We start from the raw sequence: 144,179 nt of genomic DNA on the forward strand, positions 1-144,179 counted from the left end.
GACCAAGAACGAGGAGTGTTGCGTACTGTCTCTCACCTGAGGTTCCTAGGTCCAAATCTTCAGAAGTGACCATTCAATGTGGAGTAAGCTCAGAAAATAGGAAAGTGAAAAGTAACCATGGAGAAACAAATCATAAGAAGAGAAACAAAAAATGAGGGACAGAGCTAAACAAAGAATTCTCACCGGAGGAATCTCAAATGGCCAGAAGCACCTAAAGAAATGTTCGATATCCATAGTCATCAGGGAAATGCAAATCAAAAAGATATTGAGATTCCACCTCACACAAAACAGAATGGTTAAGATTAAAAACTCAGGTAATAGCATATGCTGGTGGCTGGTACAACCATTCTGGAAATCAATCTGGCAGTTCCTGAGAAAAATGAAACTAGTTCTATCTGAGGCTCTAGCTATACCACTCCTGGGCATATACGCAAAAGATGCTCCAACTTATAACAAGGACACATGCTCCACTATGTTCGTAGCAGCCTTATTTATAATAGCCTGAAGCTGGAAAGAACCCAGATGTCCCTCAATAGAGCAATGGATACAGAATATGTGGTACATTTATGCAATGGAGTACTTCTCAGCTATTAATGACAATTACTTCATTTGCAGGCAAATGGATGGAACTAGAAAATATCATCCTAAGTGAGGTAACCTAGTCACAAAAGAACACACACGGTTTGTACTCACTGATAAATGGATATTAGGAAAAAAAGTTCGGAATCCCCATTAAACAACTCGCAGACCATATAAAGCTCAAGAAGAAAAAAGACAAAAGCGTGGATGCTTCAGTCCTGCATAGAAGTGGAAACAACATAATCTTGTGAAGTAGAAGGGGGGAGGGACTGTGAGGGTGAAAGGAGGAGAAGGATAAAGGGGGTAGGATCAGGTGTGGGAGGACACGAGGGAGAAGGACAGAGCGTCAGGAAATTCAACAGAAGTGTGTAGCAGTGGAGGATGGAGAGCTGGGCATAGCCACTAGAAAGTCCCAGATGCCAGGAGAGCAAGTGTCTCCAAGGACCTAACAGAGATGACATTAGCTGAAATACCCAACAAAGGGGAGAGAGAACCTGTAGAGACCATATTCAGAGGTTAGAAATGGGCCACCCACCCATCTCAAAAATTTTAACCTAGAATTCCTCCTATCTAAAGGAAATGGAGGGACAAAGAGTAGAGCAGAGACTAAAGGAAAGGCCATCCAGAGACTGGCCTACCTGGAGATCTATTCTATATGCAGCCACCAAACCCAGACACTATTGTTAATGCCAAGAAGTGCACGCTGACAGGAGCCTGATATAGCTGTCACTGAGCTCTGCCAGATCCTAACCAATACAGATGAGGATGCTTGTAGTCACTCATTGGACTGAGCACAGGTACCCCAATGGAGGAGATAGGGCATGGAATGAAGAAACTGAAAGGGTTTGTAACCCCATAGGAAGAACAACTATATCAAACAACCACCCCTCCCCCAGAGCTCCCAAGGACTAATCCACCAACCAAAGAGTACACATGGAGGAACCCATGGCTCCAGCTCCATGTGTATAGCAGTGAATGGCTTTATATGGCATCAACAGAACTGGGGTGGGAAGGAGTCCTTGGTCCTGTAGAGGCTAGATGCCACAGTGTAGGGGAATTCTGGGATGCTGAGGCTGGAAGGGTTGGGGGGTGATGGAGCATCCTCATAGAAGCAGGAGGATGGAGGAGTGGTTAGGTGGATTGTGGATGGGAAACTGAGAAGGGGGATAACATTTACAATGTAAGTAAAATACCAATAAAAAAATTGAAGGGGAACAGATCATTATCATAGGGCAAGTGGTTTAAAGGGATAAAGAAAATTTAAATGAGAAGGCTTGTAGTTATGGGGAGAGAATATGATAAATACATTTGAGGAGTTTAAAATAATAATAATTAAGTTACCTAAAAAGTCATAAAAAGCATGTTTCTATCTACCTAGAATTATATATAATGAATATAAATCTATATTTACACATATAAATATATAGTCTAAATGAAACTTTCCCATATGGACTAACAATTCTTGTTCCAAGAGCCATAGAGTATCTAGAAAAATTGAAATATGAAGCATGAGAATCCCCTTCCAGGTTGTTGGTGAAGATTGTCTAAGACATAGCCAATGTAATATATGACATTGAAAGCAATGTGCCTTCTGTCACGCCACACTCACATCATATTCTTGGATTTCTTGATTTTTCTTCTCCCTAAGCCTTCCTTTCCATCCCCCTAATCCAACAAATAATCATTCACTGAGCCAAGTCTTGTTTGTTAAATTAAGCGCAAACTCAATTGAAAAATAAATTCTTGGTCAGATACAATTTTATTTACAGAATTTACAGTCTCCAGTTCACAGTGGCTTTCACACTAAAGTAGCAGAGTTTAGTAGTTACAGCAAGGACCATCAAAAACTTAAATATGTACTCTTTCAGTCTTTATAGCAACAGTTTATAGACCTGGGATATAGATTTTTAATTCTTCTTTCTCTACTTCACACACTTTCTTTGGCAATCAGTCAACTCTAATTATTTTATGTTCATAGCTACAAAAAAAAAAAGACCAATCTGCCTACATCTTTAGCTTCAAAGGTCCAGGTTACTAGGCCTTCTGATAACTTAGAAGTTTGATGAGTTATGAAATAATAGACTTTGGTGGGAAAATAAACTTGTAGAGTATTAAGTCCTTTCACAATGTTTGTGTGTGTGTGTATTTAGTGTTATAATTTCAAAAATTAATAATTAATATCAACATTATTTTTCTTCTCATTTCTCAAACAATGTTCAGTAGCATTGGTACAAGCATAGGACAGAGAGAGGGTCAACCTGGGGAAGGGGTTTGATGATACCAGTAGAAAGATGAAAGACATTTGAGATTTGGACAGAGGTAATACTTAGCTTCAAGTACCAGTAGTCACCATAAGTCATACATTCTAGACTAGAAAATAATACAAAGAAGAGACATTAGCATTAAAATCTGTCAGTATGGCCAAGGTTCACAGCAGTGCTCAAATGGTGTCAAGTATTAACATGGTGTCTCCAACAAAGACCCAAGCTGGAGATGATATTAAACTAGAGAAAAATAAATTCCAGTTAATAGAACTCACTAGACTGTATACTGTGAGATGCTTGAAAATGAAATTTTATACTACAATTCTCATAAACAATAGACAACGTGTGAGGGCACCATCCACAGAAAGAAGTGTAACTCTGACTAGTTCTCTAAAGAAAATCAAGTGCATGTATAAGACCTTAAAAGGACATATTCCCACAGTTACAAATACAGTATCATTATTTATAACCTTAACAAAATTGCTATTTTATAATGTTAACACACTAGGAAAGAAACTTAGACAGATTTGAATATAAGTATATAAATTATTTTTTTCATTATGTTTTAGAACTCTAATACTAATGATCAAATCAATCCTGCAAAGTAACACTGATACAAGTATCAAATGACAAGTATCTTATTTGTGGGTAGATAGGGGCATATTATAGAATCATCAGTTTCATTAAAGACTATTGACTGTCACCAACGTCATTATAGTATCCTTGAGGCTGTTGTGCCATGCTGGTCATTGATGTAGTTCATAGGCATCATAACTAAGTAGAATTATTGCTTGCATTCCTCTTTTGGAAGCTTGTATGAACCTTTTGGTACCATGAATGTTAGTTCTCAAGGAGTGTAATTTCAGAACCAATATAACAGAGCTTTCTATATCTTGTTTTTCTTTTGTTTTTTTTTTGTTTGTTTGTTGTTCATTTGTGTGTGTTTAGTGTTACAGTATAAAAAATAAGTAAAAATTTAAAAAGAATCATTGATTTTGTGACTTTCTTTATGGAATATTGAGGAAGAAATGATTTTAGAGGAAGAATGATTGTATGTATTGACAGAGGCTCACATATAAAATGCAAGGTATCACTAATTTTAAAAGCATATTTGAAGACCATGAGGGCTCACCCCAATGCAAAAAGTACAGTTAACTAAGGAATGCATGAAGAAATAATTTTCCATAAGAAATACTCTACCCATTAATTATCCAGCACAAAATATGCCTGAAAATGTATAAAAGTAACATTATACAGACTGAACAGTTTATATTTAGGAAAAATATGACTATTTTAATATAACAATAATCAATAAAAAGACCTCAGGAATTTGAGGAGTAAGGGCATATATATATGAAAGGGTTTGGAGGGATTTAGGAGGGATATATGAAAAGCTTTGGAGAGAAGAAGGAGGAAAGCAATATGATATACTTATTATCTCAAAAAATAAAAGAAATAATAAAAGAAAAGTAGCTATGCTACTGCAATATTCAAAATTTTAAATATTCATGTAATTTATTATAATAAAGTGTATTTATTATAGTATATATAATATTATAGTATATTATAATATGATATATAATGTTATATAATATATTATAATATATTTTATGATATATTTTAAAATTTATAATATAAACAATATGTATTTATTATGTGTATATATAATATGTATCATAATGATATGTATTTATTAAAATAACAATTTACTATGTGCTCATGATATAAAAACTTTGCTTATTGTTACAATATTGCATTAATTCTAAGCCTTGTTTTAATTTTTCCTTAATTTTATCACCAAAATAATCAAATCAAAAGTGATTTCCAAAATCAATATAGTACGCCATGATAGAAATTACAAATACTTTAAAATGAAATATACAAGGAAAAGAAATAGTTCATCAAAAAAAGATAATGACAGATCAATGGAGAATCCCTTTCCCAAAGCAAAAGCAATGAATGTAGATTAGAGGAGTATTAGTCTCTTCTTCCCCTTCATGTAAATTATCCCTCTATGTAAATTATTCCCCTTCATGTAAATTATCAAACTATGTCTAGGTATTGTCAGATGGCTAGGCTTATTCCTGAAATTTAGATAAATTAAACCAGAGTGAAAAGATTTTTGTGTAGTTCTGTAACTCTGGCATTGTACTGTTAAAGGTAAACAAATCATGTTCCTGGGTATAGCTCTGAGACACTTGATTTCTTTGGAATATTAATCATAATTTACTTAAACCTCTCCTTTCCACTTTTGCTACTTAGATTCTTCTATCCCTCTCCTCACCACTGGAAGTTCTGTCACTAACTCTTGAGATGTTATTGCCACACAACAAACCATGATCACTTCCCAGGTCATCAATTACCCTGTCAAAACCAAATTTTGTGTTGGAAGGAAATAATCACCATGTACTCTGATTTCAAAATTCACCTATGCACAGTTGGAATATATATTTTGTGACCAAGTTCCTAAAGAAATTTAAAAGTGGATCAACTAAACCCACTTTTAAAAAATGTTTTTTCATGCTATTAAGGTTAACAGTATACAAAGATCACAGGGGAAATAGGGTTACAAGAAAACTTTTACAGAATAATATGAAGTTATATTTCCAAAGACATCTCTTTTTAGATTAAGTCAAGTTTTTATTATGTAAAAAAATAATCTCCAGAAAAAAATAGAGGAAAAAAATAAGCCAAATGTCCTTACTGTAGCTTATCCAATATTATTCTCAAAGTTTAGAGTTAACAAAACAGAATTGTAAGTTGCTAAAGTTTTCTACCAAGAGAAGTTTCATGCTACAATTTTTAAAAGAGCCTAAGGTTATATTTAAAGCTGTGATCAGAACCAAGTGTTTGCATACATCAAAGTAAGATCTTTTGTTTTATGTATCTCAGCAGAACAATTAAGGATTTTGTTATTAGCCATCTGCTTTCCTTTGGCTTTAGTTTTAAGTGAAATTTAAAAGAAAAGGAAACATTTGAATCACCATAAGCAGGAGAGTTTATTTATATTAGACTGAAAGTTTCTGCCTTGGTCTTAAAAAAAAAGAGGCTTTCAACTGAGCTGATAAATTAGCTATATGTTAAGACTAGGTAATGGGTCAACTAGAAAATCTCTCATTAGGAAAGATTTGAAAGTTAGGAGGTTATCATAGGAGTGCCAATTAAAATGTCCCAAAAGCTAATAATAAAAACTTCTCTTCCACAGCAAGACTTCATCAAAGGTCTTTGCTCTCCATATTTCTCAACAGAAGTAGGGAAAAATGTGCAAATCACTTAAATTATTAAAAAATATTCTTGCTTGATTGTATCTGGGAAGTACGCAACTTACTGTGAGAAGACTATGCAAACACTTTTAGAGTGTAAGCTATTCTTTCTAGAGACAACTTCTTTGGAATTTTCTGTGAAAACGGCTTCTTTTAATCAAAATATTTTCAGCTAATAATGCTCTCTCTACCACAAGAGCTAGGAAATTTAAAAACAAAAAAAAAATTACTAGTGAAGAAAGAAATCCAGCATTTGCATTTCATTAAAAGACTATTCAGAGAAATATTTAAATATTCAGACAAGGAGAAAAAAAACTTAAAATTTTATTACCAGATTCAGTCAAATTTCAAATATAATTTTTTTCATAGTTTTTCATAATGATTTTTTTGTAATATCTCTATCTAGAACTTTGAATCAACAGTCCTAGAGTACATGAGTGTTCACAGGGAGTCTTCCAAAGAACTACAAATGGATCTATAATCAACTTGAAACATCAAAATTATTTCTTTGCAAGAATTCCTCCATTCTGGTCATTAAAGTCAATGTTTGGAAGAAAACCTGACTCCTCTAAGCAAGTTGAATCAGTACATAGTATAGAAAACTAAAGTATTTTCTGTCTGATTAAATCAAAGGTTTTAAAAGAAAAATGACTTTACATTCTCAGAAGATTTATAATGACAGAATGTTAAGGCCTAGATAGAATCTTAGTGGATACCCAGAGTGGTCACATGATGAATAAGCCCACCATTCAGGGAGCATGGAAAGTAAGTCCAGCTGTATGACCACATGTACTCACAAGCCTCATGAACTTCAGGATCTTGAGAGAATCACACTTAATCTTCTATGGAAAGGGTAGAAAACTTTATAAATGGTCATTTGTTAACTGAGAAAAAATGGGATACCATAGTATGGCCTGAAAATTTATAATTATCCTGCCTGTTTTTACTGTTTTTCACTCTTTTTTCTTTAATTAATTAATTAATTAATTAATTTACTTATTTTAAACTCCAAATTTTATTCACCACCTTCTCCATCCCCCAACCAACCAGACCTCTAAATTCCCTGGGGCCTCCAGTCTCTTGAGTGTTAGGTGCATCTTCTCTGACTGAATCTAGACCCTGCAGCAGTCCTCTGCTGTATGAGTTAGGGGCCTCATATCAGCTGGTGTATGCTTCCTGGTTGGTGGTCCAGTGTTTGAGAGATCTAGGGGGTCCAGGTTAGTTGAGACTGCTGGTTCTCCTACAGTGTTACCCTCCTCCAGCTTCTACCTGCTTTTCCCTAATTCAATCACAGGGGTCAGCAGCTTCTGTTCATTGGTTCAGTATTGTTCATTCTTTAAATAATAATTTTACTTTTTAAAAATTTTAAATATATTATACATCAAGTACATTGTCTGGTTTCTCCTCCTATTCCCTTTCTTTCCTTTCTTCATTTAAACCTGTACAGTTTATTTTCCCAGATAATTTCATTTCCATTTTCCCTACATAGATACAAATGAGATCTTGTGTAAGTATATAAAAATCTATAAATCACAAATGAGAGAAAACCTATTTGCCATTCTTGAGGTTGGCTTAGCTTATTTAGTATGATATATTCTGATTCTATCTGTTTTCCTACAGATGATCCGACTTCACTCTTCTTCATGACTTCTACATGTCTCACTGTATCTACATGTGACATTTAGTTTATTCATTACTTTGTAGATGGCTATCTCAGTCAGTAACAGTGCTATTGTAAAAAAAAAATAAAATAGTACAATAACTCTACATGCAAACATCTCTGGAATGTGCTAACTTTGAATTTTCCAGAAATAGTAGAGATAGGTCTATTGATCTACTTGAGGATTGGTTTTGTTTGTTTTGTTTGATTGTTTGTTTTCCATAAACCTCCGTTATCATTTCCATTGAGAAGTGAGGACCCATTAACATCTCCATCAGTAGCCTTTAACAGCTCTGTTTGTCCATATCTTCACTTTCATTATCAGATAACTATTGTGTATATAAAATTAATCTTGATCATATGTAATCACAACTCCCTTTTCCCATCTCTTCAGGAACCCCCAAACTCCTCACCACAATCCCTCCTGATTCCCTGCAGAAACCTTCTAAACGTCCCTCCCAACACCCCAGGAACCTCTGATTCTTCCCATTCCTCTCAAGCACTCCAGACATATCCTCTGCCCCTCTTTATGTTCTACCATTTCTTTGTTAACAGCTAACTGAGTCCAATTAATGTAGCTTGTTGCTGGTTGATCTAGTTGTCTTTCCCTCATATATTTAACCAACCCTGTGAGTCATGCCATGTCCCACAGATAGCAGTTCTCTCCATACTCTGAGTTTTTCATTCTTTCTATCCCTCTTCTATGATATTCCCTGAGCCTTTTGGGGAATATTAGGGTCCACTGATATGGCCAACTCCTTTAGGAGTGAACATTCAGTAAACATTTATGCATATGCAGAGCTATATATTCACAGTGATGGGTAAGAGTAGTTTTGGTTAAGCTAAAACTAAGTTTATTGAAAAATTCTTATGGAAACCCATTACATTGGAAGCTAAATCTCAGTATCAGTCTATAGGATATCTCCCAATGAGGCACTGGCCACGATAGATTCATACATCCACAAAAACACAGAACATTGCTATTATTGATTATTGTCCATCAGAAGAAGATGGTAGGACTTAACTACTGAAAACACATAGTTTTTTAAACATAGAGAAATCAAGCTGGAAATGACCTGAAATCTTCCCTACTGACTCACTCTTCTTTCTCTTTCTATCTTTCTTTCCTTTTCCTCTTCTTCTTCTATTTTTCTTTCTTCCTTTTTTCCTTCTTTTTTCCCTTCTTTCTCTTTCTTTCTTTCTTTCTTTCTATCATGATACATCTTGCAATTTTTCAACTTTATTTACTTTTAATTGATTTATTTATTCATGTCAATTACTGCTGCCTCTACTGGTCCCCTCCTCACAGAGACCCTCTACCCATCCCTCCTCCCCTTCTGCTCTGAGAAGGTGGGGTCCTCCTAGGTATCTGCCATCCAGAAACATCAATCTGTGCCAAGAAAACGCTATAGAAGCTGTGGTGGGAGAAAAGACACATATGGTATCTCTGAAGCCAACACTCCATGTTATAATAGCAAAGTGCCATGCAAAATTTGCCCATAGGCAACAGCAGCATTTAGGTTATAAGAGTTACCAACTGCTTTTGGATTTGATTTGCGGCCTACTCCACAGGAAGGATTTCAAGCCTAGTTCTTGTCAACATCCCAGGGCTCTGGAGGTCACTAGTCCTAGGGATGAATCTGCTACTGTTTGTTTTGCCTAAAAATATTTGTCCAGAATGACTCTAAGAACCAGTAAAGATGAAAGACAGTGAGGAAACAGTGCCTTTCAGACACAACCTGGTTGATGCACACATGAATTTATAGTAACTCTGACCCCATCCATGCACAGGGACTGCAGATGTCCTACCATAATGGAGTCCCAGTGCTGAAAGGGGAGGGATCATTATCCCTTAACCCTAACCTCAGTCTTGGCTAAGGAAACTTCTCTCTGCAATGGTAAACAGTTAATGCAGAGAGTCATAATTTTTTATATTTTTCAATCATTGATATTCTGACATGGGAAAGATAAAATCTCAAAGCCATTTTCATTTCTATTTCTCTCATAACTAGTGACGGTGAACATTTTTTATATCTCATCCTTTAAAGACAGTTGATTCATTTGTTGGTTAGTTTGAATGACTTCTTTTTCAGATGCCTTATTTTAGTTTTTTGAATAATCTGACTATTAAAATTTGTTATATATGGAGGTGGCAAAGAGTTTTGTCTCATTCTGTAAGCTGCCTGTTCATTGTATTAACTGTTTCCTTTGCTGAACAAAAGCATTTTAATTTCATAAGGTTCTCTATCAGTTATTGGCCTTAATTCCTGAATGATGGAGCTCTATTCAGAAAGATTTTACCCTTACTATTATTCTGGAGTGTTTTTCCTCCCATTTTCTATAATAGTTTCATGTCTTATATTAAGAATTCTGTTCCACAAGGAGTTGGGTTTTTTTTTGTAGGGTGAGAGATTGAGGTCATTAAGTACCACTCCTCCTACCTTTTTGGAAAATACTGTTGAGATGTTTTAGATTACTCCATTGTCTTCTCTACTATTTTCACTACTTTAGGTTTACACATTTTTTTCCTGAAGGGGAAATTATTCCATAAACTTCCAACTTTTTTCCTCTTAAGATGTTTGTCTATAAGCTAAAGGCATGTAAATATATGTGGAATAGAACAGATGCTCAGTAAAGGTTTGGTTTTATAAGCTTTCTCACTTCTTCATCACTGAGAAGAGGAAAAGACAAATAATTTCCCATGAACAAACACAATTTTACAGAATCATAGCCACAAATTCTATGACACATTCTCATACAATAGATCTATACAATAGCATTGTTTTATATTTAACCTTTTCTTAAAATCTCATTGCTACATAATATTATAGCATACAATTGCAGAGGAATTCTACCAACATATACTATTGCTAAAAGAGAATGTACAATTGGTAAAGGGACTGAAAAATAACTGGTAAATTGTGTAATTATGTTTATTTGTATTCTGAAGCATATCACTGCAGTGTTTGATTCAAATGGCAGTTTTTCCTTGTTCACTCTTTGAAGTTGAGCTCAATTATCTCTGAGGATATATAAAAAAATGTCCTGCAGATAGAAAATGTGAGCAATAATCATGTTTTGGCATAAATAAAACCCTACCCTGAATGTACAATATACTTCTACGGGGTATAATCACCACTTATCATTCAGAAAAGGGCCTCCACAAACCCTAAGTACTAATACATATCTTAGACACTGCATCGAGTTTAATAGGAAGACTTGAAAAGCTTTTTCTCCCTCTTTTGAGTTAGTAAACTTTGCTCATATAGTTTTTTATGCTAAATCTTTAAACCAAAGTACTAGCAGTTTTTATTATCCTTCTACTTCTACATTCTCTGTCAATCTAACTTATAAAACATCTAACTTCATCTTCCTTTTTTAAGATTTTTAATTATTTTTCAGTGATAAAAATATTTGGAACAATTAATGAGGTCAAACTAATGAGTATGAAATTCAGGCTCCAAAACTTTATCATTTTGGATATTTTATATATGTTTAATTACTGAGATTTTCGGCCATTGAACATTGTTAAAGTACTATACAAATAAGGTTAGAATAACGTGAAATCAACAATGCTTCTACAAAATAGGACAAAGAGATAAAACAGTAGCTGAAGGTGGAATTACATCGGAGAAATTGGAAGAGGAGGTTAGCTTCCCATGAGTCTGATCATGTTGTACTTATAAGATCATCTACTATGAGGATACAAAAATCAAATGGAAAACTGTGTGTCTTTCACCAACCATATATCACACATACTTTATGTATGTCTATGCGTGTAGCATGAGAGTGTAGAACACAGACTGCTAGGCAGGGCAAATATTTATACCAATGTTCTCTCAGAACAAGTTAGTACTCTCAGAGTTTTCCTACGCTGATACACAGTTAGGATATTAATATTTGTTCTTAGGTTGCTGTTAGAGTAGTAAAGTAATACTACATATTTAGTATTGGTTGAACATACACCCTAGCAAAGACTAATCTGTCATGGAAGCTGCTGACTGGCCACCAAAATCCTAATTCTTTCTTTTTTCCTTAAATCACAAGCCTACAACTGCACACTGCCCGTTCATGATAGAAAAGTCATGTTGGGATGCCTATTCTTGGTTGCCAACTTGACTACATCTGGAATTAACTAAAACCCAGGTTGCTGGATACACCTATGAGAATCAACTTTTATTTTTTTTTAATTAGATCATTTGAAGTAGAAAGACATGTTTAAATATAGATCTTTATCTATACGTGGAAAAATACACCTTTAATGGCCACACCATCTGCTTGGAGCATATATAAAAGAAAAGGAAGAAGGAAGCTTGCACTCTTCAGCTATTTGCCATCACTAGAGCTGGAAAGTCCCCTACTTCACTGGCATTAGAGCCTAAGTCTTCAGTTCTCTACATATACTGAAGGCCATCTAAGACATCCAGCCTCATGAACTGAATAACTGCTGGATTCCTGGACGTCCATTGAAAGACAACTAATGTTGGAAACTGTAAGTCACTCTGATAAGTTCCTTTATGTATGGATATTTTAATATTTAATATGCTACTATATTATATAAATAATTAATTTGTATAAATTATACATATGTATATATATACACACAAATATGTATATGAATTTATATTCCTCTAGAGAATCCTGACTAATAAACATGACTATGGTGAATATATCATAAAGGAGAGTGGTGTACATCGCACCTAACTCTGAACCACTGTTTGTTCTTTCCCTTCATCTGTCTGATGAATCCTAATTCTGGAAGACTGTCACAAACTATCAATTCCATGAGCATGAAGCTTCATCTTTATGACTAGAAAATGTCTCTCATCCTGAATGTATGCAAAGCTTTTTAGGTTCCTGAGAGCTTAATAATAAATGAAACTCCTTTCCCAAATAACTGGGAAGAACTTCTATAAATGTAGAAATATAAAGAGCTATCACTCCAATTTCCTGGTCTCTCTGGCAAGAAAGAAGCCTAAATTCAGTAATTGGCCAACTAGCAAACTCAAATGGCTATTAGAGAAGATTGACTAACTCACAATTAACTCGGTGCATCCAACACATCCCACTATCAACCTCCCTCTAAAAACATGGAGCAATTTTCTACTAGCTTAGTCTAGCATCCAAAGTATTTGTTTTAGAGAATTTGGTTTTAATCTCTCCCTCTGACCTATTGCAAGGAGTACCTATTATCCTTGCTAATCTTTTTCTCACCTACTCTTTTTCAACAAATTATACTTTTATATTCCCAAACAATTAGTATTGAAAATTACATGACAAATAGCAATTATCTCTCTGAAATCCTGTAAATATGAACCTGCTCGAGACATAGAAATTGGAAACTTGTATTAGGAAGCAATAACAAGAACAACAAAACCCAAGTGCAAAGACACACTAACACAGGAGGGACATACACAGTCTCTATACAAACAGATTGAGTGCGCTTAAAATGTGTAATAATATCAAAATACTAAGAATATCTCTCTTATCTTCAAATGTAGACCAAGAATGACTTCAGGAGTTTGTTAGTAATATGAAAATGCTGTGTTCTTTGTTTAATATAAAAGATGAGCTATGGAAAGAGTCCTGGGCATGGCATGAGAGATGTCAGCAGTTAAAAGAAAGAATTTGGAGATCTTATAAGTATTAAGCAATGCGTTGCTTATGTAACCTAAAAATATCAACAAATAACTTGGAGGAATATGAAAGTAGCAAACAATCATGGATCTTTACAGTGTATCAGAGGTATGGAACATTGGTGTGGAACCTGCCCCTGAAATGTTCCCAGTGACAATTTGGTTAAGGGAAGAAAGCACAAGGGAAGGAAGAAGGGACTGATTCCACTAAGCCACCTACACTCCAAAGAGGCACTGGTGAATCAATTATCTTGAAATCCCTTGCCAGCCATGTCACAACAAATGGGTATATTTAACTCCATACTAAGAGACTACAATGTCCATAACTGTGTCTGTTACAATAGTTGATTTCTAGATTTTTAAATCGAAACTTTTGGTTTACCCATGCTTTAGTCCTTTAGTAACTGCACCTAAATTGTCATTGCCCAAATTTATATATCAGCAATTAATGATAGATTCATTCACATAAGCTGCTTTTCTTTTCATAATTTTTGTAGTTCCCATTAGGTTTGGCAGTGACCACAAGAAATGTGATGGAGAGAAAGTGATCAGATTGTTTTAATCCCGCTCATTTGAAAATCAAAGGACCTTTGGTTCTTGGCAGGCTCCTGAAGCTCACTGAGAAATCTGCCCAAACAACAGAGTATATAGAGCTACTCTGAAAGCAAAGAAAATAGATTCACAAGCATGCAGGCATACAACAGAAAGGCATACTTTGAAGTATTAGAAAATGCCCACCTGGTTTTTAGGGTGGAATGGTATACCATCCAGATATCTTTCCATTGCATTACAAAAGAAGTGAGAGCAAATCATAATATTTTTTGTTCATTATACCATGATATATGAATATAGATCTTTGCAATTGATTATAGTGTAGCTGAATTTCAACAAACAGCAATGCGGTGCTTAACAGACTTGAATGGCCTAGATATTAATAAGGATATACATACTAATGATGATGAACCAGCTGTCCATGGAAAAGCTGATTTAGGGAGTATTCAGTTTTATCATTTTGACAGCTCACATGGGAAAACATACTGTATTCATTCCTTCTCCTTGTGCTACAGTCAAATTAGAATTTCATTTAAAGATAAGAAGCCAATATCACAGCATTTTACATTCTCATCTTTATGACCTACTTATTCTTAATACTTTCTGCTAAGAGATGGATATTTTTTAATGTCAAATTGGAATGGTTTTCTTTCTTTTCATGTTTTCTATCTTAGTAACTTTTGTTAAAATGAAGGATTCTTTCTCCTCTAAAGTGGACTTTCTCAAATGCATCTTAGATAGTATTGATTATTTTATTTATTTCAACATTTTGAGGTGGAACATTATTTTGTATTTTTCTAATTTCTTAATCTGTATGATTTCTTTACACTGAAATTCTCATTTTAGCATGTGTCATTCATTTCCAATTAGTGACAGATAATTAATTCTTAGAAATAGATAACAGTAATGTGTACCCATGTGTTTAATATTTTCAATAGCCATAATAACATTTTGTTCAGAAAGACTCATTACTAATTCAACTTTTTAATACCTTTTTGCTTGACAACTGAATTAAAGAGGACAGAAATTACAGACTAAATCAAGATGCAAAGATCAAAGGAAAAGTAGAATAGTTCCTTTCTGATTTTTTTGGAAAATATTTTATTAATACAAATATCACTTACAAGAAAGACCAAGTAAAACTCAATTATGTTCATTGTTCACAAATCCAAATTTCTGAGTTCTTCCCACATAACCCATGATTTTTTTCTCCAGAATACAGTGCTTTAAGTTACTCAAAAGCCTGCTTAAATAAGATGTATTTATCTGATCTATAGATGATCAAAGGATATGCATTATAAACAATAAAAAACACAGCGTTTGTTGGGTAAAAATCTTATATGTAGGAAATGGTTTGAATAAGGCCCACAAAAGACAAGGCATTAGTGTCCTACCAACACTATCATGAAACAGCCTGCTCTGAAAAGTTTCAAACTGATAATATCATGTCCATACTTTAATGATATTTATACATGATGGAGGGGCTAAATATTGAAACTTCTAGGTGGCAATTGTAGATGGTCACTTTGAAAAGGCAGGGCCAGCATTGCAACCCAGAAGATAGGATTAGCCTAAAATGTATTAAGTTGACCAATCCTGCTATCAGCCATGTATAACAGCTGTAGGAGGAGCTAAGGTGGGAGGAGTTAGGAGAGAAAGAGGAGGAGTAAGGAGGAATAGAGAAAAAAGGAAGATGAGGAGCTAGAGAGGGCAGAGATGTAGGAAGATGGAGAACTACACAGGTATGGAGAGCACTCGTGGGGAACAACTTATAAACTTAAAATTAGGTTAGCTAATTGGGATACAACTCTCTCTGTATGGGGATCTTGTTATTAATCATTATCAAACATATAAAGCCTTTCATTAATCTATAAGAATTAGAGTCTCATTCTCTTACTGGCCCCGCATGGATGGCAGAATGGTCTGAGCAATACCTGCCTTGCAGAGACAGCATGAAAGATTGGCGGAGCCATCTCTCACACTGGCATCTAGTGAGTGGCGGGGCTGGTGTTTCTTGCGGGCCGATTCTAGCTGCAGTGCACACGTGGCCTTAGGCCAAGAAACATGACAGCTGGGCTAGGCAGAGCCACTGCAGCTTAGATAGTCGGCCTGATCTAGTGGCTGCTTTTATGTATTTAGCACAACAAACAGCAAACTGGAAAGAAGTCACACCCTAGACCACACAGACTGTTTTCTTATATGAGGAATATTCTCCATTGTTTTTTATGGTTGAGGGTCCCAATTTTTGTCAGATAGTTCACAAGTCAGGAACTGTTATTGTATTTAAGAATAGTGTCCCTGTCACGAAAAAAAAAAACAAAAAACAAAAACAAACAAAAGAAAAAAGAAAAAATAATAGTGTATAACAAGTTACTCTATATAGGTAATGTAAAAATAAAAGTCATGGACAGACTCCGTGTAGGAATGTAGGAATAACAACAAAATAAAGTCCTGGTAGGCATTTAATCATTTAGCTTAAGTCTTTCAAGAACCTATAAGATAAGTGTTATGACTAGTCACATGTATTTGTACATCAAAATGATATAGTACTAAATTGTCTCTCCAGGAAAATTGAGTTTAAGTTAGAGAATTTAAACATTTGTCATTCTGGATGGAAAAGACACATGAATTGAATGGCTAGCTTTTATGTTTATACAAATCATAATCATTCTAATTGCTTTTTTTACCCCTATGAAGAGGCACAGATCAGCAGCTTTCATGAAAACAGGCCAAAATATCTGGAGACAAAGGTAAGAAGAACAAAGTTCTGTGCTCTGAAGATTAAATAGAGAAATGGCAGCCCTCATAAATTAAACACACTGATTTAAGCAGATATCACTGTCTGGAGAGTACAAAACAATATAAAGTAAGTATTCTCATCTTCAATTTCAGTAGATCTCTTTTCTGAAATACATAATTCATGCTTCTACCCGGTCACTTTCTTGTCAGTATCTCAAAGGAAAGCAGAAAAGAAGGGCCATTTTCATACTAATCAGTCAAAGAATATTTACATTAGAGCCCACTGCAGTTTCCTAAGTGTGCACACTCAGTGTGGTAGCCAGAATGCCTTATGCGTTATTCAAGCATCTGGGCTAAAGTGGAACACTGGCATTTTAAAAATCAGACTGTAAAAATAAAATACCATTCCGTTTCCTTTAACCTTTTCTTTTTACTATCGATTTTCCAATTAACAGCCTGAGGTTTGTCCTATAGAGTTCTAGATTCTGGGTCCATTACCACTTCTGTAAGGCAGCCATTTGGAATTGGGAAGCCTGAGCAGTCACCCTCATTTGCCCTTCTCTTAACATTACAGATCTCTACTTAATCCCCATCTATTTTTAAAAGGAGTTCACCAAGATGTTTTAGAAGGAAGAAAAGAATGAATACTAAACACCCTAATTGCCCTTAAGCTTCCTTCTCATTGTCACGTTCCACCTTAGAAATACAGAAAAGGACTCCAAGCCTTGGGAGTGCAGTGATGGGTGCAGTGATGTGATCAGCTATTGCACAGACACTTTCCACAAGTACACAGAACAGCCAGGTCACACACAGCAAACTACAACAGGAATTAACAATAGCAATCACAGCACTTGATTTTGTTCTCCATGACCCCAATTCAAAGAAACACAAAACAAGTGCAATAGATCTACTCAGGAGTCTGCAGCCTCCATGTGAGGTTGTTTGCATTGTTGCAGAAAGGTGTGCTTTTGGCAGTCTGCTTTCATTTATTCTGGGTGCTTCCGAGAAACAGGACTCCTCCCAACTGCCTTGGGAAGCACTGCCACCATTTAATAGATGTCACTAGCACAGAGGAACTTCCATGATGTTGTGACTAAATTTTTCTTTTCTTAATTGCATACCATTATTCCTAATTATGTTTACTGGTATGGTGCTAAGTAATTATGCTCCTTTCTTCCTGTTAACACCCTTCAGATATTAGTAGCAGTTATGTCCCTCATTAATTTTAGCTGAGAAAGCTATGTATATTTAATGTTGTATTATTTTCCAGATCTGTGTCAAATTGTTCTCTTCTCCCACGATGTTTTATTACTCAACATGCAAAGTATTACTGGATATTTATTTCACATATTTTTATACAATCTGATCCCTCTTAGCCTTTACTATAAACAGTGACTGTGTGTCATTTACCTTTTATTTGTAATACTCCTTTACTTTTAGCCTTTCTATTATTGTTTCTTAATCCTCTTCTCCTTCAGATAGACTGTCTCAATATTCTTTTTAAACACGTTGGCTTGAAACTGCCCACAGTTCTCTCCACCTAAGTGTGTACTGTTATGCTCTGGTCTTCTTAGACATTTTTTATTATAACTAAAAATTTCAATAAGACAATGTCTCTTCCATCAGGACTTCTGACTACTTCTTTGTGGGTATCTAAAGGAACTCAACTTTATACCCTGGCCACCAGCCTGCTGCCTTATTTTCCTGGTGACTCACATGTTACACATACATATTATCAAATCTATAGTGTGAATCCTGGACTAAAAAATCACACACCTTCATTCCTAGCTTTCATTAGCTGGACTCCTCCTTGTATATCCAGATGAATCTTACTAAATTCAACAGGGAATCTATAGTTTAATGCTTAAGACTTTGAATAATCCATGCCAAGACAGTTTGCAACTATTAACTATCCATCTACAACTACCTAACATACACAAACACATATGTAGTTTAAAGGAAAATGCTCATCTGGGCTGATAATGTCTCCCCAAGAGTCATTAACCAAAAAATAAAAGCCCTACCACCAAGAATAACAATAAAAGAACTTCTGGGGAAGTCACCATCCCTGACCTCAAGCTGTATTGTAGAGAAACAGGGATAAAAACTGCATGGTATTGGTACAGAGACAGGCAGAAAGAACAATGGAATAAAATTGAAGATCCAGAAATGAATCCACATACCTATGGTTACTTGATCTTTGACAAAGCAGCTAAAGCCATTCAGTGGGGAAAAAAAACGAGCATTTTCAACAAATGGTATCGGTTCAACTGGCGGTCAGCATGTAGAAGAATGCAAATCAATCCATTCTTATCTCCTTGTTCAAAGCTCAAGTCCAAGTGGATCAAGGACCTCCACATAAAATCAACTATACTGAAACTAATACAAGAGGATGTAGAAAAGAACCTCTAACACATGGACACAAGAGAAAAGTTCCTGAACAGAATACCAATGGCTTATGTTCTAAGATCAAGAATTGACAAATGGGTCCTCATAAAATTGAAAAGCCTCTATAAGGCAAAGGACACTGTCAATAAAACAAAATAGCAACAAACAGATTGGGGAAAGATCTTTACAAATCCTACATCTGATAGAGGGCTAATATCCAATATATATAAAGAACTCAAGAAATTAGACTCCAGAGATCAAATAAACCTATTAAAAATGGGGTACAGAACTAAACAAAAGAATTTTCAGCTGAGGAAACGTGAATGATCGAAGTACACCTAGCGAAATGTTCAACATCCTTAGTCATCAGGGAAATGCACATCAAAACAACTCTGAGATTCTACCTCCCACCACTCAGAATGGATAAGATCAAAAACTCATGTGATAGCAGATGCTGGTGAGAATGTGGAGAAAAAGGAACATGCCTCCATTACTGATGGGATTGCAAGCAGATACAACCACTATGGAAACCAGTCTGACAGTTCCTCAGAAAACTGGACATAGTATTACCTGAGGAGCCAGCTATTGCATTACTGGGCATATACCCAAAAGATTCTCGAACATATAAGAAGGACACATGCTCCACTATATTCTTAGCAGCCTTATTTATAATAGCCAGAAGCTGGAAAGAACCCAGATGTCCTTTAACAGAGGAATGGACACAGAATGTATGGTACATTTACACAATGGATTACTACTCAGCTATTAAAAACAATGATTTCATGAAATTCTTAGGCAAATGGATGGGACTAGAAGATATCATCCTGAGTCAGATAACCCAATCACAAAAGAACACACACGTTATGTACTCACTGATAAGTGGATATTAGCCCAAAAGCTCGAAATACCCAAGATACAACTCCCAGACCATATGAAGCTGAAGAAGAAAGAAGACCAAAGTGTGGGTACTTCCGTCCTTCTTAGAAGGAGTAACAAAATACTCACAGGAGCAAATTCAGACACAAAGTGTAGAGCAGAGACTGAAGGAGGGGTCGTCTGGAGACTGCCCCACCTGGGGACCCAGACAATGTGAAATTATCAAAAGAAGACACTGTTGTAGATGCCAAAATGTGCAGGCTGACAGGAGCCTGATATAGCTGTCTCCTGAGGGGCTCTGCTAGAGCCTGACATACACAGACGCTGATGCCCCACAGCTAACCATTGAACTTAACATGTGCTCCCCAATGGAGAAGTTAGAAAGAAGACTGAAGGACCTGAAGAGGCTTGTGGCTCCTTGGGGAGAGTGACAATACCAACCAACCAGAGCTCCCAGGGTCTAAACAGCCAGCCTGGGAACACACATGGAGGGACTCATGGCTCCAGCTTTATATGTAATGGAAGATGGCCTTGTCGGGCATCAATGGGAGAGGAGGGTCTTGGTCCTGTGAAGGTTGTATGCCCCAGTGTGGGGGAATTTGAGGGTGAGGTGGCATGGCAGGAGTGGGTGGATAGGTGGGGGCACACCCTCATAGAAGCAGGAAGAAGAGGGATGGGAAAGAGTGTTTCTGGTGGGGGGGGAATGGGGCAAATGGATAACATCTTAAATGTAAATAAACAAAATATCCGATAAAAAATAAAAGAATGCCTCTTTCAAATTGTTGACCAGGAGTATCCAAGATTATCACAAAACATTGTAGATTATCACTGTAGCCACTGTTACCTTCCAGATCTGGAAGGCAATTACATCCCTATTGTAAAGCTACCATGAATTCCAGAAACAGGGCATGGAAGCCTACAAATTAAATCTGACCTAAAATCCCTCTTCCTAAATAATGGTTTTTCTGGTACCTAAAGTCAAAATGCAAGTTTCCAAAAGAGTAAAGCAACCAAACCATACCAAACTATGATGTCATAAACCATGACAACAATCAACATGGTGTAATAACCCTGGTGTAGTAGTGCCATTCATAGTTTGGTCGTAATCTATAGAACCATGAAAGGACAGCATGGTTTCTGGTCTAGCACAGGCTCAAAATTGCTGGAGACCCTGCAGGTTAGATACCCCACAGGTTTCCCTGCAAGGGACTGGATGTATTTTACCATGCTCCCAGACTCTAGGCTCCTGACACAGGCTCCTGACATGAGGCCGAAGACATCCATAGAGTAGGGTCCTCTGGTCAAGTATCTCAACATCTCTACTATCCCCTCCACAGGTAGAGGGCATGACTACAGGCCACAGCCTCAAGACAGCTCTCCATATTAATGAGGTACCTGAAAGGAAGAAGGGCATAACCAATTAAATATACCTTCCGAGACCCTTCTGCTTGCAAAAGGTATTTAACCTCACGCCCACCCTGAAAAATACCAGTGTATAGTTTTCATCCATTTTGCAACATGATAATAAATATCTTAAGACCACAGCCTATTTCTCTTCTTTGGGATCTGTTGTGGGGAACCATAGAGCAGATTTTCAACTACCGAGCCATCACCTCATCTCCCGAAGATGGCCTCTCTATGTTTCCAGCCACAGAGGCCCAGCAACCTAAGCAAACAAGCTGAGCCAGCTGGGACCTAGCCAAGTGAGTTGCTGCAACTAAGACTCTCATCCCCACAGGACGCAGCTGGAGCTCATCCTTCCCCCTTTCCTCTTCCGCTATGGGCCACCAGCCTGTAAGCCTCCACTTTGGTTGGCCCTTCCGCAGCCTCCCAGCAGCGCCTGAGAGCCCAAAGAGCCTGAGAATCAACTGGTTCTCTGACATCTTTTGGCCCAGAGACTCCCAATCAAGACTTCTGGCTCCCTGGGAGACCTCAGACTTTGTCCTCTCACCCCCCAGAGTGGAGTCCCATGGCTAATTCAGCCCAATGTCCACCCAGCACCAGTGTGGAGTGAACACAGTCAACTTCCTGTACCTCTGCCTCTCTGACCCATGGCCCCTAGCCCCTTGGGTGAAGGGAGAAGATGCAGGACACACAATTCAACCCAACAACGGATCCACACACACACTACGATCCAACACTAACCAACATCTAATTGAACTGAAGACCAATTCAGTAAAAGTAAAATTATGTCTGGTACTGGAAACCTAGTTAACTACCTAGTGCTAGTGAAGTTAAACAGGAGGAAAACCTATAACCAAAACTGTACTAAACAAGTCATAATCTATTATTGTATTCAAAATTCTTATCCTTATACCAACAGTCATTTTACAACAGAGACCACTACAAAATTCAACCAGCAGTCAAAATGCAGAGTTATAGACGCCTGTCTCAACTGGTAGCTCTACAACATAACCCATGCATCGGGGTTCACTGCAGAAAAGAAGATAGAAAAATTATATATTGCTGTGAGCTTGTCTCTACTAATAATGCCTATGTCTTCTATACCAATGAAGTCACATCAACACTGATAGCTAAACATGAATAAGAACACCAATTGACATACTAATTCGGAAGTGGGGAAACTAATGAGGTGTCAATCCTAGGAGTCGCTCCTGGCCATTCTTGTCATCAAATGAGGCTTCCAGTACCAGGACTGGATTGCATCCAATAGATATGTTGGCCAAGGGGGTCCTATGGAAATTCCCAAACAATCCAGGATGTTACTAAGACAATGGGTTGCTCTCTGTAAACTGACACTGGTAATTTATTGCTAAGAACAACATGCACACAACAAATTGAACATGTAGAAGTAAGCTGGTACATATATGGAGCCTTTATTCCTACATTATAGTTAGTGTCTTTGGTGCAAGAAGGTACTCTACAGGCAGCCAAAAGAGAAATGTATACATCAATCATTTAAAACTCACAAAACTTTTAACCTACAATCTATCCTGCCTGAAAGGGCAGAGGTGACACAGAATTTTGAGAAGTAGCTAACTAATCTCTGATTTGCAGGCTCCACAAGATAGAACCCATACCTAGCACTGCTTGGGTGACTGCATTAGTTTGGATTTGGCTGCTGTGAACAGACACCATGACCAAAGCAACTCTTATAAAGGACAATGATTAACTGGAGCTGGCTTACAGGTTCAGAGATTCAGTTCAATATCATCAAGGCAAGAGCATGGCAGCATCTAGGCATACATGGAGCTAGAGGAGCTAAAAGTACCACCTCTTGTTCCAAAGGCAGCTAGGAGAAGACTAGCTTCCAGGCAGCTAGTAGAAATGTCTTAAAGCCCATGCCCACAGTGACATACTTACTCCAATGAGACCACACCCCCTAATAGTACAACTCCCTGAGCCAATCATATACAAGCCATCACAGTGACCATGAACCAGAGACTAGATAGCTCCTAGACATAGGGTAAACCCAAATATTATTAGTTATTGGTCCAGTTTTTAAAAAATCAGTAAAATAACTCCTAATGATACTATTATACTCATTAATTAGTGCTTTATCCAGCCATCATCAGAGTAGCTTCTTCCTGCAGGAGATAAGAGCAGATATAAAAATCCACAGCTGGACAATAGCAGAGAAAAAGACTCATGGGAACATACAGTTATAAATGGTATACCTCTATCAAATCCATCCCCTGAGAGCTCATGGAATGCCTTGGAAGTAGAGGCAGAGAGATTGTAAGAGCCAATGGGAATAGAGGATACCAGGAATACAAAGCCCCCAAAATCAATTGTGCAAGGTTCATATAAATTCACAGAGACTAGAGCAGCAAGCACAGGGCCTACATGGGTCTACACCAGGTCCAATGCATAGATATTATAGGCATCCACTTTTCTAAAATGAGAACATTCTCAGGGCTGAGAACTATGAGAAAAATTTATACAAAATTTTGAAAGTCTACTCAATGTTCAAAGTTTAAGCTTGATCCCATTTAATCATTTACCATCTTCTATGAATTATTTAAGAATTGAATTCTTAGCATATTCTTGACACCCGTATTTAAATGGCTTGCAAAACCAGCTGAAGTTCTCCTCCTTACATAAGTAATGGTAATACTCTGCCATCTACAGCAACAGATAGAACCTTTCACACAGGCTACAATTTTTAAAATTTGTTTTATTAATCTATGTTAACTATTGTAGATTACTGGGTTGCACAGTAAAATTTCTATGATGCATGTAGTGCATTCTGCTTAGTCTAGATATGCAAGCTTTCCAACTCTTCCACCCCAACTCCATCCCAACTACATTTGTAGTTTTTATAATTTTGTTCTTGTATATAAGGGGAAAAATAGATGTTGGCTAGACATTTGACCTGAGATATCTCACAAAATAAAAAGAAGTGGTGGTTCTTATTCCAAAATCGGCTGAACAGCTAGCAAAAGTTCCTTGCCTACAATGTTTATTAGAGTAAATGAGCATGAGTTAGTCCTCTAAAGAAAGGAAGGATTCCAGGAACAGAACTAATTCAGCCCAGTTGTCTAGTTGAGAAGGGTATCATCTTATTCTACATAATCCGAATCTCAAAATAGATGAGTCTCCAATTGGAAAAGTGGACTGTCCCTCAGACCAACTCAGATTCCTCCAATAGCCTAGCCAACCAGTAGACACATGGGAGATATTAAGTAATAAGTTTATTAAGCCATTATTTGAGGTTATTTATATATAGTAATATTTAAAGGACTATTAGCGAGCAGAAAAAGAATAATGTCAACCATTAGTTGAAAACTAATGGTGTAAGATGAGTCCCTGAGCATCAGCAGAAGCACTTTGGAGGACACCATTCAAGATTCCAGATTTTAAAAATATGAGAAATTAAGATGCCAATGGAGTACCAAAGAAAATCAGGCTTAAAATCTAATGGAAAGCTTTCTAAGATAAAATTCAAAGAGTATTCTTGCTTTTTAATCCTCATTTTCTACTTTGAAATATTAAGATTACATGTGTATCAGAAAACACACAGCATCAATTTGAAAGAAACACATCAGTTGCATACATTTTACATATAACCTATAGAGAGTTGCCATGATTAAAAAAGAAAAAAGGACATCCTTATTAGGCAACTGACTGGCTTTATGGGCTTTCATAAAGACTTGCAGTTGAGAGTTGACACTAGACCACACTGCATTTGAAAACAAAATGATCTTTAAACACACATATACTTAAATGTGGGTTGTGAACTTGGCTCACTGTGTAAAGTCACTGCTATGCAAGCATGAGGACCTGTGCTTACATCCCTTGAACCCATGTTAAAAAGCCTGGCATGGCTGTGGGCATCCCTGATCCAAAAGCCTGGATGGAGTTGAAACATGCCGTTCACATGGGCTTTCTGAGTAGTTCTAGCCCAAAAACTGATAATCAAATTCATAGAGAAACTCTGTCTTTGAAATTAAGAGATTAGGGAAGATACCCTGATTTCAAACTCTGACCTTAAGTGCCCAGAGTGCTAGCACATATGTATGTGCAAACACTTATACATACACACACACCCTACACAAAACACACACACACACACCCTACACAAAACACACACACACACATATGCATTATTTTCAAGTCTTAAGTATGCAAGAGAATCTAAAGAGTTATTTAATATAAAGGTTTGTTTTGTTTTGTTTTAATGGGTACCTTAGATGATATTGCTTAGTCCACCCAAGAATTAAAATTAGTTAATTAATTTCATATGCCAATAAATGTCATTTTTTCCTTACATTAGTCAAAGCCTATTTCTGATGAACTTCAATACATTGATTCTTGTGTCATCCTACAAGATTACTACTACTACACACACACACACACAATCCTCCTTATCTGTGACATTTTTTCAAGTATATAAAGGCAGCTATTGCAGGTCTCCAAAGCATTACCTTATTAAATATTAACAACTCACAGCATTAGTCATCTTCTGATGGCTCTGTTCTAAGTCTCCTCGATGCTTTACAGAGTGTCATATAAGCAAATTCAAATTTCAACAAAACTAAATCAAAAATGTGTTTAATAATTAAAATGCAAGGAATGGGGTTGCCATTCCACAGTCAAAACTCTGACCCATAATTGTTCCTGTCTGAAAGAACTGCGGGAATAGAAATGGATAGGAGCCTGAGGAAAAGAAGGTCCAGCCACAGGCCCAAAGTATGATCCAGTTAAAATGGAGGCCCCAAGGCCTGATACTATTATTGAGGCTGTGGAGTGCTCACCAAAAGGGATCTATCATGACTGCCCTCAGAAAGACCCAAGAAGCAGCTGAAAGACTCAGATGCAGATATTTGCACCCAACCATTGGACAGAAGCTGCTGATCTCTGTGGTAAAGTTAGGCAAAAAGCGAGAACAAGCTGAAGAGGAAGGCAACCCTGTAGGAGGACCAGCAGTCTCAATTTACCTGGACACCAGAGATCTCTCAAACACTGAACCACTAATCAGGTAGCATACACCAGCTGATATGAGGCCCCCAACATATATACAGCAGAGGACTGTCAGGTCTGTGTTCAGAGATGATGCACCTAACCCTCAAGACACTGGAGGCCCCAAGGAGTTTAGAGGTCTGGTGGGGTGGTGGTGGAGGTGGGGACATCCTCGTGGAGACAGAAGTGTGGAGTTGTGGAACAGTCAGAGGGTGGACCAGGAAGCAAATAAAATCCGGAGTGTAAAATGAACAAACAAATAAATAAATGAAAGATTAAATAAAAATAATTAAAACTCAAGTAGTAGTCCAATTTCAGCAGAACTTCAGACAACTAAAACTATATTTATCTGCTATCATCCCTGCTAGCTACAGACTAGTACCAGAAAACTTCACACTGGTGAGTATGGAGGCAGAGATTTTTAGCTTTATCCTTATTTTGTGTACAAAATTTATCATCAAATGTAATGGATTTAACAAAAAAATTTCAACGTCTTCTTGCTCTGTATAATTACAGACTTCTCTGGGATCTTACTCAATGAATAACTATTGAACAGTGCAAACACTATGAAGGTGATTTATAAAGAATTTGTATAACCCTGAATCCAGGCCAGTACTGAGTCATTTATAAACTCTTTGTTAGATCACTCGTAGGAAACCTCTTATCTGTATTGTCATCCACACCACTTATCTAATCTTCACTACAGGAAGGTAATGCTAGATTGGAGACACATTCGGTCTACTGCACTGCATGACTGATCATTCATGGCACACTATGGAAAAAATGGGTCAGACGTCTATTTGTTATCCATATTACAGAACCTGAATTTTAGTAACTGATGAAGCAAATATGATTTCTCAGATATTAGAATCCAGTTTTGAAAATCTATAATGCATCTAAATTTCTGTTGAAATAGCTTCTTCATATTTCAAGTGAATTTTTATTCAAAATATTAATCATATAATCTTCTATCTTCCTTTCCTTTCTATGATCTAATAACACAAAGAAACTGTACTATCCTTAATGTCCTTTGTAATTCATCAGAATTGTGACACACAAAGATGTAATGGACCCAAGCAGAAACATCTCTGGGTGGGTGTGAATGACACATTCACAATCCTTAAGTTACATTAAAAAGTACATACATGTGATGGCAATGGTTATATAGTTCAAAATAAGTCAAACCAATAAATACTCAATCCCAATCTACTTCTAAGCAACTAAGAACTGTTAGAATATGAAATTTTAGGGGAAAATGTATAAGCATGCAAACCGAGGGGGGAAAATACTTAAATAGGAGCGCTAGACAATTACAAAAGAGATGTCATGGAGCAGAACATGATTCATTGCTAGATGAATTATTCAGATAATAAATTTTGCAAGAGTTCAGGAGAGGGAGTGCTCATTTCAGACTGGGGTGCTCGATTCCATGAAGATAAATGGGAGCTGGTACTGAGGCTGGATAAGTGAGTAAACTTTAGATGAGAACGGGTCAGAGGAAAGGACACTTTGAGAATTTGTCACAGCATCCTTAGACAGGAATGCCTGGAGTGTCGAGCAACCTTTTTTTCACAAGTCATCAGGAAAATAAACAACGTGCAAAGGCTTGGGGGAGCTTCTGGCACCTATGAAAAGAAGGCTGAGAAAGCTATCTGAAAAGATACCATGACCGGGGAGCTTAAGATTTGATGAGAAGTTGGTCTTGTCAGTCATATAATTTGGAGTAGCAACAGATTAGAGTACAGAAAATTAAACAAAGATGGAAGATAGCAATAGGTTATTTTTGAAGAATAAAACAACCTATGGGCACTGTTTGAAATACACCATGCTAGCCAGGAAATCAGCCTTCTTCAACCAAATGGTTATTCCTTTGTTTCAGGTACCATCTCCCTGGGAACCACAGTGGTCAGAGAATCTGGTAGGTAATCTTTACCACCCTCCATCTCTTCTCAGATTCCAATATCTCAGTTTTACCCTGCCCCCCAGGGCCTATCCAAATCCTTGAGGTGCATCCAGATTTCCTCCCTCCTATGGATGCTCTCAGAGCACACCTTCCATCCCACAGCCCATCCCCAGTCCTTAGTATCAGCTACTATTAGGTACAAACAGATTCTACCCGCGACCCCCAGTGGCTACATATGGCAGAATGGCAGAATCTCAGAATCTCAGGCTAAGCACAGTCACCACACTCTCCCAACAAACAGGGAGGGCAACAGAAACCAAAGAACAAAATACTTGCCAACTACACAGGACCAGATATCAGCAACTAGAATTACATTCATCCCAAACCCAGAGTCCTAGAGACCAGAGTACAATCACAATCAGTAATATTGAGAATATTACTATTATAATATTGAGGCAAGGTAATGTGGGAAGTGGCTCCACTGGTGCCATTACAAGATGGCACTTGGCAAAAGGCCAGCCAGGATGACTGGGCACTACTTGAGAGAAAAATAACTCCATATATGGAAAGCTTGCGCTAAGAGGTGTGGCTGCCCGATCATCCTGCCTCACGTCATACGTAGTGACCAATTACCAGTGTTCTCGTGGCAGTTACTGATAGGAGCGAGGCAAAGCTTTAAGGGGTTGCAGATGGTGGTGTGGGTGGCTGCTGGAAGCACGAAAGAAGTGTACAATACAAGGGTTGCTGAATAAACCGGTTGAAGAAGAACACTATTGTCGTTGCCTTATTCTGCTGGTCGGACGCTGGGGAACGACAAGGTAATATGTCTCCACTAAAGCCCAGGAACTCTACAAAAATAGTCCCTGAGTAATTTAATATATGCAAGCCCAAGGCAAGGGCACAAAATAGCTATGAACATGCTTAAGGACATTAAAAATGATATCAATTAAACCATTAGTAAAATTTATGAATACACAAGCAACAGAATGAAACAAAGAAAGCTATTTAAGACATGATAGTGGATATTGGAATCAATGAAGAAAACTAAAAGTGAGAGAAAACTGGAAATGAAAAATGTAGGAAATCAAATAGGCACCAGAGAGGAAAGACTCAGCTACAGAATGCAAGAAATTGAAGAGAGGATCTCAGGCATTGAAGACAAGATAGGAGAAGTGGATAATTTAGACAAAAAAAAATGTTAATTTTTTAAAGCATCCAGGAAATCTGGGACACTATGAAAAGACCAAATCTAAGAAAAATAGAAATAGAAGAAGGAAAATAAACCAAGGTCAAAAGCACAGAAAATATTTTCAACAAAATATTTCTACAAAATCATAGGGAAAAATCCTTCCCTAAAATAAATCCTAAATACAGAATTATATACATGTATTACACAAACACACACATACCAAAATCATAGGGGATAGGAGCTGCCTATCAAAGGTAGTAGAATTATATGAAACATCATATAGACTGGACTAGAAAAAGAATTCCTCATGACATAATAAAAAGTCTAAATATACAGAACAAAGTAAGGATATTAAAAGCTTCAAGGGAAAAGACAAAATAATATATGATGGAGGAATATAGTTGATTATTAAATGAAGACTCTAAAATCCAAAAAGGCCTGAATACAAATTCTAGGAGATCATAGACGTCAGCTCAGAATACTATTTACAGCAAAACTATCAATCACAATAGATGGAGACAAACACATTCCATAATAAAACCAAATTTAACAAGTTCCTGTCTACAAAGTCTATAGAAGACTCTAGAAGGAAAACATTAACCTGAAGAAGTTAACTTTCCCAGAAAACACAAGGAGTAATTTGACACCCAAGAATGCACAAAGAATAATCTGTGACAAGAAAACTAAAAGTGGGGGTGATCCACAATCAACAATAGAATAATGGGAATCAACAGTCATTGTTCATTGGTAACTATCATCATCTATGGTTCCAGTTATTCCAATAAAAAGATACAGACTAACAGACTGGAATCAAAACCAGGGTTTATCCTTCTGCTGCACCCAAGAAACACATCTTAATAGGGATAGCCATTATCTGAGAGAAAAAAATGTTGGAAAACAACATTTCAAGCAAATGAGCCCAAGATCAAGTTAGTGTAGCCATTTTTAATATCTGACAAAATCATCTTCAAACCAAACTTAATCAGAAGATATAAAGAAGGACACTACATGCTCATCACAGAAATACTACACCAAGAATATTATAGTTCTAAATATCCATGCACCAAACACAAAGACAACCAAATCCATCAAAACAAACTACTATTTCTAAAACCATAATTTGACCCTCAGAAAATGATCCTGGCTCCCTCCAATAGACAGATTATGTGAAAAAATAAATAAATGAGAAAATGAGGGAAAGTGCTGGGAATCACAGAGGAGTTGAGGCAGAAGAAACCATAATCAAAATACATTGTATGAAAAAATATATAATGAGTCTGGTTTAATTTGCTTATAAAATAAATGCAAAAATAAAGACTGAATATGGGTATATAAATCCTTTTTCATCTTGTTATGTATAGTTGAGAAAGAAAAAAAATACAGATTATTATTTGTGTGCCTGGGAAACAAATTCTCTTTTTCTGGATTTATTTACTGAGAAACCTATATGCCAAGTACCATAATGCTTTTCTCCTTCTGCATTACATGTAAAAAGGAGACAAAAATAACTAGAAGATCCTAAGTCAGTACAAGAGCAGCAATGGTAAACAATGTAAGATAGAGAACAACAAAATCAAGAAGAATATAAGAGATGAGCAGTGAGCAATAGAGGGATAATCTAGAGAAAAATCTTGATAAAGTGTTTTGGTAGATGGCTGGCTTTTCTGTTGAAAGGATGGCATGCTTAAAGAACTGGGAATGGAAAGAGTCTTAGAACTGACATTTGAATTCAAATAATTCCAGACAAGATTGAGAGTATGTCACAAAAACACACCCATCTCTTGTGTCAATTACTTGTTCTAGCTGCATAGCTTCCTTCATGTTACTAGAGGTTATATCTGGCACTCTAAGCCAATTACTAAATCTAAATCTGTTATGTCTCTACTTCCATTCTCTGATTTATTATGTGCCCCTATCCTTTCAAGTGTGATCCAACCTGCAGTTTAATTATTCTACCCTTCAGGAACTCTGATTCTTAAGCATCCTTCTTCCACAGATAGGCGTCATATTACAATTGTGGCAACTTCTTACTGTAGACTATATTTTTAATATAATATTTTTGTTTGTTCTTGATAATTTCTTATATTTTTATCATATTCACCCTTATTCCTCCTTCAAACTCTTCCCTTTCCTCCCTAAACTGCGTGTCTTCGTTTTAGATTTAATAACTAATGAGATCCCATTTTGCTGAGTACATGCTAATTAAGTTGCTTCCTGATTTTTATTTACTAGCCATAAAACTATATTTCTGTTATCTGAAATTTAAAGTGCTTATAAATATATGCCTATCCATCTGTATAAGAGATGCTTTTTCCTGATACCCGTGTGGGTTTATAGGACTCTAACATGTAATAACACTGATATCTGTGCACATCTGTGTGAAAAACAAGTGCACATCACCTTTCAATTTTTTCCTTAGTCTTACAAAATTTGGTTCTATTTCTCGGTTACTGAAAATAAACATTTTTCATACAAAGTATTCTGACTCCAGTTTACCCTCCCCCAGTTCCTCCATAATTAAGTGTTTATAAAATCACTTTCTTTACCATCTGCTTTTGAAAATGGCATTCCTATTGGTCTTTCCCCTAAAACACTCAGCAAGCACATTTTACTTACAAGATTCCAGCTAAGAAAATAGGCAGGCTTTCAATCAATACTCTTAAGAGAATTTGCCATACTGGTGAACAAAATGACTGGGGGAGATAACAGCAATTAAATTCTCTCCAGTGTACAGAAGTTAGAGAACAGTTTCAAGTTATTGTTAGAGGTTCAGTACAAAAGCTCCAGACTTAGTGCACATGGACTGCTTATATACATTCTTACAAACAAATGGCCTATAAACATGAGAAACATAGTTCTCACGTTATAGAAATGTTGAAAGGCCAATAAGATGATGTCATCAGCTTCCATCTGTGTCAAGAGCCCCTTTCGTATTCATAGACAGTCCTCATAATGTAGAAGTGATCAGTTTGACTTACATTTAAATTGTTACTTGTTGATATTATAAAAGGGAAAGTTTTTTTGCCAACTTCCAATACACCAAATTCACCCGTATCATCATCACATCTCATTCACTCATTCACATTCTCCCCTCAACTTTATAAGACAACTCTCCTGAGTCCTCTCACTGTGTATGTCTCAGTCTGTTTTTCCATCTCTCTGTCTCTCTGTCTCTCTCTCTGTGTCTCTCTCTCTCTGCCTCTCTCTCTCTCTGTCTGTCTCTCTCTCTCTCTCTGTATCTCTCTCTCTCTCTGTATCTCTCTGTCTCTCTGTTTCTGTCTCTCTCTCTCTCTCTCTCTGTCTCTCTCTCTCTCTCTCTCTCTGTGTGTGTGTGTGTGTGTGTGTGTGTGTGTCTGTGTCTGTGTGCCTGCTATCTATCTGTCTCTCTTTGAATCTCTCTTTATAAAACTTTTTTTTTATTCCAATGATCATTGTTTCAGGACCTAAAACTAAGAATATGAATAACTCAATGACTTCTGTGATAATTGAGGTTTTTTGTCAATTTTACTAATGTAGCTAAACTTAGACAGACATAAACATTAACTCTGGAGCATCAGGGAGAGTATTTTTGAAGAGGCCAGCATCTGAATCAGGAAGCTGCACAAAGGACCATAGAAAAGGAAGGGAAAGAACAGCATGTTTGTTCTCTGTATGAGCTGCCACAATTTTCTCTCCTGCTATACCAACACAGAGCACAGTAGCTGAACCTCAGACTCACTAATATTACTAGTTTCCCAGGTTCTCACTCCTATTCTGATACCTTTAGACATGGGCTGAATTATATACCACTAACTTTCCTGGTTCTGTTGGTTATGGATAGCATATCCTGAAGTGTATTTCCTCTGTAACCCCATGAGCTAATAATAGTAATCTCCTTTTATACTAATTCATGTTTTCTCTTGAGAACCTTGAAACTTTGACTTGATACATACTTCTTCAAAATATTTCTCAAGCTGCTGAAAGAAATAATGACATCAAGTTCTCCAGATTTATGTTCTGCCTTTCATACCAAAGCTTCACCCACATGACAAGCTGTTTAGTTGGAAGATATATACTTTCTAGTGCCTGCACATATATATGATGCACCAGGGTGGGGCATCATATATAGTGCCTAGAATATAAAGATTGAAGGTGCACTTATTCTCATAGTATTACAGATGTTGACCTTGCATTACAGAAACATGACAATCTCTGCAAGTTTTGTGTATGGTAGCAATATACATTCTTCCTGACTGTGGTATTTAACGTGCAGTGTGATTCTCTGTTCTTCTCTACTCCAACTTTATTTTATATACCAGAAATGTCAGGGACTGTTTTTCTCTGTTGACTATCTTCAATACAGTTTTATTTTAGAGATATGCCATAGCAGATTAAAAAAATGAATCTAAATTTCTTGGCATCATTCTTTGTATATAATGCCATGTAGAACTATGAATATATACCATATGCCCTATATATTCCACCAGACGTTCTTTTATTGTTGCGAATGGTTTTCCTATCCTTGGGTTTTGTTATTCCAAATGAATTTGAGAATTGTTCTTTCTATATCTGTGAAAAATTGAGTTGGGATTTTGATATGGATTGGATTGAATCTGTAGATTACTATCGGCAAGATGGCCATTTTTACTTTATTAACCATGTCAATCCAAGAGCATGGGAGATCTTTACATCTTCTGAAGTCTTTTTTAAATTCTTTCTTCAGAGACTTTGAAGTTCTTGTCATACAGATCTTCCACTTGCTTGATTAGAATCACACCAAGGTATTTTATAATATTTGTGACTATTGTGAAGGGTGTCATTTCCCCAGTTTTTTCTCAGTTTGTTTATCCTTTGAGCAGAGGAAGGCTACTGATTTGTTTGAGTTAATTTTATATCCAGCCACTTTGCTGAAGTTATGTATCAGCTCTAGGAGTTCTCTGGCGTTATTTTTTGGGTCGCTTCTGTATACTATCATATCATCCACAATAGTGATATCTTGACTTCCTCCTTTACAATTTGTATCACTTTGATCTCCTTTTGTTACCTAATTGCTCTGGCTAGAACTTCAAGAACTGTATTGAATAGATAGGGGGAGAGTTGACATCCGTGTCTTGTCCCTAATTTTAGTTCTATTGCTTAAAGTTTTTCTCCATTTAGTTTGATGTTGGCTATTGGTTTCCTGTATATTGCTTTTATTATGTTTAGTTACAGACCTTGATTTCCTGATGTCTCCAATACTTTTAACATGAAGGGGTGTTGTATTTTGTAAAAGGCTATTTCAGCATCTAATGATATATATGATCATGGGTTTTTTTCTCCCCTTTGAGGTGGTTTATATAGTGGATTCCATTGATGACTTTGTTATAGATTGTCATAGATTGGCCCTTTGAATTTGAAATCTTCACTCTCTTCTATACCTATTATTTTTAGCTTTGGTCTTTTCATTTTGTCCTGAATTTTTTGGATGTTTTGGGTTAGGCTCTTTTTGCACTTTGTATTTTCTTTGACTGTTGTGTTAATATCTTCTATGCCTGAGATTCGAACTTCTATCTCTTGTATTCTGTTGGTGATGCTTGTATCTGTAACTATTGATTTCTCCCCTAGCTTTTCCATTTCCAGGGTTGTATCCACTTGTGATTTCTTTATTGTTTCTAATTTCCATTTTTATATCTTGGACAGTTTTGTTCAATTCCTTTACCTATTTGGTTGTGCTTTCCTGTATTTTTAAAAAGAGATGTATGTGTTCATCTGTATTCTCCTATATTTCTTTAAGGGAGTTATTTATGTCCTCCTTAAGATCCTCCATCATCTTCCCATAATGTGATTTTAGGTTAGAATCTTGCTTTTCAGGTGTGTTAAGTTATCCAGGGTTTGCTGTGGTGGGAGAACAGGGTTATGATGGTGCCAAGTGGCATTGGTTTCTGTTGCCTATGTTATTATGCTTGCCTCCTGCCATCTGATTATCTCTGGTGTTAACAGGCCTTGCTGGCTATGACCTCAGTCTTGTGAGCCTGGCTATGATGTACCTCCCTGGGTCAGGCTGTCAATGGGTGTGTGGGGGGGGGTCAGTTGTGCTTGATCTATGAGCCTGGCTGTCACAGACTTCCTGTGACCCTGGCTATGTCAGATTTCCTGGGGTCAAGCTGTCTCTAGGTGTAGAAGGGGTGGGGGTAACAATGTATTTTTATGTAGTATTTCTAAAATTTATCAGTTTCTAATTTGATCACTATGAAGCTATTAACGTATATGTTATATACTTTTCACTTAAACTTCTAAATTTTGGTGGGTATTTTAAACTTAAAACTCTATTTTTAGTCTATTTCATTGACTACATGTGAATTGGGGACAACAGAGATAAGGCAGGTTTAGTTGGTAAATGGCATTTGATGCCTATGGTCTTTGTCTTAATGATACTGACATACCATTTTATATTTTAAGCAATGCTAGTCCAAGACAACTTATTCAGATAATTAGATGTGTATTATGATTATATTACTGGCTATGGTAGGGACAGAGAATACTCACTAGACCCAGGAAATTTAAAAGTAGTAAAATTAAGCTAGTAGGGATTTAACAGAGATTTTAGCAGAGACTCCCTTCATATTCTCTAAGATTGTCAGTTATAACTAGAGCACAAAGGTCATTCAAATTTCAATCTTTTCAAAATGAACTAATTTAAAACATGAAAATGATATCAAAATTACTGATAAGCTCTGCCTTTTTGGTGGGCTATAGACTAATTTCACATCATTTATCAATGGCTGGTGAAGTGAGGGGCATTTGTTTAATAAAAAGGATGAAGAGAAAGGAAGTAGAGTTTGAGAGGACTTTAAGTACCTTGTATTGTTTTCTTAGTTATTGAACTTCTTGATTAGAATCTCTTCTCTTAAATTAGCATTCTCATTACCCCTCCTAGCTTAGATGAATACAGTGCCAAAGTAGGGGAAAATCAGAGTCTGGATTGCCATTCTGTCTTTTACTTAATGCAGAAACACTGAACAGCTGGCATATGGCTGCATCCATACTCTTCTTGCTTCAAGAGTAATTGCTTGTAACAAGTCACAAAGTAATCTCAAACAAATGATGAATACTTTAGCTAAGTGCCTTTTGAAGGCTAGGTTACAAAAAAACAGTGAACAGAAGCATATGCAAAATAATGAAATTGAAAAAAGGGAACAGAACAGAATTTCATGGTCAGTACACTGTACATCACAATATTACTAATATTGAAAGGTAAATGAAGATTGTACATTACTACATTTAGATAAAGAATTGTGAGTGATGGAGCTGCAGGGTGTTTCATCTCCCTGGTTATGAATCAATTAAGTCTAAGTTAATTTTTCTCAATATTACTTAAATACCTTTTAAAACTCATATTCGTACATCTAGCTTTCTGGTTTGCTTTCCTTCTCCCTGACCTTTTTAGATGTGTTATCTAGATCAAAGAAAAAAGTGAGGAATTAAACCCCCCAGCAATAAGAAATCCTGAGCCATAACTTGTTAAGTTCTTGGGTAGATTTTAGCAGCTTGTCCTTATGAAGTACTCAAAACAGTAAAAGTGAATTTGTCATGGCCCTACCATGTGTCCTGTTAGGCATGAAATAAATACTATTCTAACAGAGACATGAATGTCTAGATTTGTTGTCATGAAGTCAAGCAGGCAAGACAGCCTCAGCCCTGAAAGCTGCCCACTTCTACAACTGCTCAATGTGCCTAGAATATTCCATTACTTTTTGTATGATGCATTAAGATTCAGAGAGACATGAAGCTATCACAGTCCCATCTTATGGACACCATTGCTGTATGACCAAATACAGTTCAACAAAGGAAACACTTGTAGCACCCTCCCACAGCAATGTTATTGTCACTCTGTTTCCAATTTATCCTCAAGCTGCTTAACACCCCCAGCTCCCAACCAATGTCCAAAAAGTTGTTTCTAGAATATGTTTAATTCACATTTCTCTTTAGTTTCTCTTTCTCCTCAATATGGCTTCTTTACTGCTTGTCTGTAGACTTTGGCTGGAAATTACCTCTCAATTTTCATATAGTATCTTTCTTTTCTAGGTCCATACTCAACATAGGCTGAAACTTTGTTTTGAATTGAAAAAAATTTATAATTTTCCAAATTATATTTCTTATTATTATAGCCAACAAAGAAAATCACTTTATGTTAACAAAGATTTCAAGAATCATTTTCATACATACACACACACACACATGCACATGCACACACACACACATGCACATGCACACACATACACACACAAACTCTTACATACAAAATATGTTCTTCAGGTTAGTAATACCAGATTGTATAATATAAACATATACAAATATTGAAAATCTTTTTACCCTTATAGATTTACTATTTACATTTATGTGTAAGATCATAGATGGCTTAAGAATCTTGCCTAAGTTTAACTAGAGCTAATGTAAGCTGAATTTCTGATGTTCAATGCAATGCTGTTAACATCAAAGCTGCTGATCTTTTCATATCCAAGCACAGACTTACCCAGAGGAAAAGCACAATTTATTCAATTGAATTTCCTCCCAACAATATTTGGGAGATCTCTGAAGGCACCCCAGCAAAGAATGAGATTTGAATCAAGGTACAGATAAATGGTTAAGCTGTGACCTTTGCACTCTTCTATACATTAACTCAGTGGATGAATCTCAAAGAGGCCAAATAACTTACTTACTCAGAGAGATAAAAACCTAATAAACAACCAGCCCCACAGAACCAGATAATGTGCCCGTCTAATGATGTGAAGAGTTCTAGTCATACTTTTTCACAATATATTTTCCCCTGTAGAATTTATAAAGTTCTATAATTTATTATCTTGACCTAGTTACTGACTTGTACTAGCATTTAATTAATGCTTTATTTAATTAACACATTTTTATCATTTTATTTTATTGTTGAAATAACATTTAGGCAAATGGCTTGACATAACATGTTTTTTACTATTGAGCTACAATACCTAGCCCATTAAAACCTATTTGGAGATTGAAAATGAAAATTTGCAACACTTAACTCTGAAGTGAAACATTAATATACTAGAGAGAAATATAATAACAAAGCATTTCAAAAACTCCAATTAAAATTATAAATTCAATAAAGACATTTCTTAAAGATACACTATTTCTTAGAAATAGAAACATAGTGGTTTGTTTTTTGTTTGCTTGCTTGCTTGTTTGTTTTTCATAAAATCTTACTGGCCAATAATTCTATTCATAGACCTGGCTGGCCTTGAACAAAAAAAATAATACTCCCAGGATGATTGAAATCATAGGACCATGTCATACACCATCATACCAAGTTTTTAAAATATGGTTTTATGTAACAGGAATGCAGTTGAATACAATATGCTGTAAATTTGTATTTGTGTGAATGTTTCTTATTTTTATTGAACACATAGGAAATAGTTCTTAATAACTAAGATTGTTTTACTTTATATTTTGTAACTGTGAAAATTGCTGAATTTGAGACACAAATCTTATCTTTTCACATTTTTTCCAGCATTCCTGCCTCTTTACCAAATCACTGATGTCTCTATAGCTCTGTAACATAGTCAGTTGGGAGTCTGAGTCCATCACTAATGCAAATCTATCTGTTCTCCTATTAGTTCTCCCTCTCACTGGCCAGGCCACATAAACACATCACCAAACCCTATCTGATTAGGACCTTCACCAGCTTGTTCAGTGCACTCCATTACTTACTATGTAGTTAGCTGAGACCTGGAAGGCATATTATCAGTTCAACAAGAAACAGTCCTTTCTTTCATTGAGAGACATCTGGGTTGTTTCCAGGTCCTTTATATTACAAATAAGGGTACTATGAATATAGTGCAGCATATTCCTTGTTGTATGGTAGAGCATCTTTTGGGTGTGTGTCCAGTAGTTTTATAGCTGAGTCTTCAGGTAGAATTATTTCCAATTTTCTGAGGAACCACCAGATTGACTCCTGGGTGGTTGTACCAGCTTGCAATCCTACCAACAATGGAGGAGTGTTCCTCTTTCTCTACAGCCTTGCCAGCATATGCTATCACTTGAGTTTTTAACCTTAGCCATTTTGGTTGGTGTAAGGTGGAATCTCAGGGTAGTTTTGATTTGCATTTCCCTGATGATTAAGGATTTTAGACATTTCTTTAAGTGTTTCTTAGCCATTTGAGATTCCTCTGTTGAGAATTATCTGTTTAGCACTGTACCCCATTTTTAATTGGGGAATGGATACAGAAAATGTGGTCCATTTAATAGCTGGAATACTATTCAGCTGTTAAAAATGAGAACATCATGAATTTACAGGCAAATGGATGGAACTAGAAAATATCATCCTGAGTGAGGTAACCTAGATTCAAAAGGATATGCATGATATGTATTCACTGATAAGTGAATATTATCCAGAAAGTACAGAAGACCCAGGATACAACCCATAGACCTTCAGAAGTTTAACAAAAAGGAAGGCCCAAGTGATGATGCTTCAGTATCACTTAGAAGGGGAACAAAATAATCATGGGAGGCAGAGGAAAAGAGGAAACGGCGTGGGAAAGGTGCAAGGGAGTGAAAAGGGGGCAAGGACCAGATATGGGGGAGAAAGGAAAGAATCTCAGAGGTATAAGGAGAATTAATGGAATTATGCAGCTTTAAGGAGTGGGAGTGGGGGAAAACCTCTAGAAAGTCCCAGAGAACTGGAATGTGAGAGGCTTCCAGGACTCAATAAGGAGGAACTTATCCAAAATGCCCAACAGTGGGGAGATGGAGCCTGAAGAGACCACCTTTAGTAGATGGACAGGACCCCCAGTGGAGAAATGGGGTCACCAACCTATCTTCAAAATTTTTGACCCAGAATTTTTCCTGACTAGAAGAAATACAGGGACAAAAATGGAGTAGAGATTGAAAGAAAGGTCATCCAGTGACCAGCTCAACTTGGGATTTATCCCACAGGATGGTACCAAACCCTCACCATATTACTGATGCTATGTTGTGCTTGCAGACAGTAGCCTAGGCTGGCTGTCCTCTGAGAAACTTTATCTACAGCTGACTGAGACAGATGCAGATACATACAGGCAACCATTGAACTGAGGTCAGACCTCTATGGAAGAGTTAGGAGAAGGATTGAAGGAGATGGAAGGTCTGGCAACTCCATAGGAAGACCAACAGTGTCAGCTGGACCTTTGGAAGCGTCCAGAGACTAGCCACCAATGAAAGGGCATACATAGGCTGCTCCAAGGCAGCTGGCACATATGTAGCAGAGGACTCCTTGTTTGGCATCAGTGGAAGAGGATGCACCTAATCCTGTAGAGACTTGATGCCCTGTGTAAGGGGGATGTGTAGAGTGAGATGAAGAGCACCTTCTCAGAGGAAAAGATGAGGGAGAATGGAGTAAAGAAGTCTTCAAGGGGAGATCAGTAAGGGTGCAACATTTAGAATTTAAATAACTGAAACAATTTAAATAGAAAAGAAATGTAATGAAAGAAACAGCCCTGACTTGCGGTGATACATATAAGTTAAAGATTCTCAGGACTGTATATAATTGAGGGGTATTGTATGGGAGTGGCTCCCAGGGCTTGAGTTTTCAGATCAATCAGAGCACTCTACTATGTTTATTAGAATGACATACTGGAAAAATAATAATTACTAAGATTTCTAACATGTCAACATACATACAGTAACACTGCAGCTGATTCCTATCAAGTCAACTTTGGAAGCTTTATATTAGGATCATATCCTCGATAAGAATATTTATATTCTAGCTCATCTGTGCAATGGTCTGCTGTGCAAAGATTAAGCCCAAAGACACTGGAGTTCCTTCCACTGACAAAGTTTTCCTAGCCTAACTCCATAGGAGAGAAGAGAGAAGAGATAGGAGTGTGAAGAGATAATTCCTCAGAATTCCCCTTCAATACTTCCCTTTCAATTAATAAAGTTGTTGGGGACTATCAGAAGACATAGAAGGATGCATCTGATCTCTATTTCTATATAAAATATGAACAAATGGAGGAAGGAAGAAAGGAAAGAAGGAAGGAAGGGAGGAAGGAAGGAAGGAAGGAAGGAAGGAAGGAAGGAAGGAAGGAAGGAAGAAAGGAATATGGGGAGGAGGAGATAAATGAAAGGAAATAGAAAAAGCAAATGAATTCTAACACACTTAACTACAGCAATAATCTATAATGTCTCTATAATTCTGTTTTATACAGAAACATTACTCCAATAAAGCATCCTTTCCTTATATGACATCTTATCTGACATTCATCACTCTAAGAGGCTGCATATCCTCACTCCAAATTAGCTCACAACTATCAGTAGCTACAAATATTCTATGAAGCTCTCTTAATCACCCATCAATTTTCAATCAATGACCTTTCCATAGATGCCTCCTTCCTAAAAAGTATCATATTATTGCCAAATATACTAAAATAGATAAATGAATACCAAATATAATTAAATTATCAGATCATACAATTTATATTCTCTACTCATATTGCAATATATACCTCAACCAAATTTTCCTATTCAATGTGATATGTACACATACACATATGGATTCTTGTTAGCTTTCTTTTGGAGGTATGTGTGTCTTTTCCTGTAGAATGGGAGCAGATACATTTGCATAGCTGACTTTTTTGTATAACTAAACGGGTTCCACCTTATTTAGGATAACTATTTTCCTTCTACTTCATACTCATGGATGATAGGGAACCATACACAATATAATAAAGCTCAGTCTAAAATGTTCTTTTGGTCAGAGAGTACTGTATATAGCTGAGTATGGGCCTGCAGATACTCATCTTCCCTTACACAAGGTTATGTATTCTTATTTACTTCTGACTTGTCCATTTCCAATTTGTGATTGTTAATCTCTGCTGTCAACTTGAATGCATCTGGTATTACCTTATACCCAAATGGCTTGATGTATCTATGAATTATTTTCTTGATTGTATCATTGAAGATAGGAATATTCATTCTAAACTGGAAAATTCCCAGTCAGAAAGCCCACCCTAAATCTGGTCTACAAATTCTAGAGGTAGAGCACATAAAACGACATATAAGACAGGAGAGTGCTACTACACAGTGCTCATGCATTCTCCATATGTTCCATATATAAAGGATAAAATAATTCCCAGAAGAATTACAAGAAGTAAGTTAATACAAAGACAAATAGGTGGTCTTGATAATCTGCAAGTATAGGATTCTACATAGGACAAATCTAGTAATTCATATGCTTAAACATTTTCTTCTTGCAGCTAACTTGATATATTTCTCTAGCCACTACAGTCTGATATCCTTCAAACTAACTTCTAGTATGACACTAATGATTAAGGAAGGTAAAAATTATTAAAAATATCAGACATTTTAATGATTTAATGCTTAGAAGTCAGAGTCTCAATACTGTATCACAAGTAAACTGTTAATGAAATTTTAAATAAATTTTTAACTTAATATTGAACTTAATATAGAACTTAATAGTAAATTAACCTAATATATCATCTGAATGAATTTATGAAAATAATTGTATATTATGCAGTTTACTAACTATAAATTTAATATTGTTACAAAATAATTGTTATGTGGAAATTCAATTTTCAGTATGTATTTATTTGCTTGGTGTAACTACTACTAAATTTCTGAAATTACAACAAGAGAAAGTGTTGTACTATGCATTTTATTATTAATATTTTATGTTCAAAAGAGTATCAAGTGAACTATGAATATCTTTAAATAAACTTTGATTCAGCATTTAGAATGCTGGATTTAGGTAAAACAAAACAAAACACAACAAAACAATATTTACAATGACTCAGAATTATCTAAAGGCATTTATACGAAGAATGTTATTATTTTTTGACTACTGCCAAAGAAATCCAAGATGTTTATATAGACAAAATCAATATATGTTTAGTTAATGATCTACCCCTGACTACCATATATGTAAAATAAAATATTCCTCATGCAATATAATCTGCTTAGACAGACTATCTTCTATAATCATGGTGTGTGTGTGTGTGTGTGTGTGTTTGTTTGTGTGTGTGTGTGTGTGTGTGTGTGTGTGTGTGTGTGTGATGAGATTATAAAATAATCTAGATAAAGCCTAAGAACATAAGATCAAACAAATCAATTTGGCAACTGCACTATTAAAAAAATTGCAGACAAGAACTAAGGATTTATATAGGTTCCTCAACTATATTGAGTTAGTGTTTATAAATTGTTTCACCTTTTGTGTGAGTAGGGAGGAAGAATTAGACTTTATTAAAACAGGAGAAAAATTATTAATTGGAATGAATTAACCCATGTTAGGAATAGGTTTGGATATAGATTAGAATTCTTAGAGCTCACATACTTCCACTCCCTATCCTTCACTTGGAGATTAAATAATGCTGAAGAGGAAGGCAGGAAACAAGTCTTAATATCCAAGAATATTTTCCCTCTATATTACCATAAAAATACAATCACCAGCATTTGATGTGTCCTTATTACCTACTAAGATAAAGCCAAAAATCTTAGGGAGTCATGAAAGCTGATGTGCACAGTGAATATGGCATGGGAAATAATGTGTTGCTCCTTGAAGAATCACAGTTTCATTTCTGATGCAAATGGAAAGGGTTGCTATTACAGACAAAAGGGTATAAATAAAAGCCTCTGATTTACACAGGGGCAAATGATTATTATTACAAATCTAAAAGAAAGGACTTCCCTAAAAATATAAAATCTCATAATATTTATTCTAATAAAAAAAATCAACCCAAGAGAGTAATAGTAAAAAAAAAAATCTGAACATATGCTTTATCAAAGATTTGTATGTGATAAATAAGCACATTGGTCATTGTTTTTTAAACTCAGCCAGATATTTATATACTTACTATATACATAGTAATGTTTAAAAGATAACAATATCAGCATACATGTTTGAGTAAATGATTTTTATACATTACTAACAGAAGCATAAAATGACATAGGTATTTAGACCTTCTAACAATGAATGACTATATACCACAAAATGTATAATCATATTCTTAAACATTTATCTAAAAGAAATTAAAACCTGTATCAACACAGAAAGAATTGTGTTACAATTACTGAAAGTTATGAATAATTGTCTCATGTTTGAAAATTTTCACCTGTCCATCAATTGATAAGTACTTAAATGAAATAGCCAACAAAAAGGAAGAATTAGCTCCCACTGTATTCAAATACAGAGATGGAACTCGAAAAGCACTACTTATAGAAGGAAAAATTAACAAAGCTTTGCTTTTATATATTTCTATTCATACAGAAAAGAATAAAATGTACCAGGTAGTCTAAATTATCAACAAAACTTCTTCACGAATATGATCACAGGCATGTTTCTCAGCTCTCCTTTTTCCATGTGGATCTAGTTTGTGTCAAGTTAACCAAAATCCCAACAGTGACACAGGTCTTGCCTAAATCTTCTTTAATTAAAAGGGTTTTTTCATACAATATATGAGTATACATTAGAATTTTTATGTCCATAAAGTTCAGGTCCTCGTGTCTCTCTGTCCACCTAAGCTCATGTTTGATTTCTTTTGCTACAACTAACAGACAAGAAAAGAAAATCAAAACAAACTAGTTAACAAACACAAACTTAACACTGTATTTTAATGTGGGCTTTTTTCTGTTGTTTAGGTCTCAGATTTTTTTCTTTGCCTTGTACCTACATCTTGTAAGTGTTTTCCCTCTATTTTCTATAAATTCTTTTGTTTTTCAAGTCTTCTTTTCAGTTCTTTAACACATTTTGAATTGATTTTTTTATAAAATAGATCAAAATCCAATTTCATTCTCTTGTAGGTGAATATCTAGTTTTCCTTTTAAAATCCATTTGTTTGTTTGTTTTTTCCTCTCAAAGTTAAATGTTTATGTCTTTCTCAAAAAATTATGTGGGTGTAATATGTGAGATTTTTATGCATCTTCTCTTATATTTCATTTGTCTGCATGTGTTTTGGTGCCTGTTCTGTACTCTTTCATAAGTTTTGTATTTATCCCATTTTGTGAGTGAAGGGGAGACACCACAGTTTATATGCAGAGGTGAGCGGATGACTTGTTAAACTTTATTTTGGGAATCCAGTTCAGGTTCTCAGGTTTGTTGACAAGGGCCTTATCCACTGAGCCATTTCCTGGTCTACATTTTGTGTTGTTCCAGCACTATACTTTCCACTTAGGAATGCTTATGGATATCTGGAGGCTTTGCTCTTTCCATGTAAATTTTACATTTTTTTCTAATTATCTGAACAATCAACTTGAAATTTCCATGAGAATTGTATGCTATCTGTCTATCAGTTTCCACACAATAGCTATTTTGACAATACTCAATCTAACACCTCTAGTACAGGAGGACTCCTTCTTTCCCTGCTTCTTCTTCAATACCTTAAAGTTATTGTGGTCTTTCACATCCTTTGTTAGGTTTATTCCCCAGTTTCATTTCATTTTTGTAAGCCATTAAGAATGGGAAATTTTTCCTAACTACTTGGCAAATTTATGTGTACATAGATAAATTATTGATTTCTTTTCCTACTTTACTTAAAGTAACTATCAAGGCTAAACATTTCCTATTAATGTTTATATTTTCAATACTTTTAGTTCAATTAGATTTAATACACTGTGTGTTGATCATACTCATCCTCTCTCAACTTTTATAATTCCTATTTACTTCCCTACCCACCCATTTCTTTTTATGGGTTAAAGCAATTAAGACCTATTTATGTTGCCCAAATGTTCTTGAATACATGTTTTGCATTAGTGTGTGGTTGACACATAGGAGTTACATTCTTAGAAAAAAATAACTCTCACTTTCCCAGCAGCTATCAATTGCCAATATCATCTCAGCTAGGACTAGAAATTCATGCCCTATTCTTCAGTCCATGCTGGGATTTAACCTGGTTCCGGCTTGCACAGGTTTTGTGCCTACTGTCACAAGCAGTATGAGTTCATACATGCAGCTGCTCTGCTGCATCCAGAAGACACAGTTTCCTCTTTATGTCCCCTTTCCTCAGTGAACACTGCACCTTGACAGAAAAAACTGTGTTCCATTTATGACTGAACATTTTTTAGTTTCTTATTCTCTATAACTTTCCCAGTTATAGGTCTCTGTTAATCTACCTTCTATCTATAACAAACAGATATTTCTCTGATAAGGTTTGAGACTCATTAATCTATGGGTATTAATTCATAGGGAAATAGTGTAATATTATGCCATTTTAGTATTGCAACAATAGGTTCTCTGGTAGTACCTATGATCTGCCTAGCCACACATTTTTGGTCTCTTAATGGCATAGGTATCATAAAAGAATTAAATCCATTCAGAAAATGGTCAATCTTGCCTCTTTTACACCACTGGGCATGTCTTACCAGGCAATTATTACAGCAGTTCACAGGATTCATAGATGGGCAAGACTCATGAAGACGTTTCTCCTCTGGTTACATACATACCATTTTTTTCAGCATTGTAAAAGATAACCAATAGGGATGAAGATTCCTGGTCTACACCAGGCTTATTTCATTATATTCTATGATTCACATACATAGTGTCTTCAGCAATAGAGCTTTACCACTATGTTCTGAAGAGTAACAAAAGTCTGGAAAATAGCTTGAAATATTTGGTGCTTTATAGACCCTCATTAGGCAACAATTCTAAAGGATATAAACAGACCCTGATACTGGTTTGATAACTCAACTCAAAGTTTGTTCCTTTTATACACACACACACACACACACACACACACACACACTCACACTCACACAGATCTTAGAGGAAGGCTTACCAGTTACTGACATTTACCAAAACTAGCATAATTCCTATCTGATCATTACTATTTATACTTACACCTAAAAATAAGTGTAGCTGTTATCTCTTCATCAAAAAAATTTCTCTTCTCAATAGAAGAAGACCATTGTAAAAGTTCATAAACAGTCAAAATACAAAGGGCAAGTAACCATGAGGTATTTATTCCTCATTGGATTTATTTCTCAAAATAAAAAACAAAAAAGACCAAAAAAAAACCCAAAAACACAAACAAACAAAAACTCCTGCATCTAAAGTTCAGAGACCTTTACTGAATAGGGGAGAGAAAGATTGTAAAAACCAAATGACCAAGAAAGTTCCTATGAGATTGTATCTCCTAGAAATGACAGGGGAAATTTGCCTATGATACAAGAGTATGACTGTCTGAAGATGAACAACACGAATAGTTATGCTAACATGAGAAGAAAATGCCTCACCAGGGTCTCACCTATAGACAGAGAACTATAGGAAATGCATGCTGAGAGTACAGGGAAGCAGTCCTCCCAATCTCAGCATGATAATCAGCTTAATTGCTTATCTAATATCAAGTGATCACTCTTAAAATTATTTACATAGAAGAAATGCTAAATGGATTGAACAGGATGTATTTAAATATTTAGCCTTGTGTGTGTGTGTATGTGTATGTGTGTGTGTGTGTGTGTGTCTGTATGTGCATGTGCGTGTGTATGTGTGTGTGTGTGTGTGTAAGAATAACAATTAAATAAATAAAGTCATGATTTCAGGAGGGAGAAATGGAGAATGGTACCTGGGAGGGACTTAAGGTGGGAAAAGGACAGATGAAATGATGTAATTATATTTTAATTAAAAAACTCATAGGCCAGTGAGAATGCTGTGGCTGAAGAGCCTTATTAACTTCTGGTAGGGGCATAAACTACTCCAGTATTGGATATTCTGTATGGATATTCCTCCAAACCTTAACTATAAACACTATATGAAGCTACCAACAGCAGTTCTGGATATATTACCAAAGGATTCTGACCAAAGATATCTCAGAGATGCTTGTACACCACTGGTTAGTTATTAGAAGCAGTCTAGATGTCTACCAATAGACAAACAAAGGAAATAAGGTATATATACAAAAATTATATTATGTGGAAAAATGAATGCCAATCATTAAGGAAAATAATTCAGACTTACAAAGATAATTATGTTTTCTCTCATATATGATTCCTAGGAATAATTTGTGTGTGAGAGTGCATATATATATATATATATATATATATATATATATATGTGTGTGTGTGTATATATATGTGTATATATATATGTGTGTGTGTGTGTATATGTGTGTGTATATATATACACACACATATATATATGGCATACATGAATAAATATGTATATATGTACAAATATGCATAAATATGTACACATGTGTATATGTGTCATGCATAATAAATATGTCAAATATGTATATATACATATGTATATATAAATAGAATAAAATTAAAAAGTGGTCATGAAGATAAGAACAGATCCTAATCATATATATATATATATATATGTGTGTGTGTGTGTGTGTGTGTGTTTGTGTATGTATGTGTGTATAATATGACATATATATAGACACCACATATATATGCCATAAAACTCGAAAGGAGTCATGAGGATGAGGTAAGAACAGGTCATAATTGATGGGTACTGCCTGCAAATTGCATATATGTGATATGTATATAGGACAATCAACAGAAGAAGGCAAAGGGGATGAGGAGGTGACCCAGTAAGAATACCTGTGTATGGAGACAAAATAATGAAATTTATTTTATTACTAGTACTTTTAAAAATTAATTTGATATTAAAAGAAAAAAAGAAACAAGTGTTCTAAACACAGAGAATGCCCCACACCCCTCTCCAGGTTAATCCTGAACGAGCAAAACATTTTTTGAAAAGGAGTGGTTAAAGGCAGGCCCTTGACAATCTCTATTACACTACAGTCACTTGAGGTGCTTGCTATTGGAGGACAATTTCTTCATCACTGATTCTGCACTCCTCGTCCTGATCTGCTGCACAATCCTGGAACCAAAGGCCAGCCCACGCTGTATTTTCCTCTAACAAAGTTCTTATGGGAATCTGTTTCTTTATTGAGTATGGCTCATTTGATATTCATCACTGCAATATACTGAAAGGGCATCAGTCTTATTTCATTTTGATAAATACTTAATGTTTGTGTGTGTGTAAGAGAGAGAGAGAGAGAGAGAGAGAGAGAGAGAGAGAGAGAGAGAGAGAGAGAGAGAGAGAGAGACTCACAAGAGTCTGAAATAAATCAATGTCAAGTCTCTGCATTTGGAGTCCAAATCCTTGGACTGTAGCTCTCTGCCAAGAGCTATATATAAACTTCTTAAAATCAGCCACTTGCAACATTTGGAGACAAAACCTGACTTGGGAAGAATAATTCACACTTCTGACCTAGCAAGATGATGAATTTGCTTTAGTAAAAGCAATCAGTTTGGCCATAAAAGGGTCATTTTTTGTGGGTGCCTTTGCTTCTTATGTCAATAGATCACTGTCTACCATTCTAAGACATGCTACCTTTCAGAGAGTAAAAATGTACTAATCATTTTCAGTGCCTCATAACATCTCCTATTCCATTTTCCCCCAGAAGCAAATTTAATTAGTGTACAATTCTGAAAGATCTAAACTAGGAAGTTGTATTAAATATTTTAAACTGCTTCCTGAGCCAGGTGAATAGAGCCAAATGATTTTCAAGTGACATTAAAAATAATTGTAGCATAAGGTAGCATAGTGTAGAGAGACAACATAGTCACCTTTGCATATGCATGTTCCTAACACATAGTAATCACACTTGTACAAATTACAGAAATGGATATTTGGTCTCAAGATTTGCTTAAATTACTAGTTATTTCTTTAGGATAACCTCAATTTCCACATAGTTTTCTAAGTTAAAAAAAACCTTGTTGGAGAGAGGCTGGAAAGATGGTTCAATGGTAGAGAGCACTTGATGTTCTTGCAGAGGACTAGAGTTTATGTCCTAGCATCTATGTAAGATCTCACAATCATGTATAACTCCAGTGCCAGGGAATCCTGTGGGAGTCTCAGCAAACACCATGGCCATCAAGAGTGTCATTCCTAGGAGATGCAAGGAAAAAAGTCCAGTTCAGTATAATTCAGTAGCTAGTGTTGGTCAAAATTCTAGAGTCTGATATTGGATAGTTTATTTTAGACATGTTTAAAGACATCAAAATTGGGTGAGGGGTCTAGTAATAAGTTAATATTGTTTGTACAATAAAGCTTAAGAAACAGCTACTTTGAAACTCTCCATTACATGTGATATCTTCCATAAAATGAGTGCTATAGGTTGACTACATGTGACATCTACCATAACGATGTGTTCTATATATTGACTGAGAAAACTGAGCTGATGATGAGTCCAGGGGAGGATCTGATGTGGCCTTAGTCACATAGATAGAGAAAAGTTCACCAGGATATTAGCCACCTCAATTCCCAGTCTTCTTGGTAGAAATCAGGTTAAATTTCCCTCTTTGAAAAAACAACCCTCTGTGTTTAAGATTCTTGGTTTCACTGGCTCTTATTTGTGAGCATAAGGACCTACATGCCTCCTCAAGGAATCCAATGTCACTGTCTGGCTTCTGGATACAGAAGAATACATGGAAGCAAATATAAAATGCCTTTACAAATATCATTTAAAAATAAAACTACATGACATATAACTTTATATCTATAGTTAACATAAAAATATTTCCTTAATATCTAAGAAATAAACACAAAGAATTTTTATTGAATTTTCAAATTAATTAAGTAAACTAATGGAGAAAATATTAATAGGTAATAATAAAAAATATATATTCCTGCTGCTTAAAACAAAGTTAGTTATGTTCTCGGCAACAACAGGTCATTGTGTATTTAAGTATATTTGTTCTCTGAAAAGGTATTGTTTGCCTCACTCCCATCCCATAGCTCACTGGCTTCCATTAATACTCTTTTGAGCATTTTGTGTACTCAAAAGGTGTTTCTTCAGTGTTATTACTCTACCCCATTAGTTGTGCATTTATTTACTAAAACACTATTTTCCGAAGTCATTATTCATATAATATACCACATAAGATAAATGCAGTTCTAATATGAACATTAACCACTGAACACAAGTTTTCTACAGTGGAAATGCACAACTGCATCCAAGTTCAAGGGAAATTAGAAGTTAATGAAGCCAGGGGAATTTGTTCAAAGGTTAGAAAGGATTTAGGACTGTAGAAGAGAAAGTACAGATGAATAATAATTAATTGTTTTACTGGCATTTGTCTACAACAAACATAATTAGGAAGGAGTATTATGGATTTGCAATGAATCCATTCAAGCAGAATACATAAGCTATGGCTATGCCTTACAGTCTATCAGAATGTGACTATGAGACAGAGGTATTTTCTATTTTTTTTAATCATCATGTTTTTACTGGATATTTTCTTTATTTACATTTCCCACTTATCCCCTTTCCCAGTTACCCAATGGAAACCTCCATCCCAACTCCTCTCCTCATGTCCTTGTGAGGGTCTTCCCCCACCCACTCACTCCCACCCTCACATTCCCCTGCACTGCAGTATCAAGCCTTCATAGTACCAAGAGTCTCTTTTCCCAATGATGCCTGAGGAGACCGTCCTCTGCTATATATGCAGGCAGAACCATGGGTTCTTCCATGTGTACTCCTTGGTTATCCTTTGAGTAGAAGAAGGCTACTGATTTGTTTGAGTTAATTTTATATCCAGCCACTTTGCTGAAGTTGTTTATCGGGTTTAGGAGTTCCCTGGTGGAAGTTTGTGGGTCACTTAAGTATACTATCATTTCATCTGGAAATAGTGATATTTTGACTTTTTCTTTTCCAATTTGTATCCCTTTGACCTATTTTTTGTTGTCTAATTGCTCTGGCTAGGACTTCGAGTACTATATTGAATAGATAGGGAGAAAATGGACAGAAGTATTTTCTTAAAAATTCTCCATGGTTTTGAAGTTCTAAGCAGTATTGATTATTTTCCTTTTCACTATCTTCATCACTTTTAAAAGAATATGGAAGTATTCTAAAGAGAGTGTTAAGTGAAACACTTGACTGTTCAGAAAGGGTTCTTGGTATTGCTGCTTTCCACCAGGCATGAGAAGTCTATTCTTCTGCAACTTCTTCTGAGAGGCCAACATCTAATGTGAGTTCAAAGTGCGATCTTCAGGCTGCTTTACTTATTTGTGGTTTCCTTTTGCTTTTTCTATTAGTCTTTTGGGTAAATCTCATTTTTTAAATAAAGATACAAGAGTCTAAATTTTCTTTTGAATAAAAGTGTCAGGTAGCATGTTCTTGTTACTCTAAAGGGGAAACACAGGGATAGGATTCCCTTGTATATAGCTTAAGGCAGACTTGTAAATTACTCATTTTGTCTTCTACAACGCTTCTTCATCTTTGCCCTTCTTCAGTTTCCAAATCTTCCACACTGGTCCTGGTAACACTCACATACACATCACTAATCAGTTCCTCTGCCAAATTAATATTACTTTAGTCTCTAATGTATTTATGAAACTTTAAGCTAAATTGCCCAATGGCACACATTTTAAACTTTGATGCCCAAACAATGACAACTGTTATTTTTTGTTATTATTTGTTATTTTTGTTATTATTTCCTGTTATTTTTTTTTTGGTTCTTGCTGTGGCTAAGGATCCTTCCAACTTATTTTCTTGAGACTATGTATTACACAGTCAAGTACTCGACCACACAACTTACACTTTCAGTCCAATACAAAGATTTTAACCTTCCAAATTAAATATGCATTGACATATTCTTTTTTTGAGGTCAATTAAACAAGGAAGAGATAGCTATTATATGCTTGTTGCTATATAATAAATAAAAGGAGAAAATGGGACTCATATTTTAGTAGGATGCCTTTAATTCATTTACAAAGTTGATAAATGTTCTGCTCAGTTTTATTTGTTTCTCCTCTAATTGAATAAGCCCATATGCTATAATGCCCTCTGTTCCAGAATATCTTATGGACTAGTGATGTGTTGAGCCAACTAACACAGTTTTACTTGGTTGTTTGGCTGATTGGTTTTTAGCCTTTTCTAGAGAATGAATATAATCTTGTATAATGATAACCTCCTAGTAAAATAGTCAGTGTGGTGGCAGCAACGTACAGTAATTATGAATCTAAAACTTTTATTACTTATTATATAAAACCACATATTAAATTCTTTAAAGTGGAGCAAACCCAAAATCAAAACTTTCACTGGATCCTCAACTCTCTTCTCTATTGTCTGAAATATCCAACTGATATTTCAATCTAATCAGAACGATCTAGATATACTATGCCTCCCAAATCATCTATTTTGTATGAACATAAATCTTGTCGTGTATTATTTCAATACATCATTTAGAAAATTAAGGATGATTAATAAAGTCCCTGATCTCCCTCCAAGCCTTCCAATGTTCTGTATCCCTACACTCCCTTGCAAATCCATGGCCTCTTATTTATCCTACTACTCCTTATTATCAATATTACACTTAGAAAGCACACACACACACACACACACACACACACACACATAGGTATATATATGTATATATATGTATATATATGTATGTGTGTGTAAATATAACCTACTGAGTCTACTTAGCTGCTTGCACATATAGATAGATGATAGATAGATAGATAGATAGATAGATAGATAGATAGATAGATGGACAGATAGAAACAGATATAGATAAATAAATAGATGTATGTGTATATATATGATAAAAACCTTAAATTACATATGTGAAATAGTAATCACTAGTAGGTTCCCCAAATTTAATAGCAACTAATTATAGAAATGTTCAATAATGAATATATACCATAGTGATTAGGATAATCTAACATCTAACCACATATTTAATTTTCTGCATTTTAATTTGTATATATATAGAGATAGATAGATAGATAGATAGATAGATAGATAGATAGATAGATAGATAGATAAATTTGGATTGGGACTTTTATGATGACTACACATTTTTAATATATATATATATATATATATATGACAAAATTATGTACTCACTAGAATATTCAGGATTTAGGAATAGTTCTCTTAAGTCACAAAACATTACAATAAATAATGCAAAAAGTGTATTAGCATACTGAATCATGGTTTAGTGGCAACCATGGGCACAAATCTGCTTATTGAAGATCTTAAACTATACTATCTTCATTACTCAGAAGTATAATGTTAGTGATAAATATTGCCTATCTTATTTTTAAAGTGTTGGAGCAAATAAGATTTTAAAACTACAGTTCTTATGCTATAAAATAAGGTGGATTAAATGTAAATCAATACATGTTTTAATTTTGAGGGACTATAATATCACGAAATGAGCTTTCTATTATTGGTTTCCTAAATTGAACACTAAATAGTTTTTATTTTGTTTGCTGAAACCATAGCCCCCAATTATTATAGATAATATTTCACATGAATTTAGTTAATAATTAATTTATACATGCTACCTGTCTGTCAAGGAGAAATCCTTATATAATTGATCCGTATATAAAGGAAGAAGGCAACTTGATAATGATGTGGCTATGCATATATTTGAGGCCAATGGTAGTCTAAATAAGCATAAAGAGAAAACCTTCACAAAGGACATGGATTAAGAATAAGAAAAAATGTGTAGTCATCATGAAAGTCCCAATCCAAATTTATTTATTGAAGAGCTATTATGATTATCAAAAGGATTATTATATTAAATTGCTTAAGAAATACTAGAAAAAACTAGTATTTAAGTATTACTATTTATAATCCATGATTGAAATTTGTTACATGTAACATCAAAGTAACATTTATGTACTTTATACCTAAAACATATTTGACATAGAATTTATAGAAAAAAGTAAATCATATTCATTCTGTTCATTTTCACACATCCATTAACGTGATCTTCCACATTGTCCAATTAAAAGTCAAGTAATTCTAGTTAAATGTGACTTACAGACTGCCATAATTATTTTGTTTGACTGTTTCAAACTGTTTGTAAGTGTTCATATTTGCAAACAATTTAATCTAATCAAGTCTATTGCACCAAAAAAATGCTATGAGAGGTATCATATAGCTTAAAGACCCTCTGGATTGCCAAAGAGTTGACTTACATACTAACAGTAAAAATAATGGCTAGCAGACCCAAAGAAGTTAAAGGGGGAGGACAGACTAAGTAAAAATGCTTTAATCACAATTAGAAGGGGGAACAAAACAATCATGGAAGGTAGAGGGAGGGAGGAAATGGTGTGGGAGAGGGGAGGGAAAGGGTAATGAGGGGGCAGGCAGGAGCAGGCATGGGCAGAAACGAGAGAGTGCCAGAGGGCCAGGAGAATGAATGGAAATATGCTGTTGCAGTGTTAAAGGTGGAGGTGTGGAGGGATTCTCTAGGAAGTCCCAGAGACCCATGATGAGTGAGACTCCTAGGAGTCATGCAGGTGACCTTAGCCAAAATGCCCAATAGTGGAGATATTGAACCTGAAGAGACCACATCCAGTAGCCAGATAGTGGAGGAATGGGGACACCAACCCACCCATAAAACTGTCAGCCTCAAATTGGTCCTGCCTAAATAAAATACATTTAGACAAAAATGGAGCAGAGAATGTAAGAATGACTGACCAGTAACTGGCCCATTTTGACACCCATCCCATGGGCAGCAAACAATCCCTCACATTATTAATGATGCTATGTCATGCTTGCAGACAGGAGCCTAGCATACCAGCCCTCTGAGATGCTATGAACAGCAGCTGACTGAGGCAAATGCAGATACCCACAGACAAACATTGGACAGAGGTTGGGGACACTTATGGAAGAGTTAGGGGAAGGATCGAAGACTTTCAAGGAGATAATGCCACAGGAAGACCAACAGTGTCAACGAACCTAGACCCCTGGAAGCTTCCACACACTGAACTACTAGTCAAAGAGCATAGTCAAGCTGCTCCAAGGCCCTCTGAACATATGTAGCAGAGGGCTGCCATGTAAGGCCTCAGTAGGAGAGGGTGCGTCTAATTCTGCAGAGAGTTGATACACCAGGTAGTCAGATGGGAGTAAAGCTGCCTTCTCAGAGGCTAATGGGAGAGGGGATGTAGGAGGAACTCTGTGAGGGGGAAATGGGAAGGGGGGCAATATTTGAGATATAAATAAATAAATATTTTTTTTAATGGCTAGCTTCTAGTCTAAAAATAAAGAACTAAAAATAAAGAACTCTACTATAAAATATGACTCAGGACATGTCATGAATGGGACCAAATGTCCCAGAAAATGCACAAAGAAAAGCAGATATATTCCCCAAAGAGCAAATTTCCCCTTGTATGACTCAGTCACATTGCTGACTGGTTCCTCCACTTTTCAAAAATTTGCCAAATTTACAGTGTCAGCTATGTTAGCTCTACAGAGAGCCATAAGTCTAGTCTTGACTTTGGCATTTATTTACTTCATAACAAGTGCCAAATGTATTGACAATTATGGTAACATTATATTGCTTAATGTTCTTTCAATTGATAAGCTTATAGACTGACAAAAAGCCATATGTAATATCTAGAGTTTCAAGGGTGTCTTGATGCTGAGTAAAGCACAAGAGACGGGGAAGATATTGAAAAATACATACATATACACATATGTTGATATGTGTACCTACAAATGTGTGCATGTGTAACTGCATATCCACATACACACATACATACACATTTATATATCAACATTATACCTAAAAAATAACTGTGGAAATAGCATGATATTTAGTATTTAATTATTTGTTGTATACATTTAAAAAGATATCCATATCTATAAAATACACGAGTGTCCAGAATTTTCAACATATTTACCTGTAAGGTGAAATCTTGTGGTGTTAAATGGAAGTTGCAAAGAGCAAAATCACAAGTTCTTCAGAGTTTGTTGATATATTGTATTTGTGTTATCTATAAGTGAAAGATCACAATGAGGAGATAACAGTAACAAAAATATCACATTAATTATCTCACATATTCAGCTCACGTGCTGTATTTCAAAACAGAGGAAAACAGCTGCTGATAATATGACCATCCAATTTTGCAAAAACAGGAAATACAAAAGGAAAAGGTCTTCGAAGGCCTTGCTACTTCACAAAGAACAATTGTTAGTCACCTCTCTTCTATTTGCTCTCCATCTAGATATCTTTTAATGGATTTTCACTGAGTGGGAAACTCTGAGGGGACCAACATGTAGCACACTAAACAAAATTATTCCTTTCAGTTTATTCCTAATTCCAATTCCAATGTACTCATATATGATTCACCTTCTGACACAATTCTGACATTCTAAAATTTGTGAAGGGAGACTTAAGACTCCTTTTTAATGTACACTGTTTTCTGTTTGGTTAGTTTGGTTTGGTTTTTGTTTGTTTTATTTTACTTCCCTAATAGAGAGGTTTACAAAACCAGCCATGGAAATTACCTCAAACCCAATCAGAAAGAACTTGGTTACTCACACTAGACATATGTCACTATCATATGGATGGCCAAATTTTGTCTGTCAAGCTATACCTGGAGAAGCTGTAGGCACAGGAAAGGATTTTTTCTGATGTTTAACTAAACTGTATTAACAGACAACTGACTTCTATGCTTATAGATGTAGGCAAACGTCACTGTGAGCCTAACTCATAAAACACTATTCCTTCAAAGAATAGTAGTTTATACAGAGACTTACACACACCCATGATGCTGAGGATAAGTGAGGGTCACGGGCTTAACACAAAACAGAATATTTATACCACCTCCTCCAAGGCTCAGGACCCATAAATGAGAGGAGGTTGGAAGTATATATGAGTGTACTTAAGAAAATACAGTGAAGAGCTACAAAGTGTCATTCTCTACATTTAAACAATCACTAAAATAATTTACTTCCGCAAAGTATTCCCCTGCATTGGGCCCTCAAAAGACAGGCCCCGAGACAGAACCAGTCAACAGTCAGTCATGAGGGGGCTGCAGACATAGCTCAGTGGTTAAGATCAGTGCTTTCTCTTTTAGAAGACCAGGATTTGACTCCCTGAACCAACATGGCAGTTCATAACAAAATATAACTCCTGTCCCAGGGGACCTGATGCCCTCTTATGACCTCTGTTGGCACCAGGCAAGCACATAGTACACAGACATATATGAAGTCAAAAGATTCATACACCTAAAACAGAAATAATTTAAAAAATTAGTCAGTCATGAAAGAGGCAACAGCTCACAGGGCCTCTGCATTAAGCTGGTGAATTGTAGACTATTGAGAGATTGTAAAAAAGTGGGACAGCTACCTTCAGTTATGTGCCCACTGCTGAGCCCACCAGGCTTGAGTGGATCATAAAGAAAATATACATGAATATAAAAGAGACATTTTTGGTATGAGACTGGATAAGCAGGAATGTGGAAAAATAGTATGGAGTGAAAAGGGTCAGTCTGTATTGGGTATATATGTGACATTGTCTAAGAATATATATATATAAACATATATATGTGTGTGTGTGTGTGTGTGTGTATATATATATATATAATATATATATACATATATATAATATGTGTATATATATATAATGTTAGATTTTATATGTTATATAATATAGTATATATTATAATATAGTATATTATTATTATTGTATTATTAATATATTATACATTATATTTGTTATATAATGTAAGTATATTATTTTTATTTACATTTCAAATGTTATCCCCTTCCCAATTTTCTCTCTGAAAACCTCCCATTCACCCTCTCCCCCTACCTCCACAAGTGTGTAAATATATATATTATATATTTTCTAATTTTCTATGTATTATTCCAGATTGAGATGCTTTTATTCACATTAACACATTTTTCTTCTTTAAAAACATGAATGAATGATTCTATTAAAGCACTTGAGAATCTACAGAACATCTTGTTAGCTATAAGAACACAGCTAAGAAATATAGAGCCATTAGTCTATAAGACTATAATATTAACTCTTAAATCCAATTCAAAATGGCGTCACCTAGTTGTGTACCCTATTCTTAAAAGGAAAGTACTTAATGCATGATATTATCTGGTCATAAAGTTACATGATAATCTGAAAAGCTAGAAACTCGCCCAATTCCTATACAGATTTAACCTTAGGAAAAACATTAAATTGAACCATCTCTTTTCCTCAGATTCTACAATTATAATGATGGATTGATTTTTGTAAAGGCTGGATATTTTCTTTATCCATTCTTCCATAGAGGGGTATCTATGTTGTTTCCAATTTCTGGCTGTTATGAAGAGAGCTGCAATGAACATGGCTGAGCAAGTGTCTTTGTGAATTGATGAAGCATCCTTTGGGTATATGTTCAACAGTGGTATAGCTGAGTCTTGATGTAGATTGATTCCCATCTTCCTGAGAAACTGTTGCATTTTTCTCCATAGTGGCTGTATGAATTTATACTATACTAGCAAAACATAAATGCTCCTCTTACTCTGCATCCTGGCCAGCATGAATTATCACTTGTTTCATTGATCTTAGCCATTCTATTAGGTGTAAGATGAAATCTCAAAGTGATTTTCATTTGCAGTTCCCTGATGACTAAAGATGTTGAACATCTCTTTAAGTGTTTCTCAACAATTTGGAGATATTTGTAAATGTGCCCTAGTAGCATCAACATGTTGGTAGCAACAAACAGTAGTCTAAGAAGACGTAGAGCCTACTTGACAGAAGGGAAATCATGGCTTGTCCTAGTGATATCATGGATGTTAGATTAAGACCTATTACTGCAACTTTGTTAGACCAACATAATTCTTTAACTAAATTTATAATCTTATCCTTAAACCTAGAGGTTAGTATAGGTACCACTTAACATAAAAGAAGTTTCTCCCTACAGCAAACAGAGACAATTACAGAAGACCACAAGTGTATACACTGCAAAGATCAATGAATATTAGGGAGCCAATCTAAATGGATACAAATGGACACAGCTTCATTACAGCCTCCCCATTTAAGACTCAAAGACCATTACATAAGAGGCAGCAATAAGAATGTAAAAGCCAGAGCAACAAAAAGTCTAGTGTGTAGCTCTCTTAGAAATGGCTAACATGAATTTAATAATGAAAATATCAAATATCAACAGACTTGCTAAAACAGAATGTGAGAAATCTCATATGATTCCTCTACTATGCAAAAAGTATAGAAAAGTACAGGTAACAAATAACTGCATATATATATATGTGTGTGTGTGTGTGTGTGTGTGTGTGTGTGTGTGTGTGCTAAGAACTGCAATTTGAAAACTATAATCTTAATTATAATCTTGAAAAATATCAGAATAAATGCTATAAAAATAATAAAAAGAATCAGAAATACAAAGGTCAAGGGCACAGACCATGACTTTAAGCAGGTCATCATTTCTTATTTGAGATAAATAGAGAAACTGAAATGTAGTAGGAGCCACAAAGGATTACAAATGCAGGCTATTAGGATTGTACAGAAATGGCTTCTTTATTTCTGTGAATGCCTCTTCTCTCAAACCACTGAATTTCAACAGCCCCACTGCTACTGAATTACCTGAACTTCACTTTTACTCATAAAGGCATACATGTCATTTCTACAGTAATCTTTTCTTACCAGTCACTAAATCTCATCTAACACTGTTCTCCTGCTTTGACCCAGATGGACCTAACTATATAATACCATGACAGGATCTGTCTGTTCAACAAGTTGGTTTTCACTCTCTTGCAATATAGAGCAACTGGACCATGAATTTGATAGCAAGGCAACTGAAATAAAAGGTCTGCATGGAGTAGTCTAGAATAACTGATTGCTATCAGAGTATAGTATAATTGTACAGACTGAAGGGGATGGTTAAAGATCCTGCAGAGAGTAGTGTGAGGAACAAATACCTGAAATAAAGGAAAAATATACAACTCTGCCTACACTGAAATTTCCACCAATATTGTGTTTTGGGTAATAATAATTCTTAATACAATAAAGTTTTTGCTTGTATAAAGTCCTCATCAATCTATAATATATTTGAGAGACAGCAAACCTCCTCATTAAAGGTTATTTGTTAGGAAACTTTGTAGGATTTTGTAATTGAGATTATTAAATTGAAACATTATTATTTAAGAAAATAACGAACTATAATTTTCTTAGTCTACATCATCATTTCAAATGATCACAGAAAAATGGAAGGGGACCCAGTACATAACTTCATAGACATACTACAGAGAAACAGAAAGAAATGCAAAATCCATCTCAAATAGGTGAAGTTTTAATGTTTAGACATATATAAAAACAGTAAAAAGGAAGATAATCTACGCTCTTAAAAAACCTGTGCCGGGCGGTGGTGGCGCACGCCTTTAATCCCAGCACTTGGGAGGCAGAGGCAGGCAGATTTCTGAGTTCGAGAGTTTGAGGCTAGCCTGGTCTACAGAGTGAGTTCCAGGACAGCCAGGGCTACACAGAGAAACCCTGTCTCGAAAAAAACAAACAAACAAACAAACAAACAAAAAACAAAAAAAAAGCAACAAAAAAAACCCTTGCGATTCAGTTTCTATACAGTGCATTAGGTACTGCTTTCATAAAGAAATTTGGGATAAGAGGCAAGCTGGCCTTGAAGCACTTAGAGATTATTTTCAATAAGCTCAACAGTTGTTGAAAACCCCTCACTATTTAATTAAAAAAATTCTTTGTTCTGTTTTTCAACTGCTCCTTCCACCACTGGAACATCTGTAGACAACAGCATAATGCTTCCACTATAATTCCCGAATTATCAATACCTAAAATTATTTCAAGGAGTTTTTAGTCTTAATTAGAAATACATACTGTCCTCTTATTACTCTTTCTATTAAGATGTAGCTCAGATTTCAAGTTCAGAATGCTTACAAATGGTATATTTAAAATACTTGTATAAGAATTTCTTTGCTGCTTCAAACTTAATTTTAACTTTTATGGTAATGTCAGTGATTAGCTATGTGGAGTTCTAGTAGGTAGTTTATTATAAACATTTCCTAAAAGATCAAAGCAGAAATACTAAAATGAATTATTTCATCCAAGAATTATGACAAAGGGCCTCTCCTTGATGATTTTCAGCACATTTAATCAGAGTCACCTCAATTCACATGAATAAAAATAAGTAACGTTGCTTGAATTGGCTTCACAATAGTTTTAATGAGTCATATAATTAAGAAAGTGATTTGTAACAAATATAACTTTATCTTCTCTGTAGGAAGATGAGATTTTTTTTAAAAAAATCATGATATATAATTGCTTAAGGTATATTTTTGACAAGGACACACGTATAGGAGTAGAATTCTGTAACAGAAAGGAAGCACCAATTTCAACTTGCAAAAAGCCATTCAGGTGTGAAATGTGACTTTCTCCCAGAAGCCTGTATTCTACTGGTGTGAAGCTCACTCAGAATCATATTCCCTGCCTCAAATAAAACAATAAAACATGTGCAAGTCCTCTATACTTTAAAATTACTCAGCCTTGACTACATTAATTGTGAAGCTTCAGTGACTTTATTTTCGTTTTGAGTATTTTCTTAAATAGTCAGCTCAGGTGTTTTCATTTGGGGCTTTCTTATTAGTCATAGGCTAAATCATAAATCTCTGAAATGCTGCTTTCAGAGAGAAACTGGCATGAATATTTCACAAATTTACTCAGCAGCATGTTGACAGGTCTGGTAATTTCATCGGTATTTACAGTATATTCTTCTACATGAGACAAAATAAATTTGCTTTCCCCATTCAGTATAATTTAGCTTTATATGAATGCAGTCTTATGAAATATCATAGAGAGTTTTTGGCAAAAAAGTACAAAAGAAAATAAACCTTTTCTCACTCAGGTTTAACTCAAATACCAAAGTAAGGAGAGGAAAAGGGCATGCAAACAAAAAGAAGGTTAAAGAGAAAAATGATTTTAAAATAGTCACAAACTTGATGAATCAAAGGAAAGAACTCCTTGTCTTTATTTTATGTGATGAAATGTACTGCAGAAGAATGAAATCATCTTGACACTCCAAACTCCTGTCTATCATCTCTCCATCAGAAAATTCTTAGAAATAATTAATATTGTAAGCAAAGTGGCAGATTAAAAACTAGGACATAAACATCAGTAGCTTTCGTATTTATCAATAACAGACTCACTAAGGAAAAAATATCCAGTAAACAATTTTACTCATGATTGCCTCAAAAAAGAAATGTTAGAATAAAGTTGTCAAGGAGTTAAAGACTTTTATAAGGCAAATTTTAAAATACTGAAGAACAAGATTCAAGAACACAATAAAAGATGGGAAAAGACTTCTCATGTACATGAATGAAAGAATGAATGTAGTGAATATGGCTATCTTACCAAAACCACCTACAGATTCACTGAAGTCCATACCAAAATGTCAACATATCTATTCACAGATATTGAATAAAATATTAAAAGACCATATATACATTGCAAAAGCAATTCTGACCAAACTGTGTCATACATAATACTGTTATGGTTTAAAGTTTTACTGTACAACATAGCAAAAATATCATGAAACTAGCAGAGTAACAGACAGTGAGATTGAAAAGCATCTTCCCAGCAAGGAAAATTATTAATCAAGAAACAGCCTACAAGATGATAGAAATTTTTGGTACATTTAATAAAGAATTACTATCAAGAATAAACAAAGAATTCAGAAAACTGAAATAGAAAGCAAACTACTCAAACAATATCCTGACTAATTCAACAGGTAGTTCTCAAAAGATGAGGAACAAATGATCAATAAACAAACAAACAAAAATATTCAAAACCACTTATCATCAGAGAAATACAATTCAAAACTGTATAAAATTATATCTTCCCTGGAAAGAATGAAGTAAGAAACCATTAAGAAAACAATAAATTCTGTCAAGGAGGAGAATAGAAAAGAGAAAAGAAAACCCCTATACAGTATTGGTCAGAGGTAAACTCTGCCAAATACAATGAATATGATATAAATGTTTCTTCTACAAAAGGAAAATAGATTTAACACTCATATCTTCAATACAGCATTATTGAATACTTAAAGTATTCCTTGTCAACACACCACAGCCATGCATTCAAATTAATAATTGTATAAGATATAAGTTACAGTAGCTAAATAATGAAGGCAGCCTAGACATTCTTCAACAAAGAAACTTATGAAGGACTGTCATGCACACACAAGAGTCCTTCTAGGCATAAACGAGGATGGGAACATGCTGCTGGTGGGGAAATGCATTTAAATTAAGATAATCATATTAAGCGAACATTAAGGTAGTCTCAAAATATATATATCACACGTTTTTCTCATTCATGGTTCCTACATTTAGATTGATAGATGATGATGATGATGATGATGAAGATAGATAGGTAGATAGATAGATAAACAGATAGATAGATGATAGAAAAATAGATGATATAAATAAAAATAGAGAGATGATAGACAAAACATATAATGACAATATAAGGATATATTAGGATATATATTTAGTATTTTGTATATTATACAAATATATTTGTATTTAGGATATATTTCCTAAAATTATACATACTTATATGGCATGAAAGACATATAACTGCTCAGTAGATCAAAAGAGACTAACAGAAGATATAATATGAGTCTGAGTGATAGAGTGAATATGGCAAACAAGTAACAAACTTTTTATACAGATATTTTATAAAGGAAGTAAATTTTAAAAGTATAGGTTTAGATTCCAGGCTCAACACTTGCTCACAGGAGGGCTTTATATAAGCTACAAGCCTTCACTAGGATTCAGTTTCATCACTACAAAATATAAAGTATCTGAACATACATGTTTGATATTTTTACAATACTGCAAAATATACTGACACAATGGGTTAAATAAATACATATAGATCAACATTTTTCCTCTCTTGTTTTCAGTATATTTTTCTTTTTCCTTCTATTAAAGCCTGTTATATATGTATGCTAATAATGCTAGTAGCTATATACAGGGAACAACCATAATTTTTTGACTTATTAGTTACAATTTTCCCTAAAAGTTATTCTTAAATGATTCTATACACTTATATATGTCATTTCATTCTAGGCTTAAAATTACTGTGTTTTGACTTATAGACATGCTTCTGCAAACCTAGATAACTATTCAGATCTAAAAGATGGCAATTGACCCGAAAGCTATAATTTTTTTGCAAGCCAAAAATCATATGTAAGCACTCTTATAGTTGCCTCCTATTAATGTACACTAGTTAAGCTACTGAGACATGATAGGTGTTATACGTGAAGAAATGAGGATCCAGAGAAGCAAACTAAACAAATTCAGAAGTTGTATATTCTATCCTCCTAAAAACCTCTGCAGGAAAAGATCTACCAGTAGAGTAGCAACTAACAGCGACACTTCAAATTTCATAATTATCTTGATGCCATAAAAATTAATCCATTCAGAGCTACATTAGTTTGGATTGAGTATTTTCTACTAACATATACTCATAGTTAATTATGTTTTTATTGTACAAATGTATTTTCATAGTAAATAAAATGAGAATAATCGTAAGAGTTGTGAATATGTGTATACTTATGATTACTTAGTTGCACCACACTTAGAAGTAATTTTAAGGGCACAAAAATGACATATTAAGACAATATAGTTTATAATTTAAATTATTTAGTATTTGGTATTGTTAGTGTCTATGGTTTTCCCTCAATAAAATGGCAAGGTTTTCTGTCATTCATGAATGCCCTCCCACAGCTGAGAACACCATGGAAGAAGAATGAAAATATTCTAAAACACCGTGATACTGTGTGCAATTCTCTTAATATCATGTTCTCATTTGTAAGTGAAGAAATTGTATCATAATTTAATAAGGTCATTATAATTGAAATACACCACCATTAATGTGCTGTCAGAATGAAAATTACAAGAAATATTCTCTCTCCTTGCTCCAACCTTAATGATCACCTTTAAATTCAAGGCCATTGTAGGACCAATCATCAGTGACTCAAATCTTCCTTCGTCCCAGTGAACCACCTTCTTTCATGTTACTCCTACACTGTTACCCTTTCATAATCAATCTGCCTCTCTGAATTCAAATGTTTAGACATCTTTCAACACTTATAGAATATATAAGTACCAAAAAACTCAACTATTACTTGCCTTTGATGTGTTCCCAATAAAAGTAGAGTTATAGTACTAGTGTGTGCTGGTCAGAGAAAAGAAGAGCTCAAAGTAGGGAGTGATAGAGGAGGAAGTTAGAGTGTGATGCCATTCGGGTGTGATCCATCTAGCAGGCAGCCTTTCATGACTACCAAATATCTCCACAATTGATACACCTTTTTTTCATGCTTTTGATGACATTCAAAACAAAATTTGGTCATATTTTAGTCACAAGTACGAATGGAAAATGAAGTCAGTTCTTAAAACTTACGTAAATGCTTAATATTGGTGATCAAGGCAGTTCCTCATTTCAGTCATAAGGAAGGAAAAGTGTCTAGCAAGGAAAAGAATTATCAGTATTAACATTATATTAAGGGACATATTTCACTGAAGTACACTAAAAAGATAATAAAGATACCTACATTCCACTCATTTTCTTTACAAGTAAGAATGTTGGATGTGTGATTTTTGCCATTGTCAGCATCTTAACAGCCTTGATCCTTAATTTAGCTACATTTAAATAAAAAGTTTTACAAAATTGTAATGTAGAAGATATGACACTTAACTCTAATTTCCTGAAGTATATGCTTTACTGGAAAAGCTAAATATTAACAGACAAATGTAAGAAACTAGAGGTGAATCCCAGGTGGCAGAATTATTTTAAAGAATACTAGGCTACCTTAAGCTTCATAAACGTAATAATAGCTAAATACAGGTGCTTTGAATTTCAAGAGAATTAATCTAAGGTCACATAAAGAAAATGTATGCATGAAAGAACATTTGTTTAAGAACAGATTACCATAGCATTCAAATTCTGACATAACTACTAAAATACTACTATGATAACTCAATTATATCAGCATAAATTACATTTTAGTTGAGTCTATATCATAAAAAGTAGGTCTGAAAAGTATGTGCTTAAGACATATCAAGACAAAATTTAAATGTATCATAGCATATTTTTAAAAATTAATGTATATACATAATTCATATAGTTATGTATTAGTGCCATATATGTAAATTTCTCCCAATTGGCATACATATATATATATATGTGTGTGTGTGTGTGTGTGTGCATAATATATACATATATAACAGAATACATTACCACAAATTATTATTTTCAAATCTCCCTTTGTTTCAATGAATTTAATCTTCTTTATGATTTATATGTTTTTGTGTTTTCATATGCATATGTATGTTCATGTGCCAGTGTTGGCATGTAATTAATAAAGAATAAATATGAAGGTCACAAGACAATCTCCACTGTCAGTCATTGCCTTAAGTGTTTATGCACGGTCTCTTGCTAATCAAAACTGTATACCCTAGATTAGTTAGCCTCAGAGATTCCAGGATTTCTCGTGCCTCTCATCCCCCATTGGGATTACAGATGTGCATGACTGTATCTGACTTTTACATGGGATTCAAACTCTAGTCCTCCCTGAATCATCTCCATAGTTAGAATTTTGAGGTAATACATATCTCAACTATATCTTTTTAATTCATTGTTCATTCTCTTTCTAATTTTAGTAACTGTGCTATCAATAAAAAAGAAATAGAACTCCATTCTGCAACTTAATTCTAACAGAGATATCAAACTATCAGTCTCCATATTTGTACCACAGGATGCTTTTGGTATTGGTTCTGGATAATGACAACTATTTCCACAGATGTCTCTCCAATCTTCAATTCAGCTATCACACTAATGTTTCACGTATACTTACACTAAACACATACACTTGATTTGTCCAATTCCTTCTATCTGCTTCCTCATGCTTTGAATCCAGAGAAAACTTATCTATTCCATTGTCATGCTCTAACTCAGGGGAAATACCTCCAGAAAAATTATGCTTGCTACCATGGTTTTTCTTGGTTTAGAGTTGCTATAGATGCCTCCAAGTCTTCTCTCTTTAAATTCTAACCAGTAAGAAAAAATCCTAGGGTCTGACATACACTTACTCTCTCAGACATGGCCCTTCTTTCCATCTTTCTCCTGATATACACCTCCTTGTGAGGTTACTTTAAGTAAAAAAAACAGACATTGGCCATTTATTTACTTCTCTTTATTCATCTAGACATTTAATACAATCTCCTGTGCTGGTAATTTTGACTGGAGCTTTCTCTTTTCATTCAACTTCTTTTCACTGAATGAATATTTGTTGGTGCATTTGTTTCAATAACACCTAACTGAAATACAATGAAAATTCCTCCTACTGCTATGTGTGTATCAATTGTGCATTTGTAAACAATTGATTCATTACACAGAGAATTTCCTCTGAAAAACAATCAGATAGTGGTGCTTGAGAAACATTACTCTGTAATAATCTCTTGTCTTTTAATTTCATTTGTCAACTAGAGACTTAGGCTGAGAACCGAAACCTTCAGGGGAAGACATGCTTTTTAAGTCTTTTCTGATATTAATTCTCAATTTATAATCTCACTTAGCTTAAACATTTCCAGGAAATCAAACTTCTCAGCTTCTCAAGTGCTTAAGTCTTGGACACTGGGGAAATAATACTTAATGAAAGGATTATCTAAAATAGGTGGAGCAGCTGAACTTTTACGACATGGTGTTAGTATGTAAACACAGTCATGAAATGTGCTTTTTCCCATTTCATTTGGTATATTCTAAAGAGAAAATCTAAATGAATCTCCATTAAAAAAATAGAACCAAATGGTTCAAAGATTCTCTCTTCTTAGAATGATTCCACAACTGTATACCCCAATGTTAACTATAGGTTTTTTTATGTCCCAATTGGAATAATTACTTTTTGTTGTATTCTACTACATTCACTGATTTCAGTAAACTGTTTTTCCTAATTATTGTCACTAGTCATGGGTATGAATTATAAATACATACATATGACTAAATGTATCACAATGACCACTCCAAAGTGGAATACTTATTAATATTCTTTGTTTTGATATGTAAGAAAACTACCACTGTATAGTACATTCACAATAATTTTCTTAAAATACCATTATTCAAATGGTATTGCTCTCTAAAATGAAAAAAAAATGTGTAAAGTCTAACTTCAAACAAGCTTAAGCAAAAGAGGAAATATACTGTTTAGTAAAATCTTCTGTGCCTTCATTGTATTGAAATTGTGAACTGGACTATGCATCACTAAGTCTCAAAATGTGAGAGAATTAGGAGTGATGAATCTGAGCATTCACAGCTGCCATCAGTTCAGAGGATAAAATTTACTTTTAAATGTCAGCTTATTTGCTAAGCACCATCTTTCAGATTTTATAAATTCTACAGAATTTATTATTTCTTCTATTTTTATCATTTTCCATAAGTGTCATCATATATGAGCTATTGCGGATAGGCATCTGTCAGTTTCCTTAGCAAATACAGCTCCAGAGAGCTCCTGAGGAAGCTCCAGAGTATTTAGAACTGGGGAGTTGTGTTTTGGGTATTATCAATGCTAATTGTAGATAAGAGACAGAAAACACCGTAAATACCTCCATTTTGTTTTTTGTCGTTTTTTGTCCTGTCCTGTCCTGTCCTGTCCTGTCTGTCCTGTCTTGTTACAAGATCTTACTCTTTTGCTCAGGCTAGCCTGGAACCCTCACTGTGTAGTCCAGGCTGGCAACAATCTCACATTAATTCTTCTTCTTCAGACTGCCACTAACTATGAATGACCTTTTAAAATTAATGATGTTAATATAATAATCAGATATTATTAAATTCCTATAATATTGCAAATATCATTTTTCCTTATTTTACTTTAAGCAAAATCTAATGAATTAGTTTGTATTTACATGCTCTACAAACAGTACTGATGCCTGTGGTGATTAAGTATTCATATTTCTTTTACATGGATGAGCCAAAAGTGAAAATTGCCTGCCCTAATCTGCATATTCATTTTATTAACTGTCATGTAACATTTCTTCCTTCAAACTCTATGTCACATATTCCATTAGTCTTCACAGAGGGAAAATAAATATATTCAAGTCTGTTAAGAAAACTATCCATCTTTTAACACACAATCACAACACTTTAAATGTGTGGATTTGCTTGTTAGAATGTGTTTAGGTGGCAACAACATAAGAGTAACCTCTCCATTTTCCACACTGCTTAAATAAAACTTATAGGATGTTTTTCTGCTGTGACAACTATTTTATAAATCCAAGTTCTCTGTAGAGTATTGGTAGACTCCAATGAAAGCACTATAGGTGTCATGTTTTCATTGACCAGGTGCTAGATCTAATCTACATTGCAACTCTCTGTGTATTGACCAATGACATGAGTGACAGGGGAAACAATTAAGTGTGATGTCTTGCATTAACTAAACATTATTAAATATATGAAGGAAAGCCATCATGGGGCATATTGCTCAGCTGTCTATAGAATGAGCATATATCCTGAGGTAGTCAGCTAATGAAGGCCAAACCTTACAGCTCATGATTGGTTAAATACACTGCTTTGGGGCTTGTGATGAGGAAAAAAAAAAAGACACATTGCAATAGAAGGATCTTAGACCACACCTAGGATTTGTGACATGAAAATGAGTAAGTGGGAGTTTAAAGATACAAAATCCTCTCAACAGCACACTTCCAGTGTCCTAAATACCATCTAAGAGGTCCCAGCCCATATGTATTTCTTAAAGGGTTCTGTTAAAAAGACTAATTCTTTTATAAACAGGCCTTGGGCTTTGTAAGGACATTTACTGTTCAAACTGTAACACGGGAATGTCACAATGAGATGACCCATGGTTGCATGTCAGCTCATCTCTGATGTGGTGACAACAGGCAAAGTTTTTGATACCCCAGAGTTAATTACTGGGAACAAAAGTATAGTTTGTGTATTTGTGTGTGGTTTTTTTTTCTGTTTACCCTTCTAGTTAACCCATAATACAGTCCCTCCACCTATCATCCCTTCCCTTTCTCCTTCCCCTCTGAGTATCCCACCAAACTGGTATATCCAGTGTCTGCAGGGCTATCCTCTCCCACTGAGGCCAGATAAGGTAGCCCTGTAGGTGGAACATAATTGAAAGAAAGGCAATGGCTTTAGGGTTAGTCTCCACCCCAATTTTTGAGATGGTTGAAGAAAAGTCTAGTGACAAAGAAATGAAAGGAAGATAAAAAGAAAGAAGGGAGGGAGGAAGAGAAGGGAGAGGAGGGGAGGGTGGGAGGGAAGGAGGGAGGGAGAAAGGGGAGGAGGGAAGGAGGGAAGGATGGAAGGAGGGAAGGAGGGAAAGGGAGGGAAGAGAAAGGGAAAGGGAAAAAGGGAAAGGGAAAGGGAAAGGAAAGAGAAGAAGCAAGTAATCAAGGGGAGAGTAAAAGAGGGGATGGGGAGGGAGTGAGGGGGAGAGAGAGGGAGGGAGGGAGGGAGGGAGGGAGGGAGGGAGGGAGGGAGGGAGGCGGAGGGTGAGGGAAGAAGAAAAAAAGGAAGAGGAGAAATAATGAAGAAATAACATGCTCTCTGTAAATTATCATCTATCACATTGAGGAAGGTTGGTGTGAGGGGCAAACATATAAATTCATTCCAGGAAAAAGAAGCTTTTAGTTTACTACTTGACATCAAATGGACTAGACACATATCTTAAACGACCAGACAAACTTGTCAACAGCACCTGCCAAGAAGCAATTGAAGATACGGAGCCTCCAGGAAAGGTTTATTCTTGGATTCTAGAGGACAGAGATAAGTAAAAATAAAAACACAAATGAACAACAATGAAGAATAAATAGAAACCACAGTCAAGGAAACCCAAGCAGACACGCTGGTTTAAGTGAATATTGATCACTTCTCGAATGCAGTCTTATACTTGAAGTTTAAGAGGTTTCTCAGTGTGGCCTAATGTACCAAAACCTGCAGCCATTCTACATGAAACTTCCTTGAAGCATGGAAGAATATAAAATCTTTGGCTTCAAATGAAGAAGGATTTTATTTTTATGCTGGACCAGTTATGATATTCTGTGAATTTTTCAATAGAAGTAAAAATAGTCAAAGAATGCATTACACTAATAAAAGATCATATTGCACTATTTTATTGTTTGTTTGTTTGTTTGTTTGTTTGTTATGTTTTCAAGGCAGGATTTCTCTGTGTAAAAGCCATGGCTCACCTGGAACTCGGGGAACTGCCTGTCTTTGCCTCTCAATTGCTTAAGGCATGTACCACCACAACCAGCTCATGTACACTATTCGTAAATAGTGTCTACCAACTCCCTCAATCCCTGACCCCACCCCCCTCTACTGCTACCCAATATTCAATCTAAAGCAGAAAACGACTCACCTCTAGTGGAGGTGTTCTCTGTGTCTCATGCATGTTTTTGTTTAATGACACTTATAAGTCTTGACGACCCACACTCTTGTGATGGAGCATCTGTGGTCATTTCTGCCTCAAGTGGGATGCATATTCACTGGTACTTTATTATGCTTTATCTGTAGTCTTCAGTTTTCTGGTTTATGAATTTCAAGGTGCTATGGCTACTAGTCGGAAAAGCAGCTGGCCATATGTGTCATATAAATTAACTATGTTACAGATTCTTTTCCTCTAAATAGTGACTGATAGAGTCTATGTTACATTGAAGGAAATAGCAGACAAGAAAAGAATCCTCTGCTCTACAACTTTAATAAAAGATTAACAAAAGGAGTGATTTAAGAGATTTGTACTAGTTTTTTGTTTTATGTGGCATCAATACCAAATCTGTGCCATTCCAACATAAATGCACATCCTTTGTAAGAATAAGGAATTACTTAGCATATAGCTTTTTATGGAAAATTACCATCCAATTTTTAAGTCCTTTTTACTATCTAAAGGGGAAATATTATCTGTAACTTGTAAATACAACCTCATTGAGCATGTGGTTAACTAGACACTTTTACATTTTCCTTCACCTGGAATTGTAAGCTTAGACTTTTCAAAACCTACTTTAGTAAAGTTTTTTAAATGCTTTAACGTTCCTTCTAGTCCACCACCCACCAGTGGTAGAAGAAAGTAAAGGTTAATAGAGCAAAGGAGGATGTGGCCCTGTTTAGAAATAGTTCTTTGGAGCAAATACAATCTGCATTGTCAGGATATTGGCACTTTACTTTTCACAAGTCAGCCATGCCAGCTCAATCCACTTGCAAGCACTATTCAAGAATCAGCAACCACATCTTGGTCCAGAAGAAACTACAAAGCCTCACCAATTTCCCTGAGTTTGCTAAAGTTGCAAGAAGCCACCAGAATACCACTTGAAGTTCTATGGTGGTATTTCTCTATATGAAGTCACAACAAATCATCAAAGTTTGATAAGGCATATACCATATATCATCATCCACTGTCTGTTGGATTATATTTATACCCTTTCAAAACACCACATGCTCTCTCAATCATCTGCTCTATCAAAATATCATATGCCTTTTTCCCACACTGCTTCCAGAAAAACACCACGTGTCCGTATTTAGAAAAACATACTCCCATGTGTCTGCTTCAGCAAAAACCCCTTCTCACAAGACAGTTCCTAGAAAAATATGACATGACAGAACTGAGTCTCCGAAGAAACCAGAAATTTTCACTTCTTAGAATACAATTATTTTTAATTTATGATGAAAATTGAGTTCAAAAATGAGAAAAATAAAACATAAAAAATATTTAGTTCAAACTATTTTAGCTTGAGTTTTTAAATTATAATTAAAACATTTGGCAAGCATTTTCAGTTATAATTTGTTTGTATTGTATTTATACAAATTTTCTCCTTGTTATACAATTAAACAGGGAGAATTCTTTGAGAATTAGCTACTTAAAGATATAGGTAGTGGTAGAAATAAATCTTAAACTGAAGTTCCATACACTTAAAGCTCTGTTCTGGTTTTGTCAGAACCAGAACTATAACTTTGTCAGTCAAGGAGTGTTTCTATGGCTTTTATTTTACTCAATCTATTCTTGTAAGACTGTGCAGGTCCTTTAGAAATAAACCATACAGTTCTTTCCACTCTTATGTTTAGATTCATGACCTTGATAATGTCTGTAGTGCTTTTAAGATAAGAAAAATTATACATATATATTATATAATATACTATATATATACATACATATATATATATATGCTTCTAAAACCAGATAATGTAATGAAAATTCCAGTAAAGTCTAAAACCTACATAACACATTAAATGTGTCCAAAATGCAACAATGTGAATTATTTTGCTAATCTTCACATAACCATGACCAAGAACACTTCAGCATCCCCAGTTTTAAATATGCATGTCAAAGCCTAATCAAGAGTTAGTATGTATTGCTGGAGAGAGGGCTTAGTAGTTAAGAGCACTGATTTTTCTTCCATAGAATCAAGATTTGTTTCCCAGCACGTCTGTCTATAGTGAGAATGACCTTGAGCTCTTTATTCTCCTATCTCTACCTCACTCTATACAAACTTCTATAATTCAAGCTCCAAGGGTTCCTTCTGTCTTCTGTGGGCAAGGCAATGCTTTTGGTGCACAGAAATACTTGTAGATAAAATATTCATACACGTAAAATAATAAAATATTCTTTAAAACAAAAATTTTAAGGTGATCAAGAGAAAAATGTCTCTTACCCATTACCATCAAACAGTCATAGAAATATACTTAAGATGTGAGGCTAGAAAAATTTTCACCATAAATGCACATCCCATCTAAGGAAAAAAGAGCTATTTTATAGATGTTTATGCAAATCACTGTCCCGTTTTTAAGTCTGTACACTGATATTTACTAAGTACATAAAACTTTCCTGTTCTTGAAGTTTGGATATTGGATCAGGTACATCAGCGTGGATGTGCCACCTATAAAAGAAAATTATCCCATAGATTGATAATTGAAAGAGATCCTTGCATCTAAAATGCTGATGAATAAGGAGAATGTGCTTAGTCACAGGTGTGCTTCTTTATAAGCATTTTGTGTAGTTATTCCAACTGAGTTAAATCACATGTGCATACAGATTCAGACTCAGGTAATTAAAATCTCAGGGCGCTCAGAACAGTTACAAGATCCCAGATTTTCAGAAAGGAAAGAGGCACAGTTTCCTAGTTTCCTCTCCAAAGCATTAAACAATCATTGGGAAATGAAGAAAACTACAAAGCTGACTGGAATCTGAAAAAAAATGCTTCCTTGTTCTGTTACCTGTGCCTTGTGGTATAGACATCTGTTCATGTCTCCCTCAGAAAATGTTATAAGACAAGAGATACAGAACTGATAGTACTCAAAGAAGCAAATACGAATTCCAGTTCATAAAGAATTAACAATGAACATGACTTTATGGAAAGAAACAGACTTGAGTATGTGCAGCAATGTGGGAAGAAGAGTAACATGGCAGACAAAGATCACCTGGTCAAGCTTCTTCATATAAATTCCCAAGGATGATGAGGGCCTAAAGACATCTTCTGACATTGGTTTTTGGTTTTCTCCACACATGGTACAGTTTAGACTGCTTAACTCATTTTTCTCTACTCTCTGATTTAAGAAGATTAATATAGTGGGTAGGGAGAAACATGGCTTTAACTCTTGATTGTCTTTGTTGTTAATGTTCTCTGTTTGGGGGTAAGTATATTCCAGTTTCCCAGAGAGTGATATGCATGTAATAATTGCTTGGTTTATTCAGTGAACAATTCACATTACCCTAATAATGTCTAACATAAAATTTCAATATAGCTTCATATAGAAAACTAACTAACAGAATATAGACTTCATGCTGAAAATGCAGAAGACATAAAATCTACTTTCATCACTTTGAATATAGTGTGAGCACAGATTGTAACTTACAGAATGCCAAATACACCATGTGAAATTGCAAACTAAAAACAGTTCAGAAAGGTTTGTGAGGGGTGGGAACATGAAATGATACCATCTCAATGAAGACTGATTTTTCAAGGAAATTGTTCTTGTCTTATTTTTTAATTGCCACTATCAAAGTAGTATTTCAGATTCAACTCTAAATCTTGTTGACATTTTGTGACAAATATGTCAATAATCAATATTTTAAAAGAAAAAAATCTATGGTCTCTCATGGTTTTAGTCTATGGTTTGTTGGGTCACTGTTTTTGAGCCTGTGGTAGCATAGGCCCTGTATGTTAAGAAAGTCTACAGAGGAACTTACCTGCTGACAATAGCCTGGCAGCAGAGAAAAAGAGAAAGGGAATAACTCTCAGTAATAAACCCTTTGAAGTGGGCTCACTGTGACCTAAGTTCCCTTTCATTAGGCTCTACCTGCTGAAGGTTGTTGACAACACTATTAATTGGTGACCAAGCATTTCACACATTAGCTTTGGGCAGTGGTAAAGCCTTACTCTTTTTAGAAAGGTCCTTGAAATGAATACATGATGTATCTAATAACTAACTGCTCTATTTTCTCCAACTTTCAATTATTTTTTATAAAATATTCTAATTATCATTCTATATACACATAAGGTAACAGATTGATTCTTCAAATATCCTTTAAATGAGATTTTGCAAATTGCTTGGCTAAATTCCTTCATTTTTCTTCCTTGTCTTTTACATCAACTACAAGCAAACTCAACTTCAAAAAATTTTTCATATTTTTGGAAAGAGCAAAAAGATGGTGTTTTCCATGTTGATAAAGAATTCATGGGATGTAAGAACTCAAGATCTGAGAACAAAGCCCTGCTGTTTTCAAAATTGTGCAGGAACCCCAGACAAGGTGTGCCATATGATCTTGTTCTACTGTGGGGTTTCCTATAGTTATGTATAATACTTGCATGGCTTTGTAACTCTTTTTTTTTCACACTGTCCCACAGGACTGATGTTGTTATGATACAACCTTGCATAGTCATTTAAGCATGGGTATAGGAATTGGCAGGCCCCACTGGGTTGAAGACAGAACACTATAACACTCCAATAGAGATGTCAATGTTCAGTAAGTACCAAAGTCACAGATAGGAAAATTAAGCCCATGAGGATAATGGGATTATCTGTTTTCAGGTCAATATCTCAGATTTGATGTAGATGAACATAGTGATCCCATTGATCCAGGCTCACTAAGATGACAAACAAAGTGAGCAGAGATGAAGGACACTGGATTGACTTTTTGTAGACCCAGCCAGCATTTCCGCACTAAAATGTCAAAGATACTATTCTAAGCTCTCAAACACTGGGCTAATTCTTATGGATTTCACTTCAACAGTATTACTATTTTCTAGATCATAATAAAACTGTAACAGTAGGGCATGTGATATCATCACCCATACATATTTCAAAAACCTGCATCCTATACTGCCAGGTGCTAGAGGCTTATCACCTTAGTATCACTGGGTTTTATATTAACTTCAAAGAGGAAAGTAATGCCTATTGTGAGTTATTAAAATTTCACTTTCAAGAAAGTGTATAGAATAAACACATACATTATACTAATGGATTATTTCAAATTACCACATGAGCTTAGCCTTTGTACTCATATTCAAAATCTCTCTGTGGTTTACTAGTAAGGTTCTGGAATAGCATAAAAGCTTCATTATTGCTCTCATTATCTTTAGTATTGCACTTACTGGATGTGAATTCTTACCTTTTTGACTTATCACAAGGAAATTGTATTATGTGTATAGCCATTATGTGAGTGACTTAGCACAACAGGACGTTCCTCAGATGACTAAGGGTCATTAATTCAAGTTCTAGACATTGATCTGAGATTTTCAGTTCTCAGATACCAGAGGCATGGTGTTGATTGAAACAAAGTCAACACAAAATTAGCAAATAAAAATATGTGAGAAAAAAATATCAAAAGAGTTCTAATCTTCTCATCTATAATAAACCAAAATTCAATGCCTAATTTTAGATGAAGTAGCTAAGAGTCAATGACTGCTTTCCTGAGAAAAATAAAATATATCATCCTAGATTGGCAGAAAATGGACTTGTTGGCATAACAATTAAATGCTTATATTAAGCCATTATATTTGGGCAATGGCTTCTTGAGCAGAATTATGATGAAATGGAAGAAAGAAACTCAACAGAAGTCAGTGTAAAGACAAATAAGGACTGTTGGAAGCTCTTAGATTTAGATAAAATAGAGACCCACAGCTTTGGAGATAGTCCTTAATGCTCTTTAAGCATAGTGGTAAAATAACATCTCCACTCCCTTCCCTTCCTCTCCTTCCTCTTTTCCCTCTTCATTAATTTTTCTCCTCTGCAGTTTTTGTTATAAATAAATAAACATAAGTGTTTGTGGGAAAAAATAAAGAGGCTGCAGCAGTGGAGTCCCGGAGGCTTCCACGCTACAGCGGGTCTCACATGTGGGAGGAGGTCTAAGGTTCCAGCGGCCTGGAGGCTTTGACAGCAGCAGGCCCCAATGACACGAGGAAGTCCTTGGTTCCAGAAAGGTTTATTGTCATGGCGGATGGTGGATGGATTTGGTTGTACCCCCTTAAAACTCAGGCCAGTCCCGAGTTATATAGGGAGGGAGAAAGGGGAAAGATCTGGGGAGGATCTGGGGAGGCATGCTTAATTTGCTCCACCATCTGGCCTTCATTAGTATGTAAATCCCTAGGGCCTGAGGCCTGTAGTCACGCCCTCTACCTGTACACTTTGGGAGGGGCTGTAATGGCTGGTCTACGTGACTGAACAATGTAATTCTATAGAGACTAGACTGCTTTTCAGGACCCTGGGTTCTAGGGGCGTGCCGAACTCCTGTTGGTTCTCAAGCAGAGTCTCGGGGTTCTAGGCACCGGCCCAACCATGAACCAGAATACCCTTACACAGCCCAACAAGTGTTGGCTGGGCAGGCTGGAGAGGCTGATGCTGTCAGATCACAAATTCAAAGCCAGTTTTGTCTACAAAGTGAAATCATGCATGCTTATGCTCTTAAAAATATATAAAACAAAGAGCTATAAATTAATTCACTGGACAGAAAACATGAAACATCATGATCTGAATGGAATTAGAGAATTCTAATCCATGTGATCTATGTGGGTACCTCAAACACATCACAACCATACAGCTCACATCCATCTAGAAGACACCTGTCATCCTGCTACAGTAGGAACATTTTGCATCTCTAAACCATGTTGAGAAATGTGTACATACTTCATATGCACAATTTCAAATCATGTGTTTTAATCTTTCTTACTCAATATTTGCAAAACCTATGAAAATAATTGCTATTAGGAATTTATATTAGTGATACAAGTCATAAGACAATATTACAAAATGATTGCAAATACAGTCTTTTTTTATCCATCCCTTAACAGATGAAATTTGTTGCAGCTTGCTGAAGACTTCCACAAATAAACTTTCTTCTCAATACAACCAAAATTATACTTTTAAATAAGTAACATAGATACCTATATTCCTATGGCTACTGTTACATCGTTTCTTCAATCTTCATACATCTTCTTTTAGATAGACAGTATGTAGCTCTCACTCATGGGTACTGACTTTCCCTTTTTAAGTTTCAAAATACACCTATACCTTAATCTAATGTATATATACTTACTGATGATAATTTGGTTCCTCTATTGTTATGGAAGAATTATATTTCTTTATGCTGCAAAAGACTTAGAGTGTATATAAAAGCAAATGAATATAACAACAAGGAATTGTTGTATTTGTATGATATAACAATGAATATTTAGATACATTCCATTCTTTGTACAACATAGCAAAACAGCAATGTTCCTGACCTAGAATCTGCCTTAAAACCAACTTCTATCAACCATATCAAACTTCCTCAGAAGAATCCTTTGTTACTATTATATTCTTTTCCAAGTAAAAAGCAAAAGTAATGGTAAGGATAATTCCACATTAATAATTCAATTATAAAAATGTCCTATTTTTTTAAATGCCAGTGGCCTTTGATAATTATTTCTAACACAATTAAACTTATCAGCATAACAACCTCTCTTTTCTGAAAAATAGGAAAGATATGATATTTATATCAATGGTGCTTTGAAATGAACATTTTGCTTCAGGGATAAATAGTCACAGTTTCTAGTCTATTTTCTTGACAGGTTATAAATATTCTCAGAAGTAACTGTTTGATCTTGCCTTAAAAACTAGGGGCAAACTAATGGGAAAGAATACTGGGGTTACATGCACTGTCACATGAAGTGTGCTATCGCATTTGACAGTTTAATTACACTGTTGTTATTTGCATGTCTTCTGTTACTGCATACTCTAAAATATGAACAGCTTTCCACAAAGTGATATTCTGAAGTCTATTTGAACTTTTTTTTCTGTTGTTGGTGGTGGTGTTTTGTTTTGTTTGTTTTTTGCTTTTGTTTTTGTTTTGCTGAATAAATTCTTATCTTAGTTTTGTAAGGGTAAAAATTAAAACAACTTAGCAGAGAACACCAACAACTTAGCAGAGACCAACAACAACTTGGCAAAGACCGCATTGACGGCTTGCTGAGCTTGCTGAGAATAGCCATAATAAAAATATCAAGCCCCTCTAGGGACAAGGTGACCAGAAATGTAGAAACAACCAAAGACATATCTTGACCAATCTAAACATGCCCAAGTAAGTAATGGGCCACCTGGTGTTTATCCTAGAAGGTCTGAGGCTTCATGGTCAAAAACAGTGGGCCATCCAGCCTGTCAAAATGATTGCTTACGAGAAGTGCTGATGTTTGAAATATCCAATCATATGTAACCACGCCAGAATTTCCCACTTTTCCTTTCCCCCTTGTGCCTCCCCCTATAAAAGTTCTAAACTTCCTGGAGTCTTCATTGAAATTCTCTCCCCTGTGGGATGAGTTTTGATCCAAGGGCCCTTGTTAGTAAACTGCCTTTTGTCATTGCATCAACTCAGTCTCTCGTGTCTCCTTGGATGCGCGCTGATTGGGACTTGAGTTGGGGGTCCTCTTCTTGGGTCCTTACAGTTTCTTACTATACTAGATAAATTCAATCAACAACCACCATATGTTAAGAACTTTGATGTTTGCTTGAATCTATATCTTCTCAAAATCTCTATTCTTAGTTATGCATAATACATGCCTACAAAACAAAGAACATTCCATAACAGAAAGGGAATTCAGGGGAATGGCTACAGAAATGCATTGGGAAATAATCAGTGTTCAGCAGACTTTGGAAATGATTATATACCATTTCCTCTCTAGCATCACCTACCTAAGGATAAGAAAAAACGTCACCCAATCAGGGTGCAAGATCCCACACAGGCATTCATAGATGAATAAATTATTGGGCCACTGTAGTTCTGTGCCCTTTAATAAATGTTAACAAGTTTCACATAGTAGTCAACATAAAACATGTTATTTTAATCCTGTTCAAGGATAAGTAGAATATCCTCTAAGTGTCACATGGCTCAAAACATGAATCTGAACTAGCAAAATCCCATTTTCTAATTTCTGTATAGGATCAGTTAGTCCAGTAACATTTCCACCACACTCTAGACTAGTTCTAGGATGTTAAAGAAATAAAGAGAAGTATTGCTTAGCAGAAGGCCTTGTAGATTCTCTATTCTTACCCAAGCCTCTACAGAATTCATGTTCTAGAACTGAAGCATGAGTGCCAAAGCACCAAGTATACTCACAGACTCAGGTAGTAGTGGTCCACAGGTAGCAATTTATTCAATCAATAGCTCTTGAATGAAGTGCTTGTTTTGTGTTTTACTGATAAATGTCCTCTCTGACAAGGACAGTGCTGCCATGAGTGTAGACAACTGAGAGATAGAACCTCTGAGAATAACTGGATTTTTCTTAAGAAGAGCTTGATTAAGAAAAGTAGATAATTTCTGTTTTTATTCTTCCTCCAGTTAACTGGAAAAACTCAAATTTGGCCCCACTTATCTAATTGCTGGGAATAAGTCAAGAAGCAATTTTCTTTTCTTAGTCAAGGAGCAAGGCAGAGATGAGGGGAAATAAAGAAAATAGAAACATAATAGAGTTTCAAGGACTTAAAGAAGATGAACTCTCTCCCTGTGATGGCAAATATACGAAGATTTTGGCCTTGTTTTGTTTTGTTTTGTTTTTATTCTGACAAGAAAACTGAGACAACTTCAGTCTGCCATTTCTGCTGATTTTACGAGATACATTCACTGCTTTCCAGCATGTTCTCTCAGTTGTCAGAGATGTGATAAGTATACAATTGGGATACTTTGTGAAAAGACTAATTGGCAGTTTCTCTTGGGCACTTCTGGGTTCCTATTTCAAACATAATCAGAAATTCCTGACAAATCTTATCTGTCTGTCTGTCTGTCTGTCTGTTTGTTTGTTTGCCTGTCATTTATTTCCATCCCAGCCACTACTCCTCCTCCTAGTTCCCTCTTCCAGAGTCCATCCCCTATCCCCCATCCTCCTCTCCTATGAGACAGTGGGACCACCTCATGGGTTTCCCCATATCAAGTATCTGCCAGATTAGGCACATCCTCTCCCACTGAGTCCAGACAAGGCAGCCATGGAGACTGAACTATATGTCTGCTATACATCTGCCACGGGACTCAGTCCAGCCTATGTATGTTCTGTGGTTGGTGTCTTAGTCTCTAAGAGTTTCTAGGGACACAGGTTAGTTGATTCTGTTGATACTCCTATAGGGTTCACATTCTCTTTAGGGCCTTCAATCCTTCCCCCAACCCTTCCATGAGAGTCCTGGACTTCTGCCCAATGTTTGACTATGGATATCTGCATCTCTTCCAGTCTGCTGCTGGATAGAACCTCTCAGAGGACAGTTATGGCTCATGCCTGCAAGCATTACAGAGTATTATTAATAATGTCAGAGATTGGTGCTTATCCATGGGATGAGTTTCATGTTTGGCTGATTATTGGTTAGCCATTCTTTCAGTCTCTGCTCCATCTTTGTCCCTGCACTTCTTTTAGACAGGACAAATTTTTGTGTCAAAACTTTTGTGGGTAGATTGGTGTCCTTATTCCACCAATGTGAGTCCTGGATTGCTATAGGAAGTACCCTTTTCAGTTTCTATGTCCCAACTGTTAGACTTCTCGGCTCACCCACATTGATTTTTGGGAGTTTCCCCCAACCTAGGTCTCTGGGACTTCCTAGAGATTTTCCCTTACTCCTCCCCCAAACCTCCAGTAGTGGAATATTTCCTTTCATTCTCCTAGGACTCTGGTTCTCTCTCCTGTCTGTACCCATACCTGATCCCAACCCTGCTCCCTATTCCCTTCATCTTCCCCTCTTTCCCCTGGTTTCCTCCCTCAGCCTGCCTCCTATGACTATTTTGTTTCCCCTTCCAAATGTGACTAATTCATCCTCATTGGGGCCTTCCTTGTTGTTTAACTTCTTTGGGTCTGTGGGGTATATCGTGTGTATTCTGTTGTTTATGGTTAATATCACTTATCAGTAAGTACCTACCATGCCTGTCCTTTTGAGTCTAGGTTATCTCACTCAGGATGATATTTCCTAGTTCCACCCATTTGAGTGTAAAATTCATGATACCCTCGTTTTTAATAGCTGAATAGTATTCCATTTTGTAAAGGAACCACATTTTCGGTATCCCTTCTTCAGTTGAGGGACAACTAGGTTGTTTCCAGTTACTAGCTATTACAAATAAAGATGCTCTGAAGATAGTGGAGCATGTATCATTGTTGTATTCTTTTTTGTGGGTATATGCACAGGAGTAGTATAACTGAGCCTTCAGGTAGAACTATTTCCAGTTTTCTTAGGTACCACCAGACTGATTTCAAGAGTAGTTGTGCAAGTTTGCAATCACACCAGTAATGGAGGACTGTTCCTTTTTCTTCACATCCTTATCAGCATCTGCTGTTGCTTGAGATTTTTTTATGTTAGCCATTCTGATCCATGTAAAGTGGAATCTCAGGGCTGTTTTGATTTGCATTTCCCTGATGACAAAGGAGGCTAGCATTTCTTTAAGTGATTCTCATCCATTAGAGATTCCTGCTGAGAATTTTCTGTTTTAGCTCTGTACATCAACTTTGAATTGGGTTATCTAGTTTGTTGGAATCTAACTCTGATATCCAAAATACATAAAGAATTAAAATCTTGTTTTTTATGAATGCTCTCATCAGTAAACAACTGTGATGCTACTTTTAAGTAGAACATTTTTACAAATTTAAAACAGTTGACAGAATGCTATCCTAATTATTAATTCTGGTTTGTTTATGGCAGTGTGTGACACAAATGCACATTAGTTACCACAACTGTGAGTCACATGTCAAGATCTTTTAATTACTCCTTAAAGTAAAACCAACAAGACACTATGAAAGTTATCAAAAATGCTTGACAGCTCAGGATGAATCCAAGGCTTTCTATTTGTATAATCACTCTTTGTCAAGCTTGAGTAGCTTCTCAGATCACAAAAATAAGTAGAATTTTCTCTGATCTACCTGTGAGTTATTTATAAGTAACTGAAATCTCTTAGCTATAGTGTAACCTAAGTAATTCAACATGAACAACTATATATGACAGATGATGATGATGATGATGATGATGATTGTAGTGGTGGTGTTGGTCACTATGTGGGGTACCAAGACTTAGAACAAGAAAGATTGGTATGGGTGGCAGAAATGCTTATCCTTAGCTTAGATAAATGGGCTCTGATGATAAAGCCAGTTGAGTGAATAAGGTGTACTAGGTAGGACAGCACCTACTAAGTCCCCATGGTCAACATAAAATAGGGCTGAAAAGGGGAGCTGTGTGCCTCACTATTAACAAAACAATGCCACACATTTCCAACCTTGTTATTTCACAGTTGATACTGAGTAATGAAATTATAGACTTTGAATGTGGTATCATTCAAATGATTACAGCCTATTAATGGTCAACTAAAATTACTTAGGCAGAAAATAAAATGGCATGTCTATATGAAATACTGATAGGTTACTAAACTGGATCAATTGTTAACCTAACGATAACTATTCAGTTCTCTAAAAGCACTTCTATCCAGCAAAAAAAGGAGTACTCCTGTTCGTATATTCATTTCATTTTTTTTAACTTTCTCCTAAGCCCTCACCCTAAAGAAACTCCAGCCGTTTTGCAGAAATATTTTGGTGTTTTGTTGTTTTGTCATTGCTGGTTTTGCTTAAACAATTTAATGTCGAGTTACTTAAGGTAAATTATTAATACATTTGTACATAATATTTATAAATCTAGCTAAAAATTATACTTTCAGAATGTTACAAATACAAATAGAATATTAAAATGTAAATACATTCTCTAGCCATAAGTGTGGCATATATGCAAGTGAAAAATCTCACCAGAATAACTCAGTTTTGATGCCATTGAAGAAACAGCTCTTATTCCATTTTCTGAGATCCTGGCAGTCGCCATACAGACTAAGAAGTTCAAATACAGACTGGACACCTTTCACTAAAGTATTTTGCAGATGTTGGCAAAAAGATAAGGTCCCTTAAAAGAGAAAAATGTGCACTGTAAATTGTACACAGAGAGATGTAGCCTCAGCAGATCCAGAATGTCCCAGAAATGGGACAGTTTTCAAAGGAGTAATAGCATTATATGTTCTGCCAAAAACAAAAAAGAGTGAAACATACCCACAAAACAAAATGTTTACTTCAGAACTGTTGGTCTTTAGATATGCCTTTTATATGATATGCGTGCCCTCACTATCTAGAAATGAATATAAAACAGTCTTAAAGGGGAAAATATATGCATCTGCACCTTGACATTTCAACAATAATTCTTCACTAAACTAGAAAACACAATCCTATAACTCGTTTGGGAATATACAATACCCTGAACAAACAAATAAATTCAAGCCAAAAGAGTAATTCTTGAGGAGTAATACCTAATATCAACTTATAATATAGAATCATAGTAACAAAAAGTAATATTGGCACAAAAAGTACACATAATTCAATGGAATAAGGTGGCCTCCTAGCAGTAAATCCATACAGCCATCTGAATCCAGACAAAGACAAGCTATAATCACCATCTGCCAGGTAAGATGTGCTACTAGTGTCATCCTGATACTATTGCTATGGTCTAACTACTTTCCGATTGAACTTGAGAACTCCTCCTCAAGAGGAAATTTTATGCTTGGTACTATGAGCCCAGTTTAAAGTACATGGCTAAACAGTCATAGGAACTAAGATAAAGCCTGAAACTGTTATTATTCTAAACTGCCATACTGTTGAACTGCCTTCTAAATATTTCTGTTTATATCCATATATATGGACAGGACTCAACCTTGGTCAGAGAAGCTTTTTTGTTCAGTGGACAATTAGTGGAGAGATAAATAGCTGGTGAAAAATTCTAATGATATACACACTATTCAGTCCTACAGAAGAAATTTATTTTAGAATCATAACTACCAAGGTTCAGGATATATCTCATTTTTAATTATTCTTTAATTTTTTAAAAGTCTAGACTTTATTCCCCTCCCAGTCCACCCTCTGACTGTTCCACATCACACACCTCCTCCCTTCCCCATAGCCAAGAAGATGCCCCCCCAACAGACCTCCCAATACCCTGAGGCCCCAAGTCCCTCAAGGGTTAGGTGAGTCTTCTCTGACTGAACCCAGACATGGTAGTCCTCTGCTTTATATGTGTTGGGAGTCTCATATCAGCTGGTGTATGCTGCCTGGATGGTGGCTCAATGTCTGAGAGATGCCAGGGGTACAAGTTAGTTGAGACTGCTGGTCTTCCTATGGACCTGCCCTCTTTCTCAGCTTCTTCCAGCTTTTCCCTAATTCAACCACAGGGGTCACTAGATGCAGATATTTACTCAGCTATTAAGAATAAGGAAATCTCTGTACCAATACCAGGTAGTTTTTATCACTATTGCTCTGTAGTACAGCTTGAGGTCAGGGATGGTGATTCCTCCAGAAGTTCTTTTATTGTTGAGAATAGTTTTCGCTATCCTGGGTTTTTTGTTATTCCATATGAATTTGAGAATTTCCTTTTCTAACTCTGTGAAGAATTGAGTTGGGATTTTAATGGGGATTGAATTGAATCTGTAGATTGCTTTTGGCAAGATGGCCATTTTTATTATATTAATCCTGCCAATCCATGAGCATGGGAGATCTTTCCATCTTCTGAGATCTTCTTCGATTTCTTACTTCAGGGACTTGAAGTTCTTGTCATACAGGTCTTTCACTTGCTTGGTTAGATTCACACCAAGGTATTTTATATTATTTGCAACTATTGTGAAGGGTGTCATTTCCCTAATTTCTTTTTCAGCCTGTTTATCTTCCATGTAGAGGAAGGCTACTGATTTGTTTGAGTTGATTTTATAACCAGCCACTTTGCTGAAGTTGTTTATCAGGTTTAGGAGTTCTCTGGTGGAAGTTTGGGGGTCACTTAAGTATACTATCATATCATCTGCAAATAGCGATATTTTGACTTCTTCCTTTCCTATTTGTATCCCTTTGACTTCTTTTTGTTGTCTAATTGCTCTGGCTAGGACTTCCAGTACTATATTGAATAGGTAGGGGGAGAGTGGGCAGCCTTGTCTAGTCCCTGATCTTAGTGGGATTGCTTCAAGTTTCTCTCCATTTAGCTTGATGTTGGCTACTGGTTTTTGCTGTAAATTGCTTTTTCTATGTTTAGGTAACTACCTGGTATTGGTACCTAGACAGACAGGAAGATCAATGGAATAGAATTGAAGACCCAGAAATGAACCCACACTCCTATTGTCACTTGATCTTTGACAAAGGAGCTAAAACGGTCCAGTGGAAAAAGGACAGCATTTTCAAAAAATGGTGCCGGTTCAACTGGAGGACAACATGTAGAAGAATGAAAACTGATCCATTCTTATCCCCTTGTACAAAGCTCAAGTCTAAGTGGATAAAAGACCTCCACATAAAACCAGATACACTGAAACTAATAGAAGAGAAGGTGGGGAAGAGCCTCGAATACTTGGGCACCGGGGAAAAGTTCCTGAACAGAACTCCAATGGCATATGCTCTGAGATCAAGAATTGACAAATGGGACTTCATAAAATTGCAAAGTTTCTGTAAGGCAAAGGACACTGTCAATAGGACAAAACGACAACCAACAAATTGGGAAAAGATCTTTACCAATCCTTCATCTGATAGAGGGCTAATATCCAATATATATAAAGAACTCAAGAAATTAGACTCCAGACAACCAAATTACCCTATTAAAAAATGGGGTAAAGAGCTTAACAAAGAATTTTCAATGGAAGAAACTCGAATGGCCGAGAAGCACCTAAAGAAATGTTCAGCAGCCTTAGTCATCAGGGAAATGCAAATCAAAACAACCCTGAGATTCCATCTCACATCAGTCAGAATGGCTAAGATTAAAAACTCAGGTGACAGTAGATGCTGGCGAGGGTGTGGAGAAAGAGGAACACTCCTCCATTGTTGGAGGGACTGCAAGATGGTGCAACCACTTTGGAAATCAGTGTGGCAGTTCCTCAGAAAATTGGACACAGCATTACCTGAGGATCCAGCTATACCACTCCTAGGCATATACCCAGAAGATGCTCGAACATATAACAAGGACATATGCTCAACTATGTTCATAGCAGCCTTATTTATAATAGCCAGGAGCTGGAAAGAACCCAGATGTCCTTCAACTGAGGAATGGATTAAAAAAATGTGGTATATTTACACAATGGAGTATTACTCAGCTATTAAAAACAATGAATTTGAGAGATTCCTAGGTAAATGGATGGAACTAGAAATTATCATCCTGAGTGAGGTAAGCCAATCACAAAAGAACACACATGGTATTCACTCACTGATTATTGGATATTAGCCCAGAACCTTGAAATGCCCAAGATGCAACTCACAGGCCACATGAAGCTCATAAAGAAGGAAGACCAAGTGGGGGTGATTCGGTCCTTCTTAGAAGGAGCAACAAAATACTCAAGGGAGCAAATATGGAGACAAAGCGAGGGACAAAAACTGAAGGAGGGGCCATCTCAAGACCACTCCACCTGAGTATCTATCCCATGTGCAGTCACCAAAGGTAGATGCTGATGTGGAAGTCAGGAAGTGCATGCTGATAAGAGCCTGATATGGATGTCTCCTCAGAGGTCTTCAAGAGTCTGACATCTTCAGAGACAGATGCCCACAACTAGCCATTGAACTGATCATGGGGTTCTCAATGGAGGAGTTAGAGTGAAGACTGAAGGAGCTGAAAGGATTTGCGGCACCATGAGGAGAGCAACAATACCAACCAACCACAGCTCCCAGGGTCTAAACCACCAGCCTGGGAGCACTTAGGGAAGGATCCAGGGCTTTAGCTGAATATGTAAGAGTGGAGGGCCCTGCTGGGCATAGGTGGAAGAAGAGAACCTTGACTTCATGAAGGCTGGACGCCCCAGGGGGTGGGAATTTTGAGGGTGGGGAGGTGGGAGTGGGGGGGCTAGATAGAGGTTACATCCACAGAGAAGGAGGAGGAGGGGTGAGGGGATTGGGGATTCCTGGGTGGGTGGGGGATGGGGTATGGGGACAACATATGAAATGTAAATAAAACATCCAATAAAATAAATTAAAAAAAAAAGAATGAGGAAATCATGAGTTTTGCTGGCAAGTGGGTAGAACTGCAAAGTATCATCCTGAGTGAGGTAACTCATACCCAAAAGGGCATGCCTGGTATGTACTAACTAATAAGTGGATATTAGCCAAAAAAAAAATACAGAATACCCAGGATATAATACACAGAACTCAAGAAGGTTAACAAGCCGAAGAGCCCAAGTAAGGATGTCTCTATTCCACTTGGGAGGGAGAAGTTAACAATCACAGGACAGGGGGCAGAGGGAGAAAGCAACCTGGGTGGGAGAGGGGACGTGAAGGGTAAAAGGGGAACATGATCAGATACTGGGGGAGGGGACAGTACTGAAGCCCTGAGGGCTTTCAGCCGAAAGAATGGAACAAGCCAACCTCAGGAGTTAGGAGTTTGGGAGGAGACCCTCCAGATTGTACCAGAGACCTGAGAGGTGAAAGACTTTCAGGACTCAAAGGGAGGGTCCTTAGATGAAATTCCCTACAGTGGGCAGAGTGAATTTGCAGAACCCACCTCCAGTAAAAAGACACGACATCAAGTGGAGGGATGTGGTTACCATTCCACAGTCAAAAACTTTGACCCAGAATTGTTCCTGTCTAAAAGAACTTCAGGGACAAAAATGAAGAAGAGCTTGAGGGAAAGGAGGCCCAGTGACTGGCCCAAATTGTGATCCAGCTCAAGGGAAGGCTCCAAGGCTTGACACTATTACTGATGCTATGGTGTGCTTACAGACACCAACAAGCAGCTGAAAGAGTCAGATACAGATACTTACACCCAACCAATGAACAGAAGTCGAGGACTCCTGGGGTTAAATTAGAGAAAAGCTGGAAGACGCTAAGGAGGAGGGCTACCTTATAGGAAAAGCAGTATCTCAACTAACCTGGACCCCTGAGATTTCTCAGACACTGAGCCACTAACCAGGCAGCATAGATCAACTGATATGAGGCCCCCTGAAACATAGACAACAGAAGACTGCCTGGTCTGACCTCAGTGAGGGAAGATGCACCTAACCTTCAAGGGACTAGAAACCCCATGGAGTCGGGAAATCTGGTGAGGTATGAGTAGTGTGGGTCATGGGGGTGATGGTGATGGGGGACATCTTCTTGGAAACAAGGGTTGGGAAGGTAAGGGATGAAGAATAGTAAGAGGGTAGACTTGGAGGGGGATAATGACTGGACTATAAAATAATAATAATAAATAATAATAAAAGAAAAATGAGGCAAATTTTCACAAACAAATTTTAAATAATTTAAATCAGCCATAACCATATCATGAAAAATATATATAGTCACAAAAATCCTGAAGGAAAAAAATAAAGAGTAAAAACAAACACTCAGATTAGACACTGGTGAAGCGCAAAGTGAAAAGATGTGCTAACACACCATCTCGCCCCTGTCAGAATGGCTGCCATGAAGCGAAGGACAAAACCTAGTGAGGACCTGCACTGAAAGACTTCTTGTGGATTGTGAGAATATAAATTACAGCAGCCAGTATGGACAATAATATGTAGTTCTTTAGAAAAACTTAAAGTAGAGCTTCTCTATAACCTAGCACTTGATAATAGAGCCAAAGGAAACAAGAACCATATGGAGTAGTGATACCCCAATTTCCACAGTATACTGCACTAGTCACAAAACCCAAGCTATGGAATGAGCTTTTATGCCCACCGATGAATCATTTTCAAATGCAATATTCAGAGAGAATGGAAAGATTTTTACCCATGAAAAATGACATTGTGTACTTGAAATAAAGACAAGTGAAAATACATTTTCATACGTGAAGAAATAAGATTCAGGAATGTCGGCATCTCACGTTGTCTCTCATATGTGAAATACAAGATTTTTGAAAAGACATGTAAATAGAGGTAGAACCACTTGGAAATTTGAAGGGGACCATCAGGAAGAGGGGTGAAAATATAACAAAATATAACAAAAGAAATGAATATTCTGAAATTGTGATATATATATATATATATGAATGAAAAGTTCTAAATGGATTCTATTTTATACAATACATGTAAATCAGAAAGTGGAATTTAGAGAGTTGAAAAACAAAATTGTAAGACAAACTGTTTGATGACTTGAGCACTGAACTCAGTAAATGTGTCTCTAACCTTTCTCAATTACATTCAGAGCTTGTATGTAAAAATTGTGAAGAAAGTCACTCTCTGAAACACTCCAGCATCAAGTTTATGAAATAATGCAGGTAGAAACAAAGTCAAAGCAAAGACTTATTTTGGAAAGTATTTCAAGTTCTAAATGGATCAAAAATCTCATTTCTACTGATAGCTTTCTGGTCAATTGTCTCTCTGCCTCATATACATCTGTGTACTCACAACTAGGGCCTGTTGTTAATATACTTGCCAGATACCCCCACCCCTGCCTAAATGAGCTCCCTAGTTTATATAAAAGAGTATGTAGAGGAGTGATTCAATTTTGAGCTTATCCAGGATAAAGAGAGCATTGTTTGAACTATCAGGATAATTAACATCAGAGAATTACAACAATAATTGTCTAAAGCTTTTATCTTGTACGAAGGTTAAATAAGCGTCAGTTTCATTAACATCAAATCCATTCCTTCTAGGGCAGATTTCAGCTAAAATCCTATCTCATAAAAACACAAGTGACTTTGGTGGGCACAGTCTTTAACTCTCTTAGTTAGGCAGATATGGACGTAAAATCATGAGCACACAAATCTATTTACACAGACTGCACATGTGACCAAAATAACATAGTTTCAATAAAGAGAAAAATACAGATGTGTGAACAAACTACAAAAGCTAAAACACTCATTCTACAAATATTTAAAATAAGTGTTCAAAAATTTTGAACAAATATTTTATATATTCCAATTATGTACAAAAGTCTAGTGATTAGTCTTCCCTTAGTTAAGTTGGGGTTATCTTAAGAGTTTAGAATGATTTTAAAGCCTCATGTCACATAATATCACTCAAAATGTAAGAATAGAATGGTATCCTTCAGTAGGTGGGGTTAATTTTACAATGAATTTCATGATTCCACCTTCCTAGATAGTTTGACTCAACACGGCTCTAACTCTAGGAGTTAATATAGAAGGGATGAGATATTTAAATCACTCAGGTGGACAGACAATGCCTAGTGAGTATAATAAGATGCCATTAACATAGCTATTCTCCCTCTAAGTCATCCAAATTTTAGTATATTGTATTCTAAGAAACTAAAAACAAAATTCTTATAGCTGTAAAATTAGCAAAAGTCAAATTTTGCCAGTACAAGTTGTCTTCAGCCCAGAATTTCAAATCATTTTTCTTAGTTCTGATATGACAACACAGGTGGAAAATTCCATACCATACCTCATGTTGTAGTCTAAACACAAACACATGCATACACACAAGCTGAAAATTAAAACATAAAACGTATATAAACTTTGTCCACATCCTTACCCCCACATGCTTTCTTTTCTCACTACTTATCCTTTGGTTAGTCCCTTTTGTTCCCCAAGATAATTTATACTCTACTTTAATGTTATTATGCATATATTGTTTTATATATCTTTATATAGCCTAGGGACCATAAATGAGAGCACATACTTGGTATTTGGGTATTTTTATTACTTTAATTCGTTTAATATCACCATATTACATTAATATAGTTAATATATCCACTTTTATGCAAATAATGGAGGTTTGTTCTTTTAAGAGGTGAAAAATTTTATTGATATATATATGCATAAATATGTACATAGTTGCATAAATATATACATACATATATACATATGTATATATATAATGGTTTCATATATATATATATATATATCACATTTTATGCATCTTTCTAATGATGGACACCTACACTAGTTACATAACAGTTATTGTGAATAATGCTATAACAAATATTTATATGCAAGTATCTCTATGACATGTTGACCTCTAGACATGTGAGTAAATGTCTGGGACGAGAATAGCTGAATCTTCAGACTCAGGTCTGTAGTGAGTGAGTTTGACTACATTCCCATCAGCAGCATATGAAGGTTCCATTTTGGCAGCATACTCCACAGCATTTATTTTCTCAGTGACTGCCATTCTGATTGAATGATGAAATGTCAACAGAGTTTTAACATACCTATCTCTCATAGCTGATGAGGTCACCACTTTTTGATATGTTTACTGGCCCTTTGTACTTTATCTTCTATGTCCTTTGCCAAGCAGAAGCTTTGTTGACATTATTTCTCAGTGATTAAAGACCCAATAAGGAAGCCATGGCTGCTACTGGTATCTTGAAATATTTCTGCTACTTCACCCTTTTAATTTCAGTCTTAATAAAATACCATTGGATTCGCTTTTGTGTAGGTACAAGTAGAGATCCAGTGTTCTCAGAACCATTTGTTGAAGAGGCTGTCTTTCCTATACGATACAGTTTTAGCATTTATCATAAGGATTGTGCCTATAGTAGCATGGGTTAATTACCAAGTCTCTTCTAGTATGCTGAACTTTGAGGTTTGGTGCCAGTATTGGGCTGTTTTGTCATTAAAGCTCTGTATTATAAGTGAAAATCAGTATGATGATACATCCAGCATTCTCTATTTTGCCCAGCAGCAGTGCTTTGGCTATGCTGGACATTTGTGGATTCTGTATTAGTTTTAACATCTTTTTTATAGGCCTGTGAAGGAAGGAATTAGGATTTTGATTGGTATTGTGTGAGTCTACAGATGTTGTGTGGCCATTTTCACAATGTTCATTCTTCTAATCAGTGGATATGAGCTTCTTTCCATCTTTTCAATTTCTTTCTTCTTTGTATAATAGACTAGTCATCACACAGATTTTTCTCTTTGTCAGTTGGCTATTCTGGGAATACTTTTTTTGACATAGATATAAATTAGATTACTTTTTTGTCTTCCTCAGAATGTTTATTATTTCTATATAGTAAGGGTACTCATTTATATATGTTAATGTTGTATCTTGCAGTACAAATTAAAGAGTTCACCATATTTAAGAGCTTTCTGATGGTGTCTCTAGAGTCTCATATGAATAGAATTAAAACAATGGAATGTTATTATGTCTCTACTTTTAAGTTTTCTATTTTACTAGTTTTCATTCATTTTTTGTCTTATTACTCTTGATAAGACTTCATGTTCTATATTGAAGGGAGAATATGGACACCCTAGTCTTGTTCCATATTTTACATTACTATGGAAACTAAAGCTATTTTTCCATCACACATTGCCTGATAACATTTATCCAAATTTCCCTGGTTGATTCCCCAGAAAGAGTAGACCACAGCTGTAATAAATGACCTTTTTATTCTTCCAATATACTTCTTTTTTGAGATATAAAAAACTTTTTTGCCCTGAGAACTTCAGACAATAGCTGTAAATAGTATTGGCACTTATAAGGAGATATTAGTAGAGCTGCTATATTTGAAAACTACTCTGTAAAAAGATGGTAAATATTATTCTATACACATACAACTTTGACACAGAATTTTGTTACTACTTATATTCAATGCATAAAACAGTGATATATCTCTGTAGATGTACAAAAATAATATGCATATTAAGATATTTATCACAAATATTTCATTGTTTTAAAAGCCTGGAAAATTTATCATCTTTTAATGTGACAGTTAATAACACAACTTAGTAAGAAGAAATAGGATACGGCTACTAGAAATGGGAAAGTGAAGCTTATTATGGAGAAAGAAAAATTTGGACCTTTATGAATCAGGAGTCATCAGTTGAGGGTATATCTCAGAAAAACTCGCATGGTTAGGGCAGCTTTCCTTTCCCAGTGAGAATCAGCCATAACAGCAGAAATCAGGAGCCACTTCTGAAGACAGATGCTCATAAAATTTACACTGTTCTTTCAGCAACAGACTGATTTTGTATGTTTGGATTGATAGACACTCTCCACTTCATATATTGTGACAGGGTCTCTCACTTAAACTCAGAGATTAATGAGTTGAATAGTTTAGTTTGATATGTTGCTCCAGGGATCTCTTGTCTCTGACTCCCAGTGTATGATTATTGGCAGTATGCCATGCCTACCAGACTTTGCATGTGTTCTAGGGCTCTGTATTATGATCCTTAAATTGTGCACCACCCACTTTAGGAACACCATTAAACAGACAGTTCACCATGATCATACTGTTTTCATTTAAAGAGGAAAGCAAGATATATGAGAGGATTTAAAGGTAGGAAAGGGAAGGAAAATATGTAATTATAATCAAGGGGTGTGTGTGTGTGTGTGTGTGTGTGTGTGTGTGGAAAGAGAGAGAGAGAGAGAGAGAGAGAGAGAGAGAGAGAGAGAGAAACCGAAATGATAGCTGTTAAACATGGTGGTAAGTGCTGTCATCTCAGTGCTCTACAGTTTTGAGGCACAAGGCACATGGATTTGAGCATGGATCAACTTCATAATGAGGGTGAAGCAAAGCTTAGCATATATACATGTATGTATATATGTATACGTGTGTGTGTGTGTGTGTGTGTTTGTGTGTATAGTGAGAAGTTGTCTCCACAGAACTGGGCTGGTAGCTCAGAGGTAGAATAGCTTCCCCTTGGCTACCATAAACAAAACACTAAGACTGATCCCAACAATGCTAAAATTGTCATATGTAATATGTACTATACACACATACATGTATACATACTCTAAACATACAAGTATTAATGGGTCTAAGATAGTAAGTAATAATTTAGCCTAATTGGCCTCATAATATACTAAAGGTATAAAGTATAGTTACTGCTACCCTAGTTACCATTCTATGCTAACAATGCATCCAGAGTGGTACTACTGGCAGATACAAGAACATGAGCTACATAGATCCTTAGGGAAAGGTTTAGACCACAATGGAAATGGCTTTGCAAGATAACTCTTAGGGCTAATATACAATGGACAAACCTAGTCCTACACACACTTTTTTTCTCTCATGTACTTATTGAGGAGAAGTGTACTACATATTCCTATGTTTACCATTAGCCCTCAATATTTTTAAATTACTACAAGTTCTAGGACCTTAAACTTCTAAAACTGCAGATGGGTCAGGGATACCATGGCCCACAGAATCAACTGACCAGGACTTACAGGATCTCACAGAAATAATCCGGTAGCCTGTAGGGGTCTGACCTAAGTCCTCTGCATATATGTCAATGGATGGATAGCTTGGCATTCTTGTAGAAATCATAAAAGTAGAAGCAGGATCTGTCCTAACTCTATTGCCTAATTGTAGGGCCCATTTTCCCCTACTGGGTTGCCTCCTCCAGCCTTAAAGTGATAGTATATGTATGGTGTTATTGTAGCTTGTTGTGCAGTGTTTGGTTAATGTCCTTGAGAGGACTGCTTTTCTCTGAGGGGCAGCAAGGGAGGAGGGAGGAGGATCTTGGGGAAGAGGAGAGGTGGTGAGAGAGTTTGGCGAGAGGGAAGGGAGGGGAAACTACTGTCAGGTAGGATGTAATATATGAGAAAATAACTTTAAGAGGAAGAGGAAGATTTATGTCCAGTGTCTAAAGTACTTTGTCACATATTACAAAACTGATTAATATGCAGTATGTTAGGTATAACAATTTTATTTACATGAGCACATGAATCAAATGCATCAATAAATCTGTAAATCCATAACTAACCGAGAAAATATACATTTGGATTGGCTTCTGAGCCTAACCTTAGAGGATTAGATAGGTCTTAGGTGGAATGGTAGGTCTAGTAAAAAGATAACTTGCTTTTTTTCCAACTTATTTTCATAAATACATATCCACAAGTTGAGACAGACAAAGTCCTCCTTAGTTTTAATCCCAGACATCCCACTCAAAAAAACCAGAGTACTTCAGTGAAGAGAAACTATCTCCTTCACACACACACACACACACACACACACACACACACACACATATATATATATATATACTTTATTTTACAAGGAAACAAAAAAACCTGAAGCTTAGACATACAGGTCAATTTAAAAACTGGGAATACATTTGTATTCAATTGCATTTACCTTAAAAGTCTCTGATCTAACTTGCATTTAGTTTTATGCTTTTCAACATATACTTGATGTCCTCAAAAATTTCCAAATGGATGGTGCCCTTCATAATAGTGACTCCCATTTTGGGAGACAAGAATGGAAAAGCCAAAGGATGGTCAGGGAAAAGAGCTATTAAATGCTTTTCTCTACACAGGGTGTGGTGGTAGCACACATAAGCTTATCTGTACAAGACTAGGCCAGTTAAAAATCCCAGCAGGTGCTGCTGGAGAAATAGCTTCTTAGTTAAAAGATTCACTCTTAAGAACCTGAGCTTGTTTTTAGGCCTATGGCTGATTTTAGGACTTCAGCGTATAAGCAGGGCTGTCCCTGACATCTCCTCCCTTTTCTAAGTATAAAAGGGCCATGGTGATACTAATCTTGCAAAGGCGGGGATAGAAGCCTGACATCCAGTAATTGAAGGGGACTTTGTAATGGCTCCGGTCCCCCTGTCATTGTCCAGTGAGGCATGAGGGCCATACCCATCCGATGTCTTTTTCCTGGAGAGGGGATACTTTTGACATCAATCCCTATGCAGTCAGGCTTGTCCCTCAGGGAACCCAGAGAGATATTTTTATCTTTTATTTATATTCCCTTGCAGTGCCTAGCCTCGCAGCCTAAATAAGAATTCAAATCGCCAGTCAGAGGGTTTCTCAGTGGCCCCTCTCTGCTTGATCTAGGGGTGGAAGTCCCCTCTTTTAGGTTGGGTGGAGATGAGTTTTGGGAACACCCTAGATAGAGTAAGAACCTCATCTTGAGTCTTGTGGTCCTCCATAGCTAACTTATAATAATGTATCTGAATAGGTTTTGCTACCAAATTATCTATATATTGTTTCACAAAGTTAATCTATTTAAGACCCAGGGACAAAAAGAAATAAGCAAAAATAACCGAATTAATGGTCCCAAGATGGGAGGAAGTGGGGTTGACAACCATGGAGTGGTTAGCCTGTCGTACATGCATGCTAACACAAAGTCTTGAGTCTCTGTGGAAAAACACTGAAACAGATGGCTATAAGCTATTGTAAACAGGCAGCTTTTGTGGAAATTTACCAGCCTTAGTAGTCATAGACCTTGTAAATAGGTAGCTTTGGTGAATAATACCAACTTAGATAAGGACAAGTGAATCATAGGCAGAGTCATAGTGACCTGCCCCCTGAACCTTCACCCAGCTGATACCGTATTCTGAAAGATATCTGTACACCCCCTGAACACCCATGCTCCAGTGTCATTCCCTTCCCCATGTGCTGCCTTTCTGTGTTTACAGCCCCTGTGTGAATAAGTAAAAATTACTATTTGATTTAAAAAAAAAAGTTTAGGAAGTACGATTTTTCTGCATTCTTCAGCTTTGAATCGCTTCTGCTCCCTGTATAGGTTTTATGTATCTATATAAAGTTTAAGATTCTTTTTCTGATTCTGTGAAAAATGTGACTGGAATTTTGGTAGGAACTGCATGGAATCTGTTGTTACTTTGGTCATATGGCTAACCTAACAGTGTTAACTCTACAAATTCAAGAATGTGGAATGTCTTTCACTGTCTAGTGTCTAATTTCTCTTTCAGTATTTTAAAGTATCCTGAATAGAGATCTTTTGACTTCTTCATTTTGTTTATTTCTAGATAGTTTTGAAACTATTGTGAATGGTGTGTTTTCCTAATATTTTTTCTGAGTAAAGTCTCTACTGAAGTAAATAAATAAATAAATAAATAAATAAATATTAATAGAACCTGAGCTTGTTTCCCAGTACTCACAGTCAGAAGCTCACAACTACCTGTAACGCCAGTTCCAGGAGTTCAGATCTTGACATCCTCTTTTGACCTCTGTGGGCACAAAACACAAAAAATAAAAATAAATTTTTGGTCATCCTGATAAGCCCTTAGAAGCAGTGATCATGGGAGTATTCCTGGAATTTTGTTTATTGACTTGCTTGTTCTTTGACTATTTGTGTTTATTGTCTTGTTTGTTCCTTGACTATTTGTATCTATTGTATTGTTAGTTCCTCAACATAGAACTGACCATAATACATGCAAGTAATTAAAATGATTTAAAAACAAAAAGGAGCAGGGGGGATGGGATAGGGAATTCTAGGGAGGGGAAATATGGAAAGAGGATAGCATCTGAAGTGTAAATAAATAAAATATCCAATAAAAAATTGTAGCATAGATGGGTAGAGATTTTTGATGGCCCACCCCAAGCCGAAGAACCGTTGTCATTTGATGGCTATGGCAAAGTGTGACTCCTTATCTTAGGCTCCATAGGAGCCAAGAAATGAATACTTCAATTCACATACGGAAAGCAATGCAGCACTCAATGGCTTAAAAAAATATTAAAATTCAAAACTAAAACTCAGAAAGTATAAAGTTGGGCAGGAAGGATAAGTGCTAGAAGGGTTCTGGGTGAAACTAGAGGGGTAGAATGAGGGATGGATCTAATCAAAACATATTGTATATAAAGAGACATGCCCCTTTTTGGTTCAACTCTTTCTGCATTGGGTTGTACATTAGAGCCACTATCAGGCCTGTGTAGAAAGGTTTTCTGAGATATAGAACTATTCATCTCCTGGATTGTGCTACTTTTGCTTTATAACTCTTTTTTTTTCAACGTGTCACAATTGCTGTGATTATTTACACACAGGAAGAGGCAGTGAGTCATGGCTGATATATTGAGTATGTGATAGTGTCATCTGAACTCTGCTCATAGCCTCATAAATGCTTTTGAAGTGTGACTCTAGCAAGCCTTTTAACCTCTGGAGATTTTCTCTGTAAAAGGACAGCTAGAGAATGTACCATCCTCCATGGGACATTATGAGCTGTCATTAATTAATGTTCTGTCGAGCACTTTGAGATTTGGTTTGAATAGTGCTACATCAATGCAAAGTATCAGTGAGCCACTTAAAAATCAAATTGTCACCTGCTCCAGGGACTCAGGCAAAGCCTGTGCTTGGCTGATAATAAAGCCAGTTCATTGTGTTGGTTTTCATCTTCTGAAGTTATTCAGGGTGGAGTTTATTATACTTGCATTTTAATGAGGCTATTTGTGAGCCTACAAATAATATAAGTCTCAATTTTCTTTAGCTGATTAGTTGACTTGTGGATTAACAGTGGCACAAACAAACAGGTGGTAGGAGCCATGTTATCTCTCCTGGGAAAGGTGTGTGAATGCTCTGTGAATGACCTCCTTGAGGCCAAGCCTTTGAAGCTACTCTCCCTCTTGGCAAGAACCAGAGGGAATGATAACCAAAATGCATCAATTGTCTCAAGATGGAATCATGATTCCTGGTTACTTAAAGGTTAAGTATAGATATGATTGATCAAGACCTTTAAAAAAGATTACTTATTGCATTCCTATAAAAACTGATAGGAATATATGAGGAAAAACTAAGGGGCTTAGAAATATCAACTAGTTCTTCTGAGGACCTAAACCTGCCAATACATTGACGAAAGGGAAAGTTCAAACCTACTAAGAGAAGATAGGTCCTACAGGTCAACAGTAAAGAGTTCATTCTCAGGACAAATTAGCTCATTCTTAGGATAGGTTAGTAAGTAAAATTTTCTATGCTCTTAAAAGAAATATAAGTTGGATAGAGTCTTCTCTATCTTAGGTAATGGCTTGCAGAAAAGAAAGAAACAGTATGAGTTGATAGAATAAAGTTAATTGTTAGTTTCTGCGCTTTATGGAAAAGTTGTATAGTAAAACTAAGTCAGATTGTGGCATAAAGACAGCTTAAGTACATTGTGAGCATATTGAATCAGAAGGTGAAAAAATTCAAAGGGTATACCTGTCTTAAAAGTTTGTTTGTTTGTATTCTATTTGTCTTTTACTTTGAAACTGCATTTCTGCTGCCCATCTGTGCACAATTCAAACTGGTTGTGCTTGACTAGATATAATCATTTGGCTTGGAATACAATATTTAATTCATTTGCCTTGCAATGTTCAGGTGTACTTAGCTATAACATAATTAGATTATAATACTATACTGCTTAGATATGGGGGAAGGTTAATCACTGGTCACAAAGAGGGCAAGGGGGAACTGAATGAATTTTAGTAAGTACTTGAGATTCTTGGATAGTGATTAAAGGAAAATCTAAAATGGTATATGTTTGAATGCTCTAAAATTTCTGTATAAATAATGACAGCTTGAGCTATTCAAGGCCACTTGTTTGAATGTCGAGCAGTGGTCAGAGAAGGTCAACGAGTTCTTTTCACTGATTCAACATTTCTGTCCCAGGTTATGAACTTATTGGATAAGGGCTCCTGCAGACAGGTGTCTTAATACGTGTTTAATACTCTTTAGTAGTCAGATTGATCCTTGTAGGTCCTGATCAGGGGACAGAGCAGAGAAAAGGATCTATAGATAGTCTCTCTGACAATGAGGGGAGCTCTGGGATTCCTCGCTGTCATTTCTCTACATATAATTCTTCCGTCTTTAATAAACACAAGGCCAGAAGCTCAGCCTTAGCACTTCCATAAGCATTCAGCACAGAAAGAGCAATCATATCATCTCAACTGTAACCAGCTCTGCTAACTCTAGTTGTCCCACAAAAAGACAATCTCCAGACTCAGTGCAAAACAGAGTCGCAAATTCAGAAGTCTACTCAACCATATAATCTACAAATAAATCATTGACTTATTTCAGTCATTCTATAGCCTGAGGTCTCCTGTCTATTCCCTGAAACAGACTTCACACTTTAGTCTTCACTGGTATTGAAAGGGGTTTATTCTTCTACGTTTAGGTGGGAAACTAAAGTAATTTAATCTAATAACATTAGAAAGAATATGGAGAATTGAAGTCACTAGTCTGGTGTTCTTACCCTGCTATGGTTTTGTGTCTACCATACAGTCCCTATAATATCCCTCAAAAACTAAACTCTTGTCAAACTTCATTTAGCTGAAAATTCTGTTTCACAATTGTTTACTTCACAAGATTCATTGTTCACCACTTTTTGAAGTAGTGTAATTTATGTAAACCAGAACAAAAGGCATTCAAAAAGGCATTGAGTTTTAACATATAAATAAAATTTTCCTTATAGCATGCAAAGTTTTAAGAAAATATTTTGCGGGATAGAGAGACAGCTCAGCTGCTAAGGGCTAGGCTCACAACCAAAACTAAAAGAAAATATTTTGCATACACTGCAGTAAAAACTGAACATACAGCACAAAATGAAAAAAATGTGTTCATTCTCAAAGGTGTGAAGTTATATTAATCAAATAAATAGTGATGAAGCATTTCTGGCAAAATTTCTTTAAGGAAATCTAAAAGAAATTACATTATAATGATATGTTGCATTATTTAAATTTTTCTTTCAATGTGAGAAAATTAGATACTCAATATTAAAATACAAAGAGAATTGACATTAAAATTCCATTAGAAATAAGATCATATTTCCACTGAGTTTATTATGAAAATAATAGAGGTTTAGGTATAAATACCTGCTAGTTACCATCAAACAGAAAGTCTTGGTTGTGTATGTTTCTGAGATAAAAGAGAAAATCAGTAGGACTGCTTGAGAGCACATGTATCCACATTTGTATATACGTCATATTAGAAAGAATGTAGGTTGCATTCAAGATCAAAAGTAGCAGATATAATCATTGTCCAACACAGTTCCAGTGTGGAATTACAAGGAATATACACAACAAAAACAAAGTAAATCCCCAAAACATACAGATGAAAGCATCTATGTTAATACTCTCATAGAAACAAGAAACTCAAAATGATTGGCCATGATAAATGATATCAAACCAAAATGGACCAAAGACTTAAATATAAGACTCAAAACAATGAAGTTTCCGAAAGAAAAAAATTAGGAAAATTTCATAACATACAGCAATAAATTTTTAGACAAAGGTCTTAAAACCTGAAGTAATAAATTCAAAAGTAACAAGCCACAGAATTATGGAGTCAAATTGAGGGGCTTTTGTACAGCAAACAGAAGAATGAGAGAGAAGAGATAACCCAAAGCACAAGAAAAATAATTCTAAGTGATTATCTAACAAGAGGTTGATATCCAGAATATATGTATGTGTATGTACATGTGCATGTGTGTGTTTTAACATCTTAAAACTAGAAAGGGGCTATAATGGGGAAGAAGAAACCTTAATCAGCAGGGGAAAATAGGGGTAATATAATATGCATGACATGAAACAAAAAGGGAGACTTACTCCTAAATGAAGAAGACCCAGGAAGAATGATAAAAGAGTGAAATGGGATTAACATTTTAGCTCATTGACATGAGGTAAAATATGAGCAAGAAAAGGGAAAGTGATACAAATGGGTGAAAAGATCCTAGTGAAACCCATTGCTTTGTGTGCTAAGTTTAAAAATTAATAAAAACAGGCTATTTCTTTAGATTTGTTTCTTTAGCTTTATATTAATGAGTGCTCTATCTGCATGTACATCTGCATGCCAAAAGAGGACATCAGATATCAGTATAGATGGTTGTGAGCCACCAGGAAGTTGCTGGGAATTGAACCCAGAATCTCTGGAAAAGCATCCAGTGCTCTTAACCATTGAGCCGTCTTTCTGCTTCCCTAAACTAGCTGTTTTTAAAAGACCGGAATAAAAGCATTCTCAAAAGAAGATATACAAAAAACCCAAATCACATAGAAAATGTGTATTAGTTATGGTGGTTTTAATATGCTTGACCCACAGAAAGTAGTACTGTTAGGAGGTGTGGCTTTGTTAGAGCAGGTGTGGCCTTGTTGAAGGAAGTAAGTTACTGTGGGGATGGACTTTGAGGTCCTATGCTTAAGCTCAACATAGGGCAGAAGAGACTGTCCGCTTGACTGCCTGGGGAAAATAATCTCTCCTGGTTACTTTTAGATCAAAATGTAGAACTCTTGTCTTGTTTAGCACCATGTCTGTCTGCACACTGCCATGATAGTGGACTGAACCTCTGAAACTGTGAGCCAGCCCCAATTAAGTGTTGTTCTTTATATGAGTTGCCTTGGTCATGGTGTCTCTTTAAAGCAATGAAATCCTAAATCATTAGTCATTATCAGAAAAATGTATTTTATAATATTGACAAGGAGATTTAACCCATTTGTTTATCTTTTTTCATAAACTGAAATCAATAAAATTGGGAAAAAGCAAAAAAATAAAAATAAAAAAATTCAAATGCCCTTTTTGCAAAAAAAAGAGAAAAATGTAAATGTAGATATAAAATAAAAAGTAATATCATCTTATTGCAATTTAGATGAATTATTGAACAGCCAGAGATAATTTGTCATGAGGATATGGTGTAAATAAAACTTTTGGGAACTGTAAGTAGAAATACTGATTAATAGGCCATTACAGAGAATTGAAATGAATTTTGAGGCTGTTAAGTGAAATAAGTAGATACAAAAAGATCATATAGGATATAAAAAGATGATAACATGGCAGTAGACTGTTAATTAATGTTTACCAGAGGCTTGGGATATTGACAGAAAAAAAAGAAAGAAGGATTTAATCAATGGAAATAAAGTTACAGAATCACAGCTATACAAAACTGAGTTTTAGTTCCCACTGCTCAGTGGATGCCTATAGTTAGTAATGCACTATTTCAAAAGAGCTCCAATATTTTCCAATATTAATATTTTCCAATATTTAAATATTGTATTTTTAATAAATCTATCCAAAATATTTGGTTTGAGGAAAGGATTCTGTACATTTTCACATCAAAAAATAAATGGTTGCCCATGCATTAAAATATTCAAAAAGTGTCTGTACATGTTAGTCACTTGTTTTGATCATTATAAAACATGCACATATAAAAACACCATACCAAGCCATGAAAATATGTGTAATTATAGTGCTTTATGTAAAGCAAATCTTAAAATCTTGTGTTCTACCACATAAACTAATTCACAGGATAAAATAAGAAATTAAGAAAAAATGTTTAAAGATTGCCAAAGCTATTAAATTATTAAAATATAATTAAAAACCAAATATCTTAGATGGATTTATTAAATACACTATTTAAAGTAGAAAATATTAAAGGACCATGATGACATCAATTATTTATTGGTTGAAAATTTAAAAATTGAATAATAATGTAAGTTGTTATCATTGGAGTATATTTTAGAATAAAAGGTATTATATATATGCTATAGTAGGTTGAAAATCAAAATTCATAATTCATATATAATCATAATTCACTTGTTTAAATAGATAAACACATACTCCTCTCTATTGAAATTTGTGCTTGTATCCTACATACATAATGAAGATTGAAATTCCTCCTTTTTTAGCTTAAAAATTGATGGTATTTTTATAAACCAGCCTTTGAGGCACTGGTTCTGAAACTTCCTAATACTGTGATTTTTAATACAATTCCTAATGTTGAGGTAACCCATAAGCATAAAATTATTTTCATCCTATTTCATAACCATAATTTTGTTACTGTTATGAATTGTAATACAAATATCTGATATGCAGGATATCTGATATGTAAACTCTGTGAGAGTCACTTAACCATTAAAGTGATCATAGTCTACAGGTTAAGAATTGCTCCTTAATGGATATTTACAACATTCACTTAAAATCATTAAGAAGATCATGTACAGTAAATTCACAGATAGTCCCCTCATAAAGAAAAGTCATATAAAAGACAGCTGCTTTCTTCAGCCAATATCCAGTCCCAGCGTATAAGTAGGTCAGATGATGTTGTTTTGAACTCTTTAGAACTACTCAAGCTTTGGAATGATTGTCATCACATAAGTGTTTCTAAGCTATGCCAGGATGAAAAAAAAATCTGCTTAAGGAAATCTTGCACTGAAGACAGGTACTATAATTTAAATATTAAATTTACAAAGAAGAGCCATTGTGATGCTAGGTACAGGGCAGTGAAACTCTTTGATAGGACTGGAAGGATTATGAGGTGTGGCGTTGCTGTAGGAAGTGTGTTACTAGGCTGGGCTTTGATGCTTCAAAAGCCCATTCCAGGTCCATTCTCTTTCTCTGTCTGTAGATCAGGATAGAGCTCTCATCTAATTTTTAGTGCCATGCTGCCCTGACCATCACCATGTTCCCTGCCATGATGATAATAGATTAAGCCTCTGAAACTGTAAGCAAGCGTCCAGTTAAATGCTTTCCTTTTTAAGAGTTACCCTGCTTCTTTGCATCTCTTTACACCAATAGGACACTAAGATAGATCATATACCATTCTCCAAAATATACTTTCTATGTCTGCTCAGGCAAATGCCCCTGATTCAACTCAGTCAGTCACAGAACAAAGTTAAGAGATGCAAATGTGAGAAAGGGATTTTTAGGAAGGAAATAGGGGGAACTAACTAGGTAGAATAAGGACAAAAAAGATTGGGTAGGGTTTAGAGTGATAAGAATTCATTATATAGATATTGATGATTTTAATAAATATAAAATTGTCAAAGAATGGATTTAATAAAAATAATTGAACGAACTCATTGTGAAGAAGGTTGTTAATAAAAGTCCCATTTTACTAGATCACTGAAACTTATACACTAATAAAAATTACTCTTTTGATAAATGTATATACTCCAGTATGATACCATTCACCACTCCTTCAGAAGACACAGGTTCCATCCTCAGAAAACATGCAGTTCTTCACAACCATCTCTAGCTCTAGTTCCAGGTGGCTCACAACTCTCTATAATTCTAGTTGCAGAGTATCTGACTCCTATGTCTCCCATCCACTGGCATTAGGCAGAACAGTTGTAAAGCAACATATGCAAAGGAAAAAATTACCATACACATAAAATAAAATTTAAAATGTTCAGCTATTTTAAGTAAAACCCATGACAGATTGAATTTAATGAATGAGAGATTAAAAAATGCCTCTCAAGATTTATGACTGAACAATTAGAGGAATCAGCTGTCAATATAAAGAAAATGTAAGTAAAAGCATATTAAGAAAAATCAAATTTAAACATTGTAAACATGTATAGTGTTGAAAATTTTATTATATTTAAAAGTTTTTCTTAAATTCTTTTATTTAAAATTCCAACTTTCCAATAACTAGGAAGGTAAAATGCAGTACAGTTTACAATAAAAATAGTGGAAAGGGTGACAACGTTTATCAGTTACAATGTCTTAAAAAAGGGAAGAACTGAAAAGCATTTTCTTAATTTCAAGGTGTTTTGGTTTTCTTTATAAAACTTTAGGTTTTCTGTAAGAATGAAAAATATGAATGAGGAATAACAATGACAAAAAAAAATCTACAGGAATATTTAAACTGTATAAAATGTGATCCCAAATCATAATTCAGAGAAATCAAAGCATGAAAATGTTGCTAATTAAAGTACCAACTGGCTATAAATTCATTTTTAAGTATTTTATTCTAATAGGTCATGTTCTGTTGGTTAAAAAAAATCTTGCATAAAATGAATGAACCTTTTATAATAGAGAATACCAGCAGCACCGTGCATAAATGAATTCTCTACTTTTCTGATACTGAACTTTTAAAAATGTCTGCACTTGATTTCCCACATGGATATGCATACTTTCACTCTCACACTCAGGTTTAAGGTTTGAAGACATGGCTGGTAAGAAGATTTAGTGGGTAAAGGCTTTGTTACCAAACCGCAGAACTCACTTTAGACAAGAGAGAACCAACTCCTGTAAGTTGTCTTCTGACCTCCACATATATACTATTGCATTCATGTACACACACAAATACACACATACATGCCCCCCACACACACACATACACACACCAACCCCCCACACACAAACATACAGAATACACACACCAGATAGATAGATAGATACATAGATAGATAGATAGATAGATAGATAGATAGATAGATAGATAGATAAAAAGAATGCAATTTAAAACCTTAAAAAAGAAGAAAGCACCAGGGTATAGGGATCAGACCCTCAGCCATCCAGTGCCAGAAGATGAACACTTTCAACAGGACCAGGAAATGGGCCCCCTCTGTAATAATAGTATTTCCTAATTACCTAATACTACATTCATTATGAACCAATATGTAGCCATGAAAATTAATAGCAACACATAAAAAATTTACAAATAAAATATGTCTGAGTCTATGCATGACAGAGATGTTCATCATATTTAACTTTAAAACTAAAACACAAAAAATTACAGATGCTTAAAAAGTTTGAGATGTGTAAAAACAACATTAACTGGCTTAGAAGGTAAAGGAAGTTGCTGCTAAGCCTGTTGACCGAAGTTCAGTTACTAGGACCCAAAATGGTACAGGGAGAGAAAGAACTCCCCAAGTGTCCTCTGATATCCTCAACATATATGTTCCATAGGAAATGACACACACACAAACACAAAATAAATGTAATACTTTTTTAAAAAGTGATTTCCTGAAACAATCATTTTGAATGCACACAATTAATCTGCATGGAAACCAGGCTAGCATATTAAATTATTCCATTATGTTGATTCTGTTGCCTGTAGGAGACTTAAACTTTCTATATACTTAAACTTTCTACATTTGGCTTTGTGAATCACTACCCTCCACAAAGGGAAAGCAGAAATCACTTTGTCACTTCCTGAAGATACAAGCCAGTGCCTGCTTTGACAATTGCTTTCTTCCCTGTTGGATATGGTAACTACAATGTTCAGAGAGTCAATGGTGTTCTAGAAGCCAGCATGAGAACTGTAGCCACCCAGTGGCCATGGACCAACTGGGTTCACCTGAAAGGAGGGGTGGAAATGAAAAAGAGACAGAGGGGTAAAAGAAGCATGAAGCCAAGACAAAGTTCTCTAATCAAGGCTCAAAGTTTAATATTCAGCATTTGTATTTATAGGGAAAGCCCATAGAACCTATCCTTTGTTTCAGCTGGATTATGTCACAAGGCAAGCTCAGCAGGCAGTCTAGTCTTCTAAGTTCCTGTAGGAAGTTGCACATGCAGCCAGGGTGGATGACTCCACCTGGGTCATTAAGGTCCTGTGGCACACAAGGTCTTTCCAGCCTGCTCAAGGCTTGGGGAGGGCACAAGAACTGCTATGCAAATGAGTAGAACAGGCACATGCATGTATTATAAACACTTAATAAACTTGTATGCCTTTAAATATGTTAAGACAGCTTAGCCTCTAGTTTTGACTACTATGACAGATTTGGAAAAAAAAATAGCCTCAGTTCAGGTTGGTACAATAACTGACACTTTCAGGCATTCCAAATTATTCAGAGTAACTTAATGAAAGCCAAAATGCACTTTAATCTGTAAACAGTTTTAATTGGCATGACACTGCTTATGTGTTTCTGACCTTTGAAAATGCTCTGGAACATATTCATGAGGCGTTAGGAGAAATACACACATTTGGTTTCTCATGCTTCAGCTAGTCTATACTTTTAAAAAGTTAGAAGGTACTCTGTAGCAGTGGAGGTGGGAGGACAAGGAGAGGAAAAGGAGGAGTAAGGGGAGGAAGAGGAAGAGCTAAGGAGGCAGAGATGTAGGAGCCATGAATGGCCACACATGTACCGAGAGCAGCCCTGGGTAACAACTTATATCTAGGTTAGTTGTTTGGTTAACACTTACAATTGTGTGAGTATCTTAATATTTGACCATTACCAAATATATAAAGCTATTGGATAATCTTTAATCATTAGAGTCTTAATTGTACCAGGTACCATGTGGATGGCAGGATGGTCTGGGCTCGGCTCAGCATTGTGGAGACAGCATGGAAGACTGGCAGAGCCATCTCCCACGCTGGCATCTCGTGGGTGGCAGGGTCGGTGAGCTGACCGCCTGAGGAGGCAGCCTGAGCTGCAGCAATTGTAAGAACACACAGGTGCTTGTGGCCACAGGCCTGGACTAGTCGGGAACATGGTGGCTCCATAACTACAAGCCAGATTGGGTGCCGCCATTTTAAAATATTACTGCAACAGTACTCCTTTCAGGATGTCAATTTACAATAAATAATAGTAGTGTTCTGCTCACCATTCCTTTACCAATGGCTCTAGAATGAGTCTTTTGGTTTCTTCATTTTTAGCTTTACCTATATGACCTGACCCAATTAAAAATATAAGTAATCTGAAAAAACAATGGTGTCTTATGTTTTCTTTATAACTAATTTAGGTGTTAAAATCATTATGCCTCAAAAGCATGTTTTTCACTACAATTTTCAACATCCAGACTATAAAATAATCGTATGTAAATATCGTATGGAACCCAGAGATTTGCTAGTCAAATATACTTTATCTTGTACCATCATTGGAGAGACCACTGAGGTAATGTCTGACATAATTCTCTGTGAAATCCATTACATTAAATTCTAAATTTAAAAAAATGAAATGGGTAATGCATATGTTTTTACTAAATATATATTTATTTTGCTCTAAAAGTTAATGATATAAAGAGCCAGGGCAGTAGTCTGCAATGTTGGGAATCTACAACATGATAGGAGGTAACCCACATCTGACCCTGGACTTTTAATTTGATAGTTTATGGTGCCTGGGAAAAGTATTATCTGTCCCTTTTCTATTACAGAGTAACACCATTTAAACTACTTTCATATATGAATATCTACACATTTAGGATGCTTTTACATTTCTACATATCCTTTTCAAAGGTTTCTGCAAACTCCCTTCTCTAACAAGCTTTCCTATTTGGCATACCATTTAACTCTCCCTTATTTATCATTCATGCTTTCCCCTTCATACCACCTGGCTTTTATCTCCTTTACACTGAAATCCCCCCTTCTACTCTATGGCTCCTTACTAGTTTCACTACTTCTGTGGTTACTCCAAGTTAAACACATGTATCTAAAAGCAGTGGTTCTCAACTTTTCTAATACTGTGTTACTTTAATTCAGTTTCTTATGCTGTGGTGACTACCAACCATAAAATAATTTTTGCTGCTACATTACAATTAATTTTGCTACTGTTATGAATCGTAATATAAATATCTGTTTTCCAAAGCTTTTCAATAACATATAAGGAAGGGTCCTTTAATTCTCAAAGGTGTCACAACTGACACATTGAGAATAACTGATCTAAAGATTGAAAACATTTATCCACACATGAGAAAGGACATGAAAGTCTTTGACTCCCTGGTCTGCATTCTCTCACTAAAAGTGATTATTTCTGGCTCCATCAATTTACCCATGATTTCATAATATCTTTCCTTAGGGTTTAATAATATTTCATTCTATATATTTTCTATATTTTTATTATCCATTATCTATCAGTTTCACCAGGGTTTTTGCTCCTTTGAGGCTCTCATGGAGTAAGTGAAAGCAATACTTTAAAAACAGAATAAGAAGTCAACAGAGAAAAAGGATGAGAGCAAAATGGGAGAAACTTGAGGTGAAGGAATCAAGTAAATTTAATCAAAACATAATGGAGCACTTTTGAAATTCTCAAATATTTAAAAATATGGTCACACAAAAAGTTTTAAAAATCAGGATTTCAAACTGGTAACACCACTCTGGAAATCAATCTGGAGGTTCCTCAGAAAATAGATCTACCTGAAGACCCAGCAATACCACTCTTGGGAATATACCCAAAAGATACCACAGGGGCACATGTTCCACTAAGTTCATAGAGGCCTTGTTTGTGATAGCCAGAAGCTGAAAACAACCCAGATGTCCCACAATGGAAGAATAGATACAGAAAAAGAGGTTCATTTACACAATGGAATACTACTCAGTTATTCAGAATGAAGACATCCTGAGTTTTGCAGGCAAATGGATGGAACTAGAAAATTATCATTCTGTCTGAAGTAACTCAGATCCAAAACCACATGCATGGTATGTACTCAGTAATAAGTGGTATTAGAAAAAAAAAGTACAGCATACGCAAGATACAGCCCACAGAACTCAAAAAGATCATCAGTCTGAAGAGCCCAAGTGAGGATACCTCAGTCCTACTTGGGAGACAGAAGAATGCAGTCAAAAGTGGGGAGGGATGGAAGGAGGGATGGAGGGAGGGACGGATGGATCTGGGAGGGAAAGTGGATGGGGGGTTGGGGGAAAGAGAGGAACCTGACTGGGAGAGGGAAAAGGACTGAAGACCTGGGGGCCAGCAGAAAGAATGTAAACAGGCAGAAGGTTGAGGGGACCCTTCGGAATGTACCAGAAACCTGAGTCATGAGAGACTCTCAGGACTCAAAGGAAGGGACCTTAGATGAAATGTCCCACAGTAGAGGTAGGAAACTTATAGAGCCCACCTTGAGCAGGGAGATGAGGCTTCAAGTGAGGGAGGGGATTGCCATCCCACAGTCAAAACTCTGACCCATAATTGTTCCTGTCTGAAAGAACTGCAGGAATAGAAATGGAGAGGAGCCTGAGGAAAAGAAGGTCCAATGACAGGCCCAAAGTGGTATCCAGTTCAAGTGGAGGCCCCAAGGCTTGACACTATTACTGAGGCTATGGAGTGCTCACAAAAAGGGGCCTATCATGACTTCCCTTCCAGAAGCCCCAATAAGCAGCTGAAAGAGTCAAATGTAGACATTTGCACCCAACCAATGGACAGAAGCCACTGCCCCCTGTGGTTGAATTAGAGAAAGACTAGAAGAAGCTGAGGAGGAGGACAACCCTGTAGGAGGACCAACAATCTCAATTAACCTGGACCCCCGAGATCTCTCAAACACTGGACCACCAAACAGGCAGCATACCAGCTGATATGAGGCCCCCAACACATATACAGCAGAAGACTACTGGGTCTGGGTTCAGTCAGAGAAGATGCACTTAACCCTCAAGAGACTGGAGGCCCCAGAGAGTTTAGAGGTCTGGTTGGGTGGGTGGTGATTGGTGGGAACATCCTTGTGGAAGGAGGGGGTGGGTAGGAGGTATGGGATGTGGAAGAGTTGGAGGGTGGATGGGGTGGGGGGGGGAATCCGGAGTGAAATAAATAAATTAATGATTTTTTAAAAAATACCTTGGTTAAGAACACAAACCTCCTGATGAATTGTAGAAGACATTTAAGCACTTTCTAATACTAATACCTATAAAACTGCCCCACAAAATTGATAGAGAAATAACACTGCTTCTAATGTTAACAGCCATAGACTGAAATTTTGGGATTTGTTAAAAAGATAACCTTTAGCTTTTTCTCCTGAATCATTTTTATTAAATCAAAAATGTTTGGCTTAATGTCTCAAACTTGAACCTGACTTTCAAGAGTAACAATCTACTGCCTGTTATAAACAACAGGATTAGAAGTCATAGTGTGGTCTTCATATAGGATGAAATTTATTACTCCAAAATCATTCAAAGACATTTTAGAATGTTTTTCAAATTCTCTTGCTATGAGTGGCTTGAGTCAACTGCCTTTTTCAAGCTTCCTAAAGCCTCGAGTTTCTCAATATTCTATATCCCTTTCATCACTGTTTAAAACTTAACCAACTCTTTTAAATTCATCACTTTCTGATGATACCACGATAAACATAGCCAAAAGCAAAGATTAACTAAGACATCTTTTTAACCTTTCCTCAAAAGTCAAACATTGGTTACTCCTATATCCTGTCTTCACAATGCTAGAGACAATACTTGTCAGGGCAGGTGGTGGTGGAGCATGCCTTTAATCCCAGTACTTGGGAGGCAGAGGCTGGTGGATTTCTGAGTTTGAGGCCAGCCTGGTCTAACGAGTGAGTTCCAGGACAGCCAGGGCTACACAGAGAAACCCTGTCTCGAAAAACCAAAAAAAAAGGAGACAATACCAATATTTTACCATAGGCCTTACCAAATGTCTATCAAGGTACATGCAAGGAGGTTTGCTAAATGGCTCTATTTTCCTCCTACCCAATAGGAACTAAACTGTGGGACTGCGTAAGGGTATCCTGGGTCATGGCTGAGCAGTTGCCTAGAACCCCGAGACTCTGCGTGAGAACCAGCAGGAGTTCGGAGAGCCCCAAGAACTCAGGGTCCTGAAAAGCAGTCCAGTCTCCATAGAATTACATTGTTCAGTCACATAGGCCAGACTATAGGCCTCAGGCCCTAGGGATACACATACTAATGAAGGCCAGACAGCCTCTCCCAAAGAGCACCTTAGAGGGTGTGACTAGAGGCCTCAGGGCCTAGTCATACTGATGAAGGCCAGAGGGTGGAGCAAATTAAGCCTGCCTCACCAGATCCTCCCTCGATCCTCCCCAGATCCTCCCCTTTTCTCCCTCCCTATATAACTAGGGACTGCCCTGAGTTTTACGGGATACGCCAATATCCATCCACCACCCGCCACGACAATAAACCTTTCTGGAACCAAGGACTTCCTCATGTCATTGGGGCCTGCCACTGCCAAAGCCTCCAGGCCGCTGCCAAAGCCTCCAGGCCACTGCCAAAGCCTCCAGGCCACTGCCAAAGCCTCCAGGCCGCTGGAACCATAGACATTTCTCCTGCATGTGGGACCAGCCGCAGCCTGGAAACCCACTGGGACACTACCACAGCGGTACTGTAATTTTCCCCACACTAAACTCCGAGACAGGGTACAGATTTGTGTTTTCTTACAGGAATGCCTATTTTATAGTTATAAAATTCCTTACTAAGTTTTAAATATGAACCTAAGAGGGACTGAATTGTCGTTTTCTGATGCCATCATTTTGATGAAGATAATGTTTTGATATTGTGTACTAAGATACCCATGTTTTCCTATGTGATTACTCCCAATGTTTAAATCTTGTCTCTTTGAAGAGTTAATTTTGTTATGTTCCTGGTGCACTTTTAGGCTTATAATCAGGAATGTATCATCTTATGTTTTAGAGTCAGTATGAGGCTAAAGATTTATCTTCAATATGAGTATTCAATTACTACTCAGAAAATATTAAAAAATGCATCTCAGAATCTTCAGTATCTTCAATATAAAGGAAGGTTCCATGCATTTGTTATTTATAGACATCTATTCTTACATTCACCATACCCAAGAGCCTATGAAAAGTCACACTTGTAGTGACTCTGTCTTTCTATCATTTCTTGACATGTACACTATGTTAATTCTCTTCTGCTTGAACTATTGACAATCATTTACTCATAGATATTTAAAATCTCCATATAACTTATGGAATATACTTACCAATTCTAAACTGCAAGATCTGCTGGTAAGTGTAAAGGCTAAAGTGAAATTACATAGCAATTCATGGAGATATATGGTTTATCGGACATTTGATTTCTGATAACGTAAGCCAAAGACTGATGATCTCTGGCTTTGTAACTCTCTCTAACTGTACTGAGGGGTTGAAGCTGGTGGCTTCTGGAAAATTAGCACCCTCTTGCTTATTCTGTGATAAAACAAAACAAAACAAACAAACAAAAAACAAAAATAAAACAAAAATAACTATTCAAAAACAACAAGAGCAACAATAAAAATACTGGCTTCTTTTCTCTTTAACTCTCTGTATTACCATTCTGTGTTTCTATAACTGCTGAAAAATTTAATTTTTATACTTAAAAAAGTGCTGGAAAATTAGGAAAATGATTTGTTGCTAGTGTTCTTTTCTCTGGCAAGTCAGTGAGAAGCCTCTTGCTGTCCAGGAGAGATCTCAGAGCTCATTAACTCTTTATGAACCAACGAGGAAAGAAAGGAATTAAAAGAAGTCACTCAAATAGAAAACAAACACATTAGGTAAATTAGAAAATATAGCTTTTGGGACAAAACACTTCTCTATGTGAAAAAGAATTACCTCATAGATAAAATATTACATAAAAAGAGAGTAGAAGAAGTATATCAATAACAAGTTCAAAACAGTGTTTCATTCTGTAAGCTCATTATAAGCTCAAGGCAACAGTTTTTACATGACCTTAACTTATAGTGTAGACCTGTGGCTTCATCCTTAGACCTGAACGTTTTGCCTTGAACATAAATTCATCCCAAGACTATATCTCCTTTTAGTGTAATTTATGAAAACTCATTGTATTTCTTATTATTCGGTCTTTAGTTATTATTTATAAAAAGGCATATTTTATTCTTGAAATTCACATTATTACATCTTTCTAGCAAAACAACTAAAAATATCACTTAAAGCTTTCTATCTAAGATTATTTGAATCAAATCAATATACTATATAATCTGATTAGTTGTCTGCGGTGCTATAGCACTCCTTTGACAAAAGATTATTAATATAGATTTATATATCCTTAAATAGGGTCTTCATGACTCTCTGAGTGTGGAAGGAGCGACTATTGGTGCTTCTGCCCTGATTTTACAAGAACTCTGAAAAATTGGCTTTAAAAACAAAAGAGGGGGAACGGTACCCCCTCAGAAGGAGTCCCCCTGAAATACTCTCCATCATGCCTTGTTCACTTTTATCTCTCTAAAGCTGAAAGCTCATGGCAAATCTGCTACTGACTGCCTCTGGCACCACCAAGACCAACAAAACTTTGCCACTGATATGGGGAAGGACCCTCTTACCCTTAAAGGAAATGGCCCAGACCCAGTTCCCTCACGGGGCTGAGGATTGATATGCCTGTCTGATACCACAGAAGACACAGCTAACTGGCTACCAAAAAGATTAATAACAAAAATAGATACCCCGACAAAGCCAGGCCCAACTATAAATACGATGAATAACAATTTACATCCAGGGAAGAGAAATCTCCCTGAGAATTCCCTTCTTTTTCCTTTCCAGGTAAAAATGAATCATCGATGATGTCTGCTGTTGGAAGTTCTAATCCAGATGCTGGACTCCGAACTTACACTACTCAGACCTTTGAAGGGCCACTGACAAGAACATCAAACAGCTAGAGACTGAAATCATTAATCTGAAGAAATCCCTCATTTCACTGTCTGAAGAGACCTCCTAAAATCGCAAAGATACTTATTGGACTTAATTTACTCTATTATAATGGAAAAGGCTGTGTACAGCTCTTGACTATGTACAGCTCTTAAAGAAGATTGCCTTTACATAGACAAGACAAGGAGGGTTAAAGAAAGCATGAAACAGGTAGTGAAGGCCCTAAGAAAAATCAGAGAGAGAAAGAGATAGATGAAGGCTGGTACAAGAATTGGTTTTCAGACTCTCCAAGGTTGTCAACCCTATTTCCTCCCATCTTGGGACCATTATTTGGGTTCTTTTTGCTTTTTTCTGCTGGTCCCTGGCTCTAAAATAGGCGGACTAACTCTGTGATACAACAGATAAATAATTTGGTAGCAAAACCTACTCAGATACATTATCATAAGTTAGCTATGGAGGACCACGAGACTCAAGATGAGGTTGTTACTTTATACAGGGTGTTTCCAAAACCTATCTCCACCTAACCTAAAAGTGGGGACTTCTGTCCCTAGACCAAGGAGAGAGGGGCCATCCAGAACCTCCTCTGACAGGCGATCTGAATTCTTGCTTAGGCTGCGAGGCTAAGCACTGCAAGGGAATATAAATAAAAGATAAAAATATCTCTCTGGGTTCCCTGAGGGACAAGCCTGACTGCATAGGAGTTGATGTCAAAAGTATTCCCCCTCCAGGAAAAAGACATCAGGACGGGTGTGGCCCTCGTGCCTCACTGGACAATGACAGGGGGACTGGAGCCATTACAAGGTCCCCTACAAATACTGGAGGTCAGACCTCTATCCCTGCCTTCACAAGTTTAGAATTGCCACAGCCCTTCTATACTTAGAGAAGGGAGGAGATGTCAGGGGCAGCCCTGCTTACACATTGAAGACCTAAAATCAGCCATAGGCCTAAAATCAGCAATAGGCCTGTCATACATGTATACTAATACCAAGTCTTGGGTCTCTGTGGAAAAACATTGAAACAGATGGCTATAAGCTATTGTAAACAGGCAGTTTTTGTGGAAATTTACCAGCCTGAGTAGTCATAGACCTTGTAAATAGGTAGCCTTGGTAGATAGTACCAACTTAGATAAGGACAAGCGAGTCATAGGCAGAGTCATAGTGACCTGTCCCCTGAACCTTCACCCAGCCAATACCCGGTTCTGATGATATCTGTATTCCCCCTGAACACCCACACTCCAGTGCCATTCCCTCCCCCACATCCTGCCTTTCTGTGTTTACAACCCCTGTGTGAATGAATTACCATTTGAGAAAAAATGAATTAAAATAAATAAATTAATTAATTAATTAAATAAAAAAATAAAAAGATTATTTGAATCAAATTGGGAATTCTATAAAATCATTAGTTCCTCTAAGCAATATTAATTCATGAAATTCATGTTTATATTGACCTGGGGATGATCGGCTCAATAGGGTAGGCTAATGCCCAGGAATCCTTAGATTATATAATTGTAACAGGAAAGGCATAGGAGTGGCAAGAAGCATTGCTGGAACAAAGTCTCTTGGGATTTTGTCTCTCAGAAATTCCCAGTAGCAGATCATGCATAGACAGTGGGGCACCTACTAGAAGGTCACCTGCTAGACTTATCCTTTCCTCGATGACTCCTGACACTTCTTAGACTGTCCTTAATTTCTCTTAGTAACACCTTTTCTTTATATTTGAGGCACAGCTTTTCTTGCTACATTGATATCACTATCAGATCAAGGTTTATAATGAAGGACTATCTATAAGAAACGTTCATCTCTAAACCTCTTTTCTTCCCTGCTTGACCAATGCTTTTTTTTCTAGCCTTCTATTTATTTTTAATACATACATTTCTTTTGGTCTCAGTAAATTTATATATACAGAACAGTTTTCCTTCCATATTTTATCTCCCTTCCCTCTCAACATAATTTTCTGACTTCCTCACAAGTTTAGATATTCTTTTTGTGCTGTATTCACTTTCAAATAGATTACCTAGGGCTTAGTTTTTAAAATACTAATGAGATTTTCATCTCTTGTACAAATACAGAAAGGCATCAAAAGGACCTTTATTTTCATAAGGTAATCCATCAGTTCTGTATTAGTTACTTTTATCATTGCTATGGCAGAATGCCTGGCAGAAGCCGCTTTATTTGGTCATAGTTTACTTTGAGTCTTGGTTTCAGTGGGTTGTCTGCACAGTTACTTGGCCAGTCCTCTCACAAAAGCCACCAAAGTGGCAGGAGTATAGAGTAACATAATTTATTTACCCTATAACAGATAGGAACTGGAATGCAGTCGAAGTGAACTAGGGTCTAGATAGAACTGTTTAAGCCATATCTTGTTGACTGCCTTAGTCCAGTCAGTTCTAGCTGCTAATCTTTCATAACTTTCCAAAAATAGCATCATGAGTTTAGGAATCAAACATTCAATATATGAGCCTCTGGGAGACATTTCAGATTTATCCAGGTACTATTTGAGTTATATATTAATTATACTGACAACCTCATAAATTAATATTGGATATCTCTATTTGATCCTATAAATTAACACTAATATTGATTCTCTGTTGCACTATTGTTAAACTTTTCATAGAAACTTCCACAAACCAGCATGTCTAATATAAGTTACTTGATCCAATTATATATATATATATATATATATATATATATGTATGTATATATTCCCAAAACTCTAAATGCTATTAATAAATGTTGTTTAGCTCAAAAATTAATTTGATGAAGACTAATCTGTAGTTTAATGCTACTCAAAGATGGGGATTTAGGAAGGTAACAGGCTTAAAGAGTAAAACTCATGTATGGGATTAGTGTCCTATAAGTGATAAAAGAGACTCTTTCTGCAAGGGAATGTAAATTGAGCCGACAGTCTGCCTGCACACTATGAAAAGGAAATACACAGATACCTGAGCTGTTGCTGCTTTGATCTTGGCATCACAAGTTTTAGAACTGTAAGAAATAAACACGTATTCTTGAAACCACCTAAGGACTGCTGTTTTCACTGTAGCAGCCAGGACAGTGTATTGAATGCACAGAGAAGGTTTTATAAGCCTAGTTACCCTAGAGTCCAAATACATTTCTCATCCAATTTCTGTTAAATTACTACCTATATTCTAGGAGACTTGAAAATACATAGTAAAAAAAATACAAAATGGCCAGATGCATCTGTAATAGGCTATCATATTAACGGCTTTCCAAGTCATCACAGCTCTTAATTCTTAGTATTACACAAATATTCTGAATTATGTTTTAAAAGTTAAATGTGCTATCTTCATCTGCCAGTTTCTAACTCCTGATTTATTTAAACTGAATTAAATACAAGTACTTGAAAAGCTGTGACAGACACCACAATCAATATTTAGACATTATCCAGTTCCTACGCAGCACTGTTGTCTCATTCATAGACAACTTCATTAAAGGCTTGAAAATAAAATATCTTGGTTCAAACTTGCCAAGGGACCTGCTCTGAGACTGGGAAGTCATAATTGGAGGAAAGTTATCACACAAGTGCGTGGTTGTTTGGTAATAAATGCATATTAGCAAATGTGAGTACCATAGCTGCACAAAATCTAACATCAGGTAGAATGAGAGAGCAGAATTAAATAACTGATCTTATAATAAAAAAGTAAATTCCACACAATATTTTTCAAGTAGGACATCTTAGTTACCTTGACTTAATATTCACTCCTTTCAATGACATACTTCTTTTCTCAGAATTCCTCCATGATATCCTTACTGAGCTCAGGAGAAGGGCTTTGAAAATTTATTTATTTAATTTAATACACATGTCTATCTTTTTTATGGATACTGGATGGGACAATCTTACATAGACAGTATACATAAATATATCAATCAATTTTATACATTAAAAAGATAATACATTTCAAGTATATGGCTTTGTCATCTAAAAATATTCAATGTGTAAGGTTTTTTAACGTTTAAATATTAAAATATAGCCATAAAAATTTACTGTCAAATAATTATAAAAAATATAACAAAAACATTAAAATTACAGTTTCTAATTATATTTGAAGTGTTTTGGATTTTATCTATAAAGTTAAAAATATTTGCAGTGCTATAAGAAAGAAAGATTTTATTTAGACCTACCATTTTTTCTGCTTACAAGATATGCAGGATTAAAAATGGAGAAGAAATTGAGGGAAGGTATCAACTAACGCCTGGCCCAGCTTGAGACCCAAGCCATGAGAGGGGGGCTCTCTCCTGCACTATTAATGATATTCTGCTATACTTGCAGACAAGGGCCAAACATCATCAGAGAGGCTTCATACAGCAGCTGATGGAAACGTATGCAGAGACCCACTGCCAAACATTAGGCAGAGCTTGGTGAATCCTGAGGAAGAGGAGAGGAGGGACTGAAGGAGGCATAAGAGTCAAGGACATAACAAGAAAGCATACAGAATCAATAACCTAGGCCCAAAGAGGCTCAGATAGACTAAACTGTGGGATGCCAAACTTTTCCCTCCACTTGAAGCCCTGTCTTTATACTGGAGATGGACTCTACTAGTTTCCTCTCTCCACTGTTAAGCATTTCATCTAATGTCCCTCCCTTTGAGTCCATAGAGCCTTTCATTTCCCAGGTCTTCAGTACATTCTAGAGGGTTTCCCCCACCTCCCACTTCCCAAAGTTACATATTTCCATTCATTCCATTATCCTCCAGGGTTTTCCTCCTGTTCTCCCCCCAATACCTGATCATGTTCTCCTTTTCCCCCTCCCCTCTGCCCCCTGTAATTACTTTCTTCTCTCTCCCAAGTGGGACTGAAGCATCCTCACTTGGCCCCTTTGGCTTACTAACCTTCTTGTGTTCTGTGGATTGTATCCTGGGTATTCTGTACTTTTGGCTAATATCCACTTACTAGTGAATACATACCATGCATGTCCTTTTGAGTCTGAGTTACCTCACTCATGATGATATTTTCTAGATCCATCCATTTGCCTGCAAAACTCATGATGTCCTCATTCTTAATAGCTAAGTAGTATTCTATTGTGTAAATGAACCACATTTTCTATATCCATTCTTCCATTGTAGGACCCTTTGTAAACTTCTTATTCACAGTATTCTTGCTCCTTCATGGAAAGTTCATTTTGTAATTATTAAATGTTAGTCTAGGTCTATGATCAACAAACTACTATAAAATATTAGAAATTGCCTAACAGTTTTACCTCATTCAAATAAATTATATGAAATGCTGTTTAATGAATGTAAGTAGTATTTATATTAAGCTGTATGGGATTAAAATAAATACTTGAAACTATTAAATTCTATAGATAGAAAATGTTATTTAAAATATTTTTTCTACATCAGACTTATGACAGAAAAACAAAGCAACATATATTAATCCATTAAAGAAGATAAAATTTGTAGGGAATAAAAGGATGTGGATTAAGAGCAAACAAAGAAAGAGATGGGGAGAGGACATCTAAAAAGGGAGGGAGAGTGTAGGTGGCAAAGGAGAAACACCAGGCACCTCACTGAGGTTCTCTCAACCTTGCATGCTTAAGATAAGTCATTGCTTTAATACTCATTGACTAAGGAGTAGACAAAGTAAAAATGTAATCTTTGTTGCATAAAGTTTAAAATTCCATCCTTTTGAGCGTGGGTTACCTACAAACCTCATATTCTAATATAATCCACTCTCAACAATAACAGTTTCCTATAATTAGCAATAATACCAGCCCTTCTCATCCCACAAGGCACACTCTGTCCTGACCTTTTATATGATCTAGAAATAAATGCCTTTCTACCTTCGTATTTTATACCTTGCCTTATCTGGTCTTCTAGTTATCCAATGATTCTGCAATACTGGCTCTAGCTTTGATTTCTCCATCTAGTGTTCCCTCATTTGTATCTCTCTCTGGGAAATGCTACTCTGGCATGGCTCCCAAAAACGAGGTGTGACACAGTTCCTGCCCCTGGAGCATCTCCAGGTCGTTGATCGTTTCTGTTACCCTGAATCTGATCTGCTGTCTCTTATATTTTATTTTCAATCTCTCTTTCTGGGGAATATACTTGCCCAGTTCCTCAGAGCTAATCACTCCTTAATGAATCAAATAGATATGGTTCTCAGAAATGAGCAATAGAGGTGGTCGTGAGGCTGTGGAGGACAAGGAACAGACCTGCTTGGCTGTTAGGGCTATAGAAAGTGATTTAGATGATATAGCTACAGAGACCATAAAAGCCTACATGGCCCTTTGTAGAAATTGTTCATTGTGAAACTCAGCCTTGAACTTGGAATTATATAAGGAGATATATATACCCTCTAATCCAGTGACTGTTGTATTAATTATCTTGGGTGAGCTTGGTATATCACAGATGATGAGTTAAAGTGATCTCAAGAAAAAAGGCATGGATAGTAAAGAAGAAGGAATCTATAAAAAATAAAACAAGCAAATGATAGATGAGTTTATCTTATAGAAGGAAGGCTTATATATGATCTAGAAATAAATATTATTAGAAGGGGAGTATGGTTTAATGTAAAACGATGGTAGGCTAATGAATTTTTGTTCATAGACAGGTTGTCAATACTGGACATGAAGCCATGGAGGATACAGAAACAAAGATTAGAGAAGAAAAAGATAATGCACAGCATATAAAACGTTAGTACTTCTTTCTCCACTCTACTTGAAGGATTGGAGATAGCAATGCCTAGAGAGATATTACAGAGAGCTTAGCTGATTTACTTGCATGAATTTTAAAACTTTGTAAAAATTTACTTGTAAGACCTTAGTAGTCTGTTACCTTGCTGCTCTTACATGAAAACAGTTGCTGTAAAAACTGCTGTCTGCTGTACCAGGAAACTGCAAGGGCTGTGCTCAGCTACCCATAAAGAACAGGCTGTGTAAAGACTATAAGGAAATGTGTTTTAAGGAAGCAAGGGTTGGGACTAATGATCCAGGATTCTTAGAATTTATGTAAATTGAAGACTGTCTAAAAAATGATTCACAATAGTTAAAGGCTTGATGAGGTAGCTTTAGTAAATAAAAGACTTTGCTCAGGATCTTGGGTCAGAATGAAGAATAAGAATGAAGAATGAGAAGGAAGAATGATGAAAATGCTTGAGCAGAGAGAAAGCACTTGTGCCCGCTCCTATCTCCATTATTAAATCAGCAGCACTCCCATTCTCCCTTTCATAGGACCTTCCTCACACTGAGGCTGGACCTTGGAAAGGAAACGCTCAAGCAACTCTCATCTTTGGTTCTGCTGCTTAATGATGCAAATACTTCTTTGACTTCCAAAATCTGCACTGTTCCACACTCAAATACAAGCATTATAAGAACTTGAACTAAATCATGAACACTAACAAGATAGGGAAATTTAAAGACATTTGGGAAACAATAGATGCTTATAATTATTAAAATCCATTATTGTTCATAATTATAACATGAAGGAAGTAATCAAATCTAATTATGAACTTAGTCCTTTGTAAAAATTATATATAAATCACATAATTTTTTTGAATGAGGTAAAACTGTTGGCAATTTCTAACATTTTATAACAGTTTGTTGATCGTAGACCCAGACTAACATTTAATAATTGCAAAATGAACTTTCCATGAAGGAGCAAGAATGCTGTGAATAAGAAGCTACAGAGGGTTCACAAAGTTGAAAAAACATGCCAGCTCTGTAAAAAATGAAGTCTGTAGAGGCTGGGATTCTGTTGCTGCTGATTTTTCAGGAGCATTTGATAATTAATCTGAGCTTTTGGGGAATTTTGGCAAACACCTTTTAAATTTTCATTCTGTTGTTTGATGGGGCATCCCCAAATAGAAGTTGTTTTATAGGAAAAAATACTTGAGTTAACTTTTACTTTGTATTTGGTCAAATGAACACAAGTATTTATTTCTATAAATACTTTGACTCCAAATAAAACTTAAGAGTTCCAAGAACACATTATGAAATCTTTCTGCATAATAATTTGATTATGCATGAGTTAGCTAAGGCTATAATTTAATTTTTAAATATATTAGATTACATTTCAATTTGTAATATTAACTCTAGATTTGGTAGAAGCAAAGATTTTGTCACCAATCTATCTTTGCAAAGCAGTCTTAACTTTGAGTATCCATGGGACAGCTATGTAAAGCCTTCTTGTGGTTTAGGAGCAAATATAACCATAACAAACAACTACGGGACAGAATTCAGTGCCAAAAATACATGCCATGAAATTAAGTACATTTTACTGAGAACCTTAAAGCCAAAAACTAAGAAATATACAGAGGACTTCCAGAGAGGCACAACAATATTTATTTATAGATAATGGGTGACTTATGATTAAGGTTAGAACATTAAATATGTACATGATGAGTAAAAAATATGTATATAAGTATACATTGAAATTATGTATTCTGTAGGTATGCATAATGGAATTTTAATTGCATATTAAAGAAAAATGAAATTGTGACATTTGTAACAAAATGGGATAGAACTAGAGATCATTATGTAAAGGAAAATCGGCCAGTGAAAGATTGCCTGGTTCTTTTCATTTGTAAAATCATATTCTAAATATACATGCATGCATATATAGACATAGACATAGACAGACATAGACATAGACATAGATGACATAGACATACATATGAAGAGTATTCCTTGAGAAGAAAAAAGGAAAAGAGAAATGGGAAATTAAAATGGAGTAAGAACAGAATGTATGTTTGTATGTATATGTACATATGTGTGTATATGTTTGTGGTACACACAACATTTTCACAATGAGATCTGTTACTTTGTATACTACCTAAAATGTAAAATGTGTACTATTTGAAAATAAAATATATTTATAGGGTACAGCAGTGTTAAAAAAACTATAGATACCAAAAAAATTCTAATTTACCATAAAACATAACAATCATATTTACTTACATTTGCAAGGAGAGTCAGGAGTTACCATCCAAATATAATACTCAACAATACAGGTTTAAAGTATAGCTTAAAGCCTTACAAAGATACAATGATCAAAATTTACAAAACTCAAAACTTGAGATACAAATGATGTACAAATGTTAGGGAAAAGGAGTCTGATATCAATCTCTAATTAGCAATAACATTTTAAATAAAAATAAAACTAAGTGGTTATAATACTACATTATAATACTTACACACTTTTCAGAATACAGAAATCCTCTGGCACTGTACTATACCATGCCACATCTGTCAAAACACAGTGGTGATTACATGACCTTCGCCTCTTCCAAAAGATTGCTATACATTTTCCACCAGAGTATTGTTAACATGACTTTTGATTAAATTCTTAGAAGACTATTTTCTTTCTGTTTTTTTTTTTTGGAGTAATAGAAACAAGCTCTGATCTAATATGTATATTTATTTAGATTATATGATGAAAGTTTCTACACAGGCACTACACTCAGCAAAAGCCTTGAAATGTTTATCGTTCAGGGTTCTCTAAAGGAAAAATAGACGATAGAACACACAGAGAAACAAAGACAGATAGATACACACACACACATGCACACACACATGTGCACATAGACACACCCATTGTTAGAGTGCTGTACAGTCCATTACTGGATCACTTTTGACAGAAAGGCCAAATTCTAGTAGTTATTCAATGCATGAAACAGGATATTTCAGCAATCCCTAATGAATTTGGGTGGTGAAGTCGAGAAGGATTCCTGTATATCTGCTTGTTTTCAGTCTATATTAGAATCCCAGTTGAAGCAACAAGGCATATATACTTGCCAGCTGAAAACCTGAAGTATCCTTCTTCCATGGCCTTTTATATAGCTCATATTTAGAGTGGGTCTTCCCTCCTTAAATGCTCTAGTCAAGAAAATCTCTCACAGACCACCTCAGCCACTTGAGTTTTGTTTGTTTCTATATACAGTCAAGTTGATAAACAAGATTAGCCATCACAATAGAATAATGGCTAGCCTTCATTCATGAGTAATAATGACACTTTGAACTTTAAGTATATTAGGAAGGGATTTGCCATGGGGAAAAATGGTATTTTATGTCAGGTAGATGGCATGAGGAAAAAGCAAGTACAGACTATATTAGTTACTTTACTATTGCTGTGTAAAAATGATAATAATTCCAAAGTACAAGAATTCATGATGGTGGAGTGAAGGCATTACAGCAGGGGCAGCTGAGCACTCACAAGTAAAACCAGAAGAAGGAGGCATCCATTGGGGAGGGCAGCCCACAGTGACACACCTTCTCCAAAAGACCATGTCTCCTAATCTTTTCCACTAGTTACACTAATAGTAGAGCAAGTATTTAAATGTCTGAGATTTATGAAACACATTTCTCACTTAAGCCACCACAATGCAATAGCCAGGCAACCTTAGTTCAGACCTTTAAATTCCACACAAAATACAACATACAGCAAGAGTTTCTTTATAAACTCAATACTAACCAGAGCAAGGTGAGAGAGAGGTAGAGGTATGAGAATGGTATAAAACACAGAGACAAGAAACAATAGAGGTCATAGAGTTAAAGGTGGGGTGTAAGAACCAGCTACTAGAAGTTGTTCTCTGACATCCACATAACACTTATATTATATAAGTATATATAATATACGTGACAAACATGTATATTATATACACACACATGTGCACACATACATACAAAAAATGCCCAGATGAGATAGAAATAATAGTTGATAGATAGATGGATGGATAGACAGACAGACAGACAGATGGTAAATTAGATATACAAATTAGGTATACGATTGATAAATTATAGAATATATATGCATACATACATACATACATGCATACCTGCATACATGATAGATAGAAGAGAGATAGATATGAAGTAGATAGATGATAGATAACCATACATACAAATTTTTAAAACTATTTTTAAAAATTATTAGAAGTCTGTTTTGTGCTTATCTTAATCTTTAGGTACTGTTTCTATAGGTAAAAGGCTAATTTTCAAAGGCTTAACTTTTTAAAAGATTATATACTTATTTAATACAACCTCAAGTTTGACTTCATTTTAAATTATGGGGTAAGTATAAATAAAACATTTTTGAGAATTTATACAAATTCATTTTTGTAGCTGTTCAAAGACTACCCAATCACAGTGGTGAATTTTTCATGTCTTTTCCCATTTCCTTCCAAACTAAAGTGCCCATCAGGAATCAAATTCTATGAAAAGGACCTTCACAGGGTGAGTTCCATGGGTCCTGGGTATTGAACTGTTGAATTCTAATGTTTAAAGTAAAATTCCTCTGAAATGGTTTACATAATTATCATTGACATACATTCATTAAATTCAGTACAGTCAGCAAGAGTCCTGACTGAGAGTAAAGAAATAAATGTCATTACTATAGAGCACACTGAGATAAATGGTACACATCAGGTCAAATGGAGAAGAGATTAAAAATACTGGGGGAATAGTTTGTCAGTGATTGGAAATTGCCATGATGCATGTTTGGGATGGGTTTAAAAAAGAATTTCTAAATCATAAGAACTCTTCTACACAAAACAGTTGTAGAAAGAAATGAACTCAGTGATAAGAAGTGTTCAAGCAGATGCTAAGTGACCATCTGTCAGAGATGCTGTGGAAAGCAGCCTCTCATTGAGTAGGAGGTTATGCTAAATTATCTTTAAGGCTATATTTAACTTCAGAGATTCTCTAATTCAATGAAGGAGAGCCTGAGGAAAGCCCCAAAGAACTATTAAGTAACTCCACATAGCCAGTATATCTACCAGCAGTTAATTTCAAGCCAACCATTAACTTCATCTAAGCATTTAATTTGTCTCAGAAATTTGAAGAAAATGGTAATAAAGAAGGAAATAGAAAAGTCTTTTGCCTGCATGGTTGATCTACTAAAATTGGCTTCAAATTGTGCTTCTTGGATCTCTAGAGAGCAGATAAAACTCTCAGAACATCTTAAGAGGTAGCTTTCTGGCACAGAGAACTTCAAGGCACAAAAAGGCAACATAAGCAGGTAAGGTAAATATACACCACATGAGTTTTAGCTCTCCCACAATATACTATTTGAAAAGGGGAATATATAGATAAGGTTAAGAATTTGGATTATTACAAATAATTCTATTCATAATTCTTGACAAATCGGCACTTTGACAGCAAAGTACAGACTATCACATATGCCTTTGAGAGATATAGAAAAAAGTCAGTTTGACATCAAGGCATAATCATTTAAATATACTATTTTGCTATCTATTTCAAAAAATATTTTAGTCTTGTGAATGTATGGACCAGTGGTATTTAAGATATCTTTACTTACAAGTATATTTTTTGAAGTTTTTAAATTTCTTGAACAACTTTGTTTACAGAATAATCATTAAAAAGAAACTCTTTGGGTAACAAAAATATCAAAAAAAGGAAAGACATGAAAACAGAATGAGAAAAACTAGAATGAGAGTATATGCAAAAGAAAATGGGGTCGTGGGAGTAGGAAAGAAACAATGTGAAAGAGAGAGAAATTAATTTTTTATTGATGTTTTATTTACATTTCATATGTTGTCTTCTTACCCCATCCCCCACCCACCCAGGAACCCCCTATCCCCTCACCCCTCCTCCTTCTTCTCTGTGGATGTAACCCCTACCTACCCCCCCACTCCCACCTCCCCACCCTCAAAATTCCCACCCCCTGGGGCGTCCAGCCTTCATGAGGTCAAGGATCTCAAGGATTTAAAAAACCACATACTTGTACAAAATGACAAAATGATATAGTAAAACACATCACAATATTTATAATTTAGGTAACTTTAAATATTTTAAATATTTAAAATATTCTTGTGAGAAATCCTTTACTTAGGAAAGTTACTCACAAAAGGTAATTTCTTCTTCCATAACTCTGGGAAAACACTGTATCATATAAAATATTTGATTTTTGAAAGTCACTAACTGGTAGTCTCTATGGAAGAAGAGCTCTTATAGATAGATGGAGGGGGACACTTTTAAGCTAAATTACAAGCAAAAATTGAAAAACAATCCAGAGTTCACATCTTTAACCAGGAAAAAAGTTTTACTGATAAAAATGAGATAGATAATTTTTATCAAATGACCAAGATTTTATATGTCCTATCATTTTCTATCCCAGGTATTAATGATCTCAAGAATTTCCAAACATGGAGTCCTTTTTTTCCACCAGTATCTTAATTTCACTAGATTTTCCTGGACAATATGGAGCTGTAAGACAAAGGATGGAGCTGGATAAGGATTCTTTAATACTAATAGCCTAAGAGGAAGCTTTTGCTTCTACACTCATAAGACTTCAGACACCAAAGTAAAGTAGTATCAATAATTCAGTACAGATTCACCCCAGTTCTAAATTATATAAGAATGATGAACCCCTAAAGTAAAGTCACACACAACAATGAGAACTACCTCACTGTATCTACCTGACCAGATCTGACATTATGTAAAACATACTGCCAATTTCAGTCCCCATGTCTTATTATGTAAAGTTAATCACATGGTAAAACTCCATTAGGAATATTAAACGTAACAAAGCATTACACAAAATAACTGTTGACTAAGAAACAAACAATGGAATTAATAATAGTTATATATGAAATTTACACATACAATTTCTATGTATATTATATAGTACATGTCTTTTGAAAACAAAAAGATTTTCAGTTTGGCTTTATAAGATGTACCCAGTAGTATAAAGGTGGCATCAAAGTCATTGGAATATCCAACTACTTTAGGAGTAGATCTAATGCATGTTTCATGAGATTACAGTCATATATAGTCATAGTTTGTCACTGTTAATCATAGTAAGACATGTCACAGGCTCTGGGGTAGAATTCTATACTAATATTCTGCTAAGTGGTCATTAAAATGACTCCTAATGGTATATCTGTGTTTGGAACAAGCAAAATAAACTTTTTTAATACTGTCATTTTGTTTTGAGGCTCCATTTAATCCTAGAAAAAAACTAAGTTCAAGGTCCCAGGCCTTGAATGTAATAATTTCATGGCACAGATGTTTATTATTTGCAAACATAAATATTCTGTGATATTATGCCTCATTATTGCATTTCAGCTCTCAGGTCTCTTCTGCATCCTTGATCAATCATTAGCAGCTTGATTACAATAAAATTTTGTCATCTGCATTGACCTGGTATATGAGTTATATTGGATTTAAGCAGATCCCATAAATACCTGTAGGTCAGAGTATCAGTTAACCCTCTTCAAGGAAAGCTTCTTCTTGTAGAAGATAGCAATCAAGATAACAAACTTCAAACTCTTCAACATGCAGGGAAGAGAATAATGTGTACTACTCAGCCATAAATGGGACATCCTTATCACACCCCTCCCCTCAAGATTAGGGCATCTTTGTGGAGGAAGTGGTAGAAAGCTTTTAAAAATCAGAGCTAGCCCTATTACTCAAGTAATCAACCACAGAAAGAAGAAAGTGGACACAAAATTCCAGAACTAGCTGACTAGCAATTGACCTTTGATAGCTGTTGGAATGGGAGGATTAGTTTTTCTTAATGAGATGACCTTAGATAGACTGACCAAACACAAGGGAAGGTCCTACTCCAAAGATAATCTTGACAATACAAATCAGATGGGAAAGAAAAAGGAAAAAAGAAAAGTTTTAAATTTGAGTTAGAAGGATGGATGGTTTGAGAGGACAGTAATGGGAGGAATTGAAGGCCTGAACATTCTCCACATAGACTGTGTATAAAATTCTCAAATAAATAAAAGATACTATTAAATGAATAAGTGAGTATATTTATGAAAAATAAAAACAACTTTAAAAAAATGTAGAAGGCTAAAAATGAAAATTTTTAAAATAACCAGAAAAACTCTAGAACTAAAAATGTCTACTTGAAATAGGGAAATCGTTTAGTGGTCTTAGAGCAGACTAGATCCAAATGAAGAAAGGAATGGTGAACTCAAACAGAGGCTTGTAAAATATGACTCAAATGGAAAATAACATACAAACCAGGGTAGAGCCTTGTGTGTGTGTGTGGGGAGGGGGAATGTTTGTATATGTGAGTGTAGGTGTATGTTCATTGTATATACCACAGGATTAATATCCAAATTAAAATGTCCTTGATATATAAACATAACAAAATGAATGTTCAAATAAATATTGAAATTATTTGCTCTAGATAGCTATAGATTTAGAAATTTTCAAAATGTCTTTTATCAAATAACAAATCAAAGACAAATGGCAAGAAAAGATCACAGAGCAAGAGGAAAAAGGAAAGAAAATGACAAATTGATAAGTTCGTTTAATTCATATTTTGAAGACTATCAATAAGGTAAAATGTTATGATATGCTCAATATGTAAGAGTAAATTATATATGAACAATAGCACAAGCAGAAATGGCAGTTATATGCAGTCTTTATGTTGACTAGAAAGTATATTATTAGTTCATAATACTGTAATAAACACTCAGCTTCTATGTTAATCACCAAGATTACAGTACAAAGAGGAACAATTAAAATGTAAAAGAAGGAACCAAGTAGAACACAAATAAAAAGAACAGAGAGGTGAAACAAAGAGACAGAATTATAAAAAGGTAAATTTAAATCTAAAAATCTTTCTAAGAGTTTTAAAAAAATAAAGCTAATAATTCTGTAAAAATATGGATAACTGTCTTTTAAAAGTATGACATTTATAAAAATCACCTTTACTATAAAGTCTTGGCTAAAAGACTAAATATGGAATTACATAAGAGGTAGAATCTTGAGATAAACTATGCCACTGCTAGTAACATACAAAGTAGTTTTCAATACAAGACACAGCACTACAGACCAAAGTATTTCATAAGAAAACAACAGCTGGTTCAGAAGAACCAGAAATAAGTTTCCTCTATTACATCAAATGCCCTCAACTTTCTTTATCTTCTCTTGGTGACACAATAGCAATTGTATATAATGTTTTTTAGCCTTGAAAGAAATATGCTACCCACAAAAATATATGCATATACCTAGTGTGTAGCAGGTTCCTTCACGGTATAAGTATGCCATTCTGTGGATAACCCCGTTCCTTAAATATGAAAGTAAACATGTCAAAATAGATTCAGGATGTGCCTGGAACTAACTAGGCCACTCCTAGAGTAAACAAATGGAATGCTCCAGATATACAGTTTTTGTGACACCCATGCTGAGGTGGGTTTTGATAATGCAGCTTTATTTGAGTCTTTTCTGCAGAGTAATTTCTGTTCCTATTTAAGTAAACTCTCACCCATATTTCTGGAAGTAAATATAATAAAAATCATTGATTGACCAATTTGGGCTTTGGTAGAATATGTACTTTCATCTTCCTTGGGGTCCCTATGAAGGATAAATAGATGTGTGTATTGTGTCTCCCAGGAAAAGGCTTGTCATGCAATAACAAGACAGAAAATGGCTACAGCTCTTTCCATGCAAGGCTGGTCACTTTAGGTGGTTCCAAGAAGCCTATAAAGGTGTAAAGTAGGAGATAACTTACTCTTACTATATGAAGTTTTCTTATAACTTCCACATGTATCCACCCTATAAACACATCATGTGTATAATATATATATATATATATACATATATATATATATGTGCATCATACATGCACACAATAATAAACAAGCAAAAGAATTTAAAAGAACATAAAGTTTGTGCCACATTTTCTTTTATCAAACTTTTGTAATTTCACATTATCTCCGTCAATCTATTAGCAAATCACCCACATTAAAAGTTTTTGCTTAAATTCAAACTTTATTGAACTTTAATTCTCAGGATGAAAGTTTGTAAATGAAGTTGATTTAAACGCTACATAATCAGTCGTTCTATCTAGTAAGTTAACTAGTAAGTTAAATCACCTCTGGAGAGTTTAAAGAATTCTTGTCATTAAAATGTCCAAAGGCGCTATAGAGACAAATCATAGTGATCATAGTGCTCTATGAAAGATATGTGACAGTTATGAAGAAGATGCTATGCTTAGACAGGTGAGCCTGAGTTACTTTGAGATTCCATCAAGGGTAGTTAGGAATGTGCAAGACTATGGAAGACTGTCCTGTGTGATATACTAAAAACTGGAAACACATGAAGCACTTTAATCTTTTCTTTGTTCATCTGAAAGAACTTTAGTAATATTGTCAGTTAAGTGCAAAACACTATTTAAATATCTGAGCTAAATAATATTTGACTTAATCAATGTAAAGTAGAATCTACTCAATCATCTCCTGCATGACAAATTGTGTCCTCTTATTTGCACATTTCCAAGCCAAGTTGAATCAAAGAAACTATGTGTATCTTTATAATTACATGGTTACTTCTTTTTAGGTCTACGACAGGCCTCGGATATATCAAAGGTGAAAAACATCTAATTTTTAATTTACTTTTTGCACACACTGGAGAAAAGAGGTTATTATAGATGCCATAGATATGAACAATTCAAAATATCTACTTAGATCAATAAATTTAGTCATTAGTCATTTGCCCTTTACTACAGATAGGTGAGTTTTCTCTCCTTCCTTTGTCCTTGTTCATATACTTAAGGAGATGGATATAACCTGGCAGTCATATACATGAAGTAAGAATAGAAGAGTTTATTTATAAGTAATTGTGTTCTCAAATTTCATCCTATTATATACTGTAAGCATCATCAAAGTAACAACTGGAATAAAATCTATACATTACACAAATATCTATCCATTACATAAAATATCTGTATATTACACAAGACCTGGCATACTATCTTAAATATTTCAAGTTTTTGAGATTTTATTGTATACATAATGAAACTTTTTCTATTTCTTGCAATATGTATTATTTTTGTGATATGGCATTCCTGTACAAACAATGAATATTTATGTTTTTTAAGTCTTTCTTAAATTTTCTGTTCTATGACTTTCTTTACTTAGCTGCTTTGGCTTGAGTTTATATCTCAAGTGTCATGTTTAGGAAGTTTGCTATCCAAATTCCTTTGTTTATGGTGTGTGTAGATGGTGCTTCTTCAAGGTAATGAAGGAAGAAATGGATCAGTGTGTTCCCACAGAAATGGGTTTGTTTAATAAGTAAATTATCTAGACAAACTAGGTCAACCACTCTGTGTTGGAAAGCAGCAAGGTCCCTTCCAGGTGCTAAGTAGGCCTAGCACCAGTGTCTTGCTGATTGTCTTTCTAGCATCCAGAACTTCAAAGTAAATGAATCTTTTTGAGGATTTGGTAAGTTACTTGGATGTTATTTATATCAAAATAAAAATGAATTTTCTCCATAAACACTATTTCAAAAGGTTTTTTCACTCACAATTTGTTCTTTTGTTTTCAAATATTTCCCATGTTTCATATCCTCTTGATACTGCTGTTACCTCAACCCCTTCAGTTTCCCTCAGTGTCTTACGACATTTTGTTTTCTTACCTGTCTTAGTACATCTATGTTATGGTCCTGGTGAATCTAATTCTTCTGTACATTCTGATCATTCCTACTAATAAACCTACTTTGGATTCTCCTTGTTCATGTTTTGACCTTTGGTAGCAAGCTTGTACTATCATCAAGCTTCTGTCAGACTTAATGGTAGATTTTCCTTAAAGCATTTATATTTCTACTTGCCAACAAATAAACTAATAATTTAATTAATAAATTAAATTATCTTTCTGGTTTCAGAGTTATAGAGCCAGCTCCCCAGGTATCTTGATTCCTTCAATAAAATAGGGGCATTTGATATTGAACCACATTATTATTCTCACCCCTTGACCAACAGTATTCAATGAAATCTATCTTTAACAGTCTTTCTGCATCCTCTTCCACATAGATTCATAAACCTTGGGGAAGGGGTTAGATAAAAACATCTAAATTAGGACTGAGTGCTTCAAAGTCTCTCACTCAGTGCATACTGCCCAGTGGGTCCCTGTGTGATATTCCAACTACAACAAGAATGAGATTTGCTTATGAGAGATGAGTGAGACATTTATCATGTATATGGCAACATATAATTAGGATTCAACTGATTGTTAGGATGTTTTAGAAAAATAGTAGTATGTTCTTCCCTAATCTCGTGACCTATCTAGTCTCCTGTTCTTCTCCACTTTTGCAGCAGCAAGTACTGGATTCATCACATGGAGTATAAATTAAATCTAACCCTCAAAGGGATGTCATGCACATAACATATATGACACTATTGTACCAGTATATTTTGTAGACAAGTCACTTTGGAAGGTCACCATATTTATGGTTGAGTGATATTAATGGTTATGTTGATCCTTCTGTAGCATTAGCATGATGAATACTAGTCAGTAGGGAGGCAGCTTCTAATTGAGCATCAGGTTAACTTCCCCATTTTTGATGACATAGTCTTGAGACTGCATTGGGTTCAACTGACCAATCCAGAATATCCTTTATAGATTAAGACAGGAAAACCAGCTAACTTAATTGTATCATAATATATTCACAAGTTATTGGAAGTGGCAGATATATCCACAAATAGAGTTTTAATCGAGCTATAACATGGTGTCTCCTGTAAAGAGTATTGTTTTTATGTGGCCCCTTGGCTTTCCATCTTATAAAGATCCTGAAAATGATGAGTGACACTCAATTGTGTTAGATGTACTAGATGCCTTCAGAGAAGAGACCAGCTTCAGTGTTCTGCTTAATAGCTCATTTAGCATTTGTCTGAGTCTTGTATTTGCCTTACATAGACTCAGCCCTTAGATGCATTAAACCATATGCATTCTTTATAATCTTTCTCCAATTGTGCAGGAGAAATTTGTTGATCAAAGTAAGTTATGCTATATAGTAACCTACATGGAAGACAGCAGTTAACTTCAATTAGAATAAAATACTGAAATGAGTTTTATTACAGTGAGTATATGTGGAATATGTAGCATGTATATTATATATGTTTTCATACCAAATTTTTGGTTTGTATAATATTGTTTTAATTTTCATAAACTTTTCAATCAAAGGATAGTTGTCTCCAGCTATTTTCTGGTGGCAAAAGCTTTTTGCTAAGGTATCATATGAACCACCATTTCCTAACATATTCCTGAGGTAGAGATGAGGTCTTGGCTTCTTCAATTTAAGCTTACTTTAAAAACTTTACTATGACTATCTGTATACAATTAATTTAGTAGGACAAACAAAAGCCTGAGTTGAAATAGAACACCACATTTTCTCCCCAAGGAACTCTAAACCCTACAGCAGATACAGCATGTAAGGCAAACTAAGCTGCTGTGTCCTATATACCATAAACCACCGTGTTTCTAGATAAAGTTGTAGGACAAGAACAAAACTATAATCCTTACTCTAATATACAGCAGGAAATAAATCACAGGAGAAACAGACCAAGCCAAGACTTCAAATTGAGAAGTTTGCCAAACATCAAAAAGGAAAACCACACACTTAGAAAAAATGACTGAGAAGCCAATTGTGAATTTCCAAGCAGCTGGTAGCACTTGAAGACTTTATGCATTTTTATGGGGTCATGAACAATAAAGTTAGAGAGGACAGAGAGGTTTACAGAGGTCACATCTTAGAAGGTATTAGCTAGAGAAATAAGCATTTTTCAGAAGTGCTGGTGTTTTACAAACCTAGCTGTTCTTGCAATTTCCTGTCCAGAGAGTTACAGATATGGTTTACTGACAATAATCTCCAGATTTACTACAATACAATACCTTCAAGTAAACACTTTCATAAAGCTCACAGTGATGCTGATATAACTTCATCAGATAGAATGCTTTGGGATGAAGGATACACAACTTGCCAAATAGCTATACAAGATATACTTTAACTCAAGTCCTAAAATAGACACCTCTACTGTTACATCATTGAATGTTCAAATATATCAATAATGATTCAGATTATTTATGGTCTTATGTGACAGGGTGTCAGGTTCAATAATCATAGTCATCATATCTTCAAGTAGCAATGTCCAAAGAAATAAAACCTTAATTTTATATCTCTTCTTTTTATGTAAATAACAAATTATTTCAAAAGTGTCTCCACCTACATGTCTTTTTCATTTAGTTATCCATAACTGCATTATCCAAGCCCCTGTTTCATGACCTTTTCCCAAGGACATGTGGAACAAATCTCCACTGACTGCAGATAGAACACCCAAAAACAGACCAAAGCCAGACTATCTATCTCAGTGAACCAAGATTATTATGTTACTTGAAGGAGGGTACAAAAACCTAAGTCAGCTATATCACTAGAAAATCTCACCTCAGCATAGATGACAGTGTCCTAAATGTGTAGAAATGGAGTTATACCTTCCTTTATCTTTCCATCCTCTATATACTGTAGCAGTTTTCAGGACACAAGAAGCTTTAGAAGAGTTGTACACCACTCAGGGCAGAGAGTGGAAGGAAGTGGCTGAATCTGAGGAGAGTCTAATGATGCTTGCTCACCCATCACTCTAAAAAGTATGTAACCAGGCCCAATCCTCAGGTTATCACAGCTGGTTGATTAGGACATTAAGAGCCCAGAAGGACAGTTTTCTTCAACATTCCTCTTAAAACAATCACTGGTGTTAGATATGAAGTCACCCTATCTGGGTAAAATCATCTTCATCCTTTGTTGCTGATTGGAACTACTTATTTTCTATGAAAAACAATGAGGTTCTACATCTAAACAAAAAAATGGAATGAAATCAGAGTCTTCATAGGACAATTATGTCAGTTAAGTCTACTGCAATCACAGTCTGCACGTTAGGCAATAATTTGGACCTACTGCATAGAATGGTTTAAATTACAAAAAAAATCAAAATTAGATTTAAATATTCAAGAACCAAAAAATATGTAAAGAATGATAGAACTATGAGTCAGATCCTTTCTAGTTTCCAAGTTTAATAATTCTGAATAGTTAGCTAACAAAATAATAATAATATTTCTGTAAGAGAACAATATTGGTGATGAACAAAACAAGATCTGTATTGAAAAGATTTTCATCAGAGTACAATCAGAAGTAATTAGAGTCCCATTGAACTTGGCTGGCAATAGAAAAAGCAAATAGTTCTATCATGTTAATCATTAACTGGATGTTATAAACCTCGACCGATGAATTCTCAGTAACATGTGAAAGGAATTCAGTTTAGTAAAAGAGCACAATTGTAAGTTCACATACCACTGGAAACCCAGTGCCAACCAAGAAGGGGCCATAACAAATTATTGATATTGAATATTATACTTTGAAGTCATAATAAAAATATTAAATTGAAATAGATATTAAAATACATATGTGAGGTTTAAAAAAAAGGAACTCGCCAAACCAACCACACGTGTTCAGTTTCAGAAGTTCTGTATTTGCTCTATCACTATTCAATTTACTAAAAGGAAAGACAAAGGCAGACAACCTTTGAAATTAGGCAGAAACTAAATAATTCATAAAACCAAACTCTCAGAGGATATGACAAAGCAAGTAAGACACTATTTTCATTTGAATATGACTCTATCCCCCAAAAGATCCTATATTAAATCTTAGTCTTCAATGGATCAGTGTCTAAAGGCAGAGCCCTGAGAAGAGATTAGCTATCCTAAGGTCCTAACCTAATCACGGGTTTAGTCCATCCATGAATTCATAGGTTAATGGAGAAATGTAAGTAGGCAGGCTTCTAAAGGTACCTTGTCCCTCTTGTTTTTCCTCTGCTTGCCAGCAGCCAGGCTTGCTGTGCTCTGTCAACATGACATTGGGGCAAATGTAGTTAAGTGTGAATACTGAAGGAAAGCAAGATAAGGTAGTCAAAGAAACCTTTCATAAAATACAAGAACAAACAATAGGAGAGAATACATGGTGTAAGTTCAAGAAAAGTGATTACCTATGGAATAGTCTCCAAGGACAGTGGGAGACAAAGCTGAACCTGTGTTATGAAACCATGTATCTGAACATGTAATTTACAAGGAAACACTTCATGATGGGAATCTTATATCCAGAGTGTTAGGGTGTAAGTTTAAAACAATATCTTTCTTTCATGCTACAATTTGCCCTTACTTCACAGGTAGTCTAAACTGCCCACTTAATATAATATAGCATATATAAAATCACAGCCATTTCTCTGAAAATAGATCAAAATAAAAGTTGTCAAAATTGTTACATTGCAAATCTTTATCTCAATCAGAAATCTAAAAGTAAATTTGAACTGAGCATTACTTTGATTTACAAAATTCTCCAGGGAACTCTGGGCTCCATAAATCAAAAGAGATTAGAGTGTTTTTAGCTGTGACAAGTATAACTTTCTTCAACCACTTTAAAAATTATTTAAAGTACAATGGCACTGTCACTGCTCTAATATTGCTATATTCAGCAGTCTTAAAGGTCAATACCACAAAATAAACATAAAAAATTCATGTAAAATATCAAATAGAGTTGAAACAACTTCCTTTCAAATGCAATCAAGTTCATTTGTACAGCATTCCCTCCACACACTTCAGAAATCGGCACACATCACTTATGCACAAATATAAAGCACACACTTGTCGGTAATTATTACTAAAGAAAAACTCCTTTATATGTCAGACATATTGGGAATATTGTGATGTTACAAGCTACTATTGACAAGCTGTGTAAGATGGGCTAGATTTCAGGAATTCTTTAACATTAAAGTTCTTTTAATGAGCTTTTGTTTTTCACTTGATTAACTCAATCATTTTAAAAATGAATCTAGCTTGCTCATAACTACATTGATTTACTATTTTTGAATGCAATCAATATAGGAAGTTAAAATGATATAAGAATGTTGGTCAAGTAAACATTCATTTCTTTTCAGTTCATCTTCTAGACTATAACAGAACATAAAAGTTTGAATCATACCTGGAAGCATTTTAAAAGGCATTTGACATTAAAATCACAGCATAAAACAGACAACTCAGAAAAATAACAAGTAAAATATGATTTATAAAATGAAAACCAAATGTGAAATAAAGTTAACATTGGTTTGAATTCTTAATTGTGACATCACAGATATATAGTCTCAGGCTAGCTCCTGGACTAACACTCTGTAGTCCTTCATTTTTAGAAGGAAGACAATACAAGCCAACCCACATGGCGTTTGCTGAGGAAGGCATCGTGTGTATCAGAGGACAGTATGTCTGAAACCGTATTAACAAACAGAAGTTGTTATTTCTGTGCAACACAGAAAATATGGATAAGACTCAAAAAAACATTTGCCTAGCTTTTGTGGCCAAATATAGTAAAAGTGGTCTGTGTTCTGTGACATAATCATTTGGCTAAACTATGCCTTTACGGTTCCACAGATATCTCGCTCATTTCTAACTACCATGTGAAGAGTATTGATAGTATGAGAAATGAATGAGATGATACAAAGATGGTAAGTGCCTTACACAATCAGCAGATCAAGAGTCCCATGCACATATACTGTATAATTCAATTTCCACCTGTTAAATGGAAAAAAAAAAGAAGACAGAGTTTTCTGGATTAATCTTAGATGTATCAGAAGAGCTGGCTGACCATTCATTTTAAAGGAAATCAAAGTTGTTAAATGGTTTTGTGCTTTAATTAAGGAAACTTAGCAATAGATCTCTAAGAAATGGCAGAACTTAACTTTAACTTGAAGTCAGACTCCAAGCTTTCTCTCTGTTCTGACATTAGCCTGTTGGCCAAAATGAAGTCAAAGTCCCTTGCATATTGATTGTACTTGATATGTTGGAAATTCAGACATCCTATGAACAGAAGCCTAGGAACTCTCAAATTTACCATACTTTCCCATACTTAAATGGAGAGTCTTCATTGATCCTGGTACACAAAACTGACCAAATAGCAACATTCTTTCTATATTGCACTGGGTACCACTAGTTTTGTGTTCAATATCATTCATTATGAATGTGAGGACCTGTGTCTAGGCCTAATACCTGCACTGTTGGACCATACCTGAAAGAAGTTTCTGCTGGTTTGCTGCTCACCCCTTCACTTACTTCTTTCCCTGGCATGTTCATCAAGTTATCCTAGGAGTGACAAATCTGCTCTTCTTTGTTTAGCTCCTATTTGTGGAGTGATCTTTATCTGTTACCCTAATCAGAATAGACAGCATAGCCTATGCTGTGTGGTTCTAAGTACTTGAGCTGAGATCTCAGGACACTTTAAACTGCAAGTTTGCATGTACTTAGTCAGTTTTCCTAATTGGAAAACTATAGTTTATTGTTAATTGGATGTTGGTATATGGGATTAAATAAATACCCTCTCTGCATTATGCTTGATTATCTGATGCCCACAGCACCATTCACTAATTTTTCCTTCTCTCATTGATGTGAAGGGGTATTAATGCAGTGTAATAAATTCTTGCGTTTTGATTAACAAATCCATTTAGATATGTGAAAGTCAGTGTGATAGATTGCATTAAATATTCCTATCCATTTTATAAATGATCTGAGAGCAATAGTAATCCAGGTGCATCTTCCAAAGCCATATAGCACATTGCAAGGTTATATACTCCATCACTGGTACATGGTCTGGAAATAAAAAATATCAGAATATAATAAAGACAATAATTAGAACATGAGCTTAAAAATGTTCTGCTTAATTTCTTTATTTTAGTTTGTTTCATTAATTTCATATTCAGAATGAATACTTTTCTTCCTTCACCACTACTAATAAAAACTCCACACTCCGGTTCGAGATTTGATTGGATGTAATTGAGTTTCTCTGCCTTACATAATCACCACAGGAGAGGGCACTGACAGTTTTATCACTCTCAATTCTCTTCTAAATTATGCAGATGCTGTTGGTTCTTTTAAATAGTCCTCTGCATCATTCCTTATAAATTGCTTAGAAACCCAAGGCTGATTAACCATCAGAATGAGTCAATATACAGGCAATGGTGTTAGTTAACCATTATGCTCAGCTGCTCCTCAATTAGCCTAAGACAGGCTCTGGCCCACTCAGCTGCACAGTCTAAGATATTCCCCTTAATTGCGAGATGCTTCATTTTCCTCATCTGTAACATGGGATAATAATAGTATCTACTGCATTTGATTATTACAGAGACTGAATGCAATAATACTTGCAGGATGATGTAGAAAAAGACCTAGCATGGGCTAAATGTTCTACCCAGTTGTTAGCTAGCTGAACTTATATTTAATCTTAAGTCTCATTTCTGCATCCATAGTATGTCCACTCTGCCCTCATAGTCCTGACTCAGTATTCTAAACATTGTAGTATGTCTCCAATTTAAAAATGAAAAAGTAAAGATGTCACCAAATTAAAGTATGCATACCTAGTGAGACTATGCCCATTGCCCTTCCATGGAGAGTCTGGATTTAAATAAGGGGGAAAAAACCTTATTTTTTGCTGAAGTTTAGATGGAATATCAGGAAAACTAGGTACACAGAAAGACTTTTCCAAAACTTTTGAATCTACATCACAACACAGCTGCAGGGTACATAGCAAAGACTAAAAGCAGTCAGAGGCAGAAAGGTCAATTTCTAGTGTTTACATAATTCAACAGACTGTTTCTACTAAGTTCGAAACATACAGAACAAACTTCTCTAACATCAACTCTGCTGTTTTCAAACTTACACTCAAACTCCATGCATGCAATTGAAAGTATATATTACACAGCCTTTCCAGGGTCTGTGTTCTGTCAGCTAAGCCCACAAGATAACTCAGGTAAGTAAGCTTATATTTTCAAGTTCTCCACTACTCCCTATACAGTAAGGAAACCATACCATAACCCACACAAATATACTACAATTTCTCAAACTGGACTCGGAACAGTTATCTTATTAGAAACATATCCCCACTTCTCTCTTTGCAGTCCAGTTATTCTGAACATTCTCCAAAGGTACAGAAAACTGGGACCCCCAATGTTAAATGCTATTAAAAGTCATTCCAGCTGTTTTCTAACTCCTTCCACATTCTACTCCGTCCTGTCTCTTACTCCTATCTTTTTCCATCCTGTGCCAAGAACCAGACTTCTACTGACTCAGCTAATGA

The sequence above is a fragment of the Grammomys surdaster genome, unplaced genomic scaffold, assembly GCF_004785775.1.
Source record: "Grammomys surdaster isolate TR1022 unplaced genomic scaffold, NIH_TR_1.0 196, whole genome shotgun sequence".
Taxonomy (NCBI): Eukaryota; Metazoa; Chordata; class Mammalia; order Rodentia; family Muridae; genus Grammomys; species Grammomys surdaster.